Source organism: Larus michahellis, chromosome 1 (assembly GCF_964199755.1).
Source record: "Larus michahellis chromosome 1, bLarMic1.1, whole genome shotgun sequence".
In the NCBI taxonomy this organism is placed as follows: domain Eukaryota; kingdom Metazoa; phylum Chordata; class Aves; order Charadriiformes; family Laridae; genus Larus; species Larus michahellis.
In genome coordinates, this window is record NC_133896.1 from 135,941,337 (window position 1) to 136,063,560 (window position 122,224).

General features: G+C 41.1%; 1 protein-coding gene across 1 annotated transcript; it reads right to left on the bottom strand.

Moving 5' to 3' along the window:
* Nucleotides 1-394: 394 nt before the first annotated feature.
* PHEX (phosphate regulating endopeptidase X-linked) lies at nucleotides 395-104,045 on the bottom strand. The gene is made up of 22 exons (XM_074604917.1): nucleotides 103,701-104,045; nucleotides 99,506-99,574; nucleotides 97,006-97,167; nucleotides 80,323-80,409; nucleotides 79,006-79,232; nucleotides 75,734-75,802; nucleotides 71,376-71,492; nucleotides 68,604-68,687; nucleotides 68,148-68,293; nucleotides 61,494-61,587; nucleotides 57,065-57,193; nucleotides 53,469-53,570; nucleotides 34,636-34,713; nucleotides 32,931-33,034; nucleotides 25,144-25,202; nucleotides 13,561-13,615; nucleotides 10,287-10,354; nucleotides 8,073-8,203; nucleotides 4,976-5,041; nucleotides 4,746-4,850; nucleotides 2,876-2,952; nucleotides 395-626 (listed from the first exon to the last, which is right to left on the bottom strand). Exons 1-22 carry the CDS (start codon nucleotides 103,816-103,818, stop codon nucleotides 524-526), a joined length of 2,250 nt encoding a protein of 749 aa, XP_074461018.1. The 5' UTR covers nucleotides 103,819-104,045; the 3' UTR covers nucleotides 395-523.
* Nucleotides 104,046-122,224: the final 18,179 nt, after the last annotated feature.

Here is a 122,224-nt window from a genome sequence, read left to right on the forward strand (position 1 = left end):
GGCAGTTTAAGTTATGAAAATGCTGTATCACACAGCAGATCAGAGCTGGTTTTATAGCAGGTCTCATGAATTTCTTCATCCAGAAAGAATAAATTTTGTGGGGGAACATTCTGCATAGAACCCCTGCAGAGCAATAGATTAAAACTGGATTTTAGCATTTACCTCGTGCTCAACTATAAATCAGGAATTAGAATTGATAATGGCAGTTATCCATCAACAGCGATGCAACTGCAGATGAACGAGAGTAGCTTTATGGGTAAAAAGAGTTCCTTTTTATTATTATTATTATTATTATTAAAGAAAACCCATCCTCCACCTCCACCCTATTTTAAACGTTTCTAGGTTCTGGATAGAAAGTGATTAGATCCGTGCAGGCTATCAGCATGGATAAGGAAGATGCATTTGAAGTTAACACCTCTCCAGATCGCAGAACATTATTCTGAAAGTCTAGCAGAGGGCTTGAGCTCAGGCGCAGCAGTTCACATTGCAGACCCCTCTTGACAGAAGACCTTGGAAGGGATGTCTACCACAGCCGGCAGGATTCTGCCCCTCGGTTCATCGTCGTGTTTGTTGGGCAATTGAAAGCTTTATGGAACTCTTCAAAGTTGCTCATGGCACCGATAACTCTGCAAAGAGAAGAGAAAAGAAAAGTGGTTGACGTGCAGATTGTCTTCTGTTCAACACTACAGGCCTGTAAGTGTTTCAGTCTGTTCACCTCAGGTTGAGTTTTCAGGCTTCCCATGTCATTTTTTCCACAAATAAAACCAAAATTTTCAGGAGAAGCACTCCCATTTAAAGTTAACGTGAAGACAATATTGTTTCATTTGGTGCTTTGAGAAGAATCTTACTTTGCTAGAAACTCGATCCAAACCAATTGCATTTTGTGGATACTATGTCGTTCAGAACCATTTTGTAATCCCACCCTTAGCAGCACGGGTGGGAGATCAGCAGTAGCCTTCCATGGTGGAGCCCTTCTTCTGGCAGCTGCCAAACGGCTGCGGTCCAGCAGGCAGGAGCGTGTAGGCACAGGGTTGTGCTGGAAGTGATTTGATTTGCCTCTTGCCAGCCAGGTTCTCGTAACAACACCCTCTGCCCAGCCACGTGCACACACAAGCCTGCTCCTGGGAGCAGGAGCTGAGGAGGGGGGGCAGTCACGCAGAGCCGCTCTTCAGCCAGCTCCGCCTTACACCCTCGAGCATCGCAACTCCTCTGATATTTTGGAAATCCATTTTCTGAGGCTTCTGCCCTGACCGGCTCCCAAGCTCTCTTGCTTCCACCACAGACGGTGCGACACTGAAAGAGCCGCGCATCCCTGCCTCGCACAAGCTAGACAATGTCTCTGCGCCCCAGACTGGCACCTCCAGGCACAGGGGAAGAGCGCGCTCTTTGTATGCAGTCATCCTTGGCTCCTGCTTTCGTGTCTGTACTATTTAATGTTTTCAGAAATTATTATTTTGCCATTTCTAGATTGGGATTGCATTGTTTGCTGATTTTTCCTATGCTTTTAAGCCTCTTGGAATGTACTAACCTGAAATTTGCAATGGTATTAAAGTAAACAGTATCCTGAGTTAAAAGCAGAAAAGTATCTACTGAGATATTAATTGTGTGTCTTTCTACCCTCTTTGTTATGCAGCAGGAAGGCATTTTTCTCCATTGCAGGCTATAAGCTTCTCAGCGTAGCTCCGCATGGCAGAAAATATTCTTATTACATTGATTATACTTTCTGAGGGTTAGAAAATTTGCAGTCAGCTGGCGCAAAAATGTCTAAAGGTCAGTTTTGTAGGGAGAATTACAAAATGATGTTAGGGCTTCAATAAGATATACAGCTTTACTGCAAAAATATTGCAAATACATATGCAGGGACTGGAACAGCAAAAGCTGGTCACGCAGAACCGCTGCTGAAGTTGGTGGGAGTTCTGTCTGCCATGCTAGGGATTTCACTCTGAAACCAGCATTCAAAATCAGCAAAGACCAAATAGCGAATACTGAAAATCTGCCACTTAAAAATAAATAAAACCAGAATCTAGCCAGCAAAAGATCTTTATGTGCCTGTGCATGTGACTTTTCTACTCCTGGTTTGATATTGCCACATGGCAGGTAATCAGGTAATGTAGCACTTGACCGAGGACAAACACACAACTCTTAGTTAAGTAAATACAACCGACATGAATCCCAACACAAAAAACTTGTTCTTGGTCACACAAACTCGGAGGAGATACAGAGAAATAAACTCTGTCTTCCTAATTCCTATGAAGTCTTTAAACCTTCCGCCCTTTCCAGACTTTCCTTCTTGAGGTTCAGAGGTGTCTGAGGTTAGGAGAGCCTGTGGGAAGCCTTTTAAGCGAGGACAAAGACATGCCATTACCGCTGGACTACCGCTGGCCCTTCAAGCAAAGTGTCTCTTGAAGGGCAACTGAAGAGTTCAATCTTGAACTGAACTTACAGGGCATGTTTTGCCCCACATCATCAATATAATTCAAAGTACTCACTTTAAAGCTTTTGGTGAACTCAGGCACATTAAATCAAGGACCCTCCTAATATTCATTGCTTTCTAAAGTAGAATTGCATAGAAAAAAAAAGTGATAGATGAGACATTTTAGATACTCAGGCCATGATGATAGAATATTACCGGGATCAGAGTGTGTTCTGGTTCAACTGCTTTTGAAGGTAGATGCAAGCCCCTCATTTTTACAGGAGAGCATTTGTAATAGTGAAAGATAAGCTAATAGAACCAGTTCCACTTCAATCTAAGCCAAGAGCACAGTCCAATTTTGTGTTTGCTCTTAAACCCCTCTTAACACGCTAAATTTCTGCACTTTTGTGCCGCAGTGGTTGATTCTGTATGCATGCTGAGTAAATACATTATTTGCACTACCTGAAGTGAGGAGGGCTGTGAGCTCCCATATATATTTGCTCTCTTGCAGATTCTGGTCTAAAGGAGTTGCATCTTACCTAATAAAAGATAAAAAGCAGAAATAGACATATTATCAGGGATGACTTTGGAAGTAGAGTGTAATGTCACTGTTCTTAAGACGCCTGTGACTTACGGAACGCACAAAACGGAAAGACACCACAGACTCCTATTTTGTTTCACCTTTGCTAACTTGCAGTTTTCTGTTGGTATATTCTCTTGTTTTTCAAATCCCTTAATGGCTCCAGTCTCCTCCCACTGTTATTCTCCACCCACTCATTCCCATCATCTAATCATAGTCACTTTACTAGTCCTGTTTTTGAGGTTCTCTGTAATGTTAGCTTGCTTTTCTGCTTGTGGGACAGCATCTGATGCCTTAATAATTACCAAGCACACTTCTTGATCTCAAAGCTATGTAATGTGTATAAAAGGTATATGTAATGATGCTTATATCTAGAATTGCAGCTATATTACCTGACACATTTATTCCATGTTGCAATGTCAGTTTCTTTTGAAATTACACTTTTTTCAAGTTTCCATCAGTAGTCCGCAGTTCACTGTTCCTAATACGATACTTGACCCAATCGTAACTGACCACAAAACAAGGTAGGGAGAATATTTGCACAACTGAATAATCCCTCTTATCCTTTATCCATTGCATGAAAAAAAACTCATTTAAGCAGCCCCTGCCTTACCTGAGCCCCTGTGTTGAATGTTTCCTATCAAGAAGATCCTTTATGCCAGACCGCCCATAGGATGTGTGGACTTCAGAGCAGTTTTGTCTGGCTGAAGACAGCCCTGTCAGTTTGAATGAGTCTGTTGAGTGCCTTGAGCTCTGTGGGAACAGGCTGAGCTCAAGGGTACCTGGCATACACTGTTTTTACTGTGCATGTGCCTGCCTTCTGAGGGTCCACTGGACTTACAATTCCTGCAGCGGTCCTGTAAGACCCCCAGACCTTCCCTATGGCTTCAAAGTTTTCCTGAGGAAAAACTGACACAGTGTGAAACCCAACTCAGCATAAACAACCAAAGCGAAGTCTTCCCATTGGTCAATATTGTCAAACTCCAGTAGCCACAGACTCATATACTGCTACACTGACTCTTGGCAAAGAAGTGATTTTCAGTCAGGTTTGGTTAAATGCCAACAGTGGTTGCATTGGGTCCTATTTCTTCAGTTTTGGATGACTTACTCTTTCAGCTGGTGGGCAGAGCTTTATAGCTCAACATTTACTCATATAGGGAGTTTGTCCCAACTCTCTTAATCAAATAACTAATTTCTGACTCTCTCCCTTGTTCTACACATTTTTCTGAAAAACTCACATCCCCTAAAAAGTTTTACTACAGCATATCTAGTGTACACAAACAAAGATTGGAAAAAATAAACTTAAGATTTTCTTTACTGCTGCTTAGTTCCTCTGAACAACATGCTCAGTAAGGAATGGCAGTGGTACATTTGCAACAGGAGTCTGTGGTGGAAGCAGTCAGAAACTGCTGCATGTGACAAGCACCAGAAAACTGGGAAGCTAAAATGGAAAGATGTTAAGGAGTCAATACGTGCAATAAAAGCCTTGCAGTGGAGGGAAGCAGCAAGAGGAAAGAAAGCTGCCATGACAACACTGTGCAAAACCAAGAATAATTCTGTTCTGGCACCATGGCTAGATAGATGTTGACAAAGAGAGAAAGAGAAAAGAAATAATAGTCGTGGGAGAAGAAGTCTCTGCTTATACCCTTAAAAGTCTGGGTTTGGGTAGTGTAGCTGTTGAAACGAAGCAGTCTCATTTCTGCACTGTACAGGTTAATAGATGGGGACTCGAAACGCATTTGTACTACTCACGTGGGCATAACTCAGAAAGAAAAGCTGGTTGTGTGTGAACTCAAGGCCTGGCAGTAAAGGCTCCTCTTCTCCTCCCCTCTTTTCTGTAATCCATCTCCTGTATGCCTGATAAGAAAGAGATACTGAGTGCCTTTCAGCGACTTGGAGCCTAACCACAGCTTTTTCTTTTCTTTTTTTTTTTTTTCCCCCCGCAAATAATACTATGTTTCAGGTATTTTTCACCTACTTACCCTGAAAGCCTCTCGCAAACCTCCATTATCAGCAATGTTTTCTGCCAAAGTCCTCTTGCCTTTCACCTGGCAGAATGAAAGAGTATCAGTCATTTGACTCATTTCTGAACTTCCTTCTTGATCAACTTCAAGAAACAAGGGGAAAAATAAAACAAGGCGAGAACGATCTCAGCCATTTTCAACCACCATCTCTCTGGCTAGGAAAAGTGGGTTTCAATGTGAAAACTGTCAGTAAACAACTCTCTGTGATGAGTTATCCTGGCTCTGGTCCTAGCTCTCTGTAGCACAAGATGTAGTAGATAAAATGCGTGCAAGAATCCAGTCTCTGATCTTTAATCTGAGCATCACAAATTTTCCCCTGAAGGCTTTTTTGCTCTGGTTACATGTGAGATCCAGTAGCCCCTTTCTTAAAATTTTATCTAAGAGGTTATAGTTGTTTCTCTACATAACTCTTTATATACTACCGGGATGCTAAAATAACTTTTAAGTCATAACATAAAACAGCGTAATTAAAAAACAATGTCAGAGACAGAATTGAAATTGATAGTATATTCAGTGCTCTAAAAATATCTGTGAAGGAGATTCATGTTGCTTCTCCCCAGTATTGATTCCAAGAGCAAGAGCAACAGGAATCATTTGCGAGAAGCAGCGCTACCTAAACTTTCTGGAAAAGCCAGTCTCCTGGTATCACAAAGTGCAATATCATTATGAAGAAATCCTCATTTCTGCAAGTGCAGCGTTATCTCTGATCACCCAGCCTACTAGGGTCTTAGTGTTACCAGACTGTATCTGTAACTAAGCAGTTTTACTCTCTGCTATGCCTCGAATGAGCAAGGTAATTGAGCACAGTTTTGAGCAGAGCTCTGAAGGTCAATGCTGTCCTGCAAATCCTCCGATGACAGGCTCTCCTGTGCTGCAGGGATGAACAGAAGGCGGCTTGGTGTCAGGACCCAGTTCAGCTTCCGGATGGTAAAAGGGGTGAAAAGGGTGGAGAAGAGGCAAAAGGACCTAGTGGACACCCAGGTAGGTGTGCACAGCCCCACCACTCAGTGCAGACAAGCACCCAGACGGGACCCAAGGCATCTTGCCTGATGCCTTGGGTCTAGTGTTACACCTAAGGGTGTAACAAAGGAGAAAAGGGAGCAGTAGAGGAAAGTGCACCCCTTTCCTGCCAGCCCTGCCTCCACTCAGGAGGCTGGAGGTGGAGGTGAGAGAGGCTTTTAGGAGAAAAGGTGCTGGGACACCAGGAAACATGCGCACACACACCAGCTGCCTTTTTTTCTAGCCTACCTACTCAGATTTTTCTTGCAGTGGGCTTGTGAAGTAGACTGATTTAGAGCATAAAATGAGAGTAACCTAGCAGTGGCACTTGGGCCAGAGGTCATTTTAATAAGTGGAAGAACTCTTTCCGCTGATCTCAGGCAGCTCTGGGTCAGATATCTGAGACTACTCTGTGCAGACAGTTCGTGACAGGGCTCAGGGAACACGATAAGCCCTTTATTTGATCAGATGACTTTATGTGATTACTGCACTCCAAGGCTATTTCTATATCCACTTTTTCTTTCATTATGCTTCTTTTCTGGAGACATTTTTATCGTAAACCGAATGAGAAAGATTAGTAAATAGGTTTCTTGATCCATATGAAATATTCATATGGAGTAAAAAAATCTGCAGAATGTACAAATATTGGTGCAAATGACAGGTAAAAAAAAAGGTCTTTGCATGTGTACCTCTTCATACAGAAGCCATAAAATACGGCAGAAAATATCAAGATTCTTCTTCTACCCTCTAAAAAGCGCTTTAGATTATCCTACAGAAATAGGAGGAAAAAGCCTTACAGATGACAAGGCTGTGGGTAACAGGATCTCTCTAGTAAGCCAATTCACCGGCTTCAAAGGCTGTACCTACCAGCCCGGAGGGGAAATTCAGACCTACCCCATCTCAAGAGACACTGTAGAAGGTAAAGGGGATGGCCAAGCCAATGGCAGGAGCATGGGAAGGGCTCAGTCACATCCTTGCGGAAGGTTTTGATGACCTTCTTTAAGTGGCCCTTTCATATTGACAGTTCCTGTCCTACAGATACTCAGAAATGAGCCTGAGAATTTTTATTTGTAAATTAGCTTCTATGAAGTATTTCAAGTTGGAGTTGTTGAACTTCAGACTGGACTACAATGTGGCCATGTTATCTCTGAGACTAATACAAACAGCTTGGGGAAAGTGTTAAAATTATTGCTAAGCATTCAGTGTGACCTCTCTCTTCTTACAAAGACAAAGATGTAACTATTTCTGATTCTAAAATGTAAGCAGAGGTGGTAGAATTGAGAAGGGGGGGTCAGTATGTGTTTTAGCCTGAAAATTAAGATTAAAATCATGCCCCAGCCAACATTATTGGAGTTTTAGCTATTTGTTTCCGAAGGTCTGGGATTTATCCTATTTATTCTTCATTTTGGACACTTACATAATGTGCACATTTCCAGGGAAGCCCACAGCTCTGCTAGACAATGAAACAGAAACCATTTCTGTGCACTTTCTTTCTCAGTACTTTTCTGTGAGCTACTGCTATCCTACTCCCTTCATTTGAGATACAAATTGGGTCTGTGTGCACACATGGAAGAAATAACAAGAGTTGACTGTGAAATAAAGTAGGGTTTATGCATCCATTTTATAGCTGTAATAAATAACAGGCAGAATTGCTAAAGGAATCTATAAAACATGCTATTATATGCTTCTATTTAAAAAGAGTGGCTGCTCAGTTTTCATTACAGACCTCATCTTCAGAAGACATTTAACATGCTCACAGTAATTAGACCAGCCCTACTGAGTGGCTTTATCCTCTTTCTCAGATTCCAATACGATGTGATGGGGAGAAGTGGTTTAACCCTGTCACCAGGGTGTGGGTAGTGGTATTTGACTGCACTAATCAAATCTGACAGACAATTTTTATCACAATTATTCACTTCAAAAAATGATTTGTTGTGAGCAAAGAAGTTGGTAGCTTAATATCCCAATATGTTGGAATTTATAAAAAGATAACTCCAACTGCCCCCCCTCCCCAAACTAATGCACCGCTGCTTTCAATCACTTTTGTTTTACATACGTGTAAGCCAGCTTTCTTCCAGTAGTAATTGCTGTATTGATTGATCATGCATTTTGTTTTCTCTTTAAATTTTTCTTCAGATTCAGTTGTCCACCAAGGGTCTAAATTTCCATTTTTGTCATATTTTCGGCCTTAAAAAAGAAAGAAAGAAAACAAATGGTTTTGGAGGAGAAAAACCTAAGCTTTTCCGCTTTTGTAACCTATCACCGGCACAGAAATGAAAGGTGAATGTACTCATGCAAGTGTGTGTACAAAATGGATAAGATCAGTGAGAAAAATCTTGACCCCACTCAAGTCAGTGGTAAAAAGCTGGCGTGCTATTTATTGTCATAATTTCCATTTTCAGAAAAAAATAGTAATGACTAATGAGTTTGATAGTACATTTTATAATTACATAGTGTGAAAGGCATATGAGCTTTCTTGTAAGTATAATTGTATTTTTCATCCTCAGCCCATATGTCTTTTATTCTGCAAACTTGATGATAACTAATTTGTTATTAATTAATTATACGCTTGACCAGAAAAAAAAAATCCGTTTCATAGAAACTTCTGAAGTTTCCATTTTTTGCCTTGAGGCAAAACCTGAACATTTGAACCCTATTCATGGAACCAAAGAGAACGCATGCATCCCACTCCTTAGGCCGATGGTTACAGCAATGGCTCGTGGAAGATTCAGCCTCAGGTCCCTGCTCTGTCTCATTTGTCAGAGAGTACCTAATCTCCATCATGTCTCCAGCCAGTCAGTGAGGAAGGTAAGATTCAGTTCCCTGAGCAGATCACTACCCCTTGTCCAGGCTCTTACCTTCCAAATATAGAAATAAGTACATCTCTAGGAAAGTTGTTGTCTTGAGCAAGACAACACACAGGGAAAAAAATAAAGAAATAAAAACATGAAAGAAAATGTCTTCAGTACTTGGTAACATGGCTACTGGCTGCGCCCTACCTCTCTTTCCCCCAGTCATAACGAAGAATCAAATCACAGAGCACGGTTGCATCCACATGGGCAGCTAAGCCTGCTCTGCAAAAATGTTCTAACTTGTTTTGTGTCTAACTTTCTCCAGCAAAAGACTATATAAGACCTGACTGCCAGACTTTTAGGAACATTGGGTCAGCACTGAAAACTAAGTCCAGACCCTCTACTTCAGAGGGCTGGATGGAAAAATCAGCCTCTACTTACATGCTGTAATATCCTCTGTAGCAGGGTCTACCCAAAGCCAAGTTTATCAAATCAAACTATCCACTCAAATACGTGGATGTACTTGCTACGCCATAACCTGTATGATATGGAAGTGGGATGGGAGGGCAGATGGGAGTTTGTGAAGAAACAGTTTGCCATTCAGGACTGTTTGGTTATGCAAGATGTTGTGGAGCAGTACCAACAGGATGGAAGGTTTTAATTTTATTTTTTAAAACGTATTCAAAATAACACAACATAAGCAACCTAATTTAGTGAGGCAGGGAGCTAGAAGCCTGCTTTTCCTTAAACTCCCTGTATTTTCAGTGGAAAGAAGTTTCTGTAGACAGTGAGTCAGAGCGGGATGTCAGTCAGACACTCAAAATTGCTCCCTGGAGAAGCAGGTTCGTGTTTCTCTCTCTCTGCCTGCCCACCCCACCTCCCCTTGGGAGCCTGATTTTAAAAAGCACTTTACTGAGATAGCCAAAGTTAGATGGTGGTAATGCCCCACTCCACCCAGTTTTTCAGGACAGTTGGTTTGACATTTTCAGACCATTTCCTCTTTCTCTCTCCCTCTTATTTTTTTTTTTTAAGATATTTTGCAATATGTTTTCTGTTCCACTTTTGTTCCAATATTGTATTTTAATATTTGTACATAATTGTCTTCTGCAAAAAGTCAAATCTGAAATGAAAATTTTATTGGAAGTCATTTTTATCAATCAGAATTTGTCCCTTTGCCCTTTCCACTCCCCCCACCAGGATTTTCTGAAACTGTTGTTGATTTAGTTTCCATTCAAAATGAACAGAAAGTGTCAAACTTGTAGTATTCCTTACCAAACAAAATCTGGTTCAGACAAGGCAGATAGATTATACATAAATAAATAAAAAAAATACAACTTTATAGCTTTTTACCCACAATTCAGTATAGTTAAACAAAAAACCCCAAATAAATAAAAAAACTAAGGCATATACAAGTCAGCTTTCTAATCTGTCAACTCTGTTAAGAAAAGAAAGTTATCAACATATGGACAAATACTCACCATTGCTATCAAATCCATGAGTAAACTCGTGGCCAACAATTACTCCTATGGCACCGTAGCTTAATGACCTGTAACACAAAGAAGCAGTTTCTTCAAAAAGTGTTCACACTCGTGAACATCAAAGGGCAGAAGAATCAAACAGATTTCTACCTCAGGAAAGATCATTATTTATTTAAACGGAGGGGGCAGGGGGGGAACGGGGCTAAAAGTCATACCTGCACAATTTTGACTTAAAGTTGTTGAAAGTCTGAATGTTAAACTCCTACTTGTTTAAAAACAACCTGCAATATAAAACCTAAAACAGCATTGTGATGGTCCACTCTTCTAACCGAATCCCTTATTAGCATCATACGAGCTCCTAAATGTCACCTTCAGCTGACTGCATTGGGTATATTCTAACTGAGAAGAGGACAAAATTATAGGTGAAATTATTCTCTTAACATCATCACGAAAAAAGAAGAGATCAAAGACTGAAATGGCTTCTGTGATGCCAGCTCCAACCGTTCTTCTCCAGCATGCCACAAACAGACTTGCAAATGGCTAACTCTAGTTTGTAAAGCATTAAATAGACCTCTCTTCCAATTTAAAAAGAAAGGTCATACAATTTCCTTGCACCTGCACAGATCTAATGCACTAGAGAAACAGAATAGAAAGAAATATTTTGTATTCCTGATTGACAATTAGTTATATTTTCCTCATTATATCCAAACAAACATGCATTTGGGAAAAACAGGGATGAAAGAGGGAAAGGTTCAGGGTTTGTTTTTTTTTATACCAAATGCAGTGGATATCACAGGGGGAAAATGATCTGCTAAATGCATCTTTCATTTGTTAAGTTGTTCTTTGTGATTTTAATTATTTCAATTATTGAGACGCCATACTTCGAAGTAGCTTAAAGTATTTCTAACACATTGTATTGAAATAGGAGAAAGGCAGAGGGTTTTGAAGTAACATGTTATTACTGGACCTAATGATCCATAGCACACTAATTGCTCATCTCAGTCATGCCTAAGAAGTATTATATGATTTAATTCCCCCTGGCTCCCATGACAATTCTTCACTTGTTTTTTTTTTTTTCTTTCCTGAAAGGTAATTTGCATGTGACAAAATCTTCCCTACTGTTTGTTTGGGGTTTTTTTTCCCCAAGTACTATTGCAAACCTTCACTAAAAAATGCTGGTTAAAATTATACACTTCAGCAATGGAAATATCATCCTTTTGTGTGACAAATTTGTAATCTTGTGTAGCACATAGTGATAATTATCCATACTAAATGTACTATGTTAGACTTGTTTTCCACATCTGAAGTAAAGTGGTTATACAGGATCTTTTGCAGCTGGAGAAGTACAAGAAGAATGGCACAAAACATGTAAAGAGGTCAAGAAGAACCCATAAGCCCCGTTACTAATTACATCTTATTTTTCCTCTAAGATTCTTGGTCACCATGGGTGGCAGGGAAAAAGAACAGGCTGGTGCCTGGGTGCTCCTAGGGTTTTCCCCAGCTTCAAAAGATGGGGTGAAGTTTGTCCTTTACTTTTGTGAACCGCCTGCAGCATTTTGCCCAGTTCAACAACATTTTTGCCAGAAATGCTCCCAGCTCTGTTCATGCTCTTCACTTCTGGGGCACGGATAGACACAGAGGGAGAAGATTAGGTGCAGCCCAGCAGGTACCATATTAGAGAGGAGGTTTCTGAGACTGGGGAGGCTCAAAGGACTGTAAAGAAGCTACCGACTCAGGTAGTTTGAAGTCTCTTAATTTCAATACGTCTGGCATTGAAGACTCGTAACTATGAAAGACGGCATTTGAATGGTATTGTATTTCATCTGCTGAGATGGAAAGTGATAACTTAGCTTCCCTTTATGCAAACAGATGCAGCTGTTTTATAGTGGTTATGCTGGAACTGGACATTAAAGCACCACTAAATGTTAAATATTTGATAAATCAGTTTTCCAGCAAGTGCTGATGACTTGTTGATGATTTTTCTGTTCCAGTGCCATGTACTGTTTCTTTTAAGCAGACAAATAACAGATCCAGAATATTTCAAGGACAAAAGCAATCTGTTGTCTGATATAAAACAGCTACATTTGTTTACTAAATTTCATTTTGATACATACTCAAGCAAAACCAATTTAAGCTCAGGTAACCTTTAAAGAAGAGAAATGAACAAAGTATAATTCTTTGAAAGGACCACAATTTTATCACTATGGCAGAAGGTCAGGGTACAGAGAAATCTCTTCAGAAAGCAAAGCTGGAAGCAGGTCTGCAATATCCGCAGCAGAAAATAAGTTCGCCTTAACAAGAAAGGACTTTCTTCTATCCCCAATTGCCACTTAGAAAGTCACCTGGCTCATAAGAATTCTCTTTGAATGCAAATTCATTTCTTCCTAAATTGAATGTGTCTCTACAAATATTGCCAAATTTCCTGTTTACAAGGACACATCCAGATAGGAAGATGGCAAACCCAAAATGTTTTAAAATTTTGATTTTAAACAAAGATTTATTAAGGATATGTTTCACCAGTAACTGGCTTTATATAACTGCAAAATAACTTTCAGAGACTGCTGTCAGAAAGTTTTCATGGTCTCATCCCGTCCTAAAATAGAAAGTTATTGAACTGCACGAAAGCAGTGATTTTTCAAAATTAAATATATGTGACCTATAATTACTCTTCCTCAGCCACAGTAGCACATGGGTGATCACTTATGCACACGGAGATATTCTCGTGCACCTCAAGAGGCACAGCCGAAGGCCCACTGTTAATCTTAGATATTAGCAGAAAGTGAACAATAAACTGATAATAAATGGCTTCTCAGGGTATTCAGTTCTGTTCAGGAAGTGTTGGTTACCTGATTTACAATTCCTTTTAATACCTGCGATGTGCACACTGCTGCATCTGCATGCTATAGCATTGAAACTCTTCCACTCAGGTGCACTTAATTAGCAATTCCTGCGAGAAATCAGTCACCAGTTTAAGACAACAGCAACACATACAGCTCCCAAGGGTAAGAAAAGTTATCGCACAAAGCAGTAGTTTTCAAAGTCTGGTTTTTCAACAGTAAAAGCCAGCAGGATGCAGCAGGGAAGAACACACAGCCCAAGGGCCAAGCTTTCCCTACAGAAGGACAACACAGTATTCCTGAGCACTACCTATTGGTCATCTTCAGCAGCGCGGCCCTCTTCTCCATGCTCTCTTCTCTGTCTATACGTATTTCCAATACCTTTCCCCATTATTCCTCATTTGCAGGTGTAAGAAGTTCCCTGGTGCAGTACTTACCTAGGATACTCTGTTCCCCAAAAGAAAGGCTTTTGCAGTTCTCCTGCTGGGAATCCTGCAATAGCAAAAACAGTAATAGTGAGGTCCTGAGTTCAATACAGCTGAATAACAGTCACAAGGCCCAAGGACTTGGATTTTGTGACCTTTTTTTTTTTGCTTAATTTCAGAAGGTTTTGCTAGAGGAGCTTTCCCTCAGGTAGTAGTTTCAGAATGCAGTAGAGAGGATGTTTGAGAAGAAGCAGAGATCCTCTCCTCTTCAGGATCACAATGGCAACAAGGTGCTGTACTGCAAGAACTTTATTTTCTTCAGTGGCCACATGCACGTCTGTGTGTGCAAGTGCATGTGTTCCTGTGAATAAACACCTAGTGTTTCCTGTGAAAAAGAAGAAAACTACTGGATTGCCCTCGGATGTTGACAGGTCAACAGAGAATATAAAGGCAAAATGCAACAAGAATTAGCAAACTGTTAAGGCTAGTGAGGCTTCAGTGCAGCAAGAGACATGTGGAAGTGATTAAATATAAGCCTAATTCTATATATTCTATGAAAATCAAAGGTAAATGAACATACGTAGGCACTGTGGTAAAGAAGAGCTGTAGACTATTAAGGCTGTAGAGTCAGTCTAGCTACAGGAACTACCTTTCTTTCTGGTAGACTAACTACTTGCCAAAAACCTGTCAGCAGAGACATTGTTCTAGTGAGTGATGGCCTATTGATGTTGCACATAGGAACCAAAATTGTTCCTTGAATGCAAAGTCACAGCTCTATTTCTAATTCCTGGATGACATTTCAGCTCCACGAGAGTGGAGCTGAACATGGTAACAGTTTAACAGCCCAAAGAACTGCTAAATAAAACAGACACCTATGGTCAAAGTTTTCAAACACTGGTGAAAAGTGTGGGCTCAAATGTGGAATTTGATGTTTTGTGTCAGGAATTCCCATCTATAAAGCACAGGCATACACCTGCTTTGAAGGCTACCTCACATGGACATCACCTTGTCAATGAGGAACCAGTTTCCTCCGGCGATTCACTTGCTTTCCCAGGAACATTTGTTTCTGCTTATGGGTCTCTTTTCGAGACACCACCTGGCCACTCAGATCAAAACAAAAGCCACATTCACTTGACTCTGACTCTATTCAGTTTTTTGTTGATAAATAGGACATGGATAGGACAGATATAAATAATATCTGAGATAAATTGCCAGGCAAGTTTTTTGTCCTTTCCTTACAAAACTTTTAAAGACAATATGCTGAGTGTAAATCATGTCAAATGATGTGGCAAGCAGCAGGTCCTTCTGGCCTGCCCGTCTGCTTTTTTTCTGCTGCTCCTCCCTGGCTGCCTTGACCACCTCTTTGCAACTAATTTATAAAAAGTGTGTTTTTCAAACTTATTTTCTGAGTGATTTCTTTTTTCTCTTACTTCTCTAGATGCTATTTTGTTGTTTCAAGCATGTTATCATCTGCTTTTCCAGTGCTACAAAGCACAATTGTACAAATGTCAAGGACAAAGTTTTCCTGATCTCTCTTTGCCTCCCAGCACACACAGAAGAGTATTTACTGTATATATTTTTAAACATCTCTCAACAATTGTACACTCACGCAACCTGATGAAAATCGCTTGTTAGTACACTGTTAAGAGCTGAAAATCCAGTCTGAGTTGCATTGCTTGGTTCCTTACAACTATTGAATCCCTGGAAAGGTTTTTGGACACGCCAAAGAGACCATTTAATGAAGGATTCACTAGACTCCACTAACTCTGAATGATCCTCTCCCCATAACAGCAGATGAGAGCAACTCTGGCCAAAATGAACAAATGAGCCCATACTGAAGATGGTATGAACCAAAGTAGCATAGTTGCCCTACAAATCACATTTAGGGATCACACAATCCTCTGTGCCTGTCACCACACCAAGAGGCTATCAAAACCTTGTAAGGAGGTGCAATTATTTTGTCCAGGTATAGACTTGTATAGTGATTTTGCACTTGCCTGTGTGCCAGGTAGAGGCAATATAAGTTATTTACAGTAAACTATGTGCAAACCTTCACTCAGGCTCATACATCTAAGAAATATAATCTAAAGCTGTCTTCATAGGACATTGCTGAAACACCATCAGATGTGAGTTAAGCCATGAGATAAAGTTTTCACTGAACAAGTCATGCGAATGAACTGGAAGAAGCTCCAATCCTGAATCCATACAACAGGTTGATAATTACTTTACTCAAAGTCAGGATCCATTTTAGGTAAGACACGCCTGAGCATAGAACTTGTTGAAGGAATGGTTTCGGCTCTGGGCAGCTGTGTGAAACATCTTTGTAGTTTGATAGCACTAAGGGAAGCTTAGGAAGTATTTTCAGGCCAAAGGAGAGTCAGAAGCCACTAGAATCTAATATACACCAAAGAAAAACTCAGGGAACTGGAGTGTATTACCCATAACAGGATTTTTTTTCTTTTTTAAGAAAAAAATATCTAGTTTTGAATGTGATTCTTGGGCAGCTAGTAAAGCAAATGTGTTCTGTTCTCCAGAGTTTATTCGCACTAAATGAGGGAGGTGCTTGCAACACTACAAGGAACAGAATCGGTGTTGGCAACACTGGGCATTCCTCTGTATGCATATGTCTCTCTCAGGCAAGCATCAACCAGATCATCCTTGGAGGGAACACAGATAACAATGTCCTACACCTAGAATTTCCTTGAAATTATAACAGGAGATAGATCACCTGACAGTTTCTTGTTTTGTGCTGTTTTGAATCCCTCAATTTAGGCAATTCCCTTGTGAAGTCTGTTTTTTGCTTGCTTGGCATATTGTACCTAAAAGAATTAATAACAAAACTCAGAGAGCTCAAAGCAAGCTGTAGAAGCAATAAATACTAATGAGATTATTTATATGCCACTGGAGTTCAAGCAAGCAAAGCACTGATCTGGAGGAGTAAGTCAGCCAGACTTCAGAGAGTTTCACATCTTAAGGAATGGATACAGGCTCTGAGAAGATACTTTTAGCTAACACTTCACCATAAATTTAGCCTGTAGTGCATCTTTTCTTGCTTTCTCCCTCTACACAGCTCTAGAAGAGGGATACGTGCTGAAAGCCTCTCTCTCTGAACCATTTATTGCTAGGGCAGACTTGGAGCCTACACTCAAGTCCATTACTCACCAACAGCACATGGAACGAAAACTGTGTTGTCTTATTACAGACCCCACACAAACCTATCTGCCTTATGTAGGACCTGGCAGAATCTGCCTTGCCTACCTTCTTACAACCTACCTACTTTTGGAGCAATGCCATAGGAGCGGCATCAATCTGAGATAGGCACTGGTCTCACATGCCACTGGAGCACTGAAGGTCTATGGACAGCTGAGTTCAAGCTGTCACAGAACAGCACTGATACCCTACAACCATGCATCTTGCAGGTGGTGAGGTGGGACAGCCAGGCTAGATTCTCCTCCAGCTGCACTTTGTGCCAGTGACCACAATACTTTAGAGCCCAGCAGTTCTGATTACAGCCCTTTAACTCCAGCAGTTCAACCAGTTATCAATCCACCTGACTATCCACTTGTCTGGCTCATTCTTCAGCAATTTGTATTTGAGAATGTTATGGGAGACAGTACTGAAAGTCTTGCTAAAGTCAGGATGAATACATTCATTGCTCTCCCCTCATCCACTGAGGTAGTCATCTCATCATAGAAGGCTGCTCAAGGAAACTGTTTCCAGAATTTAGTCCATCATGTACACAGGGACTGATGTGAGAATGACCACCTTGAAGCTCCCCGGAACTTCCTTCTTGAAGATAGGAGTGACATTTCCAGTCCTTAGGAACCTGCCCCAATCACCACAATCTTTCAAAGACAAGCAAGAGTGGCCTCACAACGACATCAACCAGCTCCTTCAGCACTCATAGGTGCATCCTGTCAGAGCCCATGGACTTGTGCCCAGTCTGTTTAGATATTCCCTAACCTCCTCCTCCATTAAGGGTAAGTCTCCTTGCTCCAGACTTCCCCGCTGGTCTCAAGGGCCTGGGATTCCTGAAAATCACTCTTACCAGTAAGGACTGAGGCAGTGAAGGCATCGAGTACCTTAGCCTTTTCCATGTCATTTGTCACCAGGTCCCCTGCCCCCATTCAGCATTGGACCACGTTTTCCCTAGACTTTCTTCTGCTACTGTTACACTTGCAGAAATATTTCTTGGTGCCCTTCACATCCCTCGACAGATTCATCTGCAGGTGGGCTTTGGCTTTCCTAAACCCTGTGTCTGGACCCTTGAACAGTGACTCTTTGCTGAACTTTTCTCTTACTCGCCTTACAGTCCTGGAAGACAGGGGCATTCCAAGCAGTGGAGTATATCTGGCTTACTTCAAATATTTCACTCTAAATTTATGCTGATCTTGAAGCTCTGACAGCACTCTACCTGCACTTTTAATTGAAGATTTCTAGATTCATTTTATCCATTATATCAATTTTCAGCCTTTCTCCATGGCAAGGTGCTATAAAGCTTATTAGAATGTATTTCAAATTTGAAACATCTTTTTTTCCACTTTTACAGGGGCTTTACTACCATTAATGAATCTGTTTACCAGCTAATACCTTTATGGTATTATTATACACATTCTGCAGATGAACACCCTGAGACTCCGTGTAATACTGTTACTTCCTCGAGGAGACACAAGCAATCACATTTCATCTGATAGTTCACTGAAACGATGCAGACTAAGTAAACTAAAACCACATAAGATGGCTCACCAAATCATGAGGAAATTTGGAGTTCAAATCTAAATATGAATTCAAATTCTATAGTTTAATTGCATTATTCAGTTACATTGCATGATATTTTTAACCGGGCAAGACAAGATCTAGTAAAGCCTTATTCCAAGTCAGTGCATTTAGAATTTCCAATTATTAGTTGGTTTGTTTAAAGCAACTTCTGACAGGCTAGCGAATCCAGTATGTAATTAGTGGATATGGGAGACAGCTGTGCTAAATTGCGTGATATACAGGGTACTCTGCCAATGGTTGTACTGGCAATTCTCAGATGTGTTTAAAGGTTGTAACTCATTTTTCAAGTGTCATTGAATAAATTCAGGTGCAGATTTTTAAAGGGATAATATATAAGCAGAAGAATAACTGCTGGTCAGTTAGCAAAGGATATTGAATTTAGAGAAGGAATTAAACATGAAGATGACTAGGGTGTTGGTTAGTAATCTGAAAACAGCACAAAGGGCAGGATACATTTGTTTAAAATGGTTCCACAGACTTCTGTTTGGACAACTGAATCACTTCCCAGTGCCTTTAGAGATGACTTTGCATGTCCTGCTTGGGCTTTAGCTGCCACTCTCGATGGGCAAGGGTCTTCTGCAAGTTCTCTCTCAGATACGCCAGACGTTAGGAAACATATCGGATGCTATAGAGCATCCAAGACAGCTTTGAGCACCTATATGTAGATGATTAGGATCAAACTCCTTGTCATAACACGGACCTGAATCCCACACTTAATTTCAAGTTTTATCGTGTGGACAAAGAGGATAGAAAACATAAATTGTGTAAGGATAGAAAATACAAATTGTGTAAGGCACAGTAACTGTTCCATGCTATGCATGAATATGAAGCTTAACTTTCCAAGGAGTGGTGAATTAATTCATTAAGAGATAAAGAGAAGTGATGGTCTTAAAGCAGAGGACTTAGTATCCTCTAGTTCAATTCTTGGCTCAGTTTCTCCTTCCCCTCTTTGCTGCTCATGAAAAAGAGAGAACCCAGTATTTCCCAACCTCAGTGGTGCAATGTGAGGAGAAACGTGAGATGGTTTGTGAGGAGCCAAGGAATACTGTGCGCTAAGGGACTAGGAAACCTGTGAAAATACCTGTTTTTAAAAAATTTTGGTCTTTATTTTCTAAAGGAAAAAAACTCACTAGATTCTACAAAAAAAAAAAATTCTCCTATTTTATACATTTATAGATGAGAGTTTTAGAAAGAAGAAATAAAGAATGGATGTAAGGACCATGCATTATCTCACCTGTGACCGTAATTAAATAAAAGAGAATACTGGTCATCGGTAAACAGGGAAAATTAAAAATGAGGGCTCACTTAAGAACACTTAAAGCTTACTTAATAACAGGGTTCAGAAAGTGTTCAGTCCAAATCTGTTATGTTCATTTACCTCCTGGAAACTAATGGGGCACTTGAAACTACTTCATCAATAACCTTCCAATTAGCCTAGTTCTTAAGGCAAGAGAAAGTGCCCCTACGCACAGTCCCCTCAATTCTTCCCTAGCCACAGCACCGTGTGCTGTTTGCCAGCACTTCCCTGGCTCCTGGCAAGACAAGAGTTCTCCCTTGCAACTCACAGCATCAGCAAGCTGCCAGCATCAATATCAGCATGCCGCTTTCTATAAAGATGATACTTACTGCTTAATATGAGCTCTCATCTGTGGTTTTCTCTACGGATGCTAATTCAAACGTAATTTTAAAATTCTGGTTTAGATTATATCTTCTTCCTGTAACATGTAATGAAGCCAGTCTCTAAAGAGGCCTCTTGACTTTCGCTAGAGAACTGCAGTACAAGCACAAATGACTTAGAAGGAGCATGGGTATAAACTTACAGAGATAATATCAACAGTAGTTAATTATCCAATACATCTATTCAAGCTTACACCTCATGAGTGTGGTGCTTATATTTGCCTCAGTTCACTGTGAATCGCCCTTTCATTACTGTTCACAACCCACAAACATTACTTTTTTGATATATTCTAGAGCCATACATATTTACACTTGGACAGAAAATCAAATACACCAAATGTATAGTGGGCAGTTCCCTTCTATCCTTAACATCTTCAAGGGCCAATATTTTAGTGCTGTAATGAAAGAAAACCTTTCCTTCAACAGAAGTATGCTAGCCTACTTTGATCATCGCTTGTATCTATTTTCAGCACATATTTACTGACTGCTCTATAGCTCATTAAAATAAACAGAGCCTTTCAGAAATTGTTTTTGTGTTCCAATGATGATAATTAAAAAGATAGTATTCATGATGCTCAGATTATATGAAGTGTACTTAGATACCTTTTTAGAATCTAAAGGCAATGACATCTACTTGTTGTCCTTGTTAAGTACTTATAATTGAGGGGAAATTGACAAGCAAATGCAAAGAAAATTGAAAAATGATCCAAACTAGGACTGAAAAACTATTAACAACCATTATAAACATGTATGGTTGTTAATCTAAGACACTTTGTATTATGGAAAAAGAGGAAATAAATAAATAGAACTCATGTAAAGAGGACATCAGGAGTAAACTTGTATAATATGTTATATGGAACATATTTTTTAACTGATCTTTGCAGCACATCTTACCTTGATACATCTAATTATTCCTCCTTTGGAGATATTAACAGAATTGTTGGCTGTTCAAGTTATCAATAGTTTAGTAATGAAAATGAAATGAAGCAATAGCAAACATAAGAATGTTTGCACTAAAGCGCAGCAAAATTTGTTACAATCTACTGCATATGCAAGTTTTGCTGTATTGTCCCAAAATAGAAAATTATTACATTTTCAAAATCATCTAGTTTCTACTCTCTACTAATTTTCACTTTTTGGTGAAGAAAGACCTTTTCTTTCAAGTAGAGTGGTCAAGTTAAAAATATTAACAGCTTGCCCACGTGTGAAGATTGCATGGACTTGTGTGGAGATTGCAATGATTTCTTGTTTAATGCTTATGTCAGTGATACAGACTACAGAGATAGAAGAATTTGTAATTCTTCCAACAGGAGGGTGTCAGAGACCACCCTGTGCTCTGAGCACAGTAAGCAAAAGCATCTTTCTAAAGTTCAGAAGCGATCAGGACCTCCATGTTCTCCTCCACTTCTGCAGGTACTTCAAGGATCTGATGTTGCTTTTTCTTTAAGTTCTTTCATGAAGCTTTCAGTGATTAATCAAGTCTGGAGTTGCTGTGGTTATGTTGATAACATCACACAGTACATTTCCATTGCCAAACTGAATGGACTTAATTTTTACATCCAACTTTGGAACCGAGTATTTTCCACTTAATATAGGAGCTTCTTTCCAGAAACAATTTCTATTATGCATTTTAATATTCTCATTACTCAAATTCCCCTTCTAAGTAAACTCATTTACCAAGACCAAAAATAGATGGGCCTTGAACACACTGAAATCTAGTTTGCCCACTGAAACACAGGGGCACTCAAGCAGATGAAGAGCCTATCTGCTCCATTCTTTTATTTCCAGCAGTGATCAGTAGTAGATTTGTAGTGAAAGAGCATCAGGCACCTATCTATCTGTGAGGTAATTCTTCTACTAGCATATCTTTCTACCTTCCAGCAATCAGTAGCAGAAGGACTTGTCCTCCTGGACTGAGCTTGTGTCTGTCTGTTCTTTCGTTCAGAACAGAACTCCCTCCTTTTCAGATCATTTGCTAATACAGTGACCGGCACAGATCCTCATAACACACCACTCCAACTATTTTGAAAACAAGTAATTTGTTCCTACCTCCTTTTCTTATCTCTAATCAGTCATTAATTTATGAAAGGACCTTCTTTCTTGTCCCATGACAACTTCCAGTTAATAGCATTGGGAAAGAACCTCATCAAAAGTGTTATATGGAAATAAACATAGCATATCAAGCATACTTTCCAAATTTCAAAAAACTCTAATAGACTAAGAAAGAGTGTTTTTTCTCTAAAAGAAAAGCAAAAAACAAGTCACGTTGAGTCTTCCCCATTATTTCACATGCTTATTCATTCTCTCTTATTCATTCATGTGGTCACAACCAGTTTCCTTCATATAGGAGCTAGAATGACTTTTTATGCAGATCCCTCTGGATTTTCTTTTGGAAAAAAAAAAAAAAAAGGATTTGACACTTGCCAGACCTATTCTTCCTGTGCTAAGGCCACTATAAGTAATAAGCTATACATCAAAGCTGGTTTTTTGTCAATTTCTTGTCTAAATCCCTTCGAAATACCTGAGAGAATATTATCTGGTCCTTATATTTGTCACAGTCCATTTTGTGAATGTCTTCTGAAGTACCTTCTATTGACACTAAGTTTGAAACACCTCCTGGGACTTACCTCCCATAAGAAAAAGCTCCAGGATAAGAACTTCCCAAATTCTTCCAATGCAAAGAATTATCTTATTTTTATGGCTTAGAGACTCACCTCTTTCAGTGTGTTTGAAAAAAGGTTTCATTATCAGTTCTTAATGCTCTTAGAATGTTGGTCCTCGAAGTCTTTGTGGGTTTGCTATATACTTACTCTATATAGTTGCTGTATATTGTATATGCTTGCTATATATACTTTACATTTAACTTACTAGATTCCATGCTTATTTCTTATTCTCTAATGATTCTCTTTTGTAGAACTTTTTTTCTGTTGTTTAACTGGGCCTTTAAAAAGATCACAGTTTTTGTAGATATCACCAGCCCCTACAAAACTTTCTATTGATTATTACTGAAAACATAGCTGCAAAGCAGTAAGGTAATAACTGCTGAGCATGAGATTTGCCCAGAAGATACATCACGCAATACGAATGTGCCTGGTTTCACAATCTCAGTCTCCCACACTGCAGTTCTTTCCCAGCAGCTTTAATGGAAATTCACACATGATGTGACAAATATTTATCAGCAGCTTCAGACCCAAGCATGTTCCTCCCACATCTCATGGGGCCTCTTCCCCTGCAAATCCCACCAGCCAGTACTGGAAAATGGTTTGTACCACGCCTTCCTTTGAATCTTCCCTCCTATGATTTGCAGGGCTTGGCAGTGGGGTTGGAACTAGATGATCATTAAGGTCCCTTCCAACCCAAACCATTCTACGATTCTATGATTACATTTGTACCACTCACTCTTTCAGGTAGGAGAAAGTTTTCTTCACCAAAATCCTTTTCCTCCTGAGAACAGCCCTAAAAGGACTGCACTGTCCAAACTTCAAGGTCAGATGCCAGCAGCATGATTTGGTCAGCAGTTATGGTAGAAAATACAATTGCTACTACACCCCGTGACTGATTGGTTACTTTTGAAATCTTTCTGCTTCGTGACACCGTTAGGACATAGCGAGCATGAAACTTAGCTTCAGTGACTCCAGTCTCTCGTTACAGCTGTCTCTAATGTGCCATGGCAGAGAAGGTTAGAGAGCTGAACCCTGCTGAAACTTGAAAGGGCCCAATATTAAAGACGACACAACAGCAACCCTTCTCGTTTCATGCTGACCGAGCGTCTCCTCCGTTCACGCCATACATCTGAAGCAGCAGTGGTGGCTGGTGCTTTGTTCAGCGGGAGAAGCAGCTGTCCTGCTTCACATGCACCTCGGAGCTGTGATCAGCTCAGGGAAGTCTGCCTCAAGTGCTCCCTCAGATGATCAACAAAAATGTGGCTGCTTAATGATGGCAGCCCTCTAATTAAGGTAGAGAGGTCTGGGCCTACAACTAATTTTAATCAAAAGAACTGCTTGATTATCATGCTCATTTTACAAATGAGCTTACTTAGACATAAATGAATTTAAGTGAGTAGTTTGAAGGCAAAAATTGTTTACAGAAGTCAGCAGGAGCAGATACCAGCAGACCCATATTACCGGTCCTCTCCTCTAACCCCTCCAGTGGGATACATAGATTTTATGCGTTTCAAAAACTACTCTGTAAAAGACCAAAAGAGGTTCGGAGAGAAAGGGGGAGTCACTCAGTGATTTTTGACACACCTGTCTTTGGGGATTGAGACCATAGAGGTTATAGCAGCCGCCTTCCAGGCCCTGATGGCACAGAACAAGAATGGCTGATTTAACTTGCAAAGCTAAAAACAGCGAAGAGAAGTTTCAGGGGAAAGATAACACTGTTATTCACAGAAACATTGGTATAGACTTTTAAAGCCAGATAGAGATTTCGTATGCAAATCCCATTAAAGCAAGTGAGAACAAACATCCAAACTCTTTGAAAAACACAGCCCTTTTACCTCATCTGCTTCCAAATCAGAATTTATGGTCTCTAAAAACAACCAGTAACTAAAATTAGTGCAAGACAGTTTGTGCTGTACATACAAGATATTTTCATCCAACTGTACAGGTTCAAATTTTAAGTTAACTGCAGATACCACTCCTTGTCCTTGGAGGTATGGAACAAATCCGCGGGATACCACTTCTTAAGTTTTGTGCTCTATTTCACAGTTGTCTTCTATTCACGTTTATTGCTACATATTTATTAATACTAGAGGACTGAGTTGCTACCACTTTAAGAGTGACAGCATATTTGTGGAGGTACGTCTACACATGTTTTTGCTACAGAAAACAAGACAGAAACATTAAGCTTTAATAAAAGTAATTTAAGCTAACATTTGCCATGGACAGAGAACACGCACAAGCAGTTACTGCAACTCAGGTGACACGGGGTAACTCATTAAGCAACAGTAATTCAAATTTGTGGGAGCTCTTGCTTTTTCAGAACTATCCTCTCACTTAAGATATCTCACATCTGAATTACCAGCTTTGAGCTTTTGATTTTCAATCACAAACACACAAACTGTACAGGTATTACCTGATACATACATTTCCCAAAGAGGCCCCCTTTTATAAGGAGGATCAGAAGTCAGATACTCACTGATCTGGTTGGTAGATGCACTATAAAAAGCATTTACAGTAGTTGGGCTTGTAAACCACCTGTAGGAAGAGCAAAAGAAATCGGCTGTCAGTACACGTACATATCTTTACGAATAGAATGAGCAAAGATAAAAAATGAACTCACCCGAAAGAAGCAAAAATGTGAAAGACCTAGGATACATTAAAGTTTAAGTATTTCTCCATTTCAACACATGCTGCCTACACTTTCTGGAACATTGAAATATATTGTTTAATAGCTTTACTTTAAGTGCATACAGTCCACAAAGGTTCAAAGGGAGCATTTGTTAAGCTTCCTATTTCCTAATCTGTCCTATTTTTTAAGTGACTATTGTGCTCATGAGGTCTGCCATGCTGATGAGCTGAACTTCACCCCATGCAGGCTGCAACACTGATAGCAGCTGTGAAAACTCTCTTAGGTGTCTTTCAACCATGTGTGGAGAAACTCCCTCTTGAAATTAGAAGAGTGCATTTTGAAAGGAGTGAAGTGGCTTCAGACACTTTGCTGAACAACTACTTGAACAATTAGGATGATGCCAGCAACATGGGCGGGTGCTTTCTGGAAACTTCAATTCAAAATAAGCAACTTCATGTTCTGCACCCTGCACAACGAACACAGCTACCAGTGTGCTAGTAAACAAATGGACCTCTTGCAAGGCAAAACAAATTTCAAAAGGAATATTAGCATTTCTTCTCATTGTTAGATTTCTCATACGTACTGGAGGTATGTTTAAGATTGGAATAGCAAATAGGATTTATGAATCTCCTTAGCCTAAGCTTATCTGTATTGACAGTGGTTTCACCCATATGAGCGCAAAATCTCAACTGGCTTCAGCAAGATCCAGATCCCCTCAGATGGAACTCTGAGTTCAGTGAGTCCAAGATTTCACTTTATGATTTTATAAAGAAGAACCGAGAGAAAAGAAAAGTAATAAAGGTGGCGAGAATTAGTGGTTAATTCATAATAAATTAGAAGCAACTCCAATAAATGTCCAAACAGGAACACCCTGATGTCTTTAGCAATGCATTACTCGGAAGTTTTATTAAGCCAAATGAATGCAATGCAATTGCTTTGGTACGTTTCTTTCAGGGAGAAGAAATGGGAGCTGCAAAACAAAGAGTAAGACAAAGGAAGATCTCCCAGAAGATGGAAAATGTGTGATGTCAGTGACACATACACGATCTGTGCTTTAAAATAGCACCATCGAACGAGTTATCTGCAGATCCTGACTGTTTTTCTGGCAACTGATGTCCTCATGTAAACCATGCAACGAAGCGGAGAGTTTTAGAATGGCAGCATTCTGTCTTTTATCAATACATTTATCTGCTTCTCCCATCTTCAAAGCTGAGTGGCTTGTTTTACAATGCAGCAACTAGAAAAACTAACCAATGAAAGCAAAGGGTGACGTCATGTAAATATCTTAACCATCCATTGCATTATAGGCTCTAATTGACACCGATAACTCTCCCTGTTTTGTTTACCTAGGAGATTCTGAAGGGGAGGAGCAGGGGGAGGTTGTCTTCTGATATGTTTTCTGCTTCCTCTATAACAGGGATTAAATGTTAGAGGTGATATAGTGAGATAATGGAAAACTGAAGAAAGAATGCTTATGGTGAGGGGATACAAAAAAAATTAGGGGGCTTAATTAACTACATCTCAATTTCATGTTTGTTCACAGCAGCAGTCAGCTGAACTGTTCTGAAGGATGCAAGCCAGCCACTTGTGCCGTGACCCCTGCTCTCCGGGCTTAGCAGTAGCTCTGGGCGACTCTGTCCCTTTTTTGACAAGGAGAGAACCCGTCTGAAAGGGATCTATCTGAAACACTCAACACTTTAATTTAGATTTTACTGTAAGTTTGAACAAAGACACATAGCATTGTGACTTCCACCTCACCCTGTTGCCTTGTTCTACTTGCAACTCTCGAACAGCAACTTTTAAGCATGAAAACGGCTTCTAGGGCAACAACTCCCTCCTTTTTGCAAATACTTCCCAGAGCAAGGATTTTACAGGGCCTCTCATTTCCAGTCACGGGATTGAGGGCCTGAGACAGACAACAGACACTTGAAAACAGACTGATGTGCTTTGCTCTTCTCCCCATCCTCCTTGCTGCTGCGGCCCCAGGGGCTCACCACAGCTAGTTCAAGATAGGAACCACCACGAGCAGTGGTTAAAGAGCTCTTCACTGACAAGCAATATGTCTGTAACAGTACAAGTTTGCACCCGTTTTTATTGGGTGAGGAGCTAACCAGTGATGCACGTACTTGTCACCACAGGAGACCTCACTCTGCCCAAAAGCAACTGCAAATGCTGTTGCCGTTTGGTCCGCAGCTACTGAGGGAGGGCATCACACCACTGCTGGCCATGATTTCATACCTATGAACTCATGCACTCGTAGCTCATAGACTTGCTGCTAAGACTCGTCAAAATATCCCCATCCTGAGACTGCTTCTTTCTTCACGATCTACCACTGCAATAACAGAGCCCATCCTGTTTGCTGAGCTTATTATGAGCCAAAGACGAATACCAGCCTCTATTTTCTCACTGCAAAACTGAACTAAGTTCTTTCCAAGTTGCTCTTTCATAACGAGGCCTCAAGAATGACCCTGCATGAAGTGTGTTATGTTTTTAAGCAGCTAGGAAGAGGAGACTTAGCAGCCATAACAAGGAGTCAGGAAGAACGAGAGTTCTCTAGTGTCAAGCAGAGTATACTGCTGAATTTCATATTTGACATTTAGACATTCAGCAAGGAGCGTATTTACAGCCCAGCATTTTGTTGTACCATTCTCAGCCACTCTCAAAAAGATTTAGGAAGCATTTTCCGCAAAAGAGCAGAAATAACTGAGACTACTTGCATTCAGACTAGCAGAACAACTTCACCTCTCATCTGTCATCCTCTTTCAGTGAGCTCCTTGAAATGACTGAACCTCAGTGACAGACCTTAACTAATAACACATCAAATTATCGTATGAAGGTCTGTAATAAATAGCTGTTGCTGTCAAATTTTAAGGTGAAGCAAATTTAGAAATAGCTCTCATTCCTGTTTGAAGAAAGGCTGCCTGGGCATTTGCTCTAGGTCTGGTTACAATTTCAGTGCATTTGATCTATTAGCAGAACGTTAGCAAAAAAAATAAAAAACCAAACCCACAAAAAAACACACCAGGCATAACCAAACTCTTATTAATAACAAACTAAATAGAAAAAAAATATCTAGAATTGTTTACATTATTTTCATTTGATATTAGCATGTGAAAAAGGGACAGCTTTGAATGATGTCCTGTAACATTACCTATCAATTACTGCAGCTGTCAAAACCTAATTCTACAGACTTGACACATGTAAGTTTGAGATTTCTCATGTAGAAATAAAATCTGAAACCCACACTGGGATAGCAAGTAGGGCAGATACTCTCTTACATTTCTGTTTCTTTAGGCCACAGTTTTCTCACTAATATCTTCCTTTCTGAGTTAAGAGCATGGGAACATTTACAATACAGGGAAAAGCTTATTAATTTATTTAATTCTCGGTAAAGCACAAGCTGAATTTGCAATTCGTTCTCTCAAGTTCTTGAGTTAGAAGAAATCACTCAAGTGGAGCAGAATTTGGTGCTCATTGTCCCAAGTAAGATTTTTTTTTAAAAAAGAGAATCATGTAAGTAAAGAAAATGAACTTGAGAAAGTTTAACGCACTTAAGCTGGTTAGAAGTGCAAGGCCGTACAAAGTTGCTAATGAAGCTGGAATCTGGAAAATCTCTTCCCAAGAAAGGACTATAAAGAAAAACTTCTAAAGGGCAGGAAATCTTCAAGATGAATTTCATAAGTGTATTTCCTCTTCTTACTGTCAGTCTGTTTTATACATTTTCCCATGTAGAAAGAGAGAATTAGCCTTCCAGGCCAGGCTGCCTGGGGCTGGGCAAAAAACTGGGATGGTAAGGCTGGGCCTAGCCTCCTGTGCCACATCACTGCTTAAAATGAGGTTCAAAGACCAGGCAAAGGCTCCAGGAGGCTCCATTCCAGCCTCTCCTCTGCAGGCCAGGTCCACCCACAGTACTTCTCAGATCTCCAGTGGCATCTCTCTAACAGACAACAGCCTGCCCAGTGTCTTTCATGGCTGCTTTTCCCTTTTTGCAGAAGGAGCTTTGGCACTGTCCTTAATGGCATCTAACCCAGCACCTCTCAGAGCTGCCCACCCCTGTGGTGAACCAAGAGCCAGGGCTTAAAAAACAACAGTGTGTGATCAAGAAACTGGAACAGATCCTGGAGGAGACCCAGGAATCTTCCCACAGTACACTTCCTCTGTGTCCTCTTATAGGGCTACTAGATGCCTGCATCTCCAGCACTGAAAGTTGAGTGAAAAGTGAAGAAAGATTTGGCCAGGTCTAAAAATCTTAGAGGAGATGTCCTGACTTCAAAGGAGAAAGATTAATAATGATGAAGTGGTATGCCCAAAAAGTCCTCTGATCCCCTGCTATTTGCAAGTATGATAACCAGTGTTAAGAAGGATAGATTCAATCACTGTTAAAAAGGTGTGGTTGGGTGTTTTTATATATATATATACACACAGACACGTATGTATATTGTATGTATTCTGTATGAATGTATATGGCTCCATGAATGGATAAGCAAATGCCACTAAAACCCTGATTCTCCTTTATCTCTCCCTTCTACAAGGCTATCACTTCCCCACGGCCTGCCTTTCCGCTCCCTCTGCTCAAGCCGTGTCTCAACTGGGTTGTTATAATTTTCTTCACACCTTCCCCTTCCTCCCACACTCCCCCTTCCAGCCTCACCTCCTCCATTCAGCCCTTTCGATCCAACCTGCACCGTTTTGTGCATCATATTCCTCAGCTCCTGCCACAAATCCCTTTTGCACATCTCTCTCCTGATACCTGAGCACTTTTTCTCCTGTTTGATAGAGCTAGCTGTAAAGACGACAGCCATCTCCCCAGCCAGCTGTTAGGATCACAGCTGGGATCCAAAGCGGGTGTTGAGGACAGCAAGTTGCACCTCCTGCAGCTGCGGTGCCCGTGGGGGAGCCTGGCTGGGGAGCAGGCGGCTCCAGCGCCCCGATGCCTTGTCACAGCTCCTTGGTACCAGTTGGTCCGGGTATGTCCCCCCATCCATGCCCTGAGCAATGCTCCCTTTTTCCTGTAAGGCAGATAACTGCTAGGGAGGGAGGGAGCAGAACAGAGGACCAAGAATTTTGATAATTATCCCTGCTTTGGTGGGTTTATTTTCCTCTTTTTAGATTAACAAAACTGTTGAATTTCCAGAATAATTTATTCCCACTTTGATATCCACATTCCCCCTTGCTTTATCAAACTCCATTGTCTTGTACCTTCCAGCTTTTCTGTCTGTCCCCTGATAGTGTTTCGCTGATGCTTTGATTGAACCATCATTCTGATTTTCCATTTAGTTCACTGTGCTGAGGAAAGTGAGTCCAGTTTGAGATAATATTGCTGAGAAATCTGGACTGTCTGCTAAATTAATATAGTGTTTTACCTTTTGTGGGTGATATAGTAATATTACTTTACTAGCTGGTAACTTAATAATACCTTAAATACTCATTTTCTTATTTATCTTTTTCAGTCCAAAGCTTGGATCACTTTATAATATCTATCTCTAAATATAAATGCCATGCCAAAAGCTACTGAACTAGGGAAAAGAAGAAATGAGGTAAACAGAAACAAAACTCCAAGGGTAATTCTCTCTTAACACAGCACCAAGCTACAGTGTAGAGCAAAGATCTGTGTAGTCCTATTAAACATAAAAACTTAAGAGGGGAGAGGGAGAGGGAGAGGGAGAGGGAGAGGGAGAGGGAGAGGGAGAGGGAGAGGGAGAGGGAGAGGGAGAGGGAGAGGGAGAGGGAGAGGGAGAGGGAGAGGGAGAGGGAGAGGGAGAGGGAGAGGGAGAGGGAGAGGGAGAGGGAGAGGGAGAGGGAGAGGGAGAGGGAGAGGGAGAGAAGTAAAAGCATCAGAAAGCAGTAGAGACTGATAGTTAAAATGTGGCAAGTGCTGATATTTTAAAGGCCAGATTTGAAATGCCTCAGACTGCTGGGTGGGAGTTATTGGTTTATTATAAGAAATTTTTAAAAAATATTGCTGGAGGTGGCAATGACTCTCTGTGCCTTGGTAACCCTCAGCAGACACAGTAAAAGTAGACAGTGTAAGGGACACACCACTTTCAGAGCTTTTTTCTATCACTGAGCAGGTACAAAGGCAACATTATCTCCCAGCAGGAATAAATATGACTGAAGGCTCAAGCGGAGGTTAACCCCAGCCCCCCAGAAGGCAGAGAATATAGCTGTGCTGACAGAGACCAAAAATCAAACTAGGATCCCCCAGGCCAGTGTGTGCCCCACGGGATGACAAGAAGAGCAAGGCAAAGGTGATGAGGGGGCTGCTGTTAAGTAGTCCTTCAAATGAAACGGTAAAGACAAAGCGTGAGAAAGTATTCAATCCTGTAGTGGGCAATGGGTAAAACCTTTTTAAGTACACCCACTTGATGTGACCGTTCTCAGATTACAGCCCTCATAGGGGTGTACAGGCAGGGATTACCTGCCAATTAATTTCCTTACAGGGGAGATTTCCCATCGTGTCAAGAATCTACGTGGCCTGCGTTAGAGCTGCCACAGCACTGTCCATGAGAAGGAAGGATCACCACCGCTACAGAGAGGCAAGTGTTATTTCACTGCTCTCAATGGAAACTGTCGGTCTGAAGAGAATATACTGTTGTGATCTAGCCCTGGCATCCAGGGCTGCAGGAAAGCCCACAAGATCATCCCCTGGGATTAACTAACCATTGTGATGTCAGAGAAAGTGTGATGAGATGTAACATTCAGAATTAAAATTAAGCTATAAACAAACCCTAGAAAATATGGGGCCAAATTACAACGCTCTAAGCAGGAATAGGCAGGGGGGTTGGAACAAGATGATCTCTAAGATCCCTTCCAATCCAAACCGTTCTATGACTCTATAACAGCCTATGCCCGTCCTGCTGACATGTTCCACCTGCCTCACGGACAACACAGAGTCACCCCCAAAACAAGGTACGGTTCAGTCTGAGTAGAAATTTCTGGAGCCCTAAGGAAACACCACCACAGAAGCTAAGCAGCAGCACCGATTTCGAAGTCTCTGTGTAGAGGGAGTAATTTTTAAATAGCATGATTAGACTAATTAAGTTCTGTTTAGGTTTTAATTTGCATTTTAAGGATTTGATTACCCACCAGTAAGAAAAGAGACCGATTCTCTTATGTATTTGATGACAGTATGTGACACAATCTGCACTCTCAGGTTTACAAATAAATAAAAATAACGTATGTAAATTAAATTACTTCTTATTCCATATCATTGCTATCAACAGCAGGTAACTAACAATGCTGATTGCTATTACTAATAACAATGTTATCTCTTACTGATGGTTCCACTCTTAGAAAATTCATTTCATAAATCCCTGCTGTACCATTCTAAATTCAAACTGTGACCAAGAGACATAATCCATTTTTAATTGAGATTCAATTACCCCTTTTTTCATTAAATTAAAAGTTTAAGCTGCAGGCATGTGACTACTGTGCATCAGAACAGGCATACCTAGAATTTACCAAAAAAATATCCACAGGAGTTTCTGAATAACTGGGGGGTTTGCCCATAGGCTTTTTGCATCATAATATGTTGCTGTGTATATAATTCTATTAAAACATAAGTTTTATAAATTAAATTATATGAATTAAAATATTGTTAGAAGATTATGTAAATTTGCTTTTTGTCTACTCACTCTGTTTTTGGAACTTCTCTTCTAAGCCAGTAGAAATCAGATTGGGCTGCATATTTGCGAGTTTGCAACACATTGCCAAAATAGTCACTTTCTGTAAACTTCAGCTGTATAGATAAAACACAGACATTTTTAAAGCATGTCCAAGGAAACAAAAGCTGACATAAAACAATCAGAACTTTTTTTTTAAACAATATAATCACCTAATTTTTTAGCCGTTATCAAATCAAAGCAAGTAAAATTTTCACACGTGGTAGGAATAAAAAATATTTTGTGAGCTTAGTTAAAAAACAGTGGCTGAACAGATCTACATGGGGGCCTGGAATATCGGAAAAGCTCTTCCCTGTGCAGAGGACAGCAGAAGTACCCAACGATGAATTGCAGACTGCACGTCTCCAAGGCTATTACCCAGGCAGCCTCTTTTCCATAAGGAAGTAGGTCCACTTTTACTTTTAAAACCACTTTCAAAAATGTAACAAAGCCCCTTATTTTCAGTTTGTTTTGCATTTTATTACAAATATTTTGGACTCTGTGCCCTCCGAGGGTTCTGCCACTGCTTTCTTACTGTTTCTCACATTAAATGCTTACAGACATAAGGCTCCATGCTTCCCTAAGCCTCCAAATCTAATAGCAACCCCACATCCACACACACAACTAACCATGCAAGAAAAAGGGATGTTAATATTTCATAAATCCAGATGATATTCCTGTCATCAGTTTCAAGAAATCCTACAACTTGTGAGGAAGTTATACTTCAGATTAAAACTATGGTTTTGCAACTGTGATTAACACGTGTTTTTTGCTAGACGTTACCACTTATGCGGGCAAATAATTCCATAAGTTGAGTGGTCATTTGGTCACATCCTCTACACTGCCTTCACGGCACCATCTCGCCCAAATCTTTCCAGGAACAAAGACTAGGCTTGTAGAGTTGGTTCTTCAAAGTTTTCTCAATAAATTATGCCTCTTTTTAGTGTTCTTTGATGTTCTCTGACAAAGATGACTATCACTCTTGTATTTTAGCAGTTCAGGATTGAATTTGTGATTCTATTTTGCCTGTGACTTTCAGTAATGCAATTCATTACAGGCATGGAAAATGGTAAAATATATTATCTTCATCATCTGCCTTCCTGCTTTGGTTAGGCTGAACAGACCCTGGGTCAGGAAGGAGTCGTCCGTTGTCCCTGCCCCAGTATCCTTGTCCAGCAGCCAGCATGGTAGGCATATACATTGATTAGGACCTCGAGGCACGATTATAACCGACAAGCATAAATAAATTCATATCCTGCAGAGGTGGAGAGAGCCTCTCCCCATAAATTGTGATATTCTGAAGAAAAATGCATTAGTATTTTTGAAGACTGTTACTTTGAGGATAATTTTTTTTGTTTTGTTTCATTTTCATAACTAAACGCAAAATTTACGCCAGCGTATGTTTAACCTTTAAAATGCTTAATAGCAGGAAAGTTCTTTGTACCCAGGCACATTTTACTCCTAGCAGGCCTTGTGGTCATCTCACTTAGACACACCGGTATTGACAATTTGGGCATAAGGGCTAGCATACTTAATTCAACGTCTAAAAATAGCCAGGCAAGCAAAACTCCAGAAGCATGCCAAACAAAAGAAGAGCTTTGATTTTAAACAGCAGCAAAACAGAGCAAAGAATGGCTGCAATATGTAAAAGAAGAAAGGTGCAAAGTCTGACACTTACTGTTTTGATGTCTTCATTAATGTATGTGTCATTCATTATAAACTGAGGGTAACCCACTTTTGCCATAACTGCTTTTGCCTTTGAAAAAGAAAAAAAAAGAAAAAAGTGTTGGCAGATACAACCATTTCTCAGTGTATGGCACTTTTTTCCCCATTCTTTTTCTACTTTCTATTATTATGCCTTCCTGAAGGCATCCTAATTTAACTTCAAACCAACTTGCCTACAAGGTAAACTCGGTGCCGCAAATGAGCTTTGCATCACAACGTGGAGGCTCCAGGTTCTGTTGTCAGATTATCACAGTGAGTCTACTGTCACCTGCAGAGCTTTTGCAGGCTTACACCAATGCGTTTGAGTGCAAAACCTTAACAGCAGATTTTTCCTACTGGTTTTTGTGTTAATCAGATGGTCAAATGCCTGTTTTTACTATGTTTTCCAAAAGACAACACGAAATGGCCCATTTTGCTATGGCACAGTAGCTGGTACACATCCAACTGTTAAAATAGATTTGATACACAGATATGAGCAAACGTGAGTCCCAGGAGCTGCAGACCAGTGTATTTCCACTGAGAGTCACTTCCATTTACACCTGAGGATGGGTGCACGCTTTTATGAAGGACGCTTTCCTAAAACCACAGGGCTAATCTTTGTTTCGCTCTCCACTTTCATCCCCCTACTTTGCAGTCTTTGCCCTTTCCCTAATGTAAGTAAAGGTATTAAAATAAGACACTTCACTTTTCATTAACTTTGGGTTTTTTCCTCTGTCAGTCATGACTTTGTCCCAGTGTCCATGCACCATCTGTGTAAACACTCTGGTAAGAAGTGATAGTAGCTGTAGGTGAGTATTGCCACTTTGTTAGTGGTGCAGTAAGTGTATAAACAGGCTTAGTAACGTCCTCAAAATACACCAGCAGGCCACCCAGCCACCCAGAATCTCTCTGGAAACGACACGTTTCCAGAAGAAGAGCAGAAGGATAGAAATGGATAAGGCGACATAGCAAGAAATGAAATATGACAAGTCCATAGAATAAGTTAAAGCCGTGGTGGACTAGAGTAGCGCAAAGCACTTTGTACATTTTCAGGATGCTGAACGTAATTTCTCCTTAAGTTTTTGGAATTCCCCCCGCCCCTCAAAAAACGCTCTTCTGGAAATTTGTTCTTCAAACTCATATGCCTAAACCCAAATGAATATTGTGAGATATGAAGTGCAATAAATGAACTGGCCTCTAAACGAGCTGCAGCCATACCAACCCTGCATTCTGCTCTCTGCAAGTAGACCCCGAACCTCTCTAGGATCCATTTCTATTTCCCTCTTGCTGCAGGGGGTGACTGTTAAGGGAAGTGAACAGTCACCCTTCCTCCACAATTAAATCCTTGCTCCCTTCTCCCCCTCCACAGTGTTTCAATACAACAGAGTCTCCTATGACAGCAAGAATTAGAAACGTCTGTTCCACAACTGTAAGAAGGAAGCTGATCGAGGACTGCCTCCATTTAACCAAAATTATTTTGTCGCCTCTTTTATTTTTCAAGAAGAAAGGCTTCTTTGCTTCTTCAGACTCCTTCAATTTCTCAATCTCATTTCCAACTCAAAGTCATAATCCTCCATTCGTGACATCACAATTAATTGTGGTTGAGATAATTAAGATGTCACAAACAGAAGATTACAACTTCAGGTAGGAAATTAGCAGCGGGAGCAGATGATCTCTTAAACAAGAAAGATCCTATTGTCATGCAAATTTCCCTAGTGATAAAAAAAGACAACAATGGAAGACAAATGCTGAACAGGAAATACGAAATGAGCCAAATTAACTCCCAACACAATGTTTTCTCATTTTTCCAGAAGGTAGAGCAGCCTTTCAAGATATTTTAAATGCTGGGGGAGAGGGAGGGCAACTAATCTGCCAGTTTGTATATAATCAAGAGTGCCTTTTTTTTTGTTTCCTGGTGGTATTGTCAGGTCCGGCTGACTGAACTTTGCAAGGAACTGGAAAATTTCCGTTTTCCATTTCAAATGTTTCAATCCTAGTTGTTACACGAGTCTTGAAAAAACACAGTACAAAACTCATCAGTTTTAGTTTTTACTAAGTCAGCTGCTTAAACAAGTTCAGTGAACCTCAAATGTTCTGCATGTGTTCCAGAGTAACCATCACTTTGAGTAGCCTCTGTGTTGAATCTACTTAATTAAGCCTCTTAGCATTTTGATTAAACAGATTTAATTTAAAAATTAACTTATGCGATGTAGAGTAAACCCTTTAAAAACAATTTATAGTGCAACTTGCAAAAAAACAACAGCGGCTTTTAAAGAAAAAGTAAGGATTAACTGTGTCAGTACACTGTCGTTTCACCAATGATTTAGCCAGTACAACGTCAATCAGAAATTGTTGATCATGTTCTGGCACGTAAAAGAACATGTTTCACTTTGAGATATACTATATCCTTTAAAAACATTCAATTTCTAGACTGCCTTCCAAATAAAAGCAAACAAATTCACAGCTCGCTGGCTGTGAATACAGACGACTATGAAGCCAACCTAGATCTTTGCTGAAAGAAGCAGAGATGGGCCCCAGAGATGGCGCTAGTTGTCTGGTTGTGACCAGAATATGTCTATCTCCACTTCACCACATGGACATTTTGGGGTCTTTGTGGAATATCTGCCACATCCATCTTGGTCTCTTCTTCCACAGCAGCCCACAGAGAGTAGAAGATTGGAACTGGACATGTTTTGGATCTTTTAGACCCCATTCCTTAACCAAACATCTCTAAGGGTGAGGATGATTTCTCCAGGTTCCTTAATAGCAGGTTTGTCATAGGTTGACCTAAATATCATATATAATCTTATAATGTCATAGATAACCATATAATTAATATTTAACATTAATTTTGTATTTTAGTGACACTTAAATCCTTTAGCCTTGTCATGGCCCTGCTGCATTAGAAAAGAGCTCTCCCAACCAGGCTACCTCAGGAGAGCTGAGCTCACTTGTCAGGTCACACATACTCTTGCTTTGTGTCTTTTGACAATTGATGTTGTGAGCTTAAGATTTCCATGTATGAGGAAAAAATGATCAGGCACTACTGAAATATTTTGTTATAAAACCTATACAAAACTCCATAAATAACAGAGCTTGTCTCAAAGACTTTTTTGAAAGTAAATTCAAAATATAGTGCTGCTCCTAGTACTTTGATGTTTTATCAATAGCTAAAGCTCTCTCTATTTCGTAAGATAGATATATAGAGATATTTAAGGGAAAAATGTTATTTTACTGCATTTGTTACTTAGAAGTTTTTGCCACATTGTGTATGTTTCAGAAGTCTGAGCAAGGCACACAGGCAACTATATACTCTGTAATGACTAAACTCTCTTACTAGCACCATGTCCAACCTTACTACCACTGCAATTCCAATGCCTTCTTAAATGTTCTACAAGTCCGATTCAGAAAAATACACACTTTGTTACTACACCACCGAGTTAACTTGCTATTAGAAGAGGTAGGTACATGCTTAAAAGCCATTACAAATCCTCTGGACCATCTAAAACCACAAATGAACAACATCCTCTGGGAGCCTTTTTGAGAACACCTAGAGAAAGAGTTGATGGAGAGCAAACTGGTACAAGGTTGTCATGTGCAATCCACGTCTCACTGTTCAGCTTCTCCCAGAAAAGGAATGCATCTCAAATTGGTCCTAATGGCATGTAGGATGTGGCGAAAAATTTAGAGGTGTGCCATGCTCCCCTGAGATGCTTCTGAGCTCCCTGATCCTCCAGGGCCACCTTATCTCCACCATGTCGCACATCCTGGTATGGGAGGAACAGAGGAAGGACCAAGTGCATCTCTCTTTTTGAAGGGTTGCCTCCAACTCCAGCCTGGGATGAGGTCCAGGCCCATACAGCCCATACATGCCAACTTAGGGAAGAAGCATGGGTGGCAGGCCAGAAGGCTGTGGCACACCAGTAAGTTCCCTGATGTTGCCAGCACAGGGCACGTGGCTTCTGGTGGAGGGCACTGTTTCCCATAGCCAAAGCAAAACCCATGAGAGGACAGAGGAAGCCCTCTGAAGTCCTTGGGAATACGTCCAAGTGGGTTCCTCCCAGGGGCTTTTGCATCAGGTTCAAGCCCATTCAGCTGAGCCCAGCACACAGCCCAGTTTATTTGCACAATAGACAAGTTAGAAAGCATTGTCTTAAGAGCAGTTTTCTATATTTGCACGTTGGAAGTCTCTTGCTTCCTCGACTACTTTCTCTGTTCACTTGAGTAATATTTAATGGCAGTTCAAGAACTCCTTATTCATACACAGCACAAGAAAGTGGAAAACTCTTCTACGACTGGCTTGGTCTTTGATAATGAAGTCAGTATTTTCCCCTTGATAAGATTAAAAGTATGCTTAAGAGACAAGCCTTCCAGGGAGCGTGCACGCACATACAGGGAAAGCAAATGAAACGTGACAAATATACAGGAACCAACCATGTGGTAATTGTACATGAATCCGCTGTAAACACACCATGCACAACTTTTTATGGTTTAAAGGCTCATTTAATTCCTATATCTAATTTGCATATTAAATAACCATGTGTACAGGAAGAAACAGGATGATGGGATATTTCCCACAGCTATTGCTAAGTACTCGGCCTACCTTAGGCTGTTGGGTAAATTAAGAAAACTCATCTCCGCAGGCTTCCTCTCCTGCCATTGAAAGCAACAGGCTCTTGCAGGGGTGACGCGGAGCAGCAGCATGCTTTACAGTAGGTAATGATAACTGCTTTCTGTCCCAGCAGCCAGAGAGTAGACTCTGAGGCAGAGGACGCAGAGTGGGGCTAGCTCCTCCATCACTGATTACACAAGGAAGTTCCTCCACTGACATCAACGCAGCGGGGATTTTACCATCAGTGTGTCTTTCTGTCATGATGAGAGCATTGCAAGTCACTTTACTGCAGAGATGAAATAATAAATGACCTTCAACTCTTGACTTAACAAATTGCCAATGTGGGAACGTACATGTATGCTTCAATGCTGCAAAGAAACCCAATTTCCAGTCTAGTCAAATTCTCATTTGACAATGAAACCTGGCACATGAGTCTTCTGAGAGCCTTTTTTTCCCCATCACGGTATGATTTGGATATTTCGTAGGTCTGCTAGCAATACTAAGTACTGACATATTGTACTTACTGTAAAAAAAAAAACAACAAAAACAAAAGATATATCTCACCACTGACAAATTTTATGAGCCTGACACAGATATTCTATATATCAACTTGACTCACAGTAACTTTGGGAAGATAATTTTCAAGCTTCTAAAAATATAAAAAAATTAATACAATTACAGCTCACTGAAAAATTAGCATGAAAGTCATTCTGAAAGCTAAAATCATTCACGGCAAAGTAATGTTCCATTTAATTACAAAGATTAATTCAGCCTTTATGTACGTGTCTGGTCTTTTCATTTTTCATTGAAAACAGATGATTCAAGAGCCATCTGGTAAAACTGCTGCATAAATATCACTGCATCTATTTAGGGTTTACGTATAGAAAAACTAGAAAAAGAGAGCGATCGATCTTGGTAAAACACAGAAAAGTTCCATCACAGGGCTAAAGCCCAGTCCTACAAATATCAGTGGGAAGTGACCCACTGGCTTGAGTGGGAGATGGACTGGACCTACATTAATGATGTATTTTATTTCCTATGCAGGGGCCACATGAAATGTCAGGGATTTGCACATCATCAACTGCAATCAAAAGTGAAGTCGCAACTCACATGAACACTTGGCCTGAGACGATAATTTTTAAGAGCACTTGATCTGCAGTGAGCTGGCATACTCCATACTCCAGAATATAGCTAATCATCAAACTATTTATTTTTAAACTTTGGCTTTAACTTTCCTCTTACATTTGCATATCACAACAATACAAACTGTAGAGATATTTCAAGATTTTCAGAACTAGTGTTGTTTCACATAATAATGATTCACACACCACCACCTCACACGGCACCATAATCCTCACCCCAATATTTTAATAATTGTTTTGAATGTTCTACATTAATCAATTATGAAGATGGAAAATACAGCTATTTCTCCAGTCTCGTAATAGCTTGAGCCCAGGGGTAAAAAAAAAAAATTAAAAAAAAAAAATGAAGTGACTTATGTGAATAATCACACCCAGCAAGACAACTGAAGTTTAAAATATTATGGCATCAAGTACACAAAAAAATTGTTTTCAGTTAAATACACACTGTGGTTTCAAAAGCAGCTGAGTCTGTTTAACAGCTTTGTGCTGCCAAGTGAAAAAAAAAAAAATATCCTACTCCTCACTGTTCTCCCTTGCTCCTCCCATCTCTGTCCGGACTTCTGCCCGCGCTGCCTGCACCCACAGACTCCCTGAGCTGCCTCAGCTCCTTGCCACATCTTTCTGGGATACTGCTTAGCTCACTAACATAGCAGAAATCTATCCAATTTTTATCCCAGCTAATTTTCCACCAGATCAGTCAGCTAAATCGCTACACAGAGAGAACCAGCTGGAACTAGCACAGGATAAGTGTTGGGAACACATAGTGGGGGAAAGCAGAGGAGGAACGGTAAAGGGATTGTGTGTTACATTTGTTTACCCATCTATCCTGAATCACATTTTCAAACCAAAGCCCCACTCAAAGAAAACTTCCTGACAAGAAAATATTACCTAGGACACTTCAAAAGGGACCATACCATACGTTATCTTCCTAGATAGGAAAAGGAAGGGAAAAGGGACAAAATATTTTCTAAGCACACTGTTAGTTGAGATTATATATTCAGTCTTAATATCCACTAGCTATCAAGATAATATTATTATTACTAACCATAAAGTTGCAAGCACCTAAATGTTTAGTAGGACTGCCAGGCACAGAAGAGAGTCAGAAAAAGCAACAACATATATTAGTGCCACTCTTTCCTGTCCAAAATCTCTTTTGCTTCTGAGTCTCTGCAAGACAAAGACTCAATCATCACTTCAAGCACTGTGACAGTAATTTCACTGGAATTAATTTTTCAGTTTAAACTAATCCTGCATTATTTTATTACTTTTTTTTAGCAATAGAACTGAACTAAATCACAGAAATCTGAACAGTCTTACTTATGTGAAAATAAAAATTCAGTGGTATTTTCAGAAGCATAACTCCTTAGTTCAATGCAACAGTATAAATAATAGATCTACTCATATTTTCTCTACCAGCTTGGTTCCAAACTCATTCTGCTGCCAGCAATACTTTAATTTTGCTACGAAAAAAAAAAATGCCTTTGTCCATTTTATTTTAATTCCATTTTCCGTTAGTAATGTCTGTATGACAGTTATCATGATTCCATTATTTTACACATAGAATATTCTATATGACAGACATAAATGCTGTCTTTCATGAGCAGAACCACAGCTCCGTAAATGAAATAACATTTCTTCACAGCACACAGCACATATCTTCTTCTGTGATTACACGATACATAAATGCACTTATACAGCAGACCAGCACAGCTGAGTACCTGCCAAAAGATGTATTTAACATCTAACCACCACTGTCCAAAGCTCCTCAGTCAGTTTTAAGGGCCTCTGGGTTCTCAGTGGAACTGGGCTCATGCCTGAGGACCAGAAGAAAGGATAGGGGACACATACGCAAACTGACTCAGCCTGCGCTGTGTCCAGCTATGGCATCACGTCACCACACCAGCAGTGACAGGTCCACTCCAGGATGGGGATTCCTGCACTGGATTCCCCTCTACGCATCTGTGCATCACTTAGGGCATGACTATACCGGGGGGCGTGGCAGACAGCTAGCAGCTCCCCCAGCTGCACTTCAAACAAGCCAGAAGCAAGTGTTGTGGTCTGAAGGCACAAACCATCATCGGTGTCATGCTGGTGTATATATACCCCATGGTATAGGCTGCCAAGCTGCCTTTGCCATGGCTCTAATAGCTCATGCACCTGAGCTAAGCTCAGACACATCCTTAGCACTTCAGAAGAGCGTACCTCCTCCTGCCTTTATTTTCAGGCAATGTTCTATGTTTTCCAGTGCAATTATCTCCTAAAACAAAAAACCAAAACAACAATAACAAAAAAAACCCAATTAACAAAACCCCCACAACTCAAAATTCTCTTTATCTGTCTCTTGAAACTGCATTAGATATCCTTACCAAACTAATTTTGCACCAGAATCCGAAGGATTTGCAATAACACAAAGAAAAATTCACTTTTGGCTGGCCTTTGGCACATTAGTGAGATGCAGAAACTATTGTGTTGCATTTTTTGTAGAAACTCCCTCCTGGATTCGTTTCACTGCTCACTGCCAGAGCTCCTCATCAGTTGACCCGTACTCCCACTGTCATGCCACCTCTTGCTAAAAGCACGCCCACCTTGCTGCAAAATTGTTTCTGCTGGTTTTGTTTCAGCTCTGGGAAAACAGCAGGTTTAACAAAAACCACTGCTCTGACAAAATAGAAGTCCCCAAGGACGCAAAAAGCCTGGTGTGCTGGAGATCTCTGGCACCAAATGCTGAGAGAAGGACAGCCCCAGGGACTGGGAAAGGGTAAGGAAGCTCCCTCCCCATCACAGCTGTATGGGATATGAGTTACCACAGCATTTCTTTTGGCAGTTTTATGCAAAACTCTGAATAACCTGTTCCAGGGAGGGACAACTCCTGACCTTAGCCTCTGCTTGCATCAGTTTATATTCATTTAACATTTTCAAGGTTATCTTTGCTTAGCAAAGGTTGCAGAGCAACTTTTTTTTTTTTAACTAATAGAATGTGGAAAATACTATTTTCATTTATAGCCACAAGTGAGCATCAGACCCAGTCTAGCTACAGCTGAGACCAGACTACTTACACTACTTTAAAACTGAAATGGGGACTATGAACCTAAACACAAGTGTTAACTTCGCTCTGGACTTGCAGGCGTTCTCTCTGGGAAGAAATTCCTTTTGCTTGAACAGGGACCTCAACCAGCAGTGTACCAGTTAGTGTGCCCCTACCAGTTGTCCATGCCTTCTAAATACATGGGGGAAAGTGGATGCTTACATAGACAAAAACGTAAGCTGCTGAATATAGAAAAAACATAGACATGATATGCTCTACCTTCTACTTGAGATCAAATCCCTCTCTATTCCAAATCTTTACATATTTTTATTTTTAAATAAATTATACATATGTATTTATTTCCACATTGATGGAATTCACCACTTACTCAGAGAACTGAGTGCAAGGCATCTCACAGCTCCCTCCCGAAGGAGGGCAGCTCAGGAATCCTTTATTTTTAGGGACAGCATCCTGGCTTCTGAAAGGCCACTAAGGGAGCAAATTCATGAGTCTGATGACCTCTGTGTGGCAAAGCTTCTCTAAAGCAATACCAGTACCTGAAGACGTTTAAACATTTCACAGATTTGCTTCATACCTCCATGACTAGTACAATACCTGAGTGAGCTGAAGTGCTGCTAAGGCTCCTGGTCCCACACAGCTTGGTGTCCAAGGCTGAAGGTCCATCTGGAACCCCAGCCCATGACCCTGCCTTGCTGCGCTTCCTGCCCATTCCCAGTGAGCGGGCAGCTTTCCTCTTGGTGGCTCAGGTGGGCATGTACAGGACATGGAGAAGAGCACAGCCAGGAAACGCACATTCATTGGAAATAAAGAGGGAATGACAAGTAGATACCCGAGCATGCCCTTGTAGACGACTCCTGCATGCAGACAATGGGTCTCCCATACCTCAGGATCTGTTACGGTTGAGCTGGGAGACTATATTGTCTTTGTAACTGTTCCTCTACAGGAGGTAGTTTTACTTGGTAAAACAACAAAGATAATGAAAGTTAAAGTTGAAACTGTCTGAGATTTCTAGGGTTGGTGGTGGACTTCCTGCCCTTTGAAAGAATTAATCTGTCTTTTAGCATACCAACGCTTTCCTGTTGCATTTCTACCTCAAAAGTTTCAGATTCACCCTGAGCACCTGCAGGTGTGTCCATCCATCTGTCTCCCTCCTTCTATTTCAAGCATGAGATTTGTCACAAGTTTTTGATGTCACGCACCCATTCTGGCCTTATGGCATCGTGGTGGAGTCTGAAAAATGACAGCTGCAAGATCAGGGTTAAATACAATTTCCTCTCCCTTCACCTGTTTTCCACTATCTTTTTGCACGGTGCTCAGGTTATTAATGGAACTGACATCCCGGCACAACTGAGTGAGCAGTAGCAGCAGCCAGATAACAAGGGAGAAGATGACAGCAGCGATCTAACCCCAGAGATAAGAGATAAGCAAACACGCCATGGCTATTAGTTTCAACTCTGGCCAATGGAGAAGAACATCTCCCGCCGTTACTGAACAGGAAAGCCCAGTCCTCCTGAGAAGGCTAAATTAAATTCAGAATGTGAGAGAGATTATTCTTTGAGTTCAAAAATTAAAGTTTGTGAGGAGAAATAAACATTTGACTTCAAAAAAAAAAAGTGTTGTTGATCTGATGGAAAATGAAGACCTGTTTTCATTCAGAAAAAAGCATGGAACACTTTCACACCAGAATGTACCTTGCATTCTCTGTATCTTCCACGTGAAAATTGTTATCCTAAACATTGGCATTTCCCAAACAGCTATCTCAGGGATGGTGTGGGAGTGGTAGCTTCAGTGTCCTGACCAAATTCCAAACTAGCAAAGAAAAGCAAACTTTTCAAATCCCCTATATCTTTTCTGAGCTGCACAGCATCTGCTTTACTTCCTGCTTTCTATCGAGTTGTCACCTTCTCTTTACATGTCCACACACAGAGTCGGATAAAGATGAGTTACACCATGAAGATAAGCTCCTGGTGATACATTTAATGCCCGAGAGAACTGCAGACATGTAGGAAAAGAGTTAAAATGTGACTCTGCCTCTTCTGGACTCCAACCCATGTTTCAACTTTATCAGGAGACCTGCTCATTGCTCCCTGCAATGCAACTGCTACAATACAGGCAGGACATTACATTTTCGCATCCAAGAACTAGTCCAGTCAGAGACTACCCTCATTTCAGAAAGTTTACTTCCACAAAGGAAAAGTGTGGCCAAAGTTCAATTGGCACTAAGCACAAGTATGCTGTCCAGTTTAGAAATGACAAGGTTGTTTCAAGAAGATCTGAACAAAACTTGTAAACCCAGTAAATTTGGAAGTCTGCAGTCACCCCCATTGGCTTTTGAACAGGAATGAAGTGCCTAAATGCAATTACAGCCTTTGGAAATTCCTCCCTCTTTTCCTAGTTCTGAAGCGAGTTTGGCAGCTTGTTAGTGCCCTGAAGCAGTCTTACACTTTGTGAAGTTCTCCGAGATCCTTGAAACAAAGATATAAAGTCATCCTAAAAGAACCATTGAAAGGTGTCTTGGGATCTTTGGTTTCGAAACTCCACCCCCCTCTTTTACAAAGTGTTCCTCGTGCTGGCCTTCATTCCAGAAAAAGCCCACATGACATATGGGAGGTGTTGAGACTCAGGGCTAGTTTCTCTGTCACATTTTTTCATTATTTTACATAGGATGGGTCCACAGATCCCACAAGGCACAAAAGGCATTTTTTATTTTTGCATTGGATGATTTTTCATCTTTGTGCAAAATTAGCATGGCATTAGGCAAGATTAATTTCAGCTGCTGAAGCTGTGGCATCTGGCCTTTTTATCTGGGTATACCTCAGATCTTCATGAAAAGTTATTTTTCAGAACTGTATCTAGTGCACGCCCTGGACAGTCTATCTGAACAAATGCAGGAGGCTCCATACTCCCTGGATGTATTGCAGTGCCAGGGTTATACATAAGCAGGAGTGGGCACCAGAATAGAACAGACAATGATGATTCTCTGGTTTCACCACAACAAGAAGGTAGGGGGAGAAGGTGACCTTTTCCAGACAAGCAAAAGGAGATGCTTTCTCACACAGAGCGCAGTGAGGCGATGGAACTCATTGCCATGGGAAGCTGTGGACGATAAAAACTGTCATGGGTTCAAAAAGTCATTAGACAAATTCACGGCACAAAAATATGAATAAATACAAAGACACCACTTCTGGCTCAGGAAGCAACTGAGCTGCAGATTGTCAGAGGCCGGGAGAGGATAGCAGGAATGTATCCCTTTATGCTTGCCCTGTCCTTATGTTCCTCTCTAAACATCTGCTACTGTTTGGCCACTGTCCGAGCCAGACATTGGACCTCTGGTCTGAGCAGTATGGCTGTCATGTTCATAGTGAAATCACCCAAATGTGAAGAGAGAGAGACCACAGAGAACTGGGAAAGATGGCAGGGGCTCAGCTAATTGACTGGAGGGCTGGATACAGCCAGTAAGTTCCAGCTAGAGAAGTGAATGGCTTCAGTGGGATAACCCATGGACACCTATCTCATTTAAAGTACCTATACTTTGTTAAATAGGGGCTTGTACAGATGGCTCTTGATTTCCTAAGGGCTATTGGCCAAAATTGCACTGCATTATCTAGGGAGGTTTGCTCTAGCTCTCTGAAGCAGAAGGACAAACCCCATAGGGTAAACAAAGTTACCTAACACTGCCTGAGAGAGACACCAATAGCTAGGCACTGTCCTCATATTTTCCTGTGGTTCTCTTGCCTTGGTCTTCAGACTCAGAGAGATGCGAAGAAAACAAGTGTTGCGCATACGACTTCCTTAGAGAGGAATAAAGCCAAGCCGCAGGCAAGAAATGATTGCACAGTGACCTTGGGATTTGTGCTCCATGACCTAAAGAGGTTAATAATGTTACAGAAAAAAACCAATTTATTAGAAAAAAAACAAGCTTTTTTTGGCTTATCATCCCCAATTTAAAAATAGTCCTGCAAAGCAAAAGAATAACTTTCTACAATACAGGCTATTATACGAGAGATTTAAAAACTTTCAGAAAACACCCATTTGTGTAAAGGTCTCTTTTTCAAGCCTCCAGTTAAACCCAAGTACAAAGGGCATTTCAGGAAGGAAAAAAAGTGATTAATAAAATAATGGCTCCTGCCCAGGAAAGAGAATAATTTTACATCTCAGTGATGATCTTCCACTGAATTATGCTTTGAAGAGCAGCAGCAATAAATTACCGTTTTAAAGATGAGAGCCCTGATCACACAAGTCATGTCAATGGAGTTTCAGTTGCGGGTTCTCCCTTTTCCCTGTGGCCCACCCTTACAAAATGCAGCTGTCAATACCATTTGGCTGATATAGCAGGCTGCAATCCGCACCTTCATTGTGAGGGAAACAAAATGCTCTCCTCTCTCCCCTCTCCTCCTCATATGCCATCCTTCTCAGGGGCTGTAAGGTGGCCCAGAGCTCACCAGGTGCCTGGGCAGACGACGAGGGATTTTTCTGCATGGCTTCTGTAACTCGCAGCCCAAGCGCTTGGAGTCTCTTGCCAGACACAGCCTTGAAGCTGCGCTCATGTTAATAATTTCTCTGTTCTTCAAACGAGGGCAAAATTTAATTAACTTTACAAAAGAGAGAGGCTAAAAGGGCAAGAAGAGGAACCTTCTGCTTTTTTTTTTTTTTTTAAAATCAGAGCTCTCCGTTGAAAATTCGGGAGGTTGAGAAGCATAGTTTAAGCAAATTTCAGATGACAGTCAAATACAGAGCAATAAAGCAAGGCTCACACAGAGCAGAGGAGGAAGGACAGGGTAGAGAACAGAGCATCACAGCACAGAGCCGAATGCTCCTCTCCGACTCAGAGCTCCTTTGGAAGCAGCATGAGCTCCATCCAGAGAGCTAGGTGAGAACTGCACGTGAAGACACACCGAGTCACCTAGCCCTGTTAAAATCTTTCTTTGCAAGACTGGCTTTCAGGTGGTCTGGTTTAAATCCATGTTTCGATCACAGAAAGAGAGGACTGGAGGGAGGAGAGAAGGAAATTATTTGATGTTATCTCATTATACTGTTTTGTTATAGAGGGAAAGTCAAACCTTAACTCCAAAGTACACAAGGGCTAAAAGGGTGATTCTCAGAAATGAAGGCTGCAAGACATTTGTTCCTTATGTCACATGGACTCGTTGATTTGATCCTTTTAACATGGTTTGGGCTCATCATATTAGTAGTGTCCCCTCTGTGTAACTTAAAACAAAAGAACGGACACAGAGTCACCGACGGAGAAACGTTTCAGTGATTAGATAGAGCTGACTGTCTGCCTAAAGCAAAATTCAAGCATCGATTCTACCATAGGGCCTTTTGTAAGTCCTTTGGAGGTCAATGGTCCCTTTGATTGCAAAGCATCAGGCTGACAGCAAGGTATACAAGTTTGGCCTCAGCCAAGTGCATGAGAAAGGTGGGCATCAGTCAGAAAACAGGCAGCAGAACAGCACACAAAACAACGAGTATCCAAATCAGGGAGAGGATTTGAGTTAATTCTCTTTCAAGCCTGCCAAGTCATTTGCATTACAGTGTTGTCATCTAAAGATATAATCACATAAGGAACAGAAGAGTAGTCTGAGATGAGATGTTTTTCTAGGAAAGCTCTCCGTGCTCACAGTCCAGACATCCACATTGACCTTGTTGTTCTTTCAGGAAGTGAGTAAAAATTTTGTTAGTGACCTGAATACGCCTGAAGTTCACGAAAAGGCTAATGACACATTAAATGGATCATATGGAGTAGGCCCAGTAAACAAAAACCACCAGGTTTCTACAGTTCCTTTCTTCATAGAGCATTTGAAGAATTCAAGAATGCGATGAGATGAAAAATACAGAGGAAAAGCAAAATACGTGAATTACAGTCATTCCCAAGAAGCTTGTGGTTCATATAGGCAGGAGCTCTACTCTGCATTGCTATAAGGGACAATGTTACAGCTAGTGATGAAGACATAAAAGACTAAGACATTCTTTACCTAACTAGTAACTTCCTTTCTTTACTTAATTGATAATGGAAGAATAGAATAGAACATAGACTATAGAATACACAATATTGCATTTGGAAAGGACCTATAATGATCATCTAGTCCAACTGCCTGACCATTTATGGGCTAACCAAAATTTATAGCATGTTATCAAGGGCATTGTCCAAATGCCTCTTAGTCACTGACAGGCTTGGGGCATCGATCACCTCTCTAAGCCGCCTGTTCCAGTGTTTGACCATGCTCTCGGTAAAGAAATGTTTCCTAGTGTCAAGTCTGAACCTCTCCTGGCCTACCTTTGAACGATTCCCATGCATCCTGGCACTGGATACAAGGGAGAAGAGCTCAGCACCTCCCTCTCCACTTCCCCTCCTCAGGAAGCTGCAGAGAGCAATGAGGTCACCTCTTGGCCTCCTTTTCTCCAAACTAGACAAACCCCAATTCTTAGCTGCTCCTCAAAGGACATGCCTTCCAGCCCTTTCACCAGCTTTGCTGTCCTCCTCTGGATGCATTCAGGCACCTTCACATCCTTCCTAAATGGTGGGCTCCAGAACTGCATGCAGTACTCCAGGTGAGGCCGCACCAGTGCTGAATACAGCAGGATAATCCTGTCTTTTGACCGGCTACTTATGGTGGGTTTGACGCACCCCATGATGCGGTTTGCCCTTTGGGTTGCCAGGGCACACTGCTGACTCATATTGATCCTGCTGACGAGCAGCACCCCCAGATCCCTTTCTGTAGGGCTGCTTTCCAGCCACTCCCAATTTATACTTGTGTCCAGCATTACTCCATCCCAGGTGCAGAATCCGATATTTGGACTTGTTAAATTTCATCCCACCAATTATTTCCCAGTGGTCCAACCTGTCTAGATCCTTCTGCAAGGCCTCTTGTCCCTTCAGAGAGTCAACAGCACCTCCCAGTTTAGTGTTGTCAGCAAACTTGCTAATGGCGCATTCAACTCCAGCATCCAGATCATTGATAAAAATATTGAACAGAATTGGCCTTAGGATTGAGCCCCGAGGAACACTGCTTGGGGACCAGTCGCCAGCCAGATGTGGCGCCATTGACTACAATCCTTTGAGCCCTAATGTTTGGCCAGTTCTTCACTCAGCATCCCATGTACCTGTTCATCTCCCAGTTGGACAACTTGTCCAGAAGGATGCTGTGAGGGACAGCATAGAATCATCAAATAGAATCATAGTATCCAAAGCCTTACTAAATTCCAGAAAAGCTACATCCACTGTCTTCCCTTCATCCACTAGGCAGGTGACCTTATTGTAGAAGGATATCAGATTAATAATGCAGTAGGTGCCATATTTTGTTCTGGAAATAGGAACAAGCAGAAGATGCTCACATAGGACTGCAACTTATTTCCAAGCAGAACATCCTACCCTAATAAAAAAAAAATACCACGGAGGTGTTAGTAACCACAGAGAACTAGAACAGTTTTATATGTTATTGGGCTCAGCCCAGCAATCATTGGCTAAAATACTATGGTTTGCTTACACAGAAGATCAAAGCAGAGTCCTTTCTGGCCTTTGTCTGAAAGAAGCATCCCACTTCAGCATCCCCTGTGCTCTGTCATAACACTAGTTTCTATTTTGATAGTGGTCAAAAATGAAGAGTAAACCTGAGAAGACCCCCAGGACAATACAACTTGATCTTCAATTCAAGAACAAACTGAGCTCTTTCCTAAATTGTGACATCCATGGCACTTGCACTGTCCTTACAGATGTGGCTGACACTTATTGATGAAGAAATGTCACTTTTACGGATCTATATAATAAAGTAATAAAGTAATATAATAATACTGGGTGGTTTTTTTTTTTAAACACCCAAACAATCCCCACTTCAAATTTCCTGTTGTCTATGCTACTTTATTAAAGTGTAATTATTAAAAAAGTGACAGCATAATGTGCTGGGCTCATGAGATTTAATTGGAAAAGAGTAACAGATTTTGAAGGTTCTGTTGTATTATAAATCCTAGATTTCCCCAGGGAATTATCTGACCATACATTTAATGAATCTATTTCTTGAATTAAAAACATGCCTATTCAAATGTCTCAGGATAAATCCAATATCTATCATTAGTAACAAATAGCATTTAATAAACATGCACAAACTCCAAGTCTTGAAATCTACCAAAATGTCTCTCTAGACTCTTTCCTTCTAGCCAAGCAGCAATTTCGGTGAATTTGAACTTAAACGTACAGTCATAAGTCCTACTGCATAATTGTTGCTGCAATTTCTAAGTCATTACTTAACACTTGTGTCTCACAAGCTTGACCTTGTTCCTGTGCCAGTAAACTATAAAATTGTTGTTCAAGTCAGTGAGAATGGATTTAAACCATTTGCTATTCATAGTACTATGGCTTGTAGTATTATTTTTATTGTACTGCTTGAATTTAGTTTGTCATGCATTGTTCGGCCCAGACTCACCGCATTAACGTCAGAAACTTTAGGAGATGCCTAAATCGTGAGCAAAGTGCCATAAGCTTCCTAAATGTGTCAAAAGAGGGAAACAGGCACCTCTATCTACAAAAGACCTAACCTACCTTCTGAACAAAACTCTCCCTAAACTGGGAAAGGGAGAGCTTTTTAGGGAGTTTATTAGTTTGTGGCAATGTTTGTATTGTTTCTCGGCTGAAAGGCAGGTCGCAAATTTTGAACAAAATGGTTAAGCAGATTGTTTGCTAGAAAAATCAACACCAGACTTGCATATGCCTGTAAAGGAATATAGAAATATCTCAATTAAGGAAATAGTTAGAAAATCTTCCTGCTCTTATTTTGCACCAAATTTGTCAAATATCTAAATTACAGGTACTTTTATTTCTAAGGGTATTTCTAGCAAAAAACCAAGCGTAACAGCCAGGAAGAAGTAATAACTGCTGTCCATTTACCATGAGGTTAGCAGGAACTAAATGGCATCTTACTATTGTTCTCTTGCTACAGAGTTTGTTGGTGCATTTATGCAGCTCTGTTTCATTTGCACATCTGTGAAGAGCACTGCTGTATAAAATGTAAATGGGCTGTGTATGGAATTTAAAACTTTCCAACGATAAAATGTCTCAACAGCCTTTCCATCAGAATTACCAAAAAACTTTGAAGTCCATGTTTGTTTTTAAATCAAAACACCTCTATTTTTATTCAAGCACAGAGAGTAGGAACAGTTCAGCTGCACTTGCATGTCAGTTTATTCAAAGAGGGTGTTTACCAATTCACTCATATCCCACTGCCTCAACAAATAAGGGCACAGTCCTACACATTGACCTCCACTCTTCTTTGTTTATGCCTCTTCCAACTGAGCTCTGCATTTGGACAAGCTCCCTTTCCACATACCGCGTGCTGTAAACATGGGAATAGAGTGAAAAGGGAGCTTTGAGTAACTCCTCCTGCCTTCACCTCTACCTCCTGCATTTTATTGTCACTCCATCTGAAAGTAACCAGGACCAGTAATGCCATCCTGGATCGTGACACTTCACAATTGGCATTATTTTATCAGTACATGGGTGTTCAGCTGGGATGGTCATTGCACTCCTGGAAAATGGCTTTCAAGTTAGGCCTCCCACAACGACATTGGAGAAGGTATAAGACCTGTCCTATTCTCATATATCCTTCTAGGCTGGACCCTCCATCTTCACACCGAACACCCAGATGTTTTAGACACCATTTTCTGTTTGTAGGCTGGAGTGCCCCCGACATCCCAATCAAGATGAAGATGTTGTCAAGATAAGCCACTGTACAGGCAAATCTGAAATGAGCGCTCACAGCCTACATCAGTCAGAGCCAGACGGGGAAAGATGAAGGCAAGGGAGGAAGAACAAGGTAACAAAAATCAGTTCAGCAGAGAAGCAGGAGCTCAGATGGCTCAGCTTCTAGCAAAACAAATGTGGCACATGTCCCTTCACAAACAAAACAATGGGTAATTAACTGGAACAGCAAGTACAGTCCATGACATTCTGTTCTCACTCAAGTCAAATCTTCACCGTAATAGGATTTTACCCATTCGACATTTATATTTGTTACCTTCTCATAAGCTTTTCTTTTTGTTTCAGAGTCCATCCAGTCATTTTCCTTTTCCAACATGTCAATAAAAGCCCAGCGAATTCCTTCAGTCAGCTCCTCCATCTGCAAAACATTTAGCAAACCTCTCCCCAGTAAAATATGTCATGGCAGAATCATTATAAAAAAAGGTTTGGTGTATGCAGGAGCAATGGATTTCATTAGACCATGAATGATTCCAAATCAGACAGTATCTGATGTTCTTTCTTGAAGGCTGATTTCTTCTTTCTCTGACCTCAGACACTTCCTCTGAAAATAAGTTTCTCCATTTTCTTTTCCTTCACTTGTACCACACAACCTGTTAATTGCTGATCCTTTCACGTCACAATTGCGAGAATGTCTGTCTTGAAATCATAAAAAATACTGGGACATTTGCAGTGATTTGGGGAGATTTCAGACCATTTGGTTCTAGATCACTAGCCCATGCAGAAGAAGGAGCTAGCTGCAAGGCATTTGCACAAATAAAGCCTTTTCTGCAGAGAGCATCTGCAGCCCCGTTTGGTTTATGTCAGGCTGACACACACCTTATTAATACTGCCAAAAGGACTGAATTTGGGCTGACAGTATCACGGTCCAAATACAAAGCAGTATGCAGGTATTTAGCCTGTATTTAGCTGTATTTGTGAAGTACTCCTAACCTTCGCCTACTGCAGGGATAGAGGCCATGGCTCACGACACTGAGCAGCCTTACCTCTTTCTGTGGTCTTGAACCACCAGTGACAGCTTGCATCTGTGCAAAGCTAGGAAAAACCACAACCATTTTAGCCTGGCTGCTTCTTCAGACAAAGCCATAAGCATATCACAAGCAAGAAAAAAAAAATAATAGGGGGAAAAAAACCAAAACTGAAATGACAGAAAACAAGAAATCTAATGGCTAAGCATTATATCAGTCTAAAGAGCAGAAACGTCCTAATGCCCATGCATCCGACTAGCAGCACAGAGCAGGACGGCGTAGGCAATCAGTTGCTTCTGTTTCTATCAGTAGATGAACCTGATGGCAGCTAGCCACTGAGAATACTGTGAGAGTGAGGCAATTCGGGGGATACAGCCATCGCTGGAGTCCTTTAGCACAGACCAAACCAGAGTTGAGATAGCACAAGACATGACAGATAATCGTTACGTGAAGACTTATTGGATCTTCGTGTTATCAGTTACGTTACATTTAAAAATAACGAAAATGTCAAGTACTGGAGATCTATGTAATTATATTCTGTAGATCTGGTAGCTCTGAAATGTCATTAAAAGTGGGGACTAAACCCTGGAAAGTAATGTTACCTTTAGCTAAATTGCCATTTATGGATCAGATGTATATCTTAATCTGGAACTGTTATTTATTTGTGGCAGAGACAGACAAAACACAGCAAAGCTCCTTTGATCATTCATTTTTCCCTACCCTTTTCAAAAAATATTTTCTTATTTTTAGAGACAATATGGAACAACTGGAACAGGTCTAGCATTAAATATGACTAAACATTCAACATTCACAGTAAACTGCATCCCAGGGAATAGGGTAACTTAAAGATATTGATGACAGAGCACTGACTCAATTAACTTAGTGCACTAATGAGGTGAACTCCCTGTATTTGGAGGTTACAAGTTCAAACTCAAGCTCTGCAGCTGGACCCTGGTGTATACTTAGGCTTTATGCACCAGCTGTAGCTGCGGGGGGCAGGGGGAGAAATCTATTCCTGCTATCAAAGTTATTACTGAAACTGCTCAGGCATAGCTCTAAGAAACACTGCAGGCACTCTGGGTTAGAAACAGTGCTATATTTAGACACAAATAATGTCTTTCTTGATAAAAGGAGAAAAATATCTACGGTATGAAACACCAGTGACAAAACACAGGGGAAAAAGAATCCTTATTATCCATAACTCAGGATTTGCTTATCATAGACAGATATATGCTACAAGCAAGGAAAAAATCCCAAATCTGTACAAATAAGAGTGCTTTTCTCAAGTGCTTTCTTCCTGCTTAAGAATAGAACTGAAAACAGTTAAAATGAAAATGATAACACCACAAATGACTAACTTGAAAAGCACACTTCCAAATGGATTGCAAGAAATTTCACCTGCATCTAATTTTAATCTCTATGGGCAGTTCACTATAAGTCTGAATCTTGTGATCTACACTATAAATTTTATATGCATTTCTTACTTCAGCTGCTACTCTGAATTCAGATAATTTTTCAAAGATTTGGTCTGAAAGGAATTTGCATGCTAAGAAATATTTTAATTAGCTCACATTTCAACAGAAAGCCATTCTCTACTCTATCAGCTTCTCATAATTTTCCATCACATTTACAAGCATGAAAACATATTCGTCCCCTCCATAAGGTGTACATTTCTTATAGTACTTCTCTTCCCAGTTACCCTGCGCAGAGGTCATACTGTATAATATCCCAGAAATATTTTTGCCACTAAACTGCCAAACAGCACATTACAAACTTGATCAAGAATCAGGGCATCGAAAAGCTGGATCTCAGAGAAGAAGCTCCAGCTGAAGCCAAGTAGCAAAAGAAATGCAGAACCTGAGAGGGAAACACACGTCATAAAAATTTGGACAAGCCAAATCAGTGTTGGTCTGTCAAAAATGGAGTTCTTCCCTGAAAAAACAGTCAAAGGAGATAAAGTCAAACAGACAAACTCAGGCTACTGAGCCAGGGCTGTGCAGGACTATGACAGAGCTGTCGCTCCCAGCACAGGATGCTATTTCACGTTTCCTAAATGGTTGTGCCTCTCCTGCACTGAGAGCTAAGTTCAATGACTAAATTAGTTAATTTTAAACCGATTACTGTTGGAAAATCAATGGCTGGAAAAGCAGATACTGGAAAACCCTATCAAAAAATGAACTGAAAATAAGTCAAATTATTGTGAAGGGCAATTAATCATTTGAATATATCCTTAAGGGAAATGATAACATAGCTATGTTTGAAGTTTTAAAATGAGAGTGAACATCTAGCTAAAAGTTATTCTCTGGACTCAGCAGTGTGGAAGAATACTTTCCTTCACTGTTGAGCAGAAAAGATTCAAATCACAAATATAAACTCTCACTACGTGGTTCTAAGCGTTCCTTCATTTGGGCCAGACATCAGTTACACTTTTCTTGCTTAGACTACAGTTGTAGCACAGTCAGCTTTAAAAGGGTAGCCCTGAAGCAGAGAGATCTTGACCAATTTTTTAACTAGTCAGTAAGAAATTTACTATGAAGTTACACTAACTGTGCTAAACCCATTTCTCATCGATACCCCTCGCTCTGTTCCTGCACAGCCTGGCTGTCATTATTGACACAAATTAATGGTGTTCAGCCTGTTTTTGATCTGGCTACATATCTGTCTGAAGGGCTGCATATGGAAGAAATGGGCAGTGCCCAGGTGGACAGAAAGGTGACATTTCTTCAAATTTGTTCCATTTTCTCCTTGTCTTTTTTTATTTTTTAAATTCAATTAAAGCATTTTTAAGAATCTTTTCCCTTTTAAACTTTAGTCTAACATCAGAGGCAACTTGTGAGGAGGAAGCCGCTAATTCAAAGTTTCTAGACAGAGATCTCAGCAGACTCACCATCTCTTTCTTGTCTTCTTGAAAGTGGGCCTTCACAAACATCTTGCCCACAACATAGGGGAGCGCACTCTCAACGAGGTCCACGCATTTATCCCACTGAGGCAGCAAAGTTGTGGTTCCATGGATCACCTGTTGGCAGGTGCATGTAGTAGGTCATGACATCATGCTGTTTAAGGAGCGCAAGTCTAAGGAGCACAAGTCTGCATCCACATACTGTACAGTCTAAAGCATATTTGTCAAATAGCTACCAAACGGAAACAGTAATGATATTTTACAGTTATTTCTATTTTCTTCAAGTGCTATGACAAATCTTTTGAACTCCACAAAATAGCTATAAGATTTTAGACTTAGAAACAGTGCAATGGTAATGATTTAGAGAGGCTAGGCTTAGAGAGTTAGTTACAGGAAGGCATTCCCAAGTGCCAATTTTAGATTAATCTTGGTAGTCTTTCTGTGTTAAGTGGAGAGACACTTTCCTCTAGAAAATCCCTGCTCTGAAATATCTCCCAAAGAAGTTTTTCTCTCTCCACTGACTAGGTGAGAAGCCTAGGGAGATCATCCTCATGAAAATGAGGTCAGTTCTTATGAAACACCTCCTACAGAGCCCTCCGCTGTCATGAACTTAGCTGTCTAATGATGGCTAACATTGGTAGGTATGTGTCCGCACCTTTTTGCCATTTACCTGTCTGGTTACTCTTATCACAGCCTATTGCCTTCAGTCTCTTTGACAAACAGAATATTTTCAGGAGAAAACAGGTCTGAATCATCAAGAACACTGAATATATGTTTGTCCTCCCAAAATCTCACTCCATGTTATGGTAGAAAGATGTTGGTAGACCAGCTTGCATATTTTACTAAAGGAATGGTGGTTAAATAGTCACTTCCAGGCTCCGATAATGTCCCTGCACCACTATACACGAGCTTCAAAAGAGAAATAGTCAAGAATGGTCAACACACCAATGAACAAGGCGAAATAGAGCTCAAGCACATTGCTGCCTTGGTTTCTGTTTCTCACAGGAAGAATGTCGCTACTGTGGAGTCTTACCCAGTTAACATGACATTTTCTTGTCAAGGTAGAAGTTCATTTTTTTTTTTAAAAATACACACAACAAAATACGAGATGGCTCCATGTAAGCCATAGCAGTGCTGATTTAAGAAACTTTTGCTGTTTTCAGGGTCCAAAGAGTTCCCTTTCCACTTAAGGAACTTCTTAAGCTTTTCCACAGAGAACAAGCAAAATCCCAGTCCAATAGTTAACACCTGTCAGCTGTATAAAAGCACACTGCAGTCAATACCAGACCAGGTCCGGCGGGATAGAATTTTGGCCTCTTACAGATTATACAAGCCTCTGAAGCACTAATCCAGCAGTTTCTGAGCCTCTTCTTTTTCCCAGTCTTCTCTTCCTCCTTTGAGCCCATGATTAAATTTATAGCAAAACTGAGAGGTTTGGATTTGTTGTTTTCCAATAGGAAAAGATTTCATTGGAAAATTCCAGAGTAGCCTAACCCTTAGCTATTGAAGGTCAGATATTTTGGTAGTTCAAAGATTGATTTTCTCCATCATATTGTCTGTAATTAAGCTTAATCAATGACTCATACTTAAATACACCAGTGAATTGCATTTTCAAACACTTTTTATTAATACTGTATGTGCACTAATAGATTTTCAATGACAGAGAGAACATTGCTTCTATAAGAAAACCACATTAGGCAAAGCAATACATAATAAGGTAATAGAGCCAAAAATAGAGACAAATTTGAAAATACGCTCCTCTTCCAAATTCTTCAACACTCATCTATAACACAGCATTCAAAAAAAAAAATTAAAAAGGAAGAAGAATAAAAAAGAGAGAAGAATATTTCTCTCCAGGATCCAAGTAACACCACAATGGAGCTTTTTCCTGATGCAGAGGAAGAAGGGGAGTCATGACATTAGTCACCAGAGCTTGAAATTCCTTCTGAAAGCTCTGACTACGCATCAGCCACAAAAGAGAGTCAGTAGACAGAGCTGGCTTTTAGACTGTGGCATGTTATTATTAAACATAATAATTACCATTATTTTGAGGGAGGCTTGACTGTAAGGAGGACAGAAAGGCAGCACAGCCTGAGAGACCAATAAAAATAGAGCTGAGAGGAATAGATTATATCTCACAGCTGGTTTATTGATATTTATGTTACAACAGCCAAGTTGAATTCCCTCAAAATGGTCCTCCTAATATCAATGTACCACTCTAAAACACAGTACTCCAGGTAGTAACCGTGACTATAAATAGCAGGTTTCAAGCCCTCCCATTCAATTCAGAGCTCCACAATAGAATTAACTGATCTCTTCCCCAGGTGCCACTGCATATCCGCAGGTCTCAAAGTGCCATTGCAGAGGAGCTGCTGATAGTTGCTGATGTGGTGGTAATCAAAGCACTTTCTCTAGAGTCAGCAGGTTTGTCCTATTTCTCAACCTGAAGTTTTTTGAAGCTTTGTCATGTCTTTTTCCCTCTCCTTGCAAAGAACTTAAGTGTCTTGAACCCAAGATTTCTACATGTAAGATGTAAAAGCCACCAATAGAAAATGAGGACCTGGTGAAAAAAATACTACGCTTATGACAGGTGACACTGGCTGAATTAATGAATGAATGAATAAAAGATATCCTTTTCTTTAAGGGTCACTGATTCATTTCATGGTCATGTCTTTTTAGTAATCATTCAATGTTTTCTTCACTTACCTGGCAAGAGGTTGGTGGGTCCTTTTTATGATCCCAAAGGACCCGTTTGCCATTAGTCCTCCAGCCTCTGATGGGACAAATCTGTTCAACAAAGCCTTTGCCTTGGACTCCGTCTCTCATGTCCTTTCTGTTGACCCATGAAGTTTGTTCCCCTGAGCTGTTTACTGCGCTTAACTTTAGCTATTAACTATTAGCTGTTGCTGTTTACTTAACTAACTCTCCATCTCCAGGTCCCAGGGGCAGATAACGGGAATGAGCTGCTGACTCACTGCCCTTATTGTGCTGTTCTTAAGTTTTCACAACCACTTACATGAAACCCTCGATGACGTTGTTAATAAGCACTGAATCAACTTGAATTAGATTTCTCCTTAAACTCTGGAGAAAGTAACCAGAGAAGCGACAGCACCTAGTTACCATATCAAAACACACAGTATCCAAAGCTTAAAGTTTCCTTCCAGGATTTTTTCTGGCCATAAAATAACTCAATATAACTCAGTACTATGCTGCAGGCTGGCTGATGGCCAGCATCAATCTATTTTACCTGGCTAGCAAGGAATGTCCCAGGAGGGGACACACTTACAAACTTGCTGCTGTGGTTCTGACAGCCAGTTTCTCACATTTTTGCATGAAGAAAATGGCATCTTTAACAAGCCTGATTTGAATATAACTTCAGAATTATAAGAGACTGCCTTTCCTGTGTAGTTTCCATCGAGCTACTGGAGTTTATTTTTAGTTATGTGATCAACTCAGAACTATTCCAGTACTAAAGGAAAGACATGACGGGTGCTTCAATTAGCAACCTGCATGCCTCACCAGGGCAGACAGAGCACCCACACCTCCTGCACCACATCAGTGGCAGCATCGTGCCAGCCTCCTGTTGTCATGGCGTCACCACACAGCTAATTTTCATAGTGACAAACAAAAAGTTCACCATCTAAACGAAAGCGGCTTGGAAACAAGACAAAGCACCTTTCAGTTTCAGTTTCATCCTTGGTTTGCTTAAAGAGCCCTCACGCTGCCCACAGAATTATCAGGGTAGCTTTCTATTCAGGGTTCACTTAACCAAATATATGTGTTTTACATAAATGCCTGTATTACTTAATAGATAATTAGCTCTGGTCCTCATAGCTTGGGACAGGGACTAACATCTTCTGGGGCTTCTGCAACCCCAAGCTGGAAGGCACCTCATCTACTTCCCTGTGGAAAAGGCCGGTGTATGGATGTGCTAGAGCTCATGTAAAGCTGTTACTAGAGCATGGGAAAGGTTTAAGCAAGCTTAGAAAAGCTGAAATCTTAGCCTTCTGTTTTACCAGAGCTATAGTCACACATGAGTAAACAGTAGGTTTTTTTTCAAAAGCCTAGATTTTGGCCAAACAGGTTTGGCCTGCAGGAATAGCACAGGTCACAGCCTCGGCACGTAACTCAAAAACTTTCCAGCTTTCAATTTTCTGCATAAGACGACTAAGCTTTTTAAAGCGGAGGTCTCAAAAACTCATTAATATGATGACTCATTAATATCTAAAAGATATTTTTCCTTAGTGTCATGTACAAGAATATGTATGTCTACTGAAAAAAGTTTCTTCAATAAATTTATCCAGCATGGAAAACATTTAATGTTTTGCAAAGGTATAAGCAACTATAAGGGAAACCAATAGTGTCAACACTAATACCATTGTAAACACTATAAAATGCTGTAAAAACTCTAACTTACCCGAGAAAATTCCAGCCACCGATACTGAAAACGTCTACTGAGGTTAAATAACCTTGAATAAACCATCCTCCACACCAGATAATTGGCAAGAGTCCTGTTAAATCAGACATATTTTTATCAGATATCTAAATGCATATGATGTACCTCAAAGCACTCACAGAAATATCTTTACAAACATTTCAACAACATTTCCACATGGTGGAAATTTCACCTTGAAAATTAATGAATGATGACCAAAATGATAAATCCCTATTACACAGAAGAATCTGTATGATTGCAGCCAGTCAATATGTAATTGCACCATGATAACCATCTTCTAGGGGATATTTATAACACGTCTATCTCCTAGTATGTCACTTTTAGGTAATGCTTTTTTCAAAAGGCAGTTTTCATTTTCCATAGAAGTTGCAAGAACTGTCATAATAATAGTTGCATAAAAGTTCTATCCAGAGATAAGAAAATAAATGATTTCTCCTGTAAATCAAAGTGAATGTTATCTCTCCTCATTAGTTGGGCACATAAATCATAACTATGAAACAGAACAGATAACAGTCCATCCCATATACACTATCCTTATCATACATATGTATCTTTCATTTGAAGTTATCAATATGCTTTTAAAAGTTCTTACTACTCACAGAGTTCTTAAAGTATTTCCACTCTTATTTTGCAGATGGATAATTGAAATACCAAAAAAAGAGAAGTCTCAGTAACAAGAATCTCATAAGAACTGAGGCTGAGAGATCCAGGAAGAACTTCTTTAAAATTCCCAGGAGACCTGACATCCATGCCCCTTTTCTAAAACTTCAAGCACTTCACTGGAGGATTTATCTAGTCTAGATTGAGGTCTCTCCATGCTCAGCAGTGGCTATATGAGGAAAAGGTGTATTGTGAAATACACAATTCAACTTCAAATAGTCACAAAACAAATCCAATAATGGCCTACATGTATGATTCTCAACTTTTCTTAGCCACGACGTATTTTTCAAGGATAGTCATTGCTCTAAAGCTATGGATATCCAAATGGTCTTTGTTCTACACTGGGATACACATAACATTTTGGGCAGGCCATAGACTTCTCTACAGGGAGGAAAATTGCTCCTTTGCAATCGAAGATGCTGTTATGGACAGTCTGAACAACTATCCCAGCTCTAAAAATCCCATTTCTGCAATCTCCCATTGCCATAGGTGTGGAGCAGCGTAGCTGTTGCTACAGTGTCACTCCGTTAGCTTCATTCACAGACACATCCCATACCGTCCCCTCCTCTGAATCATAGCAGGTTATAAACACACTTTGTGGGCATGTTGTCTTCACAGCAGCATTTGCCTGAGCCGTAACTTGAGTTTTGCCTCTAACCAAGCTCCAGTCCACCCACATGAAGCCTCCAGCTCAAGATAAGTTGTTGCTGGAGTCTTACACTCTTGCTCACTCAGCCCAGGAGGTGATAATGGGATGACAATGGAAAGGTTTAAGGCAAGCTATAGCTATGTATTGTCTACTAGCGACTGAGCACATGATCACAGAGTCATAGAATGTTTTGGGTTGGAAGGGACATCAAAGACCATCCAGTTGCAACCCCCCTGCCATGGGCAGGGACACCTGGCAGGGCTCAAAGCCCCCTGATAACCCAGTAACTCCAGCAGCATGTATGCATTCAAGTGGGACCCAAGACTACACCAAGAGCAGATGGGCGGCTGCGCGTTCTCTGCAGGCTGGCTGAGACGTGCCCTGGGGACCAGTCTGATCAGGCACAGCGGTCAATGGCCAAGGAAGGCAGGCGCTCTGCAGTGCCGCTGGATTTGGCTGTCCCTGCACACTGATCCAGCTGAACTGAAGCTGGCACAAGCGTGCATCCTCACATGAACCTGCGCAGGAGTTGTGCATCTGTGACAGCCTGGGCAAAGCCTGTTTTACTCATCAGTTAAGTCTGCATATGCTTATAGGTCAGAAAGATGGTCGACTCATTTCACACAGGAAAACTTAAGGGTGCAGTCCCAAGCCAGCTGTCACCGCAAAGGTCTGATACTCGCTAGTCTTTGCAGACAGAGCCAACTTCTACAGGGGAGTAGAGAGTTGCTGTGATTTATAAGTCCCGACCTTTATACTTCACCTCATCTCTCACCCTTCCCTCTTTCAGTATACAGATATATCCTATTGTACTCATAGTCACAATAATCATAAAACATATCTGAAAAAGCTTTTTAGCATTAATAATGTACATTTATAACACAGTACATGTTCAAAAGCCAAAACAGTTAGCTCTGCTTAGATGATCAAACCATTTTGAGATAATGCTTAGGGTCATTAAAAATTCATTCCAACTTAAGAAATACCAGAAAGCATAGATTTTCCCCTTAACACATTTCTGACAACGTGGAATTTCCTCACTCAATAGCAATTGAAGCACCCTAAAACTGCTCAGCTCTTGGTGGTTTTGTAAATGATTCAAACTCCACAAGCCTCACAACTATCTGCCTCAGGCATTTCAGCAGAGCTGAATAGCATCCATGCTCCTGCAGTAACTACTCTGTGGATCTCAAACAGTATTTACGCAAGTCCTACAGATTAAAAGCTTTAAAGATTTAATTTCGATCAAAAGTCTTAGGTAAAAACATCAGCTAAATAGATCGCTATCATAAACCAATTATGTGTTACAATTCAGTACTTAATTGCTACCAAAAACCCCATCAATTCTCCCTTCTGTGTGCTTCTTGTTCTCATCCAGCAGCGTTCGTCCTTATGCTTGAGTTGGGGAACTTCTGTCAAATTGGTAGTGAATGAAAGACTGAAATTTGTAAAGGATGATTCTCAAAAAGGTGACTTTTTCAAAGACACTAATATCAATGGGAATTCAAAAACTTTTGTATCAGGCATAAGTAACAAAGGCAGCAGTCACTTACAGGAAATATCACACAATTAATTGAGGTTTGTTTTAATTTGGGAAGGAAAAGAAGGCTGACACATCCTAAAACCAAGCTGTCTGATGAGTTTGTAATAATTCCTGGTTGTAATCACACTAGAATCCACCAATGCATACAACGTATGAAACAACAGGAAGGTTTTGCTTCAAAGCCAAGAGGCTGGGAGGGGAGGTTCTTTATTTTGTTTTTCAAAACAAAATCATATTTTACCTGAATTTGTCTACTTATTTTGGGGATGATCAATTTACCTTTTTGGTTAACTATACAAACTTAAAAGTGATTGGACATCTACCTTCATTCGGTTTAAAAGTTGACACTTTTTGGTTATGAAATGCCTCAAGTGAATATCTTGGAGTGATTTACATCCCAGTTTCACAAATAAGTTCACTGAGGCTCAGAGAGGTTAACCTCTTCACATGGAGCAAAATCCAGCACAGAAATAAAACACACAAATCCTCTCTGCTCTTTTGATGAGACCAGACCATTTGTTGTTGTAACCTTTCAGAAGAGTACAGTACACAGTCCCCTATTTTAACTTCAAAATGTCTGTTACAGAAAGACGGGTAGGCAGGCTCACTCTTAACCAATGTGACCATTATTGTGATACACACTCCCAAAGGAAGTGGCAAAGAGCTTGTTTGCTGGGACAGTTAAAATTATACCAGTGATTATGAACATCTACTAAGGACCTCTCTACCCTGTCCGGGAATAAAGTAGGTTGCTCATCTAAAATTCTGTGGGTTTGTAATATTTTAAGCAACAGACACGGTACGAATTAAAGAGGATCGATTTAACATGAGATAGATAGACAAATTAATTGACATTTTAAGAAAAAGATCCCTTTCACAAATTTCGAGGTCTGTTTGAAAATTGTATTCAGAATTGAGTCATGAATCAAATTATAAGTACTGAAAAACTTCTGCCTCTATTGCTAGAGGCACTAGTTCCAGTCAAATTGCTGTAACTTCTCTAATTTTTCAGAGGCAGGCTCAGACTAGAAAGGCGATCTAGCGCCCCCATCCCTGGCTAAAGAAAATTCCTCTTATGCTGCAGGAATTACAAAGTACTTCTCTATTAATTGTCCCAAACTGCAAAGAAGGGGCCAGGTAAGGCAAAGGAAACCAGTCATTCATTCTGACGTCCACGAGAAGAACAGCTGCAAACGTCTCCAACAAGGACACAATTTGCTGTATCCTATTTATGGCTCACACAAAAAGCACCACCACACAGGTAACGGGGAATGGATATAACGGGCTCATAACTTGTGCCAGCACAGTCCCGTCTACCCCCTCACACAGTCCAGCTGTACTGGAGCTCTGCCATTATCTCATTTATACCACAGCTACATCTGTGTTTTCAACATACAACTCTTCTTCCTGTAATAGATGTAAACTCCATTAAAAATTAGTTGGTACACTAAAAACACTGCAGGAATCCCTGAAGACTTCTTACGAAGAAGGTGTGACTTAGGTCAGCACTGCACACTTGACGTGACTTACGCTAGCTGGCCCAGGGCTGATGGAAACTCCTGCAGGCTAGTTACTAGTTACTCAGCTTCTTGGGCAGCTTGCTACAGAGAGCAGTGCTCCTGGGCTGGACTCACAGCAGTGCCCCGGCTTGGGAATTTCAGACAGACCTCCAAACCACATCACTGTACATATTCCAAAGCTCCACACAGTCACTTGATTATATGCAGCAGGGTTGACGAGTAAACAGCAGCCTTATTCTACTAAATTCGCTCCACTCTGCCAACGTGCTATTTTCTAGTAACATTGCCGTGTGAATGATTTCACAATTCAAGATTGTTCAGCAGGTTCTCCAAGGGAGCAGTTTTCAATATGAAGATTGTAAGTCCATATGACTTGTCTCCTCCATCACTGAAAACTGCTTCTGTAGCCAGACTTAATTTTCACTCCCTTCTTCCCTCCACCTGGTACAAACTTCATGGAGTATTTTGCCAGATCACTGGGGCATGAACCATCTTTTTGTGCCATTTTGAACAGTACCCATGCCAGCAGGGTGTTTGTCTGGGAAGGGGACACACAAGGCATGGAAATAAAAGTATAATTTAGGGATAGAAGGTTTGTAACTGAAAAGAATATGAACTTGGTGGAAGTACCTGCTTCTCGTAATGATGCTGCATCTCCTGAAATGGTGAGAAGTTAATTCACATTCTAATCACAGAAGCAAATCTAAAATTTTGGAATGCTACACTAGGAATTTGATTGGTCTAGATATTAACTGTAACAAACCAAATTCATGTTGTTTGTATTAATTTAACCTTTAAAATATCATATGCAGAATGACAAATGAGACTACCTGAAAGAAAATACCCTTGTTAATCTTTCAGAGTTCACCCTACAGGGAAATGTTAAGACCTCATTGTTAGGAGTTCACATTAAGATGATTTCCTAATTTTCTCAGACCAGATAACAAGGTTACTTCTGGAGCAGACTATGACATTTTAAGTAATGAACATTATCATTTAATAGATAAACATGATCTTGGCTATCATGCAGTGACTGTTTGGATGGACTTCACGTACAAGAATCTGAAGTTTGCTTAGGTTGAGTTTACCACTATTTGCCATTTCTAACATTTTATGATGCAAACTTCTTAGGGTAAGATGGAGCAGAAAATGCCTAAACCATTATAAGCTATAAAATATGCAGCATGAATTTACTGGAAATTAAACACTGCTTTTGCCCACCCCACAGCCCACCCTGACCTGTGGGGTTGAGGAAGCTGGTCTCGAGCTTTGCCATTCTTTCTGGACATTAGTCCAGCCTCCTTTTGCCATGACAGACAGGCTGGCCTAATTCCTCTTGAATCCTCAGATTTTCCCTGAATAAGACCCTAATGGAAAAAGCCTCCAGGTTGCAAAGCATCTCTTTTGAATTACAAAGCATGGACAGCCCAAACAATTTAGAAGACTTTCTTCAGAAGATTAAGATTGGTGTCAGACTAACGATATTTGTCTGAATTTTATAAAGAAAGGATGTTTGATAATCTGTAGGCAGATCAATCATTTTCGTTTTCCTTATTGTTTGATCTGTTTGTTATTTTTACAGGTACTATGAATTAATGTAAGCATTCTGTCACTAGAGACATAGAGCAACAACATAAGAATAATGCTTCTGAATTAGTCTTTTCTCTGAAATTTAAATTTAGTTATGGCTGTGCTATACAATCAGCAAAGAATGATTTTTGGAGACAACATTTTGTCAACAATGTTCAGCAACACACCTCATCAGAGAACAAATTATCACAGAAATCACTTAGATGTCATCAATAATGATATTTTGAAATGGAATATCATCTTCATGCACGCTTTTTCATCACACTGCCCAAAGCTGTCTTGCTTTCCAGTGCAAAGCACATCTACTATGTTTAATCTGAGCGCCCTGCATTTCACAACTATGTTCTACAGTTGTAAATGATTTCACAAGATACAAGATCCTGTACAAGTAAGAGATGCTGAATGAATCTGCTGGAATGAATCTGTAGCTTTACTGCAACCTGTGTTTTCCATAAAAAGAGAAAGCTGTTGAAACGGCAAATTCTCCTGCTAAACACAAGCTAATATCTATATCATCATTCAGACAAAACCAAACAGACCTTTTGCCAAGAGTCTTGATTCCAAGAATATCTGAAGCACCTGAAAAACCCATGAAAAGCCCAGCATTTGATGTCCCCTCATAAGTGTGGGTGAAACCACCATAGGATCCTTACTTTTTCCTTTCGTTTTCTAGTATCCTGAATAAATCTTTGAAGTACTGGGGAACACGGACAACCACGTTTTCTGAAGGACCTATATCTTTGAGTTCAGGATAGAGCCTGGTGTCAATCACCTTCTTGATGTATCCCAGCCAGTCAAACTGCAATGACAAAGAGAAGGCTGGTTAAAGCACATTATGAAGAGAGATAATTTATTAACTAAGTTGCACCTTTGAGACAAATGGTTTCAAAGCTTTACTTATTAAAAATTTAGAAACTATTGCACTTTGTCATTACATGTGTTTTCAAACCTCATTAAAGTTGTAACTGTATTTAAAAGAACATATATTGTAATTGAGTACACACATTCCTAATGGTATTCCTTTAACATGCTGCTCTGTGCACTAAAGGCAATTTTAATTATATAGGTCAGATGTTAAAAGAGTAATTTTGCAATTATCCCCAACCAACCTGTGGAATCATGGCACTAAGCTCTGATATGTTCATCTTATTGTACATCACCTCACTTGTTCGATTTTCATATGGAATCATGATCTGGTGGGGAAAAAAAAAAAAGAAAATCAAAACCATCAAAACAAGGATTTTCTTGCAGGGACCTGCTTTTACGTCATTACTGTCCGTCATAATCCCAGTGCATAAATATCTCACCACCTGTTTTCCAAGCATTCACGGCATTAACTTCCCTTTCTGAGGATGACATTTAACTAGGAGAAATGGAACACAGTTCATTGTCAGTTTAACTCATTCCTGGGGAATTTAATGAGCTGCATGCCTTCTTTGAACATATGAGACCAATTTTAGCTCTGATTATACTAAGGAAATGCATGTTGATTCATAAGAGATAAAAGTACACCTACACCATTAATACTTATTCATCCCATCATGTCAGGTAGAAGCCAACTCCGAACTACATGGTTTAAAAGGCCAAATTTGAGATAGGTATGCTGGAAGAACATCTCATCTCTTGGATTTGAACATGTTCTTGCTATGACCTGACTCCATTTCAGGAAGAGCCAGGTACACACCAGTTTCTCCTCATTTTACCCCAGCATCCTGATTTCCATAGCAGAAAACCTGGGTATATAGGCCAGACATGAATTAAAGCATTCTCCAACCAGGCCTCTCAACTGAGTGACCAGAGAAGCCAGACCTCAGGATCCTCTGTAATGTCAAAGTCCAAGTACATAGCAAAAGAAATCCTAGAGGTAAAGCAAGTCCTTTTATAACTGAAAAGGGACATTCAGATTCCAAGATGGCAGCATGGTTCATAATAGAAAAACAAGCCAAGTACAAAATATAGCTCAAAATTTTCTCAGTATTCAAGAGAAACAAGAATTCCCAATGGCAATTCCAGCCCCGACCTAAGGTAAATCCTATACAACAGGCTGTACGCTGTACAGTTTAAGGAGGACAGAGATTGATGGCAGACAAACCAGACAGCTGGCGGTTCTCCAACCAAAATTCTCCAGTGTCTGCGGTTTTACTATTGCTCAAGCTACACAGAAAAAAAGTTACTTTCTTCTTCCATTCCGCAAATTTCATTTATCTGACAAATCTTTAAACTCTTCTTGAACCCATTTGCTCCCTTCCTCTCAAAACTTTCCCTTTTCCTCCAGTAATTCAAACTTAATTGAAATCTTCCTTGTACACAACAAGTTCTCTTGAAGCATGCCACTCCTTCCTATAGCCAAAGTATCCTCCCTTTATTCTTGCTGTCTCTTCATGAGCACGCAAGTTCTCCATTGTATATTCCCTTAAAACGATTGCAGAGGAAGACAGGATACAGTAAAAGCCTAAGTAAGAAACAGGACTATCATCTCCTTTGAAATCACAGTAAAATGTTTATATAAATTATTGAGCTCATTAGGCATTATGCAACAATTCATGTCCCTGGACTCATGCCTAATATCTGGATATATTTTAGGAGGATTATTCATACTACAGGGAAATTAGGTAGCCACGAGCAAGTATGGCTTGTTGCATAACAGTATGCATTACTGACGGCTGTTTACACGATCCATGTCATCTTATATGGCAGCTTCACCTATATACTTTGTGGATTAAAGCTCTGTAAGACATTTGTTAAATAAAGCATTAGAGCTACCAGAGGTAACAATGCATCTTCTTACCACATCACCAGTAAACAGAAGAAAGTTTTTCTGTTTTTTCAAGCCTATTGGGTCACAATGAAGTATCTGCTCGTTAGTCCATCCATTCAAGGTAATAGGATGAATATTGGGCTTTATTTAGAGGTTTGACAAAATTTCTTCTCTTTCAGCAGAGAGATGGAAACACTGATTTACTCCTACTGTGGGTGGCCCTCAATTCTGCGCACACACATCATTAAGAAGAATCACTGCCTTTCCTCCTGTAGACTGCAACAGCAGAACCCAGGGAAAAGTCACCTGCTGCATCACCTATCCTGTGCAACAGGCGTCTCTGTTACCAGGAGACCCAGCATTTCACAGGGGATAGCTTCTTTTCTTGGTGATATGAAGAAACACTCAGCTCAGCTGGCAGTTCCGCAAATCAGTGTCAAGTTTGTATCCCTAACTTTTGCTGATTTCCCAACATTGAGGCTGATTCTTCTCTCTAGCTTTAGAAGAAGTGGAAACGATAGTGGGCTTACCTTGTTGAACCTCATACCGTTGGCCTCAGTCCATCGATCCAGCCTGTCCAGATCTCTCTATAGAGCCTTCCTACCCTCAAGCAGATCAATGCTTCAACAATGGCTTCCAGGGCATTGGTGTAGATGCACTTCAAATTGGCTTTTTGTGGGGACAAACCTTAATTCCCACATAACCGTTCTCAGGCACTTCTGTGGTTTCTAACACATCAATAACCCTTATGTCCTTGCTGCCACATAGATCTCCATCCCCTACCTCCACTGAGATGGCAGACTGAAGGGCCTCTCTAGCACACAGTCCCTCAAACATTGGCCTGCTGCCCCATGGCTTATCTTTAGCAAACCTGGTTGACATATCAACAATTTAAAGGACCAAGAGTATTTGGCTAACGTTTTTTTCCCTTGAGAATGAAATAAGTTTAACAATTAACTAAGTGAGGAATACCGTTCATCCTTTCTTCATCAGGTTCTTCTCCTTTCATTCTACTTCCAAAACCCATTATTGCTAAGGTTGTTAATATAACGGCTTTCCATTTTGAAAAAGGATTACAATTTTTTAATAAGCTAGCTCCAATCTCCCATGTTAGATTACCAACCTCAGCTATTTTAACTTCCAGTTTTAGAACCGACTTCATATCAGATTCGGCTCGTGAAGCATTTGCGCCCAGAAGCACTGCTGTATCAACCATGAACTGCAAAAAGGCATCTCGGTACTGTAAAGAAACAAAAAGAGTGAAATGACCATTGGATTTACTCTCGAGTGCAGCTCGAGTATAGCAGTATACCAGAAATGCACAGCTATAGCATGAACTATAATACTTTGTACTTCCATACCCTAGCAACCAAAGTTGTGCTTTCCTTACCTTGGATGCCTGCTGTCATCAATGAAAAAAGGAGAAATAACACTGTAAACATACTATGTGTGACAGACAGAGATACCTGCTGTGACTCATGAAGTATAAATCTCAGGGAATGCAAATGACACTTCTGGGTTGGACCGACACCATGTATAGCTCTTACAATGGGATACAACATGTATGTGTGTCTGAGGTGGAGTTAATTTTCCCCATAGCAGCCCTTATAGTGATGTGCTCTGTATCAGTAGCTAGAAAGGCGTTGATAACACACCAGTGTTTTGGCTACTGCTGAGTAGTGCTCCCACAGCATCAAGGCTGTCTCTCCAACATTCCCCCCCTCACCAGTAGGCTGGGGGTGGGCAAGATCTTGGGAGGGGACATAGCCAGGAAGCTGACCCAAAATGACCAAAGGAATATTGCATACATCTGCTTAGCAATAAAAGCTAAGAGAAAGGAGGAGAAAGGTGAGGGGGCATTCATTATTTATGATGTTTGTCTTCTGGAACAACTGCTATGCATACTGAAGCCCTGCTTCCCAGCAAGTGCTGGACATTGCCTGCTGATGGCAAGTAGAGAATAAATCTTTTGTTTTCCTTTGCTTCCACATGCAGTCTTTGGTTTTGCTTTATTAAACTGCCTTTACCTTGACCCACAAGGTTTGTTCCCATCTTATTTTCTCCCCCGCCCCATCCTGCTGAGAAGGGGAGTGATAGAGCAGCTTGGTGGGCACCTGGCGTCCAGCCAAGGTCAACCCATCACAGTATGAGTGTACACCAATATTTTGTGCCAACTCATACAGTAATCAGCATAGGACTGAAGAAGTACTTGTATACAAGTGCAAGCTTAGTGGCTGAGAAGATAAGGAGATAAAGGGATCCTCCACTGAGCCCTCTATTCCTGCCGCAGCACTGCAACACATGTACCTGCTACAGTGCTCTGCTCTGCTCTCCCCAAGCTATCCTAACACAGCACATTTTAGTCTCAGTGTGTATACACAAATGTTAGCAAAATACACTGTATGTAATGATATTGTAGTGATTTCTCTGATACCTCCCCCTCAGCATAATCTTTCAGAGATTTTGGAGGGGTCAGATTGCTCCTCATCAACTTCTACTGGCCTACAGTCCAACAAAAGCAAACAAAAGCAACAAAAGCAAAACCATAACCCAATGCATTTTCACCTTTAATCTTTTAGTACATACATAATCTGTTAGTGTATCCAGGCATGATCTAGTCTGATAGATGTGGCTAAAAAGCTTACTAACCTCTCGGGGAACTCGGAAGAAAAACTGTAAAAACTTCTTCAGTAGCAATGACTTGTCCCCCACGACAACCCAAGGGGTTGTTTTCTTTGAGTTTTGGGCTGCATGTGCTGGATACTGCCCACAGACCTTCATATCCAGTGAGGTCACACGCCACAGGACGTGTTCCCCGGGCACCGCTGGTGTAACTGTTTCTTTGTTATTGGACTCTTGGACCCAGATGGTGCTTCATAATGAAGGATGCAGCTCTGCAAGCCTCAGGCTGCAGGGAGTGCCTGAGGCCTCTCAGTAAGTCTGGGGCACACGCTCTTCTAGCATACAGATAAGCTACGCTGCCAAGTGAAAGAGCTGTGAGAGGTCAGCAGATCACACAGGCTCAGAGGAGATGAGAAAGATCAACCAGAACTCCTCTGAGACCCTGCAGCTTCAAAAACCTGGACCTTCAAGAGCAGGAGGAGCCTGTGCCTATGGAGCTGGAAAGCGGAAACTCCCATCACAATGAAGGCTGGAAGCCCAATGCTCTTGTAGCTGACAAGGACCCAGCAGCGCCATCAATTGGAGCACTGTGGCTGAGTCTGAGCCCCCTAGGACTAACAGAAGGAAGCAGCAAGTGACAGTGGTAAGAGAGTCACTGCTGCAGGGGATGGAGGCCCCCATCTGCCAACCTGTTTTGTCATCTAGGGGGGTTTGCTGGGAGTCTCACATTCAGGATGTTGTGAAGGGGCTTATCCAGCCCTCTGACTACAATTCCCTGCTGCTCTTCCTGGTAGGCACCAATGCTATTGCCAGGGGTGACCTGGGAAGTATCAAGCATGACTACAGGGTGATGGGGACAGAGGTTGAGGGCATGGGGTCCAGGTGGTGTTCTCCTTGATCCTGCTGGTGAGGCGCAAGGGCCTGAGGCGGACATGACAGATCTTGTGGGTTAACATCAGGATGCACAGCTGGCATCAGCAGCAGAGATTTGGTTTCTGTGATGATGGGACCCTCTTTGAAAATTCACATTTGCTTGGAAGAGATCCACTGAACAGGGCAAGAGTATCTTTTCCAACAGGCTGGCCAACGCGATAAGGAGAACTTTAAACTAGAAACAATGTGGGAGGGAGTGATTCCTCAAGAAACCACTAAGGAAGGTGCGGATAGGGTAGGCAAGCCATGGGCCCAGGGTGATGGGCCATAACAAACAACAAAACAAAGCTGAAATGGAACCCCTTTGAGGGTAGGTATGTAAAGAAGGAAGTGCCTGTGGGACAGTCTTATAAGGAAAGCTCTCAAGGCCATACAGAAGAATCAGCAAGACTAGATGTCCCTTGGAAATACCTTTACACTAACGCACATAGCATGGGGAGCAAACAGGAGGAAACAGAAATCTGTGTGGAGTTACAGGGCTATGACCACATTGGGATCACAGAAACATAGTGGGATAACTTGCACAATTGGAGTGCTGCAATGGATAGATACAGGGTTTTTAGGAAGGAGAGGCTGGGAAGGTGAGGACAGGGAGTTGTCCTTTATGCGAGACACCAGTGTGAATGCATGAAGCTCTACCTGAGCTCCTCCAAACTCAAGAAAGGTCCATTCTGACAAGTAGGAAATGAAGCAAAGGTGGCAGGGGGCCTGCATGGGTGTACAAGGAGCTCCTAACTAAACTCAAACATAAGAAGGAAGTGTATAAGATGTAGAAGCACAGACAGGTGACTCAAGAGTATAGAGTTGCTGACAAATCTTGCAGGGATATGGTTAGGAAAGCCAAGGCCAACCTGAAGTTGATTCTGGCAAAGAATGTGAAGACCAATGAGAAAAGGCTCTACAGATACATAACAGCTAAAGGAAGACTAGGGAGAACGTGGATCTGCTGCTAAATGAAGCAGGGTGACAAACAACACTGAAAAGGCCAAGACACTCAATGCTAGCTTTGATTCAGTCTATATTGGTGAGACTGGCCTTCAGGAATCCTAGGGCCCTGAGAGCAGATGGGAAGTCTGGAGCAAGGAGGGCCTGTCCTTAGTGGAAGAGGACCAGATTAGGAACCAGTGGACATAAGTAAATCCAGGGGGTCTGATAGGTTGCATTCATGAGTGTTAAGGGAGTTGGCTGATATCATTGCAAGACCACTCTGGATAATATTTGTAGGGTCATAGCTGTCAGGAGAGGTTCCTAAAGGCTGGAAGATGCCAAGTATCACTCGTATCTTCAAGGAACGCAAGAAGGAAGATCCAGGAAACTACAAGCTGATCAGCCTCATGCCAATCCCTGGGAAGGTGATGAAGAAAATCCTCCTGGAAACTATTTCCAAAGACATGAAGGACAAGGTGATCAGGAGTAGTGAGCACGGATTTATGAAGGAGAAATCACAGTTAACCAGCCTGATAACCTTCTACAATTACATAAATATCTTGGTGGATGAGGGGAGAGCAGTTGTGGTTGTTCACCAAGTTGAAAAAGTACAGGTTAGAGAAGTGCACAGCGAGGTGGATTGAAGATGAGGTTCAGAGGGTTGTGATCAGCAGCACAAAGTCGAGATGGAGGCCAGTCATTAATAGTATACTCCAGAGGTCAACCCTGCTTGAGCGGAGGGATTGGACGAGAAGAACTCCAGAGGGCCCTTACAAGGGGGAAGAAAAGGAGGGGGGACCCCAAATCTTACAAAAATCTTTATTTGAGAAACTTTGCAAGAGCGTTTGTGGTAGTTTTCTCTCAGAAGACATCCTGAAAAATCCAAATCCAAACAAACCACAACCCTTTCTCAGTTTGGAGCTCAAGTGAACAAAAGCAACGATGAAAAAAAACTGAGGGGAAAAATGGTCACTCTGATTTCCAGTTAATAATACTTACAGATTTGGCTTCTGTGGTGTTTTCTAGGTAATCCTCTCGAGATGCAAGAGAGAGGCTTGCTTGGTCAAGCTGTTAAAAATAACAAGAATGACCATTTAATAGGTAAATTCAACAGAATTCAAAGGTAGCCCTATAAGCAACCTTGCAAGAGTTCATGGTTTTCTGGTAATTATGGTAGATGTGTGTAAATGTCTAATACCTAATACACTGCACCAGCCTGAGTTCCACAGGATTTCAAAATGACCAAAGAATGCTGAAAGACATTACCTAAATCACATTACTGTGATCTGGAGAGCCTCAGATGCTCCCTGCAATATCTAAGGACCTACTACAGCAGAGAATCAATAGGTAATAAATCAATACATAGTACAATAGGACTGGGTCTGCAAGATCAAACAGTTGGTGCTGACAACCATTGACCTTTCAGGGGCACAGGAGTCAGCTTGAGACAAACATTAGTCTAGTGTATGGACCAAGTGTCCAATAGGTGCTGGAGCATGTTAACTGCTGTGTATCCATAAAGCACCGTTAGCCTTCTTTCACCGAAAGTGAGGTTACACTTTTGAGATTCACCCTAGACCAGCAGCGATTGCTGTGTTTGGCTTTTTTGAATGGATGTACAGCTGGATACCAGCCACAGAAATAATTGCATACATGCACAGGAAATTGTTATGCCTCCAGTACATTAGCTAAAGATGCCTGATCGGTCCAGGTGGATCTTAGACTTTCACTTATTTTTTTGATCCAAAACATGGATCAAATTTGCTGGCCTACAGTCACCCTAATATTGGAACAAGGTCCTCAAGGTACTTCCTAAATCAGTCCTCAAAGTTTGGTGAGATTTGCACTTAGTCTTTTGAATGAAATGACTACATAGGAGTATTTACATACTGTTTCAAGTTTCTAACTACGCAAAACTCACAGTTTAGAATATATCTTAAAATTACTATGGGAAACTGAGATTTCCCAAAATATTTCAATGCAATAAGGTTGGGTTAAGGTAAGGAAGCCAAAGAGGAAAACATAATTCAACCAGCTTCCAAACTCTGAATAAGATACTGATTGGAGAAGAAACAACACTTTCAATATTCTAAAATTATTATTTTGATGCTGCATTTGTTTTTACAAGATAAATCTAGTGAAGAGAGATTGGATTTATTTATACCATTTCACATAACTCTTTTTTAATCTAAATCCTACACCGTTTATATTTTACGTTTTCTACATTAATAAAAATGACCAAAATAAGTACAATTTAGAAACTAAAATGAACTAATACATGTCACCTTTTCTTCTACTGGCTGATGCTCTCAACCTTTAAAATGTACCATAAACAAATAAAACAAGTCATCCACTAAAAGGAGAGTAGCTGTGGTGCTCAGCACAACTCTCATTCTTTGAAAAACAGTATCACCTTCTTTTTTCAGCATACTGAAGCAAAAAGAGTATACTCTTATGCTTTGCATATGTGCGTCCTGGTAATAGTTAACTTCAGATGATTTGGTCTATTTCAGTTTTGTGACTGTTGTATGAAATGCTCATCCAAATTATCCTGGCTTAAGAGCTAGATTTGACAAACCACTGAAACCAAGAAAGCACAAATATGAGAAATAAACAAAAAAAGTTAACCAACTTCTTCAGCCCTCAAGAAAAAAAAAAGATCATGTTGAATACTGAACAAAGTTTTATTTGGAGTTTCTACTTTTTTTCTGATCCATTCATGATTTTGCAATGCTGAACAAAAGGAATTTTGCAATAGAGCCATTTTCACCAGTAGATTGAAATACTCTGCGATACATCTGCACCCCCGGGAATTTGTTAAAACACAAAGTAGAATACCGGCTGATGGATTCTGCAGATCAAGTTCTTAATCAAATTAACAACAACAAAATACCCTAGGGAATAATATGTTATTCATATCATGTAGTGCTCCAGTTATTTAGATACCTAGTTCTTAGGTGCCACTAAGCATACTGAGTGAAGATACTGCTACATGTAATTCCTTTCCAAGAGACCAGCAATAAGGATAGCCCGGCCCTTCACTGACAGGAGACTTGGACTGAAGTATTATGACGGGAGATACCTAAATATCTCTCCTGATTCTACTTTTTCAGTTTGTTTAAACACATCTCCAGCCAAAGCAATCCTGACGGGATCTGAACAGCATCACAGCAGAATGGCATCTTTAATACAGTGAACTGTTGATCTGCTCTTGACTCAACTATTCAGGAAAATGTCCCAGAGGGGGAAAACTTACCCTTCACTTTTATACCAGTTGAATGCCTCAGTCAAAAGACATTTTAAAAAACTGCTTCAGAATCGACATCCACTCCAGTACTACCACAGTTAACTGTTGTTTGATCCTCAAATACACGTATTCTTGGCTGCATTCCTACAGCTAGCCAAGATGCTAGCAAGGTACGGATCACAGATACTATTTTGGTGTGATGAATGGCATAACTCTCTTCTTTGTCCCTTCTCTCTTGCCATCATAAACTATTTTCTTGTAGCAGCAGAGGGCTGCTCTACTCTGGCCACTCGTTTCTACTTCTTAAACAGCAATGCATTCGACCCAGGAACTCAGTCTCGCCATGGTGACATCTCACAGTAATGCAAGTCTCTCTGGAGTTTTCTCAGACTACAGTGAGGCAACGTTTCTTGGGTCTTTTTCTCGCTGACCTAAACTGTTGTGTAATGCCATGCTCTGTTAACAAAGTGGTAATGCTTTGGTCTAAAAGCAATAGCATTTCAGTCAAAAGGTAAAAATCTGTATTTCAGATTTAGAAGTGTTTGGGATACCTCTGTGTGGTAAGGTGCTGTACGAGCACGAGATAATGTGTTTCCATCTCAAGAAAAATAGCTCAAGTTCAAAATATCTGCTACTAATGCACCATTCTTCATCTTCACAGACAAAAAAAAACATTCTTCACGCAACTGCTGAGTCATAAGCAGCACCCAGAACGCCCTCAGGACTAGATATCCCCCTCTCTCATTTTAACACACAGAAACCCTAGACATTGGTCCACTGGGAACAGATTTTACCTTTTTTTGCCATTTAAAAGGAGAAAATATCCTGTATAGAAATATTTTTCAATGGTGTGTGGTTCCTAGTGGCTTCTACATTCTCACAAATTGGCACCTATGTACATCTGTAAGTCAGTGGATAATAGCAACAATATTCAGGTGTAAACCTTTGGCATGTAAGCACGTTTTTTTGAAAATGAGACCACAAAATACCATGTGAGGTAACCTATTAATATGCTATGTTGTACCTTCAGGATATATCGATTGGAGATTTTGTCATCAGCAGCCACATATAATCGGATGAAGACAGAGTTACTGTATTGACCACGGAGAGTGGCCAAAGCTTGGACTAAGCTAAACCTCCTTTCTGACCACAGCCCTTCAGGTCCGATGTTGGATTCCAGCACAGGCCAGCGGAAGGGTGAATGCCTCAGTATACTTAACAGGGGTTTCACATCGGCTTTTTCAATTTTATCTGAAATGCCAAAGTGTGACAACAGTTACATTCCAGACAATTCAAATCCAGCAGCAGCCACACGAGACACAAAGATTTATCAGCGTTGATCGATTTCTAGGCGAGACGAAACACAACCGATGAAACCCAAAGCCTCTGCTCTGCCTGTGAGCACAGAAGCCCGGGAGTCCATCCCAGTTTATCTGCATCAAGAACAAGAGAGGCAAATCCGTGCTTTTCAAAAAAGACGAAGGCTGGCATTAGGTCCATTAAAAAAAACTTTCCTCCCTTAGAAAGTGGCATAGAAACTTCACTGTTTCTGGGAGGGAGTTATTGCATGTAACCAAAGCTAGAGGGGTCAGTGTCGCGGCACCAAGGCCGCAGGGCAGGCTGCCTCAATTGCTGACATTCAGTCTCAGGGCATGCTGGAAGAAAACTGTGTAGGAAATAAAGTCTGAAAGAGTCAGAAGGACAAAGGGCACCTTGAAGGGCAAAGCCGACTCCCTCCCAACTCATCTTTCACCCATGCAGCTTCAAGAAGGTAGCGATGTGCCCCAACCTAGTTGTACAGCTCTTTACAGCAACATTTACAAGCTCAGGAAAAGCACTCTACAAATATGGCTATAGGGCTCCCCATCCAAACTTGCATGACATGCAGATAATTGGAAGATAAGGAGTCCAGAGTTGTCTATACCCAGCCCTGCGTTTTGATTAAATGGATTTAGAGAAAGGTAGAAGAATGCTGAGCAACGGGCTCTTGAAAGTGTCAGTGTAAGAATTTCATCAGAGGGCTCCTCTGATTTACAAGGCACTACCCCCACACCCCCTGGGGCACGGTTTTGGCATCTCTTTGCAGAGATAAATATCCCTTCACAGTTCCCTGGCAAGCAGAGGTCTCTGTCAAACTGAATTCTTGGGCCTTGGTGTACCTCAGTCTCAACAGCCAGCTTCAGAAACGTGTAGAAGACCCTCTGCATTCGGTTGAATCCAAATCAGCAAAAACTGTGCATCTGCACAAAGCTTCAAAGAGCTCAGCAGAGAGCAAAAAAGCCTGCCTTTATAAACACAGGTAACGCACATGTGTCCCTCTTAAATCAGGCAACTTACTTACTCTCATTCATGCAGGATGCGTAAAGGATCTTGGCCTTCTGTACAGCTTCACTGTCTCGTCTTTTGCTGATGGGTTTCTCAAGCAATGCTGAAGAAACAAATGAAAATCTTTTTCAATGCATCAGAAAATGTAGGAACTGTCTGTTTGCCTGTCTCAGCATTTGCTTTAATCATAGCATTTGTTTAATCAAGGATGAGGTTCCACGTGTATTTTCTTAAGCAGTAACACGGACAAAATTGTACTTTTTTTGATCCCCAACAGAGAAAGATTTTTTTGTTTTGATTTATTTTTAAGAGGACTGATTTAAAGTCAGTTAACAGATACTGCTTATCATTCATCCTCACAAAGAGCCACCCTCAGCAAACGAGGTGACAGGGAACCATGGGGTGGGGGTGGGAACCAATGCACAGGGCAGGGTGTCAGAGATTTTTTCAAGTGGCTCAGCCTCTGGTGCTGGTTCGTTATGAAATCAGGGTCTAACGGAGAAGGCAACGGCATCCCAGGAGCAAGACAGCTGGCATTCACTTTTACCAGCTCTGCTGCTGAAAGAAAGCAGCAGAGAACTGCCCTGTTGTCTGTCAAATGCACACAACCTCAGACTTGTAAATGACACAGGTGGCCAAGTGTCCAACGGCTATTTGAAAAGCTGCACTAGATAGCTCCCTCATGCTATAGGTGCATCAACCTCCTTGGTGCCTGAAAGCCAAACTGGCTTGTCTAAGCTGCCATCTCTCTACATTCCTTGCATTCCTCACATTATGTTACGGAAGTGAAATAGCATGAAAAGTGCATCTGAATCTCATCTGCCTCGAGCCATTTTATCCAAGTTGTAAATCAGCCATGATGCAGCTGCAGATACACGTACTGTAGCTAAATGCAGAGGCAGCTTAGCTGCAGTGAGATCTATCAGCTCAGGTGCAGCACAGCACGAGCATTTCCATGGCCAAGAGAAGCAGGGCAGTGCTTCCACACAGCCCAGAAACAGGGCTAGCAAACCCTCTCTGACCTCACCTGGTTTTGTAAGACCCAAACAGGTCCTGCACACCATTACCTTTTTGTTACTGGGACCACTGGAGAGAGTGGCTTTGCTGGAACCATCCCAAGACCCTCCTGTCGTATGCTCAGCCAGAGCTAAAAAGCCTTGAAAAATTCAAGAGTGCCTTCTCTTGAAGGTCACTGGGGCTTCATAACACCAGCTATGGCAAAACCAAACCGCTCCCACACAGAGCTTTATCACAGAATAGAATCATAGAATGATTTGGGTTAGAAGGGACCTTAAAGATCATCTAGTTCCAACCCCCCTGCCATGGGCAGGGACACCTCCCACTAGACCAGGCTGCTCAAAGCCCCATCCAGCCTGGCCTTGAACACTTCCAGGGATGGGGCATCCACAGCTTCTCTGGGCAACCTGTTCCAGTGCCTCACCACCCTCACAGTAAAGAATTTCTTCCCAATGTCTAATCTAAATCTCTCCTTTTCCAGTTTAAAACCATTAGCCCTCATCCTATCGCTCCACTCCCTGACAAAGAGTCCCTCCGCATCCTTCCTGTAGGCCCCCTTTAGGTACTGGTGTGACACCTTTGTCAGGTGTCAATGCAGCATTCTTCTCTGCCAGTGGTGGCTGGGGTGATGTGGAGTACTGAAGAGGTGCTGCTCCTGCCATCCAAGAGCAGCACCCGCCTGCAAACGGGAGGCTGCTGCTCGCTCTCCAGCCCCTGCCCTTTCCAGCACATCACCAGAGTCCTCTCTCCAATGTCACCTCTCACAGGAGGCCAAAGTCCAGCCGGGTGGTACCACTAGATTTTGTAGCTGAGAATGGTCTGGGTTTGCACTGTTCCACTCAGTGTTAGGAGCTCACTGACAGACATAGGATTGGAAAACTTGTTTTCCAGGATTTCCCTAGAACCTTGAAGAACCTGCTATGCCACATCTCTCAGATATTCCCCACCTGTGCTCATGTGAGTACTCAGGGGACCATACTGCTGACCTCAAAGTGTTTATTAGTCAAAGAATACCTTAGTGATGAGCAAATGTCACTTGTTCGCTCCTTCCAATCCCTTTTCTCCTTAAAAAAAAAAAACCCAACCCAAAACAACAACAACAAAACAAGCAAACAAAAAAACCCAAACAAACAAACAAAAAAAACCCAACTCGTTTGCTTGGATCCTTGAGAGATGTAATGAGATCATTCCTTTTTAGTTCTGGATAAGATTTTCCCTAAAATTACTGCTGGACAGGATTCCGAATAGCTTTAGCTTCAAATCCTCAAATTGTTAATATTTCTCAGCTTGTTAAATAAAATATAATGCCAATCATTGACACATATCTTCACTTTGCACAGTTCTTAGCAGAATAATCAGACCTGTTCATGTTTTAAGAATGGCATTTTAAAAGCAACTATAAACGAAACCTACACAAAGCTAAGGAGGAAGAAATGCACTCCTACTAAAGCCATTGCAATAACTTCTGTTCCTTGCCAGTGAGCTGCACAGCCATGAAATTTTGAAGCTAATAAAATTCAATGGCTAAAGCCTAGCTAAAGCTCAGGAGAGATATAGAGGATGAGATCCAATAAAATAAAATCAACTCTAGGAATACACCTGCATAAAATCCTGTTAAAATCAGACCTTGTGTTTTCCCATCAAGCCATCTCATTATGCAACAGAAGGAAGCTGTAACACTCCCTGCACTGTTGCAAAGAATAAGATGGGGTAGATGTTGCCAGTTCGCTCAGAATTCATTTATGAAGAAAATTCTTGGTTCTGATGACGTAAAATCCAGTGATCAAACATGAAATCCTTAACAAGATAGTGGAATCGTGCGGATGCTGAAATAGGTGATGTGATCCATGAGTGCTCTTTAGGCTATAGAGGTTCCTCAGCCTTAGCCTCAAGCTTTCAGAACAATTTAGAAGCTCAAACCTGGAGCACTGGTCACATCCACTTGAATTCTACATTAGGTAGTATAAAATCTAAATGCAAGGCTTAGAAATTTGCTTCTTATTTAACTCACAAATACGTATGGATTTTACATGCCCCTAAATATTTAAATTCTTCTTTAAGAACAGGAGAAAAAAAAGTCAAGAATCGATGCTTACTAATCAAAAACATGGGTAATCAACTAGTCTATCTACAGGTTGCTGTATCTACGGAAAGAAAGTCAATGGAGACACATCAAGCTATCTTCAAATTAGTAGTGTCAGGTCCTGTTAGTAGCCTGGCCATAGTAGCAGGCTGCGACAGCCCCCCTCCTGCACTGAGCTTATCTAATTGTGTGGGTTGGTGCGCGCTGAGCTCTGCAGTGCAGCATTTGAAGGGCTGCAGCTCGGAGCCTCTGCTCTCCGAAGGACCTCCGCAACTTCAACTGACCTGCCTCAGGGCCATTCCGTGCTCTCACTGGCACAGACAGGCTCTCTCTGAACAGTGCTCCATCTCTTGACATGCGACGTGGCATTCCAGGCTCTCGTCTACACTGAGGCAAGTGCCAGCTGGTGACCAACAGAGAGCGCAAATCCAGTCCCTCTGCCAAAATTCAACTCTTTAACTATAGACGCCTGGGACGAGTGTCTTTCCACCTTGAAAATTTTTATTGGCTTCAGATATTTTCTGTTTGGACGTCATAACAAAAGCAAAACTTACGAGGTCTTCAAAAGGATCTGACCCCCAATCAGTTACTGTTCAGCCTGATGAGATGCCCACAGACCTGCTGTTGACTTCCCTACTCTGCCTTTCCAAACTCCCGCTCTTACCCCTCACTAGGGGATTGGGCGTATTTGTGCAAATTCACTGAGAAGTTCAGTCTAATAGTTTTTGCTAAAGTCCAGTGGCTGGAATTGAAAACTGTGGCCAAGTTAGGGAGATCAGGGTTACCAGCGTTTTGACTAAAGCAGCTCACTCAGCCCTAAGAAGGACGTTGAGTTTGTTCTTCTTGCAGCTTTTTTCCTCTCTTTTTGTTACCTCAGTTTTCTTGTTTCAAAATGAAAAGCTCCAACTCCCTAAAGTAATCTTCCATTTTGGACTCCAAACTTTAACTGAATTCCACTTGAATCCATAGACAGTTACAATAGAACAAAAAATATATCCTTTACCAGATTCAGTGACTGTGAAACAAATTGTATCCAGCTTTGATCAGCATCTTTTAGCTTCATCTTTAAATAAGAACGGTTTTTGACCAGAGTAGGAAACAAACAGCACTCCAACGATTTTAAGAAAAAAACCCTTGAAATAATAGTTCATTTGTTAGCTCCAAGGTAAATGTTACAGTGCTAGAGACGGAATAGCAATCTAGCTGAAGAGATTGAAAAACCCTACAACCTAAACTGATTTACAACTCTCTGAAAGAGCACAGGATTATTATTAACAGCAACCACAATTTAACAACTTATTACTGTTACTGATTTATAACACTAGCCTGCTGCAAATGCCAAGCAGAATATCATAGCCAAAAATCACCAGGACAGGCAAAGTGAAGCAGAGTAGCTTAAGCCACCTTGAATATAAAGTCTGTGATCATGTTTCCCCAGCCAAATATAAAGTATGCATTTGAATGGCTGTTCTAGCAAAGCATCTTTTCTTCAGTCATGTCTTTTACGTCTTTCGTTTTCCAATTAATTCCAAAGTCACTCCCTTTGGGATAAAAGGGATCCTGACCTGTGCTACTGATCTCAGCACCTCGTTGTCCATGTTTCCGTATGCACAGGATACCCAGATGCAAGATTTATGTTTCCCTCCACATAAAACTTAGTTATGGCAAGCGTCAAAACCTATTGGTAATTCTGCTCTGCAGCTTGGAAATAACATAAATCATCTCATCAAACAACTACCACTTGCACAGTCAGAAACTGGCTAAAGGTGTTCATGATATCCTAAACTTTCTGAGGTTACAAATTGCTTCATCATTCATTTGCTCTCACCATGGGGCTGAGGGCGGAGAAGTTCCCATCACAAATCAAAGTTCTGGTACTTCTGGCAGCCCAGGTCAGGCAGGGTTGCATCACTGCTCTCCCTGGCTCTTGTGCAAAACACAAGGACTCAGCATTGCCAACAAAAAAACACGCCATAGCTGGGAATAATCCTCACTTGTCTGAATTGTAGATGCTCAGATAGACAGTCAAGGGAACAAAGCCACAGATCGGGGGGGGCGGAGAGCTGGGGTTGGGAAGGGAAGGAAGGAGGTTTATCTTGAGTTGCCTTCAGACGGTGCTTTTCCAGGGCAAGAGGGCTAAAAAAGGCCAGCTTCCTGTGGTTCGCTACCCTACAGTAAATAGCAATCATCTGCTGTTAAAAGTGAGAGCAAGGGACTTTACAAAGTAAGCTTTGCTTGTGTGTGTATTTATTTAACTGCATGCTATTCTGAAGCTGCTAAGAATAATCTTGTGCTAAGTGTTACTTTTAATCTTACTTTCCATTTCTAGCCCCTTGATGATTTTCCAGCCTACTGTCTTACACAGCTTCACTTTGTTTTTCAACCACCGTGTTTTATTTATGGCACTGAGAAATCCTGTACCTTTCCCTCTTCTGACTTGGAGTGCATGAAAAGGGGATTGCAGAGCCAGATTTGAAGGGAAAAGAAACATGCATACCATTAATTCAGGTTAGGAGTATTGATTCAATTTATCAGTGTCCTGATCTGCAGATTGTATACATTCCGTATGCCATCAGACAGTTTTCTACATATACAGTTGAGTTGCATTCCTGAGACCCTATGGGATGCACTAAGCTTAGTTCTTATTCTAGAGAGAAAAATGTAAGTTTTCTCTGCACTTCCCAACCCTAGACATGGAGAATACATTTTACTAGTAAAGATGATAACATTTTTTTCCATTCATTTTTGTCCTTATCCTTTTACAAACATTTGCTGTATGTGGAAAATGCAAACTGAAGTGTTTGCACGTATCTGATGTGATGGCCTGAAATACATTATGATGCTTTGCATCTTGAAGATAAAAAACTGCATGTGCAAATATCCCAGTGGGAATATGCTTGGACTCTAAACAAAACAAAAAAGCTATACGTGAGCCCCAAGGGGACATCCCATTTCCTGGAAAGTTGTAACCCTGGAGGAGTGAAAAGCTAGAAGCAGACAAGTAATTCAGTATGAACTCCCAGGGCAATGCTAGAGCAAACAGCGGTCTTGGACTGCAAAAACAGAGAAGTATCGAAGTGGGGAGATGTTCTTACAGTTGTGGGCTGGTGAGACAGACTGGAACACTACCTGCCCTTTGGCTGTCCATATTTTAAAAACAGTGTTGGACAGCTGGACAGGGTGCAGAAAATCATCACAACCATTTGGGTTTTATTTTGGGTGGAGTGGCTTGAGAAACAGAAGGGGAAAAAGAAGCCATGCATGATTTGTCTCACAAGAAATGGCAGAATGGTGGTGGGATTACAGTATGAAAGCACCTCACCATTAGAAAATGCTTGGTGCCAAAGCCGTCTTTATTCTATTGAAAAAAAGCAGGAAGAAAGCCAACAGTTGGAAGATGAAGACAAATTCAGCAGTGAGAGTGATTAACCACTGGAGCCAAGCAACCAGAGGAGACAGTAGGTTCTCTGCCCCTTAACATCTTCAAGACTTGATGCTTTTTTGGAAGATAAGCTTTAGCCCAATGCGAATTATGTTTTACCCCCATGCAAGCTATTGAATTGCATTACATAGGTAATGCAATTGGCTGTGATACAAGAAAGGTCATAGGAGATAATCTAATGGTTACTCCTGGCATTGCACTCTATACATTTAGGATAAGGATCTCAAGGCACTCTTAGACATGTGGGACCAAGGAGATACAGCTATTATCCATTGTTGCAGATAAAGAAAGCAAGCCACAGAGGATTAATTCCTCCTTATCTAGCTCATGTCAGAATCCTACTGATTGGAACAGTGCCCCTTTATGAGCATAAAGCTTGCTGATCTTGATCCAGCCACTCAAAGAGCTTGGTCCTTTGGAGATAGTGAATGCCCCTCAGTCCCCTTAATGTCAGTGACAGTGGGAGTCGCTCAGCATTGCCCAGATGAAGCTCAGTACTGCAATTGAAAGCAATTTGTAATGTATTGTTTTCAGGAGCAGATCCAGAAAGCAGCCCAAGGGCTTCTCCAAAACCCATGCCTACTCATTCACTGGGCCAAAAGCAGAAGATGCTCTCTCATCAACTATGTCCACAGTAAGGCCCTATCAAAGCCTCATGCGACAGCATGTTCTCCCTTTGGTTTGGGTAGCAGTAGCTAGCAACCAGATACTTGCTCCATGTTGCATGTTTATACGCTTCAGTTTCTTGTACCAAAATGCAGGAGACTCTTCTTGTAGAAAGGGAGTTTCTTTGCAAACGCCTGGTGACAGAGAGGGTGGATTTCTCTTTCAATGCGTGAGCAACAAAGAGTCTGTTCTTCACCATCCCCTCTATAGTGCTATATAGCTATAGGGGTCAGGCTTCTAAATGACGACAAGAATAATTAAAAGAATAATTAAAAGTCACAAGTTTTGTTTCCTTCCCAGGTTAGCACTATTATCTGCTACCTCTGTGAAGAGGCAAAACCTAAGTTATCTTTTGGAAATTTTCAGGAGATCCTCTGATGCCAGCAGCAGGATGTTTTAAGGATGTCCTGTGAGGAATTTCAGCTTAAAAGTAGAGAAAAACCTACTCAGACCTTGTTTTGAGTTTGGCAGTCAAACCAAACACACAACACTTGTGTGCAGAATGTCATTCCCTGAGGTCTCTGAGCCATAAGATAATTATGATTAATCTAGTCCTCATTAAGAATGTCTAACCCTTTAATCCTGTATTTTCTTCACACTAAAGAGCTACGGCAAAAGAGTTCCTAAAAAGCAACCATAACCCCTAAAACCCAAGTAGCCAACTGCACTTGTGCCACTAAGGGTATCTAAGGACTCCAGCTGTGTCCTGAAGGCACTGCCCTTTCTTCAAGCTCCTAGTGCACTGGGTTTAAGAAGTCAAGTTCAGTACAGCTTGCGGAGCAATGATTTGGCCAGGATGCCAGAAGACACACAAAAAAACTTCAGAACCATGCTGCTGTTGCGGAAGTCACAGCTAGACAAATGTACAGTCTTAATTACAGTAATGTGAGCTTACATGTTCCGAGAGTGATTATTTCAGAATGGTTTGGGGTCAGCTGACGTTCATTTTGAGTATCTGGTTTCCAATTCCTTTTTTTCAGAGCCCGAAGTTAAGCAAAGGAGAGCTGGCAGTGGATGGATGAAGGCCTATGAGGGTCACAATGTTCTACCTTAAAATAAAAGCACTGGCCACAGCATCTAAAATTATACACAACACTGTTGTGATCACTTGACCAATGGTAACTTCCCTGTCCTACTACGCGAAAATATGAGTTTAATAGACTGCAACACAAGCAGTCCAGGTTACAAGATCGTTAAAGAAGAAAATCTGACCTATATATTTTTATTCTCATCAGTTTGGAAGCCTAACACCTATAGCTGGAAAAGGGTATATAGGGGAGGGTGAAGAATAAATATAGATAAAAGTTCTAAAAGGAAGTGACAGACTTAACTGACATATTTCAAAGCTGTACATATTTCTTGGGAACAAGAGAAATATAGTCAAGCCAAGGTTATTCTTAGAGTTAAATCCGTTCTCTCAGAGCACTCTCCTGAAAAAGACATGGACATCTCCTGCTGTAAGATGCAACGTTTAATGTTTCAGTCCAGCTTTATCCCTCTTAGCAGGTTTATTGGCACAGGTCAAACCCCCACACTAAAGCACCTGCCCAGCTTCCATTTCAGAGCTGCTTTGCATCTGGAAGCCTCGGGAGAAAAGCAGAGCAAGTTCTCGCCTGCCTGGAAAACACCAGAGAGACAAACTTCAGTGGAGGGCACAGAAGCCTACTTACAGCTCTCTTCTGACACTGGTGTAACCCAACTTCAAATACATAATTTCAAGGCTTGATTAAATTCTTTTATGCCTTTAAAACACAAGTTGTTCTGGGAATTTATCCTACTATGCAATTTTAGTGTGCAGTCCAACTCATTTCCTCTATTAACAGTTGATAGCAATATTTGTGTTTTGAAGCTTCCCTAAAATATGAAATAACCACAATGTATTTATTTCTGTAAACTACCAGTTCTGCTAATTGTTCTGCAGTGCCTCTTGCTAGTTCATGTGTCTGGTGCACAGTCCAACATGTGCGGTCTGCAATCCTTTTTACAAGAAATAAGCTGCAAATGATTGGGTTTTAGGTAAAAGTTTGTTTCCAGGATTCCAAAATAAGAAAATACACTGTTTAAAGATGTAATTTGCACTCCCTCACAAGTAAAAAGACAAACAATGAAAATTTTTCTCACCACTGTAGTTAAATACTTTTTAAAAATACCAGCACCTTACTGACTTTAAGGCTCCTCTTCCTTTTTTGTTCTTGGTGGCTATAAATATTGCTCAGTTCCAGAGGACTGGAAGGGAAGCAGTCAGAGCCTAGTGCACTATAAAAAAAATACTTAAATGCATTTTATAAACACCTATTTTGAAATTTTAATGCATTATGGTCCAGATTTCTCTACTGTTTGCTAAAAATATATCTATATATATGGAAAACCAAACTAGCATCAAAGGCTTGCAAAAATCTTTCTCCGTATGCTTAAAACTATCCTTGCCTAAATAAAGCCTTTCCCTTTGAGTCTAAAATAAAATAAAATAGCGAGTCAATGCACTTTTCTGGTGCTTATAATGTAGCTTTTACATTTTACTGAAGCATATATTATTTCCACTTCCATGTATTTTTTGTTCCCTCCTTCATCAGCCTTCTACTACTTTCTTAACTTTTTTCCTCTCAGTTCCCCATTGTAAATAATCAGGTCACCAGAATCATCTTACTGGAGTACACAAGGACTCAAAATAATCACTCCAAGCAACTTTCATAAAGGCAAACTCCTTCCTCGCACAGGAATATGAAATAATGCAGAGTACTAGACACAACTCAGATTGTCCTAACCACCTGCCACATCGTAGATGCTTCTTTGGAAGGCAGAAACATCCAGGATGCCAATGAATGGGGCTATTGGTCCCTTTTAGAAGGCCTTGTGTTGGCTTACACAGCCTCAGATATGCCTTAAATATAATGGTTTCCACCTTTTCAAACCATTAGCCTTTACAAAAGAAAAACAAACAAAACAAAAACTACCAGTGTATTCTGCAGCTCCAGGAGCTCATTCCTCAGAACTGTCTTTGTGGAGCTGATGCCTTAATCTAGGCCTGCCTTGTTTTGCTAAACTGCATCTCCCCCACCCCTTGTTTTATTTTATTTTGTGCGTTTTGTTGGATTTATTAAAAGGAATTTAATGATTATCAACACACCATTAATCAGTTCTGGCACGCATATTTTGTATTTGATACAATTAATGTCCATCAGCCTGTTTCTTGATGGCAGCGTCCATCTCACCGTGGTCAGACTAGTGACTCTTGAAAATAACCAGCCCATCATTATTAATTCCTCTGACATTCTGATAGAACATTTAATCATTATGAATTAATTTTGCATTAATGAGGATGTAATTAATATGCGTGCTCACAGGAATTAATGAAGATTTAGTAATTAATCAATTCATATAGGTTCTAATTCCCAAGGAACATAAATCAAGTAAATCAAACAAATGTTCCCAAACACCAATTTCATGAAAGGATGCTGTATTTACACAAGTAAACTCAACTGATATACTGGCATTTTAGGGTTCCCCCTCTCCCCTTGAGAAGAAATTCCACAATCCTTTTCTCGAATTTCCATTTTGGCAATATGGAAGGTCTCATGGAAATGGCATTCCAACAGCTGTGCTTACATAAATGCTTCCTAACGCTGCTCAGTGCCCCAATATATAGCACATTTCCTAAATGACAATGCTGTTTGTTTCTAGTTTCAGCATTTTATAAATCCTCTGAGTTTGTATATGAAAAGATAAGCACACCATGTGAGTTCCTCCAAAAGTCAACTAGCATAACTGTACACAAACGGTAACAAACCATCTCATGGGGACGTGAGAGCCTTTGTTCATAAATCTAATTTCAATAATAAATCTTAGTCTTTTGAGCAGTATTCCCCCCTCCCCTACCCTGCCCTTCTAGTCTCCCAGTATTATGCTGTAAGGGATAACACGTGTCATTATAGTATGAGGCACGAGAGTTTAAACTTCACTTATACCAGAAGATTGCAAGATCCCCAATTGTTACAATATAGTTAGACTCCATACTAAATGGCAGCACTGAGCTTTACTTCATTATACTAACGCTTTCAACATATACTTGCATAATTTTTTTTGTTGGTCAGAAAATGGGACATCAGATGTCATGATTACTATGTCTTCCAAGGTATGAATCCTCTTTCTGCAAAATTACCAGTCCAAATTACAGTCATATAGTAATTTTGAAATTCAATACCTGCAGATAGGAACATATCATCCTTCTGCGGGCAACAGCCAAAACAGAGTTTCACTGTAAATCCAGGGGGAATATTGTGCCATGCGTGGAATGGCAGCGTGCCGTAAGCAGGGCTCACAGGAGGATGCCGCTCTGCTCTCCCGACCAGGGAGATACTGTGGGAATCCTGTGGCTCAGTTACTGTGCTGCCTTAAAACCTCATTTAGGAACCAAAATTATCTCCTTTCTATACTCACGGTTTCCCAAAATCACCCATTACAAATACAACTTTCATTTCGAGCCACCACAAAGCCTGAAAAAAGTCCTGGCTTCTCTACCTTTGGCTCAGGTGCTTCGTTTTACAGAAAAGCTATTAACTTGTTGCCCAGAGATATCTACCTGACTTGTGCCATTTATGTTTTTTCTTACATTTAGATGAATAAGCTGTTATAGGAAGGATCTCAACCACTGAAAAGAAATGTCTGCACCATTTAAAAAAATATCCATTTGTAGTAGAAAAGACCAAGCAAAACAGCATTAAGCGCTGTTGCTCTTTGCTGCTATCTTGTTATCCAGGAGCAGCTATCCAACAAGAAGATATTGGAGGCAAAAACATAAATACCCTCTGAGGTTGTTTTTCATAATTACTGATGGTGTTCTCCCTCTACTTGGGGCAGCTCTTAACCAGCTGCCTCTGAAGGAAGATATCACAAAAGATGGGTCAGATAATACAAAAACCTAGGGATGAGTGTCAGCAGCTACATTGCAGATTTCATGTCTGCTTCCAAGCCATCCCAGTGGCCCCAGCCAAGCACCTGTTGAAGGGTGGGAGGAGAAAAGAAACAAGCAGGACAGCAGCCACTCAACACCAACAGAAGCCACTCAGCACCAACTTCTGGATTTGTCTGAAAGGACTGTCCTGTGGTCAAATAGTACAAATTTCCATACGGAGATATTTTTACCTTACTGGTTTTACTTAAAAAAGAATTTGTTTTCTGAAGAAAACCATTGCAGATTATCATGGGAAGAGCTGCCTACACTGCCAAGTTATTTTGTTTGCTGTCTGTCTCATGTTCTTTAAAAACCCACACACCATACCCTCCTAAACGGCCTCCATTTCTTTCTCTTTGCCACATTGGAAATTCCTCACTTTAAACTGACTGGCATTCAGAAAATAGCCACGCTAGAACGCTTAGGACAGCAAATTAGTCTGAAGTAGGTGTCTCACTGGGCCAGGGTCAGTACGGAGACTTAATCTGTAAACTGGTTTCCACAGACATAAATTAAATTTAAAAGGGCTGGCAGACATGTTCACAAATGATTCACATAATTTAAATCAGCTCCTTTGCAGTGCTGAGATTTAGGAATGCTTGCGTAGTTTTGTTGGTTTTTTTTTTTTATTTTAATTTATTGCTTCCTGCTTGGTCACTTGAAAAAAAAAATCACCAAAAAATCCAACCACCAGCTGTATATCATTGTTCTGAAGGCTTCAGAGAAAGGAAAAGAACTGCTTGATTCACAATCAACATTCACCACAGGTAATAGGCACTGATTTACTTGCCTCAGACTTCCAGTTCCGAATTATTCCCAAAAAGCCACTTGCATTTCAATGGCAAGACAACAGTGCTCCTAAACTCTTAATTAAGGTCACCAATCAAAATGGAAAAATTCAGCAGGAACACAAATAGCTTTGCAGGAAACTTTATGGTAAGTGAAAAACATTTATATACTCGCAGAGACATTGCAATCTTGACCTGACATTAGGCTGAAACAGTCGCAGTTTGAGATAGCTTTTGTTTGTACAACAGGTGCCACAGTCAAACCATTTTTTCCATTTTGAAGGACTCCAAGAGCTTCCTTAGAGGCCCATCGGCACAAAAAAAAAAAAAGTAGTTGCTAGTAACCATGGAGAAGCAGGTTTTAACATGCCTGCAATGTATCAACCAATGAAAGGCTGGCTTCAAGTCAGGGACAGTCTGGTCCAACTAGGAATGGTTAACTGGAAGTAGGAGTACCTCAGTCCTCTGCAGGACAGTTTGATAAGGAACCAAGAAATTTTAACCTAAATATTACATGTCCATTACCTGGATCTGGGTCATAACCAAAACCACAAGTCTCTGCTTTTGGCGTATCTTCTGCTATCTACACTTGTCTTCTGTACATTTCTCTACAACACATGAAATCCTGCTGTTGCTGATGTCCAAGGAAAGACCTACCATCGCTTTCACCAGGCCAGAATTTTATCCATTTTGTATAGCGAGGAGATCAAAGTGAGTTACACATGTGGTTTGTGGATTCCTCTGAGACCAGAAAAAGAAATCCAAGTGACCCTCAAACAAAGGATGGTAAAGAAATTAAAGGGGAAATGATGTAATTTTAGTTTGAATCCATCCTAAGACAGCTAGAGAAAGCCATGGGAGCATTATATATACATATACGTATTCCTACCCCATTAAAAACCCAAATCTTACAAAAAATTGGATTTTTAACTACCACATTAAGTTTTGCAAATCTAGAAGACCCCTGAAATGAACGTTTCTTGTCCTGTTCCTTCAATGACAGAGATATGCAGGCAAAAAAATCTACCACCCAGTAGTTCTCAGCTATTTTCCATTGACCCATTGCCATTCCTCTCTTACAGGACCAAAAACCTTCACTGACACAGAAAATGTTCTACCCTTTCTTGAAGCCAATACCTGCATGTCATATGCTCTTGTGTGTCCGCAACCTCAAAAAAAATTAAAAGGAAAAGAAGAAAAGCTTTGCCGTCAAACCTGGTAATACTTAATGCATGGTTCAGTACATTATACTGCTATACCTACCACTTTTTGGTAAGGCAAAACTAATTTTTACGCTTGCCTCCCGTTATCAACTGGAAGATCTTCTTCCGTAGCAATTGCCCCCGAACAAAAAATGCGGCTTCCAGAAGATCGAAGATAGCCTAGTGCAACCAAGGCCATGCACAGGTCTTTGCACAAATACCCCAACTCCCTTTCTGCCTAAGGCTGAGGAACATTCAGGGACCAGAAAACAGATTAGATATTAAAATAATTTATTTTAAGTAACATAATTTTTTAATATATTGCCTGAATAAATACTTCTGTCTATATCACACCATCAAAAAATATCAAATATGAAAAATGTGGCTTTCTGGCCAAGCCATGTTATCACCTTAAGATTAATAGTTTTCTTTAATACGATAAATATTTCAGAACATAGAACTTGCGTAATAATCAGCTCTTTAAAGACTGTGGCTTTTTTAATCTACTCAGTGTCAAACAGGGACATTTACAATGAAGTACGAAGTTCCACTAAGAGTTCTTTAGGAAGGAGAGATTAAATTGACTTCCAAGGTCTGGTCAGCCATACGCATGTTTCTCTGTGCAAGAGTTCATCCCACTAAAACTTTTGATAGCAAGGTTGTGGTCATCCACAAATGAATAGCTCAGCGTCAAGCTAATTTATTGAAGTTACTCAAGTTAAAACACAAACATACACAGAGGCTGAAGTTAACGCCTTGTTATTTCATCTGCCAATGCAGCCATACAACACTTTTTTTTCTTTTCCTTTTTTAATTACCCAGAATATATTTTAGAAAGCTTATTAAGTAAAAAGTTAAGGAGGAGACGACAAATGTTATATTAAATCAACTCCTCTACACCACCCAACGTTTCACATCTTTGTCCCTGTACCATGCATGCCAAGGAGCAGTTTAGGCCTCCTATTAAGTTAGTTATCAGGCACTTCATTACACCTCTTTTTTGATACAGATTTTCCATTAAGCAAATACTTCTCACTTAGAGGTTTCTTTCTTTGCCTTGTATTTTCCTAGCTACGGATTAGCAACTTCTAAAGGGACTGTAGTAAGAAAAACATATAAAAATGTGGCTTAGCATGATGTCCTTGATTAGGCTCTGTAAAAAGAGGAAATTAAGGCTGAGAGTCACAGCTTGCTACTCTATATTCAATTAGGACTGGCTTCTTTGTGGCTGTCGTTCATGCAGGATGTGCAGTTATCTAATACGGCCCGATTCTGGCAGCAGAACAATTAGAGTGCAAAGCATAACTTAAAACAGGCTCAGGCAATATTTTTTCCCTTTGGTTGTGACATCTTCAGCAGACTTAAAACAGCACTCACCAGATCGTATCCTATGCTGAAATTCCACACTCATATTCTGAAACTGAATGCAGCTTTTAAAACACTTCACGATGCGAAAATTGAATACGTTATGACTAAAGAAAGCAAGCAAGCAGAGAAGGGCTTTGATGCCTACACATGCACATATGTACAAAATCTAAGAGAAAAAGAAACGCTATATTTAAGCACAACATCCTAAAACTGACCTCTGTTCTGTGGTGAGCTCAAAGCAGGCTCTTATGTCAACTAATAGATCAGTAACGCGCTCAAGGTGTGCAGTGCTCAAGGTGTGCAATTCCCAAGCACACCAGCAACGATAATAAATCTTGCACGTGTCCCTTCTTTTGCATGACTCGCTTTTAGTGAAGCTTGTAAGAACCTGGCAGGTTTTTTTCTACCTAACAATAACTGTCACTCCTTCTCCCCGGTTGGTCTGCACAGCTTCCTGATGAGCTGGCCTTGCTGCAGAGTATAGCACAAAGTCAAGTCACACACAGATTAAAATACCTCTCTTCCTACACATTTCCACCCCGAGGCTATTTTTTCCTCCAGACACACATTCTTTACCAGTTTTCTGTTTCACTGATGATAGCTCAGGTACTTCAATGGCAGCTTGAACAGACACATGAAGGAAACACGATACCCAAACAACCTCCGTCTCCGGAAGTCTGTAAATTGCCTCCTGCCAAGAGCTTGGTAAGTATACTGGAAAATATCACTCTGGGTTTGCCTTATTATATTCTTTTGCTGCTATTGGCTGCTCTTAGAGACAGAGTTCTGTCCTAGATTGACGTTTGTGTGGATCTTAAACATTTCTTAAACGTGCGTGCTGTGCCCCCACACTCTGCTCTACCTGTCTATTGCAAGAGTCAAAGAGTTTAAATCCTGCCCCACTTGGGAGTGTCCTTTTGTCCCTCAATTCTTAACTTGTCGAGTTACCACCAGTTGTGTTCTTCTTCCCAAATTCTGTTTCTGCTATAATTCGTTATCTCTTAATGATATTTTCAATAAAAATACCAACAAAAATATATTTCAAGGAGAACATCAAGTTGGGCTGTTGAATATTATCCAATAATCCAAAAGAAGCGTAGAGTCTTTATTCGTTTCAAAACCAGTTAGTTAACAAGCTACAGTGACAAGCCAACTAAACACTTTCAGAAATTACATACTTACCCTTTAGTTTGAGGTCCACATTGTGTCGCAGCCAAGGATAAACACCATAGTTTGACATGTCTTCAGGAATAGGGTGATTATATATCCAGCCATCACATGCAAATCGGTAAAAGTCCTCACATGGATCTACAGATTGATTTATCTTGCTTAAGATGGCAGCAGCTGTAAAAATGACACCACATAGATTCTGTGTAACACTTTTTCCTAAACAGAGAATGACATCAGGCCACAGTCCAGAAACAGTGATTAACATTTACCAATCTCTGCAACGTGATGCTGGCCTCACTTGCAAGCTAAGCCTTGTTTTTCTAGGACTGATGTGTGCCCTGATCTCTGCCATTTTTTAAAGAGCAGCAGGAATGCCACACAGCTTCTCTAGCATCTAACCGTGCCTATATGAGAAGCAAAAAAAAAAAAAAAAGACAAAATAGCTGCAATGAATGTTCTTGTGTTCTTGAGTGCCGTACAGCAGTGACCACTGAACCTAGCACTACAGGAACGTGGGCTGCTGGAGCCAGACACCTAAAGACAGGTTATCCATTGTTGCCATGATGGAATTAATTGCCTGAGGAATTTAGTAGCAATACATATAAAGCAGATTGTAATTAGCATTCCAGAAATTATGCACGGTTTACCTTCAGCTGAAGAGCTGCACAAGAAAACAAATTAAGTTCTGATTTACCCTTCATTGGAAAAGATAATTGCAGTATTTTCAGCTCCATTTTGCGACTGCATCTCTGACAGTTGCTATGCGAGGTGAGACTGGTAAGAGAGAGATCAGTCTGACAAGCCAGAGACTTAACTTTTGAGTATCTAATCAAATGATCATGCATTATAGTGATCTACATGGGTCGAGTAACATGGAATACGTGGATACTGGACAATTTTTTGGCTAAAAGACCATGTGTTTTGAGGTTTATCCAAATAACTAATGAAAAATCCTAGTAGGAAATATGACAACTTTTACAGACTTCATGGTACTATTTCTAGCATCCAGTAACTCTTCCTATGATATTTCTGTGTCTTAGCTGTAATTCTTTCTCTCACATTAGAAACTCTCAAACTGCCTACGTTGCAGACATTTTGGTCCTCGGCAATTTTCTGTCACTCCTGAAAAGCTGCTCAGCAAGGCAAGGCTCAGGTCTCGAGACACTGGGTAGTCACCACTCAGTCCGCTCTGAGCTAAAACAGTCAGGTCACGTAGATGTCCGAGTCTGTCTTGGGGCAAAATACCAGCTTCTGCTGAGCTTACCAAAAGAATCATGTTATTTGGTATACACAAGAGAAGAAGAAAGCCAATTCAGATTCAGACTTCTTAAGTGACTTTTTTCTTTTTCTGAAGCTCTAGATGAAGCCCATACACTTTTGGTGTGGGGGGTGTTGGGAGAACAGGACGAGTTGTTGCTGGTGGTGGTAGTAGTGTTTTGATCAGTCATCCCACCTTACTCAGATATTTGCACTCATTTGAGAATCAGCTCTGGATGGTGGTGCCCCGGGCAGACAAACGCACTGTCAGGGCAGTACAGAGCAAAAGTAGAATGACAAGAAATGTCCTGGTAATGTTGAGATCTGCAAATTTTTCGATTTATGGTGGCCCACAGAATTTGTCAGGATTTCAAAAACATGTCAAACACCTCACAGTATCAGCTTAATATGGTTCAGAACGGAAATACTCTTTTAAGTTCACACAGCGTCCACTTTGTTTCCAATAAAACAGGTCTGGGGGCAGACTTCTAGGTGCGGTAACTATTGTTTGATCTGTGCTCTCGTTACGCTCAATGACAAAAGTCTCATTGATTTAGTGCGAGCAAAACTGTGTCAAAACGGCCCAGTGCAAAACAGCATGCAGGGTTTCTCAGGTCACAGAATCATAGAATCACCTGGGTTGGAAGGGACCTTTCAGGTCATCTAGTCCAACCATCAGCCTGACTCTGACAAAAACCACCACTAAACCATATCTCTAAGCACTATGCCCGGTCTCTTTAGCTAGCATTTAATACCAATGGACATCCCAGCTCTATGAGGGTTGCCACATGTCCCTCTGCATGGAGAAAAGAGCCTGCCAATATGGAAGTAGTTGCAGATTTTGAGTCAGAGTCACCACGTTACAGTTGTGCAAGTCTGTGCAAGATCTGGCCCTAAAGCATCTCTGTGCTTAACAGCTGACTACTTGGAAGGAAACAACAAAATACACAGGAAGGTCAAGTTGCCCAAAATTTGATTTCCTATTAAAAAAATAAATAAACCCTATGAGAAAATTTAAATTAACCCAGGTAAAACAGAGTTAAAAATTTAAACCACAAGTTTTAAGTGTAGAAGATAAACAGATCTGTAGCAACTTAAACAGTGACGTTTTAAAAAGTCTGTGGGGTTTTTTCCCCCCTCGTTATTAATTAAGCTTTCTGAATAAAATGTATCACAGAAAAAATTCAAACAGTGTAAATAACTCGCTAACATACTACAATCATGATATAATAGAGAGGATAAAATTGTTGCTTACCAGCTTCAATGCATTCTGCGGTCAAACAGTACTGTTGCTTCGGATGAAACTTTATAAGACCTTGGCTGACTGCAAAATGGAAATTGATAATGAGATCATTTGTAATGAATTTTGACCATTGCAGCCAAATGTTGTGTACTTGATCATTTGAACGTCAGTGCAAGATCTAACGCATCCCTGACTACATTGATTTAAAACAGCCCGGATGTATATTAAGTAAATACTGCAGCTCGTAACAAGTAATTTTTCCCTTCTGTGCCTGCTTTCTCCTTCGTCTGCCTTTGCTCGTAGGCAGCATGGGGCAAGCGCTGTCTCTCACCGTACGTTTGCAGGGTGCCTGGAGTAACAACACTTCAGCCTTATTCACAGACGGCAAGCACCATCACGATACAAGCAATTAATCATTGTTGCTCTCATCCTCCAGAGATGCACCTTTCCCAGCTGGCGATGCAACATGGAGCTGGATCTGGCCACCTTCTGCAGGGTTTCCGCCGCTCCTCCTGCAGCTCTCCTGTGCTGCCCGGCCCCACCGGCACGACCCAGCGCCCACAGGACGCTTTCAGGGCCCCCTTATTGCAGCCTGGAATAAACCAGATAGCAACGGGCACAGGGACGGCTGGGCTTTATAAGGCACAGCGCAGTTTCTGTCTGAACCGGCTCTCAAAAGTATTGTAATTGGATTTGCTTCCCAAAACCTTGCTGACAAGAACTATGAAATCATCAGTTAATTTCGCTCGTCTTTTAAAAAATGTGTATTACAGCTGCCACCGAAACACAGGAATTGCTAATTTCAGACACTGCTGTCAGGCAGCAAATGTGCAGATAATTGATACTTGGGATGAGGATGGGAGAGTCCTGAGGGACAGATGAAATAAGACTCAGCGGATGGGCTCAGTAGACATAAAGAAGTGTCTTGTTATATCCATCATCTTAATAACTCGGCCTGTGATAAAAATAAAAAAGCAAAAGAAGCCAAACCAAAAACTCAACAATGGAATATATTAAGGTATAGTAGCTTTACTGGTGCTGCTAGTTATAAATTAGTTTCTCCTGTAGTTATATATTGTTCCAAAGGGATAGGAAATTGTGAAATGGTATTTCAGCACAGGAAAATTTTACTATAAAAAACCTAAAGCTAGAATTGAATGTAAAGCTGTTTCATCTCTTCCAGCCTCATAGCTTTAATGACAATTAATGGCAGAAATGGCCGGATTTCAATCAAATTTTCTTAGAAACCGAGAATGTAAAACTATTTCTGGACAGCTTTACCAAAGCTTGCATTGACTCAGTGAAATACAACACCTCAACCACCTTGGTAAATTAACCAAGAAATACATGAGATTTTGAGGCATATAAAGACTGCGGTTGGAATACTGAACGGTAGAAAATAGAAAAGTGGAGGTCTCCAGAATACGGTTTTAAGCCACAGGAAGTAGAGGATAATGTGCCTATTAATTAAGTGCTGCACTCCTCCCGACTCATCTTTCCCCCACTTGGAAGCTAGCCTTTCAGAACCCGTCCAGGTCTTGAAAGTTTGCTAGATTTTTTTTTTTTCCTTAACAAAGCAAAGAAAGGAGAGAAAAACCCAGACACCATTTAATTCATTTGCACTTGATGGAAAAAGAGGGAGACGGAAAAAAAAAAAAGTCAGCAAAGAATCTGAAGTAGCCTTTGTGGGTTTGATACTTGTAAACAGAAGCAAAATACCATTTCATCTGGTTTTGTTCCATTTACAACTTCATCATTAGAGCAAACTAAAAAAAAAAAATCTTTGGCAGTAACATTTCCCATTTAATTAACAGCTAATTTTGATTGAAAAACTTTGCCTGGTTTTGTTCTCTTGCCTTTTTGTTGTTGTTAAGAGAACTAACCACTACATTATTACCTAAACTTGTGGTTATAACACTCAGTGTCCCAGCTTGCTCCTCTTTAAGCCTGTTTCCAGACTCTTAAGCAAATAGGCACTGTAATTAAGTTGACCCCAAAAACGTGAAAGGGGGAAAGGCATACAAATATGCAGATGCAAATAATGTGGATGTTCCTACAATCTCAGAAGTCCAAAGGGCTACCAAATCAGGGGGAGATGCTACCGAACTGATGTTCAAAGCTGCCTGACCTTTTGCCTGAGGGAACTGGAGAGCGATCTGCTTCCTTTTGCTCTGGCCCCAGGCTCCCAAGGAGGAGATGGCTCCTGTCCTGCCACAGTCCACACCACCCTCTGGAAAGCTGCAGGCAGGACCCCGTGTGATGCCAAGTGACTCCCCTGGTAGCTCCCCACTGAAGTCACGGTATGGCTACAGCCAGCACGAGCAAGTAGCAGTAAATAAAAAAAACGTGATTCTCCTTAGAGTCGTAGGAATTCTGAGAGGAAGAAACTAGAGAAGGCTACGTTTCACTCCTCAGGATGGAAAATTGAATGGAAATTCTTTCAGGTCTAACAGGAAGTATTGCAGATTAAATAAAAACTGAAGAAAAAAGGTTGTCTTGAGATGCCTGAAATGTTTCCCATGACCAGAAATAATGGTCTCCTTCTCTACAGTTTAGCAAAACTAAGAAACAGTTAAACTCAAACTTGCAAACAAAACACAGTGTCACAATGAAACTTGGAAACATTGCATTGACAAAATGTTAAGCTAAAACAATTTAACTTTTTTCCTTTATTCTTTTGGTTGAAAACCTCAGACAATTTCCACACAAATACTGAAAACATTTTGGTTGACCCAAGGCCAACGTTTTTATTTTCTTAGCAGTTATGCCAATAAAAATTTTGACACTGAATCCCTGGCTAAGGGACCTCAGCACACTTGAAAAACTACGTCTAAGAATTAATATATTTCCTTGAATTTTCATGTCTAGTCTATGGATAAAGCATTTCTGTGTCTGAGAAGTTATGGTGGCAATCATCTATTGCTTTTTACAAGCAATAAACAATCAAGTGCTAAAAAAAGAAATAAGATCTCTCCATTAATCCTTGGTGTTTGATATTATATTCTTTAAGTGAACTCTAGAAAAAATAGTTTGCACTAACAAATTGAAGATTTAATCCTTTTCCCGTTTAGAAAGAGTTTTGTTGAATTGAGTGGGATTACTCACAGACACAAAAGTTACTTGCCTGCAAGTGTTTGTAGAATTTGCTCTAGCAGCTGCTCTAGAGCAGAAAAACACTAACCGATTGCGAGCCTGGTGCTTTAAATATTCTACAGAAAACCTGGCATAATTTTCTCTATTGTGATTATAAATGAAGCAGACTTTTCAAACAAGACCACAGGATCTTAAATGATTGGAGGGAAGCAAAAGATATGCTTCGGAGGCTAAGTTCTCCCCAGTCTAGGGAAATCTATGTTGGTCAAAAGAAATGAAAAGTTGTGATGAATGGTTCCAAAAGAAGATCTGTCTTTGCAAGTTCTTACAGGATACAACACTGCTTTCTCTTCTCTGCCTGGTGGTTCTGGGTACATTTATACTTCTTCACATCATTTTACAGGTGCAAGCATGTGCTTCCATGCGATATTCCAATAAAATCAATCTACAGATGATTCCAAACTCCGAAGAGGAAAAACTAATTCCTTCTCTATTGTGTCCAGGTACAGCTTATAAATCTGATCAAAACGTTTTAATTTCATGCCGGATGCACTCTTTATGATTTTTGCAAAGACGACTTTGCAATTCATCACAGAAGAACACAAACATCTAAAAAATGTGCAAGCATATGCATTATTGAAGCCTTCTACAGGAATTTTAGTGAAGCCCTAAATGAAAACCAAATGAAGGAAAACCCAAAAGATTCCATAAAATGTGTGCATTGCAGATTCATATTCAGGAAACAGATAGTATTAGCCCACTTCGGTCACAATCTGGGAGCCCGCAATCAGCATTACCGATGTGCGTAATCTCACCCATTTCTCCCTGTTCAGCAAAAGAACCCAATTCTGGCTAGAACACATTCATCTTAGCATGTAAATTTAAATTCAGCATTCAGAAAGTTACATGGGCTTATGCTGCGTCTTCCAGCTCTAACGTTCCCACAACAAATCCCTTTCCTGACAGGCTTCCATTTCAGGATAAATATATAATGGGGGGAAAAGAAGAAGAGACCGAGATTTTCACCAAAGCGTGTCATGGAGCACACGCACCTGCACCGAGCGGACAGGCTGGGGAGGGTTATGTTCAGGTTAATCTCGACCTTTTCACTTACCCAAGAAAAGCGCAGTGCCAAGCACAACGGTGCCACTCACAAAGACGCCGAGGGCGATCCGTGTGGCTTTGCTGGCTGCTCTCCCGGCCTCGGGTACTGTCTCTCCTTCCATCGGCATGGCTTGGGACGTGCTCGCTCTCGCAGAATTCTGGTTTTCCTCTGCTGGCGTGCTATCAGTATTTCAACTGTTCACAAACTGCACCCATGAGCTCTCCTCCTCCTCCTCCTCTCCCTATTTACAACTCCAGGTTTCTGTCGTGAACCATTTCCTAGGCACTTCCTGCTCTCCCCCCTCTCAAAGGAAAATTGTGCGTAAAATAGTAGCTGTCTCCTACGTTTTCCTCTGACCAGGAGGAGGAGGAAAGGCGAGCGGTGACCACTCTTGCTGCCTGTAAAGCCTCTACGAGCCAATCGCTCAGCAGTCCCCCTTATCAGGGGTTCCGAACACGAGGATTTCACAACGTTGCTGAACAGATGTTTCAGCTATTCAAACATATAGCTGTAAACCCTTTACAATCAAAGCAGGATTGCTGACAACTTTTACAAACACAAGACTGATGGAAGGTTTTCTTTCCCCCCCGCCTTGTGCTTATTTAAAAAAGACTAATTATCTGATGACTAAAGTTTCCTCCTCTTAAACCATTCCTGCAGCATCGTTTGGCTTCACCAGAAGAGATACCACTCAGTGGACAAATCCCTTTTTAAAGCTTCATAAGAGCTCTTAGAATATCATGTAGCATTTTATTTTGGGAATTTGGTATGTGACACTGTGTGCCAAAAATCACAGTCATGCAGCACAAAGCAATAATCAGCACAACCTACAGAATAGTGCTGCTTTAAAAGTTAGATTATTTTTTTTTTATCCAGGCAAGATATTTCAGTCCTTGATGATACGCAATGAATCTTAGGAAGTGATCCTGTCCTTCCAAGTCAAGTACTACTATGAACTTAGTGGAAAATACCTATTTGGCACTTCATGTTGGTGGGGAATAAAAAAAAAGGAAAAAAAAAAAGGCTTATTTATATGGATTTCTCATTTTCTGGCTTAGACTTGATGCTTTCTCCAGGTGGCAAGGTTTCCCTGTTCACCAAGTAACAAAATTTATCATTTCAAGATGAATTCTCTAACCTGACTGTGACATTCAGCCCTCTGAGGAGTTCTTGCTTCCTCCAGAGCGGGACTCCCATGGAAAACATGAGGATGCAGGGAGAGGCAGCACCATGCTCACCCTCCCAACAACAGTTTATGTGTCTGAGTTACTTCTATGCAAATTTATGAGTTCTTATCTCAGTCCACACCCTTCCTGATAAAAAAACCGCACAATTAGAGGGAAGAAAGGCACATGTCACAAGGTGTGTGTGTGACAGCAAGGCTATCATTTTGGAGAAGGGCTTTTCCCTGTGAGCACCTGCACACAAGTTGTACTGGATCCCAAAGGGGCATAAAGGGAAAACCTACTCCACCCACAAGAAGTTTGAAGGTCTTGAAACTCCTCACTCCTCAATCCCCTCTACAGCCTGGCTGGGGTCCTACAAACAAAATGCCCTCATTTCTTCTTCCCATCCTCTTCACCATTAAGTTCCAGGAGGTCATTCTCATCTCTGCTTGGCAGAAAACAGGAAAAAAACTTTTGTTTCTTTTCACCTGCGTACTTGTTCCACATTCAACCCATGATTTTTGACATCCATCACCTGAGGAAGAAGAGGGAAATGATGCCACAGAACTAGGAGGACCACATTCCTCCCAGTACAAGAGTTCCCATTCATGCATGAATGAGTCCATGAGTGTGAGCCGATGCCTGGTTATAAACAATTCCCAGCACAAGCCTGTTACCATCACAGGTTTGAGACGGTATGTAAGTGACATTGGTGCTATTGAGTCTTCATATCAGAAATCACTGGGATTCTCAAAGGCGCTGCCAAAAGGGCAGGGTGTTGACACAGAAAATGCATGGACATGCTGTGATCTCAACACTTACTCAATGTTGCCCATGATCCGAATGCTAAGTAAATCTCAAAAGGACCCTTTGACAAGGGTTTGCTATTAGTTGCCCAATGATTTTCCTTCTATGTCAGTATTGAAACACTGACAGTACAAATACTCAGACCTATACATACTGTCCATCAGCTTTATATCCCCCCCAAAATATTAAATGATCACATCCCTACTCCAATTCCCCCACACTTTTGAACTTGAAAGTTTTGCTCCCTAGAGAAGTACTAGCATGTCCTGAATATCATGAACATCAACACTAAATATCATTCACTAACAGCTTTTGCTTTCAAAGTATGACTTCTTTCTAGGACAGCATTGGGCCAGAAACCAAGAACAGCTTTCAACAGTGCAAAGCAGCAACCAGTTGTTTCCCTCAGGAAAATTGTAAGGGGGAAGAGCTAAAAACAGAGATAGAGAAGCAGATAAGAGGGAGAGGCTGGACAATTCAGTCCCCTCTCCCAACCAGCCAAAGAGAAGGTGAGGGCTATGGGAACATGGAGATATCCCAACAAGAACCAGCAAGCTCCAACTACAGGACTCCTCTGGAGAGTCAGCCCTAAGCAGTGCATGATCTTTCTGGCAAGAAAATCACAAATCAGCTGCCAGCAACAGAATGACTTCTCTAAGTTTAGGTTTGTGGGTTTATTTACACTGTGGCATAGCATAAGTGTCCTTCCTCTGGCTGTAGAGCCTGGTTGTAGTCAGTAACTCATCTTGGTTTCTCCAGAACATACAGAACTATGCAATTAGGGCTAAAACACAAACAGCTGCAGGCAAAAGCTGCAGAAGTCCTTTTCTGGCAGTATTTGAAAGGTGCAGAGAGCACACGTGAATCAGCTTCTGATACTGCTGATCAGTAACAGAAGTTTGTGGAATTTGATACATGTTTCTGGTGAGTGTGCTAGGATTTGGTTGCCTTGCTCGTCATAACTCCGGCAGCTCTTCGGCAGGTAAACCATACACGGCCACACTTCCTGCTGGAACTGCTAACAGTTCTGGCTATTACAGCCCAATAAGGCACTTAACAAGGCTGTGCAAAGACTCTGCTAAACATTCATAGAACATTGAATAGACATGGGGTGTAGTGGTGGGGGCAAGTAATAATTAAATGCAACACGCTCTAAATCACTCTTCATTCACGCAGAATTGCCTCTGACGAAGATCCCACTCAAACAATGGGATCACTTATAATAATGCCAGGACAATGCAGAAACATTTCCACTCAAGCCCATATGCAAGAGCTGGCAAACCCTCTGGAACATGCTCCGGGCTGAACCACAGCAAGCTTGCGCCAGCTTCTAGAAAAAGTCTGTCTGCATATGTAAGTGTCCGTGCATGCACATCCATATTACCTTGCTGTTTCACAGGCAGACGCAATTCCGTCTTCCATCGATTATGCCAGACAGGCAAGAGCGCTTGATCAGAGCTAAAATCAATAGCACTGTGTCAGCTTCTCCTCCTGTAGCTTGGTTTGAGGAAGTTCCCATTTCTTGAAGTTTGATCACTCAATAGACACACAAAGCCCCACGTTTTGACTACTTTTCACTGGCAACAGTCAAAACCACAGGTACACAGGTGTCGCTGAATGTCTGGAGCAACAAAACAGCCCGAGGCCAGCACATGTTCAGCCCAAGCTTGCTGAAAGACCTGCTTGCAATGAGTCTAAGCACTATAAAGCGTTTTGTCTTTCTCACATTTAGCTAACCTCAGAATGTATTAAAACAATTACTGATTCTTTTAATGCGGACAGAAAGAACAGTTCGGTTTTAAGTGTAAAAAACAAAATAATGCATGTAAAACATTGTAGGTTACACTAATACATTAGTTACAGAAGATGTTTCTTCAGAAGATGCTGTCCTCATCGTGCACACTAAAGACTTGCCCTACCTGGGAGGCAACTGACAGGTTACCTTAGAGGAATTAGTTAAGTTTGACCGAAGCAGTTCACAATGAAAGCATCACAGCTTTGATGATGCCCCATCGAGCATTTTCAGCTCGTGGTAAAAGGAATACTATAGCTGCTACCACACTGTTGGAGGCAGAGACACCAGACACAGCTTCAGCAGAAAAGCAGAGGTATATGCTGGCTTTGTTGACAGAGATTAATTAGCACAGGTCAGAGTACAGGCCGTATTCCATTTTCTTTCGAGTGTTCCACTACGGGGCCTTGAACTGTTTTTTCAAACTATGCAGCTGTTGTAGCCAGAATTGGCCAACTGGGCTTTACATACACACCATGTGCTTGAGAAAAAACCCGACACGTTGCATTTGAAGACAGCTTGACCATTTGTCCTCAGATCTCTGAATCTTATAAATGATACTCTCTTGGCTACAATCCTCCCCCCACCCAGATTTCCGTGCTGCAGCCAACAGCAACCACACTCTGGCACCAATCGGTCCTTTATTCATGTGACAGATACAGCTGGAAATAAATAACTCCATTGTTTTCTACTGGTACAGCCACATCACAGAAGGTCTCTGTGCAGCTGTGAGAATGTGGGTCATTAATTAAGAGCCAACGTAGAGCCAAAGGCCTTGCAGGGCTCTGAACATTGCTGGTGGCAAGCTTTTCCACTAACTATAATTGCAACTGTGGAGAGAACACCCTGCAAAGCAGAAAGCTTTGTCCTCCAACACTTAACTCCCCAAATCAATTTTTTTTTTTCTTTTTTAGTTCCAAGTAGGCTAAACTATTCTTGTTACTCCAAGAAAAACCTGTCCTTGCTACAGGAAACGTTGCTTTGTCTGACCAAAAGGTGCTTGTATCTAACCCAAACAGCAACTCAGTACAAAAGCCAACATCTGGGATGATTAAAGTCAAACCACTCAAGTCTGCAAGCTTTTTTAGAGCTGTTTCTGAAAAAGCACTTTAATGAAACAATACATATGTTCTTGAGCAGAAAGAAGAACTGCTTTAGGCCTTCCAGCAATTTTTCTTCAAGAAGCAGATTAATTTATAGCTAAACAAAACACTACTTCTCCTGAAGGCCACATTCACACTATAACAAGAGTGTGTTTACATATAGCCATCACATATATATACTCCTCATCTGTCATCCTACCGTATAGATTAAACCTGGAGTCTATGTCCAATGTACATGCTGACATGGACTGTAGAACGGCATGTTAGTTGGAGATTAAGAAATACATAAAATACTCTGGAGTAAGTCAGAGCAAATTTTTTGCTTTTTTCATGTGATCTAACTGTGAACAGAAGCTGAAAAGGCACCGAAAAAGTTGCTGGGAAATGCGACATTTCCGATGGCCACAGCAGTAGGTGCAGGGGTGTAAAGAGGACACAACTATCTGTTGTTTCTTTAAAATATTGCATCAGGACCACCAGAGCTTTACTCTGTGCAGATGTTTTCTCACAGCTGTCCAAAACTATTGATAGGAACAGTGGAAGCAAGGAAGCTTGGTTTCCAATGAGTTTGAGTCTCATGGACAAATTTTCAGGTGTGTAATGAGACAAATATTCACCAACATTTGAAATCAAAAGAGGAGAGTGTGGAGAACCAGGCTTCTTGGTGCCGAATACAGAGCTACCGTGAGTCGGCAGAAAGTAGTAGGGTCCGACATGAGCAAGAGCGCAGCTTGAGCAGCGTGCCTGTCTTGCAGGGGCAACCAAGCAAGAGTTGCCTAACTTGCCTACCCTTGCAAAGGCCAGGACAGATGCAATGCTCTTTGTTGACCGACAGCACAACAAGCCTTGTTAAGAGCCAATCGGCACATGATAAGTGACTTAGCCCCACCTCGCCAAAAGTATAAATCTCACATTCAGAAACCTCCATTTCAAGGACGAGAATTCCAACCACCAGATGGGTCGATGGGCCTGGACCTCTCCCCTCCCCAAGCAGGGACGCCTCTTCAGCAAGACTCACACCTCCGACCACGCTGGATGTTACCTGGGAAAATATTGTCAAATAAAGTGCTGAACTATTAACCTGAGCTCAATTTTTGCAGTAAATGTATTTATTAACAGCAATTCCAACCTTGTAATATCTACAGACTTAATAAATCACCTGTCTTTTTCAACTTTGCAAACCTGTCTCAGTGAAAGCCCTTGGACGGGCTCTGAAACAGGCAAACGTTGACTCCAATAAGTGGCTACACCCCAATCCTTTAGACATAAACAACTGACTAAGTCTGGGACTAAGACTGGATCAAGCTGCACCTAGACTCTTCTCTGAGAAAGAGTTTAGAAAGCAAGGGAACCTCATGACTCAACAGGGAGGTTCACTCAGCCACGTGTCAGACTCATACTCTTAACACAACAGAGAGCTACCAGACACACATGTGGCTGCTTTCAGCATCTACCAAAGAGATCCTCCTACTGTGTCCTCCTGTCTCTGAGGAGCACAACTGCCTCTCCAAAAGCAATGGCTCCTGCCTACTCTCACACTTGGATCTCCAGCAGCACAAATCCATCTTCAGAAGACGCAGATCTCAGAGACAGCTGAAGCCAGGAGCAGAGCAATTACTCCACAGAGGTGCCACTGAACAGGTAACTGGGGGTACCCTGTTACTGCAAGAGGGTATCCACTCACTTGTGCTAACTTTTGTAAAAAACCTGAAAAAGCAGGGCAAAAGCTCCTCCAAGTGCTTCACTACCCAAGGCAGTAGAGCTCAGCAGTCCCATAGATAGCAGCTCTGGTGAAAGCTCTCCTTGCATGAGGGCCTTTTGGTCACATCCCTCTGCACGACGAATTCTCCTGTGCCCACCAAGGGCTGTACTCACACTGAAGCCTTTGTAGCAGAAACAAGGGACGTTTTCACCCAGGCAAAAAATTGTCAGAATTTAATATCTTTGAGCCCAAATCCCTTCTGTCAAATTTGGTTGAAGCTGGCTGACAAGGTCCAGCATTACTGACCAAGGGTGGGTGAGGGGGGGCGGGGGGCAGAGTAAGGGAATGCACAACAGCATAACCTCTGTTTTCAGAGGAAAGCGGGCTAGCGAAAAAAAAAAAAAAAGCAAACCAAAACCAACCAAACAAAAAATCCCAAAACCAACAAGCCACCCAACCCTGCTCTTCTAGGGTATTGCCACAGCCAGCTTGGGATCTTCCTGAAGTTAGTTTTCTTTTAATGCGTTTCACTAAGTGTATTCTTTTTCTTCTCCTTCATCTCAAAATGAGATTACAATTAACTTTGCACACAGCTAAAAGCCAGAAAAACCCCACATTAAATATGATGTCCTAAATACAATGCCCCATGACAACATGAGATTGCGTGTCTCTCATTCAGTGCGGGTATTTCTAGCTATTGTCTCTTCTTGTCCCAGTCTTGGTGCTGTGCCAGTAATTTTGCCCATGGCTAATAATGATGTACAGCAGCACCTCAGGAGGGTTTAAATGCATTTGGTCATCAAGTTCTCGGCAAAGGGGAGGCCAGAGTCAGATCAGGTTGAAACCACAGCATGAGGCCCCATGGGACAGGATCAAGACAAAACATTTGCTTTCCTGAAGTCACAGAAATGCTCAAGAACCAAACAGTTAGGAACTAAATATAATTATCTTTACAAACCAAATTGCTATGTCTCTGACAGCCCTTCCCTGAAGTTTCCAACATCTCTATTTGAAATAAAGCTTTGGGGTTTGGTTTTTTTTGCTATTCACACAAGCCTATAAACCACACAGATTTGTCACTGCCTTACATTTTTACAGATTTATAACCAAACCTGGTTCAAAACAAAATAAAACTTTGAGAAAAACCTGTGAAAACTCACATGGACTATTTGAAATGAAGAGTGTACTAGCTTCAAGCTTATTGCAGTGCTTGGGTAGAGGATTTAGCTAGGACCAAAGAAAAACATGTAGCGATTTTCGTCTTTTGTGACTTACCTGCAGAGCGTTCTGGATTTCTTGGTTTCAATTTCTAGTATCACAAAAAATTTGCATGAGGAGAGCACACATTTGAAAGGGGCTTAAGCAAAAGTGTCAAACGTTGCTTCTGCTCTGAGCAGAATAGTTTAAGAAGACCACTCATACCCCTGTAAAAGGCAAAAATGGAATAGAAACTTAGCAGTAAAGTTAAAAAAAGCATTAGAAATGGCGGTTGCAGCTTGTAAGGGGATCCAAAGACTCAGGGACGGTACAGTGCTGAAGACATCCACAACTCTGCCTTCTTAGCCATCACAGGCCAAAAGAAGAATAAATGGAATAATGAAAATTGGAAGGGAAGCTCTGACAAAGAAAGGTGTGAGGCTGCAGCTGCTGAGAGGCTGCAGGATGAAAAAGTCAGTGGCAATACACTGTCGCTGTCTTTATCTGCCTCCGAGGAAAAAGTGAAAGGCAAAACGAGCAGCAGAATGAGGATTTCTGTACTGAGCTTTGTGTCAAATGCCCCCAAAGTACTTGTTGGATATCAAAAACTCAATCACTATCTGATAAAATTTTCACTAGAACCTGAGAACAAGTAGCTGGACTAGGAACCCTCTGATGGAAGTGCCTCAGTATGGTTTTAACTAGCTACTTTTAGATATTTAAATAATTGCGAAGAAGTTACCAATACTCTTAGCAAAGCTAGTAACAATGACAAAAAGAGTTGTGATCAAGCATGCTTACAGGGAAGCAAAAGCATATTAACCAAAGCTAAATCCTTTTCTAAAGCAGAAAGGATCACGCTTCTCTGAAAAAAGTTTCCTCAGCTTCTTCAATATACACTTCTCAAGCAAATGACAGAACCTTAGTCCACTAAAAGACGCTGGTGAATTCACAGATCTTCAACAATTTGATGTTATTTCTGCTCATAGTTCTTTGAAATTACTGCAAACGTGATCAGCCTCTTCTTTGGTTGAGCTGGATGACTGAAATGGGAGATTCATCACCCAATTTTACAATGATAGTTAAGTCAAACTGTCATGAAGATTGTGGGTTTAGTAAAAAGTGTTAGTTGTTGTTAAGTATCTTGCAATTTGGACTACGAACAGAAATAAGATTGGCCAGAGCACACTAATAGCATCTGCTTTACCTAGGCAAAACTCTACAGCCAGGAAATACATTTCCAAAAATGAACTAGGAGTATCACAGCCTTCAAAGCAGCAATTAATGAGAGAAAATAGAAGCCTGTACAGGCATATTCTATCTCCACAACCCCAAGAGAAAGCACTCACACCCAGACTGCATCCGGACTAAGAGACACAAAAGAATTTCCTGCTGGCTTCCCAAACGTGACTTGAGTCCACATCTGGGCGCAACCCACACCCACGTCCAGGGTGGCCAGGGACAGAACACCACTGGTACAAGACCTTGATGAGAACTGCGGTCTGTTAAGGGCAGCAGAGAGATCGGGATCCCAGGCTGTGCTGTAGCCAGCCGGGACGCAGTCACGTAGCCCAGGCTATCAACTATTCTAAGTGCAAGGCCCCCATTTCCTCGCAGGCCTTTCTTACATCTCCTAGAGCCTAAGAGCCGCTCCTCTTACACGGACATTTCCCAGCTTCATCTGGTACCAAATCTTACCTCAGAAAAGCAGTCAGAACATGCAGTGCCATGTTCCAGCTTTCCACCGAGCTGCTGGCCTTCGCCAGAGTTAACTCATTCCCTTTGCAGTCACTACTTAACGCCTTCCAGAGCACCAGAACAGGCTATCAGGAATGATGCCAACGCAGTTGATTTTGTTCTGGGTCAATCAGATAAACTCACACTCCTGTCCAAGCTTTCATACTGTGATGCTGTGGCTGCACTCTCAGGGCATTGCAGCTTCTGCCTTCGGGAAACATGGTCTTAAAAGGAATCACGTGTTTTCAGCTTCATTTCATAAAATCGCTTGTGGCTTACTGTTCTTATTTTAACCATCTATTTTTCTTTACTGTATCGGGGGATAAAAGCAACTATAAAGCACTATTTTAAGCTACATATAATACTGAGTGAAACACGTCCACTGCTGCATGAATCTGGAAGCACTATAAAACATTTAAAGCTATTAAAATGTATTTTGAATGGCATGACATAAAACGTATTTCAGCGTGTCTGAAGTTCAGATGTATTTCAGCATCATTTGCTCACAACTGAACGCTCGAGAAAGGCCGAATTTCTGCCACTCGCTGAAAAAACGCTTCACCTGCTGCCACCAGGCAGCCTGGCAGGTCCCAAGCAGGCAGGTCACAAGCCTGATCCAGACCCAGCCCGTGTTCTTCCGCTCTCTCGAGTTAACACATGTTGAGAAAGGAGGAGCACTTCTGCTAGATGAAGGAAATCACCACGGAGTGCTTTGCCGTGGCCCACGCAGCTTCCTTCCAGCTGCAGCTCACTGAGCAGCTGCTTACTTTTGTAATAACATACAGCAGTACTCCTCCTGCACGCGGGTCTTAAACCACGTGGCTGATTTTGCCTGTAGTGAAAATAAAATTAAATAATAGATCTTGCATTTCTTTCTTTTTAAAGACCATAGCAAAATAGATCAACAGCCAGGAAGTTCACGTCGCGCGACAGCAGTGCTGCCCATGTATTCTTTAAAACAAACCCCTCGTGAGAAAGCGTATCTAAAACTTGAGTGGCATTATCATCATCGTTTTTAACCTAACAGAATAAAATCAGTCCATTTACCTCAAGTGAACTGGGAGAGTTAAATTATTAACGTAAACAAAGTTTTATTTAAAATTTTTTGAAGGTGTGAATGGCAATGGGTAATTGACAAACAATACACTTCCCTACAAAAGCTACTTGCAGAGTATTGACACAGATAAAGCTCTCAGTTTCCATTAGATCGAAGTGACATGTGGTTTCTGCTGAATCACCTTTTAGCTGCTCCCAAAAATTCAAACTATTTGAAACTTCTGGATGATCGAAATCATAGAATCCTATCTCAACTTGGAAGGGACCCATAAATGATTCAGTAGATGGGATTAGAGAAAAAGCTACAAGAAAAAAAAAAACAAAGGGTAACTCCCTTCACAGTTCCTCCCCTGTATTTCCTAAGCAGGTATAAACTACGACACTGCAGCCTTTACTTTGAACATTTTTCCCTTATCCTGCACCTTGCTCTGACCTGCTCCCCCCATCACTATTTCCCAGGCCTGCGCACCACTCAGGTCCGTCGGCACAGCTGCGTGTCTGGCAACACGATGAACCACACAGGTCATTTTAAACACAGATTGCTTTTTCATCCATTCATTTCAGCAGCGTAGCTGAAGTGAGATCAAGTTTCCCATCTCTTTAACATCTCTGCTCGCTCATTTTTAACCTAATCGGTTTGCCACGTGGCCACAGGGGGGCTAGTTGCAACTCTCACAGCAAAGGAGCTCATGCAGGGTGAGAACGAAGAGGTGGGAGTGTAGAGAAGATGGCTGGGACCATTTACATGGCGTAGATACCAGAAGAAATGCCTCCACAGCAACCCCTTCATGCAAGCTGTAACGTTGAGGGAACGAGGTTGAATAGATTTTCGAAAACACTCCATTATTCAGCCAAGAAAGCCTGAAATATTTTTGATCTTTGAGAAGTTATGGCTAATTAAATTTTCATACCTCTCTGCATATTCATGTGCATTTGCAGCACATCTAGAAATAGAAGTTCAGAGAGACAGGGGACAAGGGGGACTATACCTTCCAGTCTCAGCAAACCTAGCAGTTAGGTCTGTCTTGTGAGCAAGCTCTTACAGTAGTTCTAGCATGACCCATAGACTTAAGATACACACTACAAAAGAAAGGCTTTGGCAGCAGCTCAACTCATCAAACCACCGAATGGTTTGGGTTAGAAGGGACCTTAAAGATCACCTGGTTCCAAACCCCCTGCCATGGGCAGGGGCACCTCCCACTAGACCAGGCTGCTCAAAGCCCCATCCAGCCTGGCCTTGAACACTTCCAGGGATGGGGCAGCCACAGCTTCCCTGGGCAACCTGTTCCAGTGTCTCATCACCTTCACAGTAGAATTTCTTCCTAATATCTAATCTAAATCTCCCCTCTTTCAGTTTAAAACTGTTACCCCATGTCCCACCACTACACTCCCCGATAAAAGTCCCTCCCCATCTTTCCTGTAGGCCCCCTTCAGGTACTGGAAGGCTGCTATAAGGTCTCCCCGGAGCCTTCTCTTCTTCAGGCTGAACAACCCCAACTCTCTCAGCCTGTCCTCATAGAAGAGGTGCTCCGAGCATCTCAGAGCAAAGATGCTCTGAGCATCTTTGCAGCCCTCCTCTGGACTCACTTCAACAGGCCCACGTCCCTCTTATGTTGGAAGCCCCAGAAGTGGATGCAGTACTCCAGGGGAGGTCTCACCAGAGCAGAGTAAAAGGGCAGAATCACCTCCCTTGGCCACACTTCTTTTGATGCAGCCCAGGATGCAGTTGGCTTTCTGAGTCACAAGTGTGCATTGCCAGCTATTGTTGAGCTTCTCATCCACCAACATCCCAAGGATCTTCTTGGCAGGGCTGCTCTCGATCCATTCTCTGCCCAGCCTGTATTTGTGCTTGGGATTGCCCCAACCCACTTGGCCTGGCTAAACTTCATGAGGTTCACATGGGCCCATCTCTCAAGCCTGTCCAGGTCCCTCTGGATGACATCCCTTCCCTCCAGCATGTCGACCGCATCACACAGCTTGGTGTTGTCAGCAAACCTGCTGAGGGTGTGCTCAGTCCCATGGCCCATGCTGCCGATAAAGATGTTAAACAGCGGTGGTCCCAATACCAACCCCTGAGGAATGCCACTCATCACCAGTCTCCACTTGGACATCAAGCCATTGACCACAACTCTGAGTGTGGCCATCCAGGCAACTCCTTATCCACTGAGTGGACCATCCACATCTCTCCAATCTAGAGACAAGGATGTCGTGTGGGACAGTGTCAAATGCTTTGCACAAGTCCAGGTACATCCAATGCTGTAACCCCATCATAAAAAACACCAAATTTGTCAGACATGACTTGCCTTTAGTGAAGCCATGTTGGCTGTCACCAATCATCTCCTTCTTTTCCATGTGCCTTAGCCAAGTTTCCAGGAGGATCTGCTCCATGATCTTGCCAGGCACAGAGGTGACACTGACTGGCCTGCAGTTCCTCAAGTCTTTTCCCTTTTTAAAAATGGGGGTTATGTTTCCCCTTTTCCCATCAGTGGGAACTTCACCAGACTACCACAACTTCACAAGTATGATGGATAGTGGCTAACTCTTTAGATTTAGCTCAAGAGAACAACCTATCTCATTATTAGGGATAAATCTTCTAAAAGTTGTCAATATTTTCATGTGTCCAGGCTAAGCAGTCAGCAACTTAAAAATGGCTGGGACTTAAAAATGGTGTTAATGAGGATGTCTCTTTCTCTACTTACCTTGAATAGCACTAAATTAGTCTCTTGCCATGTTTGTCTTCCCAGTCATTCACTTCTCAAGTATCTTTTTTTTTTTTCTCAGGTTGAAGGTGTTCCAGGCAGGCATTCCTGCAACTTGCACTTGGTCCTCCAGAAGACCTCAGGTGACCCGTGTCCACTGTCTCACCCGCCCCCTACCAGCAGGGAACCCATAAACAGGCTGTGGGTTGCAGACTTCCCTTGTGGTGAGAACAGTGGTCTACCCACAGCCACCAGTCTCATTTTTGTCCCTCTTCCCATCCTGCAGCTGTCTCCTGTGCAGCTCACCTAGCACTCCCAGAAGGTAGGCTTCTGGGTGAGCACTGCACCTCACATCTCAGTTGGCCCAATATACCCAGTGCTCCCAGACTGCTCTGGTCTTACTGCCCAGGTGCAAACAGTACCCACAGCAAGCCTGGCAACACAACGCAGCAAAAGGTTATTGATAGAAAAAGGGACCAACTGCACGCACTCAGGCTGGGGACAGACAAGCTCAGTGACTTCCCATTCTATATGCTGATGGCTTTGGATTGTTCTCAGAGGCAAGCTCTCCACTGTAAGGTTTTGGGCCAGCCTGGGTCAGCCTTCTGCTTTTGAGGTACCTTCAGCCATTCCTAGCCCACACCCCATACAGTCTCTGGGACAACAAAATACGTGCATAATGAAAACACAGCATCCTGCCTAGTATTAAGATCATCAGGTCTCCCGGAAACGTGGATATTTTCCCTGAGATCACTTTGTACCTGCAAAGGTAAACAATCAACATGAGAGAGACTTAGCTATATGACTACAAGCTACCCATACTCCATGTCCTTGGTGTCACTTAACTCTGTTCATACATCAGCAGGTAGAGGCCAGAGACATTGTCTTTGCTTTCCTTCGCACTGTCTAATATCTGCTGCAGTCTTAGGCCCGCTCAACCATTTCTTCATTTGAGATAGCCAGAGGTGTGGCATCTGATCCCAGCCACCACAGAGGTAAAAGGCCACACAGGGCTTCACTAAGTAGGTGGTCAAGATCCCAAAGAAGTAGACTTGCAGTGCATCTCAACTATAACGTCTTAAGGCACATGGCTGTCTCAAAACCAACTCCATAAATTACGCACCAGTATTTTCCCTTTCCCTAGTAGTTAACTGCTATATATGGTAAGAATTTTATAATGATAGTACCAACTTCTTTACTACATGACACAGGTAAAAATTTCAAAAGGATGCCACCCTTTTTAAAAATAGAAGTCAATGCACGTTACTTTAATTGTTCTGTCAGTCTTCACTGGGGTTTTAAACAATGAACTGTCAAAAATTTGTTGCCTGAAAAAAACCCTCATTTACAGTAATCCTTCCACCCCAAATAACTAACCAGTGGCTATAAAACTTCATCAAAAACACCTAAGTGTCACAGGAGATGCCAATCATTAGGAAGAAATTTCTCAGAATGTCCTAATGTAAAGTGTAAGAGCAGAATTTGGACAAAACATGGAATAAGATAAAATAATTTTTAAAAAGCAAAAACATCAGTTTTGATTATTAACTAAAGAAAAGTTAAATAGGGATGTGTTAGATAACATTAGCAGCTACTATAAAAAAAAAAAAAGAGCTTCGCATAGCTGTATATACTCACCTTTGTTATTCTCATCTACCACTATTGTTTTAAAATTCCATTGCTGCTTGTCTTTGTATACACAAAGACTACTCACACCAAGATGTTTCCATTATACATCAATAAAATACTTTAGTCTTTGGGTCTTTCAAAGTAAATCATACTAATAGTGCTGCACAGGCAACATGGCACAGAATGTGTTGTGCATTCATCACTGAGGTCATGAAGCCTATTATCCTCCCCAGTAAGATATAATGAAGTTGTCATGGCACTTTGAAGTCAGATGAAAAACCCTATAATGGCTGAAGCAGTGCTTTTTTTTTTGGCCATTTGTTTTCATACATTTGCTGGTTCTGATCAGTTTTCCCAATTCCACGAGCTGAGGACAGCAGAGATGCCATTGGTATGCTTCTGCCTCCCACCCTTCCGCGCTCACAATAACAACCCATGACTCAGTTAAATCCCACAGTTCCCTTTCCTTTGGGCCTCATGAATTTTGTAATTATTTGCTTGGGTAATCTGTCTACCCTAAACACTCCTTAATCTGAATAGTTTCCTTTTGGTCACCATTTCATTTCCAGCGGTTATGTTCTTTTCCTCCTGAAATACTTAGGAGCCATGTTGCAATCGTTACTCAGTAGAAAAAAAAACCCTAACATTTCCAGTCTCTCTTCCTTCTCCATGATATCTACAAATGACAAGCTGGGCAGTGTGACCGGCACTCCTTTTTTATACGTCTCAATGTGCTCCCCAAATTCCCACCGTATCTGTTGTGCTATCCTGCTTCTGGTTCCTCCTCCTGGCTCACTCCCCCAGTTGCTTCCCATCTTAACTGCTCTTGCTCCAGCATCTTTTCTTCCCTTGACACAGCACAGGAGTACTTGTCATCATGCTTCCAATGATGGAAGTGCATTTTACCCTCCTCTTCCCTTCTACTTTCTCCACTTCTAATCTCTGAAGCTCAAGTTCACCAAAATGTATGACCACTTGAACTTCTTCACTTCTCATATCCTTCCACTATTCCCATTCCACATTTCTAACTCCTTACTTCCTAAAGCATCCCGCATTTCAAAAAGGCACTTTCCTATGTTGCTCAATGCTATTATTAATCACTCCTGCACTCACTTCCTTTGCTAGTTCTCTCACTTGCTCCTTCAACATCTCCTTCAATGACTGCAACCACTCTTCTTCTGTGGGCAAGGTTTGTCAGCTTCCTCCTATTAGCCTCAGGCAACATCATCTGCAGTCTCCTATTCCTAAATTAAAATAAGAAACTGAGTACTCTTCTGCTTCTCACTTGTCCCCTCGCCTTGTTCCTTCCAGCAAGCTGTCAACACCTCAAACTCTAAACAGTGAAAATAAAGTAAGAGATACCTATCTTCCCTGCCATGCATGTAGGGACTCTAAAATAACTCTTTATCCTACCCTCAAAGTCTGTATCTGAGACCTTTTTTTCCCCCCTCAAAAAGTTAAGCCTTCCCCCGTCTTTTTCCCAACTGCCAAATCATTTGCTATCACTGTACTTAGGACAGATGTAAATACTTCTCCTTTCCAGTTAGCTGGAACTTATGTACATCTCTCTACAATCTTTTAGAAGTCACATCCTTCTTCTGTTGTCTGACATTATTAATCTTTCTGAATCACACCCCAGAGTAACTTCTTCAATGGGCCTGGCCTGTTCATGCCCTTCTCTCTCTTCCTTAAACTTCTGTGCCAAAACTTGTATCACCTTTAATGTCTCACTTCTTTCTCCTAAGCCTATCTTTTCTCTATGCCACACAATGAGTCACACCGCCACCCAAAGACAATTTGCCGCTTCAGCGTAAAAACTAGAACTTACAGACCTCCAAAGAATTCACATCTACAGTACTCTACCGAAAGTTGACTCTTTCTAGGCAAAAATCACTGAAGTGATCCTCCCAATTGCAAACATCAGTGTGCCGTTCCATACTATGGAATATTTTATATTATATGGAAAATAACTGAGTTTATTAATCTGAAAGAGACAGGAGATACTCAATAGAAGAACTTTTAACTACCTTTATATTTTCTAGGTGACAAGGAAAAGAAAAAAGAGGTACAATGGTAAGCATCATACCCACCAGTTCTGTTATTTCAACACTGAATCCACAAGATATTTAACAATTCAAACACGCAAGTAATAATAGTGTACCTTTATTTTAACACGTGCACTGCACTGATGCAGTAGATACAACGCCAGCAGTCTTCTCTTTGCACAAACTACTACCAGTCAAGTTTTTAAATACTGAAATCACATTTCTAGGTGGACGCAGCATTTAGTGCAAAGAATAATTAACAAAACCCTAATATTAACCATATCTTGGGAACTGTTTGCATACATAGCGCAGCAATCACAGCTAATTCCCAACTGGCCTTAAACATGGAAAACTCATCAGCTATAGCAGTTTGCATCTGAAAATTCTAACACAAAGAGGCTTGTTGTCCTTTTAAAGAAGAAAGTCTACACTACAGCAACAAATAAATAAAGACTGACAGTGTGTATATATTTGCTCAGAATCAATTCAGCAACTTAAAAAAATATAAAGATAACATTCAGTGTTTGCTGAATTTCTTTATACTGCATCTATCAGTTTTTTTTAAAAAAAAAATCTACATTAAGAAAAAGTTTAAAGAGAAAAAATAATTCCTCCAACTCTCTTTATACTATATCAGTTGAAAAAGAAGGACTTGCAAGCACTGCTGCCTCGCACCTATCGATAAGTAATTCAGGTCCCTGGTTATTCCGGGAACCGATTATAGAACATCCCCGCACACCCAAACATCTCTGTGCTCAGGCAGCCTTGCGCAGCAATGCTAAAGAAAAGTGCTAGCCTTGGTACAGCAAGCACATTATGTCATCTTCCAGTTCCTAAGTTTCTTCGCTAAAAAACAACTGCCCCCACTTCTTGTGGCCGATTTCTATATCTATCAATCTCACTCAGGAACACATATGCCATAAGCCCCGTCCCAGTGAATGCCTGTGTGCTTAATTTCACCTACACGAGTAATCATACTAGGAAATCAATGGGAATATTCATGCTTGCAAAGTTAAGGATACACCTAACTCTTTATAGGACATCTGCGTTCATTCGCAGCTATACAATGTACTGATTGCAGTCCTGTATCATAAATGACGGGTCACTACTAGGTCATAGGCAATAATATCAAGGGCTAAATACTCAGGGAAATGCAAGACACTTTTCTCTCCTGTTTAGAGAGAGGCTCTGCTCTTTGACAGTATTTAGGATGCACGAGCTGTAGGCCATGGAAAAAACTGTCTGCCATGTATATTAAAGAATCAACATTACCTGCAATAATTTAAAACAATGACTGAAGAATACTTCTATCGGCTCTCCAAACTGAAAGCATTTTAACAGCACAACTGTACAATACAAAAATAATTACACACCAAATCAAGAGCAAATTTTTGCAAGTTTTCCAGTATCACTCTGGAATTCTACATAGGCTACTCAGATTTCATGAACAGTTTACATACATGGGACGCAGGAAAATTCTTCTTTACATATGATTTAAGAATACAGATCTCAGGAGTGCTGCTTTTGTTTGTTTGTTTTGCTTTCATTAGCAGTATCTTGGGGGAGGGAGGTGATCACCTTCCTCCAATAAAACTGAGAA

Excerpts from the sequence above, each read along its gene's own strand:
- PHEX (XM_074604917.1), bottom strand. The coding sequence starts at position 103,818 with ATGCCGATGGAAGGAGAGACAGTACCCGAGGCCGGGAGAGCAGCCAGC. Across the intron at positions 57,194-61,493 it reads GGTGGCTGGAATTTTCTCGG|GTGATCCATGGAACCACAAC; the intron begins GTAAGTTAGAGT and ends ACCTGCCAACAG. Across the intron at positions 2,953-4,745 it reads TCTTTCTGAGTTATGCCCAC|GTAAGATGCAACTCCTTTAG; the intron begins GTGAGTAGTACA and ends ATCTTTTATTAG.